We start from the raw sequence: 144,179 nt of genomic DNA on the forward strand, positions 1-144,179 counted from the left end.
TAAGATCATGGCTTCCAGTCCCATCGCTTCATGGTAAATAGATGGGGAAGCACTGGAAGCAGTAGCTGACTATTTTGGGGGGCTCCAGAATCATTGCAGATGGTGATTGCAGCCATGAAATTAAAAGACGCTTGCTCCTTGGAAGAAAAGCTATGACCAACCTCAGTTCAGTTCAGTCGCTCAGTCATGTCCGACTCTTTGCCACCCTATGAATCACAGCACGCCAGGCCTCCGTGTCCATCACCAACTCCCGGAGTTCACTCACATTCACGTCCATCAAGTCAGTGATGTCATCCAGCCATCTCATCCTCTGTCGTCCCCTTCTCCTCCTGCCCCCAATCCCTCCCAGCATCAGAGTCTTTTCCAATGAGTCAACTCTTCGCATGAGGTGGCCAAAGTACTGGAGTTTCAGCTTCGCCATCATTCCTTCCAAAGAAATCCCAGGGCTGATCTCCTTCAGAATGGACTGGTTGGATCTCCTTGCAGTCCAAGGGACTCTCAAGAGTCTTCTCCAACACCACAGTTCAAACGCATCAATTCTTCGGCGCTCAGCTTTCTTCACAGTCCAACTCTCACATCCATACATGACCACTGGAAAAACCATAGCCTTGACTAGATGGACCTTTGTTGGCAAAGTAATGTCTCTGCTTTTTAATATGCTATCTAGGATGGTTATAACTTTTCTTCCAAGGAGTAAGTATCTTTTAATTTCATGGTTACAACCACCATCTGCAGTGATTTTGGAGCCCAAAAAAATAAAGTCTGACACTGTTTCCACTATTTCTCCATCTATTTCCCATGAAGTGATGGGACCAGATGCCATGATCTTCGTTTTCTGAATGTTGAGCTTTAAGCCAACTTTTTCACTCTCCTCTTTCACTTTCATCAAGAGGCTTTTTAGTTCCCCTTCACTTTCTGCCATAAGGGTGGTGTCATCTGCATATCTGAGGTTATTGATATTTCTCCCAGCAATCTTGATTCCAGCTTGTGCTTCTTCCAGCCCAGCGTTTCTCATGATGTACTCTGCACAGAAGTTAAATAAGCAGGGTGACAATATACAGCCTTGACGTACTCCTTTTCCTATTTGGAACCAATCTGTTGTTCCATGTCCAGTTCTAATTGTTGCTTCCTGACCTGCATATAGGTTTCTCAAGAGGCAGGTTAGGTGGTCTGATATTCTCATTTCTTTCAGAATTTTCCACAGTTTATTGTGATCCACACAGTCAAAGGCTTTGGCATAGTCAATAAAGCAGATATAGATGTTTTTCTGGAACTCTCTTGCTTTTTTCTAGAACCAGCTTGAACATCAGGAACTTCACAGTTCACATATTGTTGAAGCCTGGCCTGGAGAATTTTGAGCATTATTTTACTAGTGTGTGAGATGAGTGCAATTGTGGGGTAGTTTGAGCATTCTTTGGCATTACCTTTCTTTGGGAGTGGAATGAAAAGTGACCTTTTCCCACTCCTGTGGCCACTGCTGAGTTTTCCTAATTTGCTGGCATATTGAGTACAGCACTTTCACAGCATCATCTTTCAGGATTTGAAATAGCTCAACTGGAATTCCATCACCTCCACTAGCTTTGTTCGTAGTGATGCTTTCTAAGGCCCACTTGACTTCACATTCCTAGACAGCATATTAAAAAGCAGAGAGGTTACTTTGCCAACAAAGATCCGTCTAGTCAAAGCTATGGTTTTTCCCATAGTCATGTATGGACGTAAGAGTTGGACCATTAAGAAGGCTGAGCGCGGAATAATTGATACTTTTGAACTGGTGTTGGAGAAGACTCTGGAGAGTCCCTTAGACTGCAAAGAGATCCAACCAGTCTATCCTAATGGAAATCAGTCCTGAATATTCATTGGAAGGACTGATGCTGAAGCTGAAACTCCAATACTTTGGCCACCTGATGTGAAGAACTGACTCACTGGAAAAGACCCTGATGCTGGGAAAGATTGAGGGCAGAAGAAGGGGACGACAGAGGATGAGACGGTTGGATGGCATCACCAACTGGATGGGCATGAATTTGAGCAAGCTCTGGGAGTTGGTAAAGGACAGAGAAGCCTGGCGCGTGCTGCAGTTCATGGGGTCGCACAGAGCCGGACACGACTGAGCAGCTGAACTGAACTGATACATCGCATGGCTCACAAGTTTTGGAAAACTGAAAATTTTCTATGGAAGCCTCTCTTTCTTCAAAAACTGAGTGCATCCAACTAATGGGTAACAAGCAGCTCCTGTGTGCCTAGCCACGGGGGGATACGAAATGGATTTGCACAGGTTTCCTGGCCTCGCTGGTTGGAGATGGCGAGGAAGTTGCCCGACTCCGAGAGGGGCCCAGCCACTCCAGAACTGGCCCAACTCCACACGGCGTCCTTAGTGCCGCGACTCCTGGCCGCCGCCAGGGGGCGAGCTCTGGCCTCCGGCACCAGCCAACCTGAAGACAGGGCTCCGATCAACGACTCGAGGCCGCGCCGGCCATTCCGCGGTGCTGGTTGCAGGCGGCCGCGAAGAGGGCACCCGACCCGGCCCGGCCCGGCGGGACGCGGAGCCGCAGCGGGAGGGGGCGCTGCTGGGCCAAGAGAGCGCGGCGCAGAGGAAGTACCGTCTTCGCCGCGCGGTCGGGCAGCCTCAGCCGCGCCGCGCGGGGCTGCGATGTCGTCCCGGCCCGGGCGCGACGATGCGGGCACCGGGGGCGCGCGGCGGCCCCGGGAGCCCCCGGAGCAAGAGCTGCAGCGGCGCCGGGAGCTGAAGCGGCGGCGGCAGGACGCGCAGCAGCTGCAGCAGCTCAAGCACCTGGAATCCTTGTGAGTCCGTCACGCCCGTCTCCGTCTCCGACTAACACTAGGAATGGGTCGGGGCCCGGGTCGCGCGGCAGGGTCCGCTCGGGGTCGGCGCTTTAGACGGGATCCTTGGACACCTGGGGGTGGGCCGGTGAGCCCCTCGGACCCCGGCCAGCCGAGAGCCGGTTTCGATCCCGGGCGGCGGGACCCTAGACTCCCAGCGGCTGGCGGGAGGGAGAAGGCTCCTCCCCCGAGTCTCGTCCGGGACGCGAGCGGCGGCGGCGGGCGCTTCCCCCGCCGGAAGCGGCGGTTTTAGTCCTCGTGCGGCGGCGGCGGTGCTCGGTCAGTATTCGGGACTGAACCTAGAAGTGCGACTGAGCGCCCTGGTCCTTCCGCTCTCAGGTCGGGGGGCGCACTGTGCACTGGTTAAAATCCCCATCCTTTTCATTTTTGCTGTTAATAAGGAAAGAGAAAGCCCAGTCCCGTAATGTTCGTGCGGTGACGAAGAGAAGTAAAGTGCGGTGAGGGCCTGGCTCCTAACTACTCGGGAGGAGCTGTCAGGTAGAAGAGAGCGTAGACTTGTTCTCTCTGGTCCTTAGGATTTTTCACCAGGGTTAAGGATGAAAGCTACTAGGAGGCCAGTTCCAGCTCAACAAGAATTAGGACCTGAGTCAGCATGGCCTGACTTGGGAGGCAGTGTGCTCCCCAAGCTCCCGAGGATTGGAGGAGAGTCCAGATGACCACTGAGAGAAGAGTGGGTTATAAAGGAGATTAAATATAAGGTGGAAAGTTGGATTAATGACCCTTTCGATTCCCTTTCTGTTTTTTCCTTCTATAATCAGCTTTAGAGGTCAAACTTAGATTCTAAGTTTGATGTTCAATGAGTTATTTGACTTGTTTCAGGCACTTCTCACTGCCTACCTTCTCTTGATTGCTGAGACAATGATGTAAGACAAGGCCCTCAAGGGTTAATCCTTCATTACTAACCTTTGGGAGCTTTGACACAAAATGCATGCTTTCTTGAAGCCTGGCCTCCTGTGGCTCTTAAGCTGAATGCCACTTCATTTGAACAACTGGGTATAAACAGAATAAGCCTTTTAGGTATGCTACAAAGCTTTTTAGATATGGTATATCTCCAAAGCAAATTGCTGAAATATTTTCCAGGGGAAAGCTGTGGCATGTCACAGGCCTGGCCTCTTTTAGTAAGAATAATGGAGAGTGTGAGAGTGAAATTCACTCTGTCGTGTCCAACTCTTTGCGACCCTATGCACTGTTCATGGAATTCTCCAGGCCAGAACACTGACGTGGGTAGCCGTTCCCTTCTCCAGGGGATCTTCCCAACCCAGGGTTCGAACCCAGGTCTCCTGCATTACAGGCAGATTCTTTACCATCTGAGCCACCAGGGAAGCCCATAATGGAGGAATAATAGAAATGTGTATAAATTGGGCAGGTGAGACAGTCTGTCAGCAGCCATTTATAGTAACATTAATGATATGTCTTTAGGGTTTTCTGCTTCGAAAACTAAAACATTTCTTTTATCAGGACAGTCCTAAAGAGTGTCAAAAGACAAAGCTGCCACACTTTGCAGTTTGACGTCCTTTGTTCAAGGGAAAAACAATCCACGGATTGAGGAAGTACAGTGTTTCATCTGCAGTGGAACACTTCCCAGTTATTTTGGACAGGAGCAAGTTTTACAGGGTGTTTTAAGAGGCTACTTGAAAATAGGGCACGATTGGCTAGGGAGTCAGGGATTTCTTTACGAAGCTTGCACGTCCTCTTATCTAGGGTAAGCTAGACTAAGCTAGGTAGCCCTGGGCTGAAGGATTGTGATTGGTATGTACTAGGTTTCCTTGACGCGAAGCATTCCCCATTAGGACTGGCTGACTTAGGTTTAGATCTGAACTGGGCCACTCCATTTTGGGGGTCTCAAGGTACAGAGAGGACCTTTGTCCAGAGTTACATGGAGGTTTTGTAAGAGCAGTTTCAACCTTTCTGGCTTTCCTAGATTTCTTTAGGAGTACCCTGATACCCTCAGTTCTTCCCTCTGGTTCTGAGCACTGTGCCGGGCGTGGTGATTGTTGAGTGGTTACTGCTGCAGGGAGTAAGTTTCTAAACTGAGCTCTCAGTATCACCTAAAAGTTTAGTTTCATCCGCCTGTTCTTTTCTTTGGTAGGAGGAAATAGTAAGTTGGTTAGAGCAGGAGTGAGGATATAGTTCCTGAAACAAACAAATGACATTGAAATGTTTAAAACAAAAATGCTTCCTATGTAACTCTATAACAGAAATGAGCTAACAGCCTATTAGTGGCCCTTTTTTGCCCCTAAGTCCTTTGGTTTCTCTCTCAGAAATTTATTAGCCTGGACTTATGGCAACATAGGTGTGAGGAATATGACGTTAATTTCATTTTTCTTTTGTAATTAAAAAAACATTGTTTGAGGCAGTGTATTTGCACGTAAATAAATGTAAGTGAAAAAAAAAGCTCCCTCCCTCAGGTGATATCTTATGTATATGTAATAATCTCCCTTTTCCCATACACACAAATAGAACCATACCAAACATTCTGTCCTGTACGCTACTGCTTTCTTGTTTTAACTTAAACTATTTTGGCCTAGTTTTAGGATAATCCGTATCTATTTGACTATTAGATAAGTGATTAGCCATTTTAGAATTTATTAATGTTTTCCTGATGACATTTTCCATCATAAAATTCAGAAAAATAATCATCTCTGAATTCACCTTCTGTGTGCAGCAACTTTGGGACTCCCCAGTTTCCAGATTGTTGGAGTCAAGATAGCATTTTGAACCAGTCATAGCACCTCGATGCCTTCTCTCAGTAAAATTCCATTAGAGAGGCATTGAAAAGACCTGAGCTGTTCAGTTATCCTGCCTCTTTTCCTAACTACATTCTTTTTTAAGAAGGGGGTTATATCCATTAGGCAGTCACCTTTAAAAGCCAGACACCCACACTCTGCATTGCATAGTCTAGAATGTGTCAGTGCTTGAAACTGAACATAATATACACCTGAAAGGAATACAGTGTTATATGTTAATTCCATTTCAATTTTTAAAATTAGTTGCTTTTTTGTTTTTTAAATGAACAGGAGCGGTGGGTGCTGCTTTTGTAGATTTGACACCAGAAGCCTTTTCCCCAAGTTCCAGCAAAATAATAAAAAGTGGAAATGAGTTGGGAGCATAGGCCTGATTTGCGTCCTCAGAACCCGAGGGTCTGAGAGCTATATTGGTGGAAGGGAAAGTACAGTTGCACACAGTCATCTGCTTCTCCAGCAGTAGTTGAGTGCCACCGACTGCCCTACATCCTTGAGTCCAGAGGGGTCAGTAGGGCATAAAGGGCAGTCAGAGAGCTGAGGAGCAAGTGGCAGTGTGCTCTGCAAACACCACAGGCCAGTGGAGAGGATCTTGAATCCAGAGCTGGGGCAAGGGGTGGGAGGGGGCGCCTCTGGGGTGGATCACCCTCACCTCCTTCCACTATAGCAGACCCTTCCCTCTGGCTTAGCTCCCTCCCCGTTGTGCAGTCCCCATCCTTAGAGCACTCACACCGCCACCCCCATGAGGCTCAGTGTTATGGAAGTTATGGTAGGTAAATCACCCACAAGTGTAATGACAGATTGGAACCATAATTAGCTCAAGTCTCTTCTTCCCTCACATTTTCCCAGCAGTCTCTTGATTTTCCTTCCTCTAAATATAAAATCATTGTCCTAAGAAACGAAGTTAGTTATTATTTGGTCAATTTAAGTGCTGCATCCCAGCAGGATGGGATACAGCATCAGTTTATTCATATTAACATAACATCTCTGACTGCTGGACATATTTTATTAACTGTTTTTAAAAGTTACAGTGTAGTTTTAGTTTTTACTAAAAATAACCTTTTTTATATTGGCCTGTAGTTGCTTTTTGGTGATTGAAATGTGTTATGTTCCTATGAACATGATTGATGACCAGTGTTTTTTTTTTTACTTCTAGTTATGAAAAACCTCCTCCTGGGTTTATCAAGGTCAGTGTAAAGTTTGTATTTTTGGTTTTTCTCTGAGACAGATTTGACCAGAGCTCAGACTCAGTCACTTGTTATGAAAAACAGCTGCTTAAGGTTTGAAGTCCTTTACGGTAGTCCTCTCTCTTCTCTGCAGATGGCAGTCAGTTCGTGCACTTTGGGCTTGTCATAGTCTGTGCCTTTGCAGAAGTTTAATCTGCCTCGTGTCTGTCCCTAAGACACCCCTGCAGGCCCCCTGGGTGTCCTCAGCACTCGCTCCCCTTCTTTCTGTCTCCCTTGCGACTGTGTCTTCTCGAAGCTCTGCTGCCCCAGGTTCCTTCTCTGATGCTCCACTGCTGATTTCTTGAATGTCATCAGTTCAGAGAACAGTGGACTCTGAGGACATGTGAATCCATCCAGTCCAGCCCGCCTGCTGCAGAGTCCCTCCTCCAGCACCCCGGCCACAGTGTCAGTGTGTTTCTCTGGGAGTGAGACTTAGAGGACTTAAGGCCAAAGTAACCTTTCCTGTTTGGTAGCTTTTAACTTTAAAAAAAAATTTTTTTAGGAAACATTCTTCTATTATAAATTTAATTTTCCTGGAAACTTGAAAAAATCATAAGGTAAAAAACAGCACCTTAATTATACAGTGCAGTTATTTGGTGGTGAAAATGCATCTCACAAATACAGGATGTATGAGATTATAAAACATGACAGTGGCCTTCAAGGTCTAATAATCTATTTTACTCTGATACATTGTTTTTATTGTTCCAGGAAACCTTATTTGTTTAATTCTATCTTCTGCCTCATTCCACAAAGCTTCTAAGTTAGCAGAAAATTTTTTGTGATCTTAGAATCTAATTTTTCTGATCTAGAATTAGAATTTGGAGCTCACAGATCATCCCTATGTAAACACTAGTAACTTTTCGCAAAAAGGGCTACTTTATTTTTGTGGTACAGCTATCTCTTCTGGAATAGTTACTTCCGTTTTCTCTCTCAGTTATAATCTGTCTTTCTAGCTCTTCAGAGGATAACGTGATGACATAGGGGTCTCCAGCCCATGAGCAAGCCAGGCAGTGCTGTGTTCTCAAGCAGGTGGGAGGAGAGCTCTGGCGCTTTTTTTGCCATAGAGCTTACACACTGTTTCCTTTTTCAGGAAGATGAGACTAAGCCAGAAGACTGTATACCAGATGTCCCAGGCAATGAACATGCCAGGGAATTTCTGGCCCACGCACCAACCAAAGGACTTTGGATGCCACTCGGGAAAGAAGTCAAAGTCATGCAGTGTGAGTGTGGAAGGGTTTCAAGTAACAGACTTGGTTCATGCAAGTTATAGACCACTGTCCACAAACGAGTTCACTCCTTTTAATTCATTCTCACACCATGCTGTTGAAGTCAGGGCATGATCTCTAGGCGACAGATGAGGAAGCCGCCTTCCATGTGTTAGTCCGTGTCTAGGGTAAGCGGCAGAGCAGCGCCTTGACTCCAGGGCTTCTGGCTGCAAGGGCAGTGATCCTCCACAGGACTGCAGCTGCTTGCAGAGTCTATGCTTCAGTAATATTCCTGTAACAGAAAGGATATTCCATGTAGAAATGCCATGGGGGACGAAGGATGCATTGGGGGTGACCTTGGGTCACCTGGGGTCTCCTTGGGTCTCACTTCAGCGTGTCCTCATTAGTGGTGTTAAGGTTTATCCAGATGACCTGAGAGGAGCTGTGGGCCACACAGGGTGGGTCTGGACCAGGTGGAGCTGTGTGCACACCATCCACCACACCAGCATAAGATGGCATTTGAAGAAGGGGTACTGCTGCCTTTAAAGATATTTGTTTGTACAAAGATCCTTCATGCACACAATTAAAATAGCAGTTCTTCTCCCTTTCCTGCATTCTCCTGACCTCAACCTCTTTTAAAAAGGTTATTTTTAAGTTTATCCCCATGTATCTAGATAACAGGATTACATTCCTGACCCTTGATTTTTCAGATTTCCTTATTATCTGCTCATTTCTAACTGTAGGAGACCAGAACTCAGCTCCTTTTTTCTTCCTCCATCCCATCTCATACACATGCCCTACTTATCTCATTTCCCCAATAATAATTATATCGTAAATTTAATTAAATAGTGTTTATAATTTTCAGAGTTGAATCACGTAGTAAACTGATTATATTTCCTTTTTTAAAAATTAAGTTTAAAAATCACTCCCCTCTTTGATGGGGTAGTTAGTTGTGCTTCACTTTTCATTTTATTGTTCTTTTCATTGACATGCAAATTAAAAGTGTTTAGTCTGGACCAGAACCAGTTTTACATGAAGTTAATGAAGATTAAGCTTTAGGACCCCTTCCCTGTACCTTCGAAAGGCCTTTGGAGTTCCAACAGTAGTCCTGTCTTTCTGTAAAATTTACCAAGTCAAGATTCTCCACGACCCCAAAAGAGCCCTTCTCTCTAATTTATGTTAGCTTCAGACTTCACAAAACTTATATCCATCCCAGATGGAAAAATACATGCACACGTAACCCTGTTGTCATTGATTTCCATGATCCTAGTGTTATCTAAAGCAGAGTTTCTCAAACTTGGGGTGGGCCTGATACTCTCTCTTTCTGACAAGCTCCCAGGTGATGCCAGTCTTGCTGGTCCACTGACTACACTTTGAGTAACAAGCATTGCCTCTCCTTTAGTAGAGGTTTTGATCACAGATCATATGGATCCTTCCTGATAGCGCACATCAATTTACGGCATTTAAAATTTCTCCTTTTGTCATAAAACACATTTGTTTGAAGGGGTCTGCATTTGTATTGAATGCATTTCTTCTTCCCCAGGTGGAGCTAACTCAAAATAGTGGGGAGATGCAGAAGGGCAGGTCAGAGAATCCCTAAACTTCATTTTTTTCCCAGGGGTTTCCTACTGCCAACTCTCAAATTGAAATGTGAAGAAAACATTTCCTTGTCACTACATATTTTCATTAGCTGCCAGCATGGAGCACAATTGGCTAATCCGACCTATAATCCCTCTTCCTGCTTCCTGACCTCCTTAGCTGGAGTTGCTGAATGCCTGTGCTTACTAGTTCTAGTTCGGCTGTAACAGACTCCCACAGACTGCATGACTTAAACAAGAAGTTTCTTGTCTCACAGTTCTGGAGGCAAATGATCCAAGGTCAAGGTGGCCTTCTGAGGGCTGGTGTGGAAAGGATGTATTCCAGGCCTCTCTAAAAATCCTGTCTCCCAGTAAGGTCATCCTGAGGTACTAGTGGTTAGGACTTTGACTACAGCGGGACAACAAAAGGGATGACACAATTCAACCTATAGCACAGTTTAAAAAAAAATCACACTTTGTTTTTTGCATGGAATTATTTAGTAAGTACTTGGTTCACTTCTAAAACTCTGCAATTAAAGGATACTTGAGGAAATAGTTTCTCTCTTTTCGTTAATTATACTTTTAAAATTGGAATCTAATGAAGAATATCTTTAACATGATCTACTGATACTTTATCTTGATTAAGTAAAGATATATTGTCTTAAAGAAATATATCCCTTTGTCTTTATTTTAGGTTGGCGCTGTAAACGGTATGGTCACCGAACAGGCGACAAAGAATGCCCTTTCTTTATCAAAGGCAACCAAAAGTTAGAACAGTTCAGAGTAGTAAGTAAAAACCCCAGAGTGTCAATTTACATTTACTGGATGTGATGAATGTCAGTGAATCAGGCAGTCACCAGTGAACTGGAGTTTCACACAAAATACGTTCCCAAAGCCTTTAAGCCGAAGTATCTGGTGTTAACTGCATCTCTATTAAATCAAATTTGTGTGACAGATTAGTTATTAACAACAAAAAGATGCTTGTTAAAATGACATTTGCTGTGCCTTGGGAACACTGCCTTTTCCAAAGAGGCATTTTTATCAATTCAGTGAGTCTTTTTGTACTTATGTAAAAAATCATATTTCATAAATAAAATAGGATTCTAGTTTCTCAGCCTTTGTCTAAAGACTACATATTTTTATATCATAAACTGGAAGTATGTATAAATGATATACTCTCTTTGGATGACAATAAAGTCAGTCCATCATTTCACTTTTTTTTTTTTTGGCTGAGCCATGTGACATGTAGAATCTGAGCTTCCCAACAAGGGATCAAACCCATCTCCCCTGCATTGAAAACTCAAGAGTCTTAACCACTGGGCCACCACGGAAGTCCATTGTCACTTTATCTTAACACAGTCACCTCCCAGGTGTTAGTTCACCATTCAATGACTATTTCAGTCAGTTGGACTGTGCTATTGCTGGATATACTTGGGATTATCCACATGTCAAACTGGGGTATATAAACATTCTACAAGGATTTTAAGATATTTAAAATATTGGATTTTCATTTTACCAATTTACAGAAAATATTCTGAATAAATCACTCCTACCCAGAATGTCAGCTTTTACAGTACCTTTAACAGATAATTTGATGATAAATCTCAAAAACTTAAATATATTCATATTTTTAAAATTTCTAAATCTCAATTGATCTAAGGATAAAACAGAACATCAGTATACACAAGTAATTATAAGAATAACTTTTGGAATTATTTACATGATTAAAAAATAGAAATCGAAGAAAAATAGGAAACAACTGTGGTGTCCAGTATGCAACATAATTCACTGCAACATATAAATCATACAGCTTTTAAGAATTTCATTTGAAGAACTTCCCTGGTAATCCAGTGATTAAGCCACAGTATCAGGTGTTAACTACAGTGATTAAGAATCCGCCTTACAACGCAGGGGATATGGGTTCAATCCCTGGTCAGGGAACCAAGATCCCACCTGCTGCACAGCACTCAAGCCACGACCTCAGAGCCCACGCACTCGAGCCTGTGCACCATAGGCAGAGGGAAGCCCACAACCTGCAACGATGACTCCAAGTGCCACAACTGAGATCCAACGCAGCCAGATAAATGAACTTTATTTTTTAAGAAGAGAATTATGTTTTAAAAGAATATGTGATGTCATAGGAGGCTATTCATGAAAACATAAGGGAAAAAGAATAGAGTTGTATTGATATACGTAACATGATTCTATTTTTTGGAAATATGAATGACTAGAAGAAGCACACTAAAATATTAACAGTGGATATCCCTAGGTGGTAAGATATCAGATATTTTTACTTTATGTTTTCTTTGATACATAAAAAATTTTATAATATTTTTAAAGATAGTTCATATGCCATGAAATTTTATGTGTATTCATATTTTTAAATAATTTAGGTAGTTTTAAATTATACAAATATAAGAATAAATTCATCTTATTTTAACAGAATGGAAACATTACAGAAAGGTTTTTCACAATTGATTTTTCAAGTCCAATCTTGCCTCTCTCCTCAGGGAATTTGTAGTAAGTAGTTTGAAGAGTATACTTCTAGATTTCTCTTTGGTCATATACAGTATGTATTTGTGCACCTATAAATGAATCATGTATCATTTCCAACTCACTTGTTTGCTTAATAGTATCACTTGATCATCTTTCCATATAGAACAAATAGAATTAATCTCAACATTTCTAACTTTGAGTAGTACTTAATGATTTTGCCATGGTTTATCTCCTTATGAAGGCTATGTAGATTATATCCTGTATTTGTATAACTGGGAAATCTTTTTTATAGCCTCTAGGAGTTTGAAATGATGGCAACCCTTAAGAAGGATTAGAACATGGTGAATATAAAATTACCACCAAACAGGAGGAAAAAACTGTTTCCATGAAAGAGGGATTTAATTTTAACAGTCTATGAAGCCAAACCTAACCTTAACCTTCTCTAACCTTCAAGGCACATGAAGATCCCATGTATGACATCATTCGTGAGAATAAAAGACATGAAAAGGATATAAGGTGAGATTGTCCTAATGATAACAATATCCTCTTAAACTACGAAATTAAAGCTAGAAACTTTATAAATTAAAAAATCCCAGTATTAGAGGAGTAGTTTAGTAAACTGTGAAATATTTGGAAGACTGGGATAGTCACTGAAAAAAGCCAATGTGTAGGGAATGATCAGGCCAGCCTGTTCTCCTTGGGTTAACTTAAAGCATTGTGCTTGACCTAGCCTTGACTTGCTCGTGTCACTGATAGTTGGTATTGGCAACTACCATTTATCTTCTCTAGAGTCTTTAAAGATCTGAGCTTTTTTTTTTTTTTTTAAATTCCTAGACGGTGAAAAAACAAGAGAAACTTGTTGTTGTTGTTGTTGTTTTTTAATATTGTTTTGTTTTCAAATTGGTGGTATCGAATCATAATTGTTTGAATTTTTTTTTAGTGAAGTATAGTTGGTTTGCGGTATTGTGTTAATACAGCACAGCAATTCAGAAATATATCAATATATAAATATATACACACATATATATTTTCAGATTCTCTTCCCTTACAGATTATTACAGAATACTGAATATAATTCCTTGTGCTGAATTATAATTGTTGAGGAGGTAGATTACCTAGCATGGACTTGAGCAGCGGGAGAATGATTTAGGAAAGTATGCATCTGTTAGAAATTATAAAAGTAAGGACTATGGAAACATGCCAGAATACTTAGGACAATGGAAAGAATACAAAATGGCTTGTACACTGCTTACAGTCATGTAAAACAAGCATGGATGTAGACAAGAATGGGGAAAAGATACAAAAATAAATGCTATCTTTAATGAGGTGATTAATTTGTGATTTTTTCACCCTCATTACTGTTCTTATATTTTTATCTAAAAATTTTTTTCAAGTTAGTTGAATATGGTTCTTTGATCAATCTTATGTGTTTAGGATACAACAGTTAAAACAGTTACTGGAGGATTCAACGTCAGATGACGATGGGAGCAGCTCCAGTTCTTCAGAAGATAAAGAGAAACACAAGAAAAAGAAGAAGAAAGAAAAGCATAAGAAGAAGAAGAAAGAAAAGAAAAAGAAGAAAAAACGAAAGCATAAGTCTTCCAAGTCAAATGAGAGTTCGGACTCAGAATGACGGAGCCTGGCTTGTTCAACATTCTCTTCTCAAAAACCAAACACTGTGGCCAAAGATGAGAGGACCTGTGGAGGAAGAGGAAGAGGAGAGACACCCAGAGGGAGGGGGTGTGTAGTCCCAGGTGCGGGTTCTCCCCTGCCTTCTAGGGAGGATGTGAGTTGTGTGTTGCCAGGTGCTAGCTCTGGACACGCCTGACTTCAGGCTGGAGAGCTTTTCCCCTTGTGCTCCTCCCTGCTGATCCCTGTGGGTCCCAACTCCTTAGCAATGCCTTGGGCAGGGCGGCCAGTTGAAGGGAGTCTCTGAGGAGCTCCTACGGGTGCTGCCGTAGGTTCCACCTCCAGGGTGGAGCTACCTGTGTAGAGCTCAGGCTTGATTTCCCTCTGCTGCTGAGGATAATAAAAGCTCACTATTTATTTTTTAAATGCATTTACTTTATTTCTTAATGCATGCACATGCTCCAAATTTAAAAGGTACCTAAGGTTTAATTATGAAACTTCTATTTCCTTCCTCCCACAGCTTCCCAGTTCCCTTTCCCAGTGGCTACCAATTTCTTGTGACATCTTCCAAGAATACTTCCTATGTCACAAGCAAGCATAGGGCTTTAATTTTAAGTATAAATACTATACATATTCATCTTCAAGTTATGTTTTAACAGTATAATGTTGATTTTAATAGCAAATATATCCTGCATTGCAGCATCATAGGTACAGTGTCTTCATACGACACACACCACAAGCTCTGAATGGCCGCGCGATTCCTTGGTTTGAAGGTACTACAATCATGTAACCATTCCTCTATCGCAATTCAGTTGCTTCCTGTTTGTCATTCTTCAATATCGTGATTTATGATATATATCTGATCACTCACATGACCAGAATATATTTCTCAGATATATTTGCTCATTGTCCAGTTTCTGGACACAGCTCCCCAAACCCTTGGATTATCATGTGTGGTAAGAGCAATGGGAACAGCTTTTGTTGTATTTGGTCTCTTGTCCTCCATTCATGACAGAGCCAGAAAAGCGAAATGAGTGTCTTGTTGATTCATAACTAACTCCTTTCCACAACATCTGGGTTTATGTTCATGAGATGACTTTTGGAAGGCACCTAAGGATGTGGGGAGAGGCTGGTTCCCAGGAAAACCAAACTGAACAGAACTGGAACTTGCAGTCCCGCACCCACATGTGGGGAAAGATTAGAGGGACTGGAGGTTGAATCAGTCACCAATGGCCAGTGATTTAATCAATCATGCCTCCGTGATGGAGCCTCCATAGAAGCCCAAGGAGGGACTCAGAGAACATCTGGGTTGGTGAGCACACAGAGGTGCTGGGAGAATGCCATGCACGCAGAAGGTATGGAGGCCCTGTGCCGCTCCCCATCCCATCTGTTTTGCCCTGTGCATCTCTTCCATCAGGCCATTCCTGACTTACAGCCTTTTCTAATAAATCAGAAATGTAGCGAATTAATTGAATCCAAAGCAGCGAGTTAAAGGCAGAAGCACAGGCAAAAACCTGACTGTTGAGTAGAACCTCAAGTGGAGGAGGCGTGTGGCATAGTCCTACACAACTGAGCTCTTGTCATGTGAAATCGTGCATTTCCAGGCAAACAGTGTCAGAAACGAGTTAAACTGTAAGACACTGCTGGAGTCAGGATCTGCAAACCGAGCTTGCTGTACCCTTCCTACCCAAACCTTCATTACTCCCACCAGTGCATTCCTACCTCCTGGATTCCTATCTCCAACTACCTCTGTAGTTCAGTTGTGTTCTGATGGGCTTGGAATGCTAGTGGAGACAGGGACCACAGGGCAAAATGTGTTATCTTAAGTTAAAACTAAGTTATACATTAAATAGTGTACATTAAATGCCAGTCTCCATACAACTGTGCTGTGCTCAGCCACTCAGCTGTCCAACTCTTTGTGACTCCATGGGCTGTAGCCAGCCAGGCCTCTCTGTCCATGGAGATTCTCCAGGCAAGAATACTACTTAATATTGCATATAGCAATAATCAATACCATTCAGAAGAAGAAAGAAATGTAGAGTATGCCCAGGAGACTGTTAGCTACTGTATTTGTCTTGTTGTCAAAGTGCACTGATGACACATGAGGATCGCCTTCTGCAACCATGGGTTGGGGATACAGGCCAGAACTCTTCCTGATGTTACTTAAGCAGGTCTGAGCAGAAGTTAATCAGGCCATCACAGACCTTCTAATAAAAGACCAGCTTTGCAAACACCACCTTTTACTTGTCTCATTGCCCTCACTGCTATCACTTTTTACATGCTCATTACACCAGCTAGCAGTTCTGGGTTAGTATAAGGGAGTTCAGTTCAGTTGCTCAGTTGTGTCCAACTCTTTGCAACCCCATGAACCGCAGCACGCCAGGCCTCCCTGTCCATCACCAACTCCTGGAGTCCACCCAAACTCATGTCCGATGAGTCGGTGATGCCATCCAACCATCTCAGCCTCTGTCATCCCCTTGTCTTCCCTGCCTCAGTCTTTCCCAGCATCAGGGTCTTTTCAAATGAGTCAGCTCTTCACATCAGGTGGCCAAAGTATTAGAGTTTCAGCTACAACATCAATCCTTCCAAAGAACACCCAGGACTGATCTCGTTTACGATGGACTGGTTGGATCTCCTTGCAGTCCAAGGGACTCTCAAGAGTCTTCTCCAACACCACAGTTCCAAAACATCAATTCTTCTGCACTCAGCTTTCTTTACAGTCCAACTCTCACATCCATACATGACTACTGGAAAAACCATAGCCTTGACTAGAAGGACCTTTGTTGGCAAAGTAATGTCTCTGCTTTTTAATATGCTGTCTAGGTTGGTCATAACTTTTCTTCCAAGGAGTAAGTGTCTTTTAATTTCATGGCTGCAATCACCATCTGCAGTGATTTTGGAGCCCCCAAAAATAAAGTCAGCCACTGTTTACAGTGTTTCCCCACCTATTTGAAATGATGGGAACGGATGGCATGATCTTAGTTTTCTGAATGTTCAGCTTTAAGCCAACATTTTCACTCTCCCCTTTCACTTTCATCAAGAGGCTCTTTGGTTCTTCACTTTCTGCCATAAGGGTGGTGTCATCTGCATATCTGAGGTTATTGAAGTTATAAGCACAGCAAAGATATGTTCAAACAGCTCACAGGGAACATTGGCCAGTCCATCCATGTATCCCTGCAGTGACCACAAACATTCCTGGTGGCATTCCTACTGCCTGCCATACCTGGAACACCATGAATTCTGCCATGCCACCTTCCTTCAAAGAAACCCAGGCAGTCTTCAGCCACAAACCTTTTGAGTACCTAGTCATATTTAACCTACACCATTTATTGGCAGATTGAATCCACTTCTTGACCATCTAGCCCCTAGGGTCTGAGTATAAAGAAATCTTACATGCCTGAAGCTTCCTTTGTTTCAGGAGACACTAGATGCAAGTAAAGAATGCATGACCACCTACCCTCCACATGTCTATCAGTGTCCTATCAGACGCTATAGGCCTGGCCTACATTATATAGACAATGAGTCAGCATCCTCTCTATTCCCAGGACAGAACCTCTTTATGGAATGCTTAAGTCTTTTTATTCTGTCCTCAGCTCCACCATCCTTTTCTCTTTATCCCAAGGTCCCTGGTGAGGACAAGACAAAACTACTCATGGGTAACCCAGTTCTACCAGTGTTGTCATGAGTAACGTGGCCATTTTGAGAGGAGAAGAAAATGCTTAAGAATCACACTTTTGAAATCCAACTTATTTGCTATTTTACAACTTTTAATTCACAACTTTACAATGTCATATTTTCTTGTTTCCTGGTATAACTTTAGTAGTTCAAGAAAGAGATCTCATGTTCTAATCCATCATGATAATGCCATATTTCACTTTTCCTTGTAGCTGGAACTCAGCAGTTTGTTTCCTAAGAAGTAACAATGGGACAACACAGTTCTTTTAAGTCAGGTAACTGATGTGATATACAGAATCATTACCAATATCTTTAGCTTCCATTTTTAGGGGAAAGCCAAGGGTGTTAACATTTTGCCTAAGCTTAGTTACCATTCTTCCCTTTATGACCTCTGCAGGGCAGAAATGACCTTTAAAAGGTCATCAATCCACTGGACCAAGACTAGGGGTTTAAGTGAGGAAGGGTTACCCAGTGCCAAAACTCATTGTGAAGAGAAGCCTGTCAAGCTGCTGGCCCCTGAAGGGAGATGCTAAGCTTCCATTTACCTAGCTCTATATTAGAACACTAATGGTGAAGCCACCAGGAAACTTACAGAATTCCATATAATCCACAATATACTATTGGTAACAGCAGCAGGAATTAAATGTGAAAACTAGGATAAAAACAACATTCCACAGGGCTCAAGGATGTATTGTACAACATGAGGATGCCAGTATTTTGTAATAACTGTAAATGGAAAATAATCTTTAAAACTGTATAAAAATAAATTACAAATTAAATAATCATAACATTCCACACAGTTGAAAAACTTTGGCTCCAAACTTCTTGTAAGCTAGGGTCTTACAAGGTATGTCTGTTACCCAGTTAGAACACTGCTATGTTTATGCTTGGGTCCATCCTCCATGCGGAGGATGGACCCAAGCATCAAGTAGGAAAACTCAAATAAAGTCCAAAAAGCAAATCATAAGACAAACTAGACACAGGATAAATACCAACCTCTAGAGCTGATGGGTATTTCCTAAATTCTATGGCATCTGCCTCAAATCTCTGGTACTTTGTAACGGACCTTGGTTTTGGCTCTCTCACAGTTACCTGAGGGAAGAAGTGATTCATACATTAAATAATCCAAGAGGCTTCAAAACCAAAAGAAAAAAACAATTCAAAAACACATCTTTCAAGAAAGTGACCTATTTTTCAAGATAAAATTCTATGCCGTTCTGTTGTTCATGGTGGTAGAAATGATCACTTGGCAAAAACAAACAGTCCAGAAGAGAGCCTTCATTAGGAAAATTAAAATCTTGACTGTGTAACCTGGGGTAAACTGAGGTTCCCATTAACTTTTTCACAGGAGGACTCAGTGAGACCTTCTTTCAGATATGGCCAAAGGAGAAAGTGCTGAAAACTACTAAACTATAGTACTGGGTCACTGTGAGGAGTAAATTCATAACCAATGCTATTTCCCAAGACAGAAAAAAGATTCATACACACTCTGATGGGCAATGACATGACATGGGAATACAAAAGCAAATAAGACTGGGAAGACCAATGGCACCATCGTCGGTGTTTTAATTTAACTATTAATTTCAGTGTTACACATCATGAACAAGAGTTCACATTCTGGAGTTTACAAGATGCTATCAGATGCACATGAGGGGTCCCTAAGCACAGTGGCCCAGGTCATTTCCTGCCACTTTATAAGCAAGGACTAACATCAAAGCCAGAAAACCCTGCACATGTTGTAAAGGAACCCTGTTTTAAAAAAAATTTTCCTCCAAATTATTGAGCATGAATCAAGTCAAGACAATAGCCAAGGGTTTAAAACCTAACAATATACCCTGATTTTTAAGTGGGAACTGGTAGGCTTAAATATTTCTTCAATCAAAAGGTTTGGGATTAAGCCTGGAATTTATTTAAACTTCCCTGGGGCCCTTATGCATCCCATTCTTCGCTCACCTGCTTTGCTTCATTCTTCACACGCCAGATGTAATCATCTCCCAGAGTGGTCCTTAGGGCCCTCCCCTTGTCCCTACTCCTGTCACCTGTGCCGCCGCCAGTCCTGGGATGGTTCAAACTCAAGCTCCACCCAGGTGTGGGTGGGCTGCTAGCCCAGTCCCTCAGTCTCACCACTTTACACTCCTTCCACCCACAACACACAGCAAAGCAAAACAAGTAGCTTCTCTTCCTCAGATAACTTTTCCATGGATTACCGTTTTTCCCCCTATGTACTCATGTTCAAACGCCAACCTTTTAAAATTCAACTGTTAGTCCTCTCACCTGTCTCTAATTACTCTCATGTGAGTTAGGACCCTCACCACTTTGATTTTTTGAATTACAATACTTTTTATTGAATAAAACTGACTTTATTATACAAGGCTTTCATCCATATAGGTGGTCTCCACTCTAATTCCTACTATAAAATACTACTGGTTGAAGACAAAGATTTGTCTCATTTCTCTACTCAATCTGAATTAGCCACTTATTGCCTACAGGATAAAAATTTGTAAGTGAAGAGAAACACTTGTACTTTACCACGTTCCCAGCCTCCTTCCCAGTTCCTCACAATTCATTCTGGCAAGAAGGTCTCAAGCAGAATCCTGCCCTGACTGCCTGTTTGAGCTCATCCTGCTGTCTCCATTTCCACTCCAAACTTTGTCCTCTTTTGTCTCCAGACCACAGAACTTAAATGGGTGTGCAATCCGCTGCCTCCACATGGCCTGCCTGTTCTCAGCCATCCATCTAGACCACGTCCTGCTGACTGTCTCAGCCCACCGCCACCCAGCGCTCTATCATCTTCTACCAGAGCCCTTTGTTTCACATTACACTGAAATTTCCTAGAGTGCAGGAACTCTAACTTGGGATTCTCTTTCAGCATGAATATGGGCACCTATACCTGAAGCGAAAACATATTTTCAAAACAGAGGAATACTGATTTATGGCTGCCTCTGTGTCCTGGACCCCGTAGGGAACCAGTACACACAACCAAACAGTATATGAGTCCATTAGTCACTTACATTCCAGTGGTCTGTAAGAGGCCCTCCTGGACTGCAGTCCCTCTGGCTTGGCCATGGTGGGTGTGCTTTGGAGCCTGACACCAGTGCTTTCACAGCCATCCTGTTGTATCCACCGATAAACTGCAGGGACACACTCACATTCACCATAAGCTTGTAATAACTTGCACTTATTTCTGGTGGGCCAGACCATAAGTTGGGGAGGGAGAGAGCTCTCAGGCGGCATCCTGATTATCCTTCCAGCCTCATAAGACCTTCCTTTGGAAGATGTCAGAGGACTCTCTGGACTCACTTCTTCAAGGAGGCATCCTACCTCATCCATGTCACCCTCCTCTTCCAACTCAGAGTCTTCTGAATCCTCAGGAAGCACAACGGTCAAGATGGCACTTTTCTTCAACAGATATGCTGTCTTAACATTTGAGAAGCTGCTCAGCTCTTTCAGCTTCCTGCCTTTCACTGTCTTTTTAATCTTCACACACCTTTTCAAGTTCTCATCATACACCTCCCCAGTCTCATCATTCATGATCATTTCCTCTTTATCTGCACTTAATTTCCTATTGGTGTCTGGTTGTTTCCAAGATCCCTTGGTTTTGTTGTCTGATGCTGTCTCTTCACCCCTAGAGGGCATTTGCTGGGGGGATTTCTCTACCTGAGCTTCAGAGCAACCCATGTCACACTGGATGCCCTCATCCACTTTGTTGACCTGGGCCAACCAGGTAGAGGAGGGAACTTGCCCCTCGCAGCCATTGTTCTCCACTTCATTAACTTCATCCTGGTTCTGGCTCCCCACTGACATCTGATCTGCTCCCTTCCTACCACTTCCTAGTGAAGACTCAGGGGAATTCCCAGACTGTACCTCAGTCCACCAAGTCAAGTCGCACTGGATGCCCTCATCTTCTTTGCTGACCTGAGCCAAGCCGGGAGGGGACGGGACAGGCATCTCAGGGTAGCTGTTGCGCTCTACCTCTTCACCCACATTCTCAGGGGAGCCATGGCTCCCGCTCCTGTTCTCTGGCATATTTTCCCCTGCAGTAAAGGGCTTCTGAGATGATTCTGACTGTAGACTCAGGTCTTTAACTGCTTCCATGCTGGCGCAGAGTGCCTGTTCCTGATGAAGCTTGTTCATATCTCCAGCAGACTGGTACAGTTTTGAGTTCTGGGTATTCTGGATCTCATCTCTGCCATTCGGAGGTGGTGGGTTTTGGGAAAGAGCTGCATATCTCTTCTTATCTTCATCCAAGTTCATGCAGTCTCTACCCTCATAAGAGTTATAAAGCATTCCTCTATTTTCACAGAAACTTTGTGAAATCCCATTTTGCGGCACCTCCTTCTGTGACATATCTTTAGCATAAACCACATCATACGATGGCATCATTTCATTTGATGTACTCGCAGGAATAATACGGGTCACCTTTCCTACCTCAGGGCTGTCGCCTTCTGAGTGCATGTCTTGTTTTTCATTCAAGTTTTCAGCCTGTTGAGGTTCAGCTTCTGTTTGCGTGTCCTTTGTTTTCATTTTTTCCCAATAGCCACCATACTGTCGGAACTGTGCCGTGTTATAAAACACAGGGACTATGGACCTTCGGTTACCAGTAGTAGGCAATGGGGATTGAGGGACGAGGAAGGCAGGATACTCACTGAGCACCACTGGAAAATATAGATTTCCATTTGTGAAAGCTAGAAAGAGACGGGGAAAGTTAGCCATTCTGTCTCCTGCCGCCAGTCACAACATTCAGCCAGTACACGCTGCACAGCCACAGCTGCTCACACCCACCACGGGCCTCCCACCTAGTCTTCTGTTGCCTCTTCTGTTATCAAAGCAAAGGACATAAAGTCCTCCCCCAGTTTTTACATGAGTAACTCCTAACAACTTTCTTAACCCATCTCCCACACTTCTCACAAGTCTGTAATCCGTTTTGCTTCTAGAATAATCTGTGATCCTCACTTCGGTTACACTATTTGAATGGTTCATCATGGCCTATCAGATATGAGCGATAGTGACCACATTCCCTAGGATGGCATAAAATACTTCGATATCTAGTTTCTCACTGTATCATCTCATTGAGTCCTTCAAGATACAGAGGCTCTAGCCATAGGTGCATTCTTTCACCAAGACAGCTTTGAAAACTTCTCTTTTCCTTTTCTGAAACACCCTCCTTCCCCTAAGCATTTTAAAACATTTTCAGCAACTGCTGGGACTTGAGGCATTTTGCCAAGAGAAATCAGTTGGACAGAGAAAGGCAAATACTATACGATCACTTTTATGTAAAAATCTAGAAAAAAATGGTATTAGATACAGTGGCATAGTGGTTGCCACGTGGTTGCTGAATGATGGGGAAATGGAGAGATGCTGGCCAATGGCAAAAAGAATCCTCTAATTCAGCTTATTGTACAAAAGACAAAATGGAGAAGGGAAGCATTTACTCAAAATCAGCCTATTTATAAGAACATAAATCAGCTATTTTAATTCTACAGCACTGCATACTGCATGTTCAGTTAATATTTAAAAGATGATAGACTACATGATTATGGATCTTCTACAGGCTTGGAAGCCACTCAATCCTACCCACGTGAAAAGGTGAACAAGAATCAAGAGTTCTCAGGTCACTCACAGCAGTGTTTGCTTACTGGGAAAAGTGCTACCACCAATACGGGAAAGCCATGTGAATACAATCACAGCTTACAGGGGCACGGACCCAGGAGATCAAAACTCGATGGGAACTCACAGTGGGGTAGGAGAACCTGAACTGCTATTGACAGGCTGCAAGATTAGGATGGAGACGTCTGAGTTCAAATCCTCAGAGAAAACTCATCCATAAGGGAAACATCCCACACACTTTAAGTTTTCCATGCAGTAGCTCAACCAGTTTCTCACAGTAAATTTAAGAGAAAAACCTCCTGAGCTTCCCGCAGGGAAAGAGGAAAAGGAATCACACATACCAGAAGCACCCTTCTTAACAAGGTTCATCCTCAGAAGACACTAAACAGAGCTTAACTGATGGGCAGGAATGGAAACGCTTTTCTCCAGTCCACTCTAGCCACCCTTCCCAACCCAATGGGAGGGGGTGGGGGAAGCATGTGTAGATTGTTGTCCAAAGGCAAAAATCACACTAAAAGACTAAGAGCTAATCATAGTCCTTTCACAAACAGAACTGTGATCCCTTCTCTACCTCTACAAGGTAACACTCCATTACTAAGGGCCTATTCAGATCAGTTCCTTTTATCCAGTACAAAATGGCTGACCAAAAAAATTACAAGGCATAATAAAAAGCAAAAACTGTCTACAAACAAACAAACTCAGTTTAAATACAAAAACAGGGATTAAATACAAACAAAAGGAGAAAGACATACCATGCTAATTAGCTAATGCTAATAATCAAAAGAAAGTGGGAGAAGCTGTATTTATTTCAGACAGATTTCAGAGAAAGGAAAGTAATCAGGGACATAAAGTGGGGCATCACAAGAGAAAGTCACTTCTTCATTAAGACATAACAATCCCTAATGTGTATACCCTTAACAGGGGGTGAAACTCCATGAAGCAAAAGTCATAGAACTACAAGGAAAAATAGATGAATCCATTGTCGGAAACTTTAACACACCTACAGCAGACATGGATAGATGTAGTCAATATTAAAAAGTCAATAAGAATCAATGAACTCCACAGCACCAACCAATTGTACATAACTAACCTCTACAGACCCCCTCAACCAACAGAATATTTTTCTCACACTCACATAGAACATTCACAAAGATAGACCACATTGTGGGCCATAAAACACACTTACAAATTAAAAGGTATACTAATTATAAAATGTCTGCTTAGACCATAACTGAATGAATGTAGAAAACAAAAAGATAAATTTCTAATATCAGAAATGAAAGAGGGTACATTACTACAGATCCCACGGGCACAAAAATATAAATGATTAATATGAACCCTATTCCACAATATTTATTACATAGATAAAAAGGACAAATTCCTTAAGAGACAATTTCCCAAAACTCAAGTAGAAACTGACAATCTGAATGGACCTCCATCTATTAGGTCCAAGATGTCTACCTTCCAAATATTTTCAAATCTTGCTTGTCACCTTCCTCCAACATACTTTTCTGATGTCCCCATTATAGCATGTAGAATCTTTAGACTCTGTGGAAAAATTACAAGGAAGGACTAGAAGCTCTAAGGTACCTCGTCCAACAAGACTGGTCTCACAACATGAGACTTTGGATGGATTACGCTGTGAGCCTGGGCCAGTCACTGACTGGGAGCCTCAGTTCCCTCATGTGGGAAACAAGGACAGCAACAACTTGGCCAAATGAATAGAGACTCCATTTCTAGTATTTGGGCTTTCCTGGTGGCTCAGATGGTAAAGAATCTGCCTGCAATGCGGGAGACCTAGGTTCGAACTCTGGGTTAGGACGATCCCCTGGAGGAGGGCATGGCAACCCATTCCAATATTCTTGCTTGGAGAATTCCCATGGACAGAGGAGCCTGGTGGGCTACAGTCCATGGAGTCACAAAGAGCTGGACACGACTGACTGACTGACTAAACACAGCACACTGCACACAACTGACACATAGCTAGAATTTGAATATTTTCGATTAACCTGAACCACAAACACTGCCCAATCTGTCTAGTGTGAGCACAGGGTGAGGAAAAGGAAATCATGGACAAAGGAGTTAGAAAACCTTCAGGCTTGGATTTACAGGGAGGGTCCCTAATCCCACTGAACCTCCTTGGGGATTCAGATTCCTCACCTGCCCCAGAAATGGAGAGTGGATTATAGGCAGGATTCTGGTACCAGGGACCCAGGTGAGGCTGCTGGGCCATGGGATGCACATAGAAGAAAGGTCTGGAGTTACTGCCCTCAAAATTTTCGTTGTTTCCTGAAGAGTTCATTCTCCACTGAAAAACAGGTGTTTATAGTTAGGAAAGGACTGCTGTGCCTCACCCTGTAAAGGGCTGTAAAGGTAGAAAACCATCCTTGTCCCTCATCATGACTGGGATCCTGGGTGGCAGGTCCCTTACCTTGTCTTCCCACTTGCCTGGGATGCAGACATGGGGTACTGCCCTGCATGCATTAGGACCAGCGGAGCAGCACCCAGAGGCCCAGGCCCACCTCATACTAAGTGAGTCCAGCTCCCCAGGCAGCAGCACCTTGGGGAGATGAGGCCTTGGAGGCATGGGGGGACTCAGTGCCCAGCGCCAAATGCCAGGGCACCCAGCAGCTTCCCTTGTCTGCAGCCTCTCCACCATGCTCCCTAGCCTCTGCCCCAGACTGAATCCCTGCCCAGCCCCAGACTCCAGGCCCGGGGCTCCATCTCCTAATACCCTGCTTCCCGTAGCCCAGTCTGTCCCCCACGCCCCCCAAACCCTGTGCCCTTGCACCCTGCACAACCCACATTCCGTTAGGGACACTGACCTGCTCTAGCTTGACATCTGCGACTGGGAATTTCTATAGCGACACACATAACCCACACAAGGCCGACCTCACCGTCAAGAGCCCCTACAGTGCCGGCTGCAGTGGTTCCTTTTTATGCCTGACTGGGCAGCACCTGCAGCTCTTCAGCAGGCCCCGCCCCCTGCGGCTGCTCCCTTGTTGGAGCTCCCAGGCCAGACTGCCCAGACAGAAGGCTCTGGAAGAAGCCGGTGCTGAGACTTGATGGAGGAAAGTGGCCATCTCCACCCACTCCCGCGTGAACCCCAGTCCTCCCTTCTTCACATTCTTGTGGGGGGGGGGCATCCTGGCCTTGGTTTTTCTAGAGGATAGAGCCCTCCTGTCCCCCTCTGTCTCCCCGACTGTCCCCTCTCTGAGTGTGTTGAGTTAGGACAGGTCTCACGGCCTCTCTGAGCTCCTGGTCTCCTTCCTTCCTTGGGCCCAAAGCTGCTGACACTTAAGGAAGAGGAGCCTACCGAGAAGCAGAGACGAAGGAGGCCAACTTGCACGGAGGAGAGACCTGAGAGGAAGAAGGTTCCCACAGGTGGGGTGAGCAAGAGTGCCTCATGCTGCTGAGACCAACATCTCGGGGAAGGGGCTCCAGCTCAAAGGACCCCAGTGGGCGGGGGAAGTGGTGATACAGGGAGGTGTGGGCAGTCGTCTCTGGGGTGATGGGTGGGCAGTGACAAGGGGAAACTGGCAAGTACAGTATTCTTTGCACATGAGAGAAAGGAAAGACATAGGATAGTAGTGAAGGAGGCAGGAACAGTACTTCTAGGGCACATCGACCATTTGGAATGACTGCGTTACTGCATAGAAATTGGGTTTTTCCAGAAATTGCAGAGTTATAAAAAGTTATAATAGAAAACACGTGCAGCTTCAGGTTCTATCTCCTTGGTTACCCCTAACTGAAAGGATGTGTGTGAGCTCTTGTCTTTGAGCTGGACATATTGCCACTTGGAAGAAACTGGGTTGCTGTGACTAAAAGTGGAGAATAGATATTAATTGGACAGGTAACAGTTTCTCTTGTAAGGGTTCAGGGTCATGAAAGAAACATTATTCTCTCATTTCCCATTGCTCTGTATTGTCCCCAGCCATCATTCTCCTTTTCTCCCTTCACAGCTATTTCCCTATAGAGGATCATAAACGCTCAGCCTTCTCCACCTCCTATATCCTTCACTCACTGAAAATCCAGATTTTGTTACCATTATGCCCACTCATCCACCCTCACCAGGGACACTAATGAGCCACTTGCCGCTAAATGGCATGGAAACTTTTCAGTTCATATCACTAAATCTCATCTCCCAGGTACCAGCCTAACTGGTTGCCTCTCTACTGGCCCTTCTTAAAGTCTTTTACTGTCTCCCAAATTTCTCTCTTTAATGTTCATATTCTCCAGGTTAGATTTTCTTCATCTTATTTCACTCTTATTTTCACACATTCTCAGGACTTCCAGTATGACCAGCATACTGCTCATACCCAAATCTCTATGTCCAGTCTCTCAACTGGATATTTTTATCTCAGCAGAAGAATTGTGCTGTTGTTAGGACATGCTCAAATGATGTCGTCTGTTATTCATATCAAGCCTCTTTCTACCTCTGCAGTATTTGTGCTAATAAGGTGACTAAGGTGAGTTCCCTGGATAACTCAAGGAAGGAAGCTAATCACCAGAAAAACCAAACTTGTGCTTGAAGGGTGGGAATTTTCAGTCCCACACCTGAACCTGGAGGGGTGGGGAGACAGGGTGGGAGCTGGAGATCGAGTTCAATAAAACTCTTGAACCTGGCACTGTTTATTAAGTTTCCAAGAAATGTTAGTTGTTGATGCTGTTTCCTTTCCATGGTTTTTCAAAAAACAACATTCAAGAAAAAGAATAAATGTTCTTCAGTGTATAATTGTAAAATGGTTAAACTGTTATATCCATATCATGGGAAACAATTCAGCAGTAGAAAAAATGAAGTATTGATGCACAAAACAACTTAGATAATCTCAAGGACATTATGTTGACTAGATCAGTGGTTTCCAGTGGTTAAGTTTGGGGTAAGATTGTGACCATAAAGTGATCACACAAGGGAATTCTCTGGCAGTCCAGTGCTTAGAACTCTGCGTTTTCACTGCCAAAGGCATAGGTTGAGTCTCTGGTCAAGGAACTGAGATCTCACAAGTGGGACGCTCAGAATTTGTGCGTGTGTGTATGTTTATGTGTGTATAAGGGCTTCCTCGGTGGTTCAGTTGGTAAAGAATCTGCCTGCAGTGCAGGAGACCCAAGTTCTATCCCTGGGTTGTGAAGCTTCCCTGGAGAAGGAAATAGCAACCCACTCCAGTATTCTTGCCTGGAAAATTCCATGGATTGAAGAGCCTGGTGGGCTACAGTCCATTGGGTCACAAGAGTCAGACACGATTTAGCGACTGAACCACTAGTATGTATATAAAATCATTGTGACCTGCTTTTTTAAAAGTGTATCTAGAAAGAGGGAGTAACCTGCTATATCAAATGCTACTGACCGTCATAAAGAATGAAGACTTACTGGCCCAAGCTGCATTTGGAGACACAGCCAAGGACAGAAATCAGTAGGCTAACAGGTAAGTGATCCTTTGCACACAATGTACGTCAACCAAAGAGTTCATAAAGAGTCTCAAGGAGAGAAAAAGAAAGGGAAGATTTGCTCAACATCTGAAGAGGTCTTATTGTCCCTTCAAGTAGACAGGAGAAAACCTCATGGGCCCTGCATAGAGAACATATTAGACACCCAAGCAATGGTGAAAGAGAATTTTTCTTCTTTAATCACTGCTATTGAATGATACATACAAAATCAAAATGCTTAGATAGGAGATATGGCATCTGTTTGAATTTAAGCAACTTCAAACAAGAAGTAATTGAATCAGGTAAAAATAGGTATAATATGACAAAGGCTTTGATTACCTTTGTTAGTGAAAAAATTCTGTCAGATTGCTAAAATGAAGAGAAAAATAGCACCAGTAAGCAAAACTAACTTTCCAAAATTATCTATAAATGTTCTATACCAAACAATAATTTCCATGGACTTCAAACATAAAATTGAAGATCTACTTCTGTTGACAAAATAACACTGGCAAACTTTAATTCCTTCTTGTTTCTCCTGTTCTATCAATTCTATTTATCCACCCCTCCCTCCAATTGTTAACTCCTTAGAGAACTTCCCAGATGGCTCACTGGGTAAAGAATCTGCCTGCAGTGCAGGAAACACAGGAGATGTGGGTTTGATCCCTGGGTTGGGAAGGTCCCCTAGAGAAGGAAATGGCAGCTCACTCCAGTATTTCTTGCCTGAAAAATCCCATGGACAGAGGAGCCTGATGAGCTATCGTCCATGGTCACAAAGAGTCAGGCACCTCCGAGTGACTAAGCACAATAAAGTCCCTTAAAGCCCCTCATCACCATTTAGTTCCTTTCTATTCAAAGTATAGTGTCCAGACCAGGAGCATCAGCAACACCCAAGAGTGTGTTAAAAATATGAACTCTTGGCACTTCCCTGATAGTCCAGTGGTTTAGGGGCTTGGGGAACGAGATCCCATATACTGCAACAAAGATCAAAGATTCCGAGTGCCGCAACGAAGACCTGATGCAACCAAATAAATAAATAAAAATGAACAAATATCTTTCCAAAAGAAATGTGGACTCTTGGCCTCCCCCCAAACATCCCCAGGAGGTTCACACTCACCCTAACATCTGAGAAGCACTGGATGAACTCTTGATTTCCTCAGTGGCTGTTTCTTTATAGCAGGACTTCCCTCTTCTTTTTCCTAGGACCTCTGCCAAGTTATCTCCCAGGGCATGAAAAAGACCATTACTCTCTAATCAAAGGGCTTTAATAGCTAAAAGGTGTCCAAAATCATTTGGTTTTTTCCTTTTGCAGGATAAGAAAGCAAAGCCCAGAGATCTTACATGAGTCCCCTAAGTCACAGCTAATGACAGAACCTTTCTTCGGCATACTTTCTTCCTGCTCTTTAGGTTCTTGCATACTGTCACTATCTCACAACAACAGGCAAAGAAATGAGAGAGCAAGTCTCAGCGGTGTGTTTTTAGTTTTGCTTTGCATTGTTTTAATTTTTAACAGCGTTAGTGGGAGAAGACCTTAAACCTACATCCACCAAATAGTTCTTCCTCACAAGAATACTACTTAACTACTTCAAGCTAAGACTATGCCAGTTATCCTATCAGAGCAGAATGTAACATTGTGCATAGCAAAAATTCATAAATTTACATCAAATTCCTTCATGTATTTTTACCATCCCAAGTAACATCATATATCATTATGGACAATAATTTACAGAAAAACACATTTACATACTTAAAGAGTTAAAAACAACCACAGAGAAATCAAACACATGAACTGGCAGTAGCCAACACATGTTTCCTAGTTCTACAAAAGGCATTCACGCACCCAGTGGCTAATTCCAGACTTGTTTTCTCACCAGATGCCTGCTCGGATAAGCTCTATCCCACCTTTCTAAGAACTCCCTTTCCACAAATTTCCCTTCAAGCAGAACAACTGCCAGGGTCCCTGGGCTGGAATGACTAGAGCAAGAGTGGAGGGTGCAGAGAAAAGCAACCCTTACTGCTCTCTCTTGTTCTCCTGTTCCAACTTTTTCCATGTCCTGGACAAACAGACAGCCTCACTGAGTAGCACCACCAGCTCCACAGAGTTGGTGTGGTTCCCCCAAGTAGCTCCCCTGCATCCCCTCCCTGTCATCGCCAGAGACAAGCAGGGGAAACTGCAGAAAGAGTCCTTGAAAGAGACCAGGCAGGTGAGAACAAGTCATGCTACTCAGAAAGGAAAATGATGGAAGAGGGGATGATTGATTGGAATGCAGCAGAAAAGGAAAAAACACCTACTTGCTCCAGCCTAACTTTAAGCCGTCTCTGCTCTGTTGCCATAGCAACATTTTTATGTGTGTGGTATATAACATAAAATTTACCAACATAATTTTTAAATGTATAGTACAGTAGTGTTAACTGTAGGCACACAATTCTGCAACAGATCTCTGGAATTTTTCATCTTGCAAAATTGAAACAACTCAATACTCAGCTGTACGACCCCATCATTTCCTCTTCCTCAGACCCCACGACCACTATTATACTTTCTGTTTCTTAGAGTCTGACTACTCATATAAGTAGAATAATGCAGCACTTGTCTTTTTTATGACTGGCTTATTTCACGTATATGAGATCTTCAAGATTCATTCATGTTGTCAAATACTGCAGAATTAGCCTCTGTTTAAAAGTTGAATAGTATTACATTTTATGTATTTCCACATTTTCTTATCAGTTCATCTTTTGATGGACATTTCGGTTGCTTCCACACCTTGGCTATTATGGATAGTGCTGCAGTGAACATGGGAGGGCTAAAATTTCTATGAGTGTCTACTTTCGATTCTTTTGGATATATACCCTGACATAGGATTACTGGGTCATATGGTAATTCTATTTTTAATTTCTTGAGGAACTTCCACACTTTTCCCACAGTGGCTGCACAAATTTACATTTCCACCAACAGTGCACAAGGGTTCCAATTCTTCACATCCTCACCAGCATTGTTAATTTTCTGGTCTTTTTGACAGTGGTTGTCCTAACTTGTGTGAAGTGATATCTCATTGTGGTTTTGATTTTCATTTTCCTGATGATTAATGATTTGATAAGCTTTATAAGCTTCTTTACCAATTGTCTATTCAAGTCTTTTGCCTATTTTTTAATGGGTTCTGTTGTTGTTGACATTTTTAACATAAACTGGATATTAACCCCTTGTCAAACGGTTTGCAAGTATCTTCTCATATTCTGCAGATCGCCTTTTACTCCCTTGTTACCTTTGCTGCACCCTGCAGCTTGTCATAGCACTCTACAGCCAAGCTACTGCGCAAGTCAGAAAGCAACGCCCCAGATGCCTTCTGGGGGTTGTAGTCCTGAGTATCAGAGGAGGGTGGAAGGCCGCGGATTCTTTTTGAGTGATGGTTGGCATCAGATTTCTAGTGGGCGGGGCTGGAATGAACCACTGCCTGCTCCTCATTAGCAGAGAGAGAGAGATTTAGTTCAGTTCCCCTTTTCCGTCCTTGAGCAGTTCCTCGGACCCGGGTTCTGAGAAGACCCTCTCCCCCACCTTGGCTTCCGGTGCAGGCGAGCTCCTGCGGCTCCCTCCAGCTTCCCGCCGCTGGGCCCTCGTGGGTGCGACCTCCCTGGGGGCGGGGCTCGTGCGGGAGGGGCGGGGCGTCCGGGCTTGTCCACCGGCCGGCGTTTCTGAGGCCGGTTCCAGCGACCTCTTCTCGAACCGCGAGGCAAAGGAGGCCAGGTCCATGGATCGAGCGGCAGTGGCAAGGGTGGGCGCGGTAGCGAGCGCCAGCGTGTGCGCCCTGGTGGCGGGGGTGGTGCTGGCCCAGTACATATTCACCTTGAAGAGAAAGACAGGCCGGAAGACCAAGATCATCGAAATGGTGAGTGTAGGGGCTCGTCGTGCCGGGGCGCGTGAGGGGTCGGGGTGGCCCGTCCGGCCTCGCCTTCCCGCGCCGACCGCTGCTGGAATGCTGGGGGCCCACTGGGGACCCGTTCGTCCCGCCTGGGGCGACCCCGCGGGCCCGATGACCTGGTCTGGACCCTTGAAGGCAGCGCTCGGCTTCCCGTGGGCTTAGTTACATCTCTATTTGAAACAAAAAGGCAGCAAATAGGTAATTCGGAAAAAAACTACCTCCCGCAGCAACACCCGCTTTTTCAAGAAATGGAACTTCCTGGGGATGTTTCGCCCTCCTCCTGGCATCCCGGGTCAAACCGTTGCCACAATACAATTCTGATGGTGGTTTTTGCATCGTGGCTAGGTTGAGCTCGGTTATGACAAGATGTAACTTGTCAGTGGTTAAAGAAATGACAGTTAACCCAGTTGGAGTTCAGAATAGTTTATTTTGTATTTGAAATGTTACTCCTTCCTGTCTCAAACTACTGGGAAGTATCTTTGTTCATCTTCCCCCCACCAAACCTCTTACATAACGTTTTAGAAATTTATTTCCAATTTTATTTTAAGACAGTATTTTAAGAATTCCATTTGAGGTGCATTATAGGCAATATTTGCTCCAAAGTTGGGGATGTTTTGTGTTTTAGTTAGAGCCCACTCATCAAGACAGTTTTTCTCAGTGAGTTGCATTCTTTGATACTTACTGGAGTAAATAATCCTGTGTATACTCCCAATAATGTACTACACAGATGAACTTCTAGGGTGTAGTATTGACAGATCAGTTGACAGTTTACCACTGTGCTGCTGCTGCTGCTGCTGCTGCTGCTGCTGCTGCTGCTGCTGCTGCTGCTGCTAAGTCGCTTCAGTCGTGTCCGACTCTGTGCGACCCCATAGACGGCAGCCCACCAGGCTCCGCCATCCCTGGGATTCTCCAGGCAAGAACGCTGGAGTGGGTTGCCATTGCCTTCTCCAATGCATGAAAGTGAAAAGCGAAAGTGAAGTCGCTCTATCGTGTCTGACCCTCAGCGACCCCATGGACTGCAGCCTTCCAGGCTCCTCCGTCCATGGGATTTTCCAGGCAAGAGTACTGGAGTGGGGTGCCATTGCCTTCTCCACCACTGTACTAAATAATATAATTTTAGGTTCATGTCTGAGAATACTTAGCTTCAACTATATGTTCTAACTGAGCACAGAAACTGTTTGTCCCAATCTTTGCTCTTGGCCTTGGGCTGAATACAAAAATATTCTTTCATAAATAAAAGTTTAAAAAATGTTAATTCCCCACATGTTTCTTATGCCAATAGTTTTGCTTATTGCTAGGATTAAATTAGTCTTGGATTATTATTGCATAGTCTTTTCTCCATTTCTGTACTCATAAGAGCAAATGTTGTTAATCTCAAAATTTTCATTTTGTTTATGTTGCTATCCTGCATAGAAAACATTGGTGGCTTCCCTTTGTTCCAAACCAAAAATGTATATGTGTGAGGAAAAAAAAAACCCACATTGCCATACCTTCTTGTATGTACTTGGACTGTGCCTTGGTCTATCACTTCTATTCTAAACCAAGTAGAGGTAAAAAAGTCAATGCTTTCACAAAATCCACAATGAAGCCATAATCTTTAAATATACATAATATGTAATATTAATTCAGGCATAAGGACAAGTAGTATTGTGGCGTGGCTGCAGCATAATATACAGATATGTATTTGGAAGGAAGAGATAGGGCATGTGGACAAAGAGACAAAATTGTAAAGGAATGTTGTAAAGCCATTCCAAACAGTTTGCCCTTTATTTTTTAGGCAGTGGGGAGCCATGAAAGGTAGTTGAACAGGATAATTGCATGTTCAAAAGTTTATTTTATAAAGATCACTTAGGAAAAGGTGAAAGGGGAGTGCCTGGAAAGAAGGAAATAATTTAGGAGGATGTTGGCAGTATTCCTTGTGAAAGATGATTAGAGCCTAGACTAGAAAATGAGAGCTCAGAGGATGAACATTTCGAGGTAAAATCAACAGGACTTGGCAATACAAACTCTGAACTCATACAAACCTAGCGTTGAATCTAGGCTTTCTCATTTACCAAGCTATGTAATCTTGGGCTGGTCTTTTAACTTCTCTGACTCTGCTCACCTATTAATTGGAAGATAATAATACTACCTACTTCATGGGGTAGTTATGAAGTTACATGAAGTAACACAGTGGGCATAATTGCTTTCATTTGGGAGCTTATCATTATTTAGGATCATTAAAGAGATTAATCACATTGTGAGGATTGCACACTAAATGGTAACAACGGCTACATTATTAGCCAAGATCAAAAAGGGGAGAGAGAGAGCAGACAAGGACGATATAGAGCAAATTCACTTTGTCCTGTTTAGCCAAGTAGAAATGTCCGTAAATTAGTTACATTAAGTAAAGAGCTTTGAGAAGCAATTATTGCCATATAGTGGCCCATAGTAATATACAGTATATACTTTACCTGTTGCTATTATTAGCAACAACAACTGAAAATGTAGTGCCGGAGTTGAGAAGATAGATTGGGATTAGCACCAGTACTTTCTGAAATGTCTAACTTCTTGGCAGTAATAGTGAAAATGGTTATGATTTCTCATCTATAACTTTGCAGGAGGATGAAAAGAGAAACCTTGAGAATACTGACAAATAACGGGTGTTCAGTGAAGAAAACAGAGATCTCAGATGTGGGAAAAGAGAACATGTTACCAGAAAGAAGGGGCAGAGTCAGCAGTGCCAGTCTACACAGGTCACATGTTGAGCTCAAAGCCATGTGTGTTAGCCAGCCACTAAAAGAACAACAAAGTGAAGACCAGAAAGTGACTATTAAATGCAAAAATACTCATGCCTTCAGTGAATCTTGTGTTTTGCTTTGGTTTTGAATGGTTGGCAATGTGCCCATTTTGGCAGGCAGGACAGTGAGAATGCTTAATGAAGTGAAAGGAGGAAAGGGAATAATCCATCCAGTTGAGTACTAGAGAAGATAGGAAGGCTGGGGATAGAGAACACGGGTGGACAGGTAACCTTTTAAAGAAATAAGGAACAGTCCTCTCTCTTTAAGAATGTACAATAGTCACTCACTATCCTTGGGCAGCTGGTTCCCACTCCCTTGGATACCAAACTCCAAGGATGGTCAAGGCCCTTTTATAAAATGGCAGATAGTTTTATTATAACCTATGCACTATCTCCCATATATTTTAAATAGTCTCTAGTTTACTTCTAATATCTAATACAGTGTAAATATTATGTAAACAGTTGTAAATACAATGTGAGTGGTGTGTAAATTATTGCCAGGAAGGAGCAAATTCAAGTTTTGCTTTTGAAACTTTCTGGAATTTTTTTCCCAGGTATTTTCAATCCTTGGTTGATTGTATCACTGATGTGGAACATACAGATATGGATGGCTGACTGTACCACTCACTGATTTATAGGTGCTTATTTCAGCATATTTTAATTTACATTATGTCTTATTTTCAGCCTACACCAACTACATCTACTTACTTCACTCTTTATTTCTGTCCAGTTGACTTAATTTCTCCTACTAAATGGCACCTCTTTCCAATTTTTATATATCAACTCTTCCTTTTTTCTTCATTAGCAGAGTATATTCTAGTTTTACTTTTTACCAACAGATTAATACTTATTTTTCTCCAATAGGAAACTAATTCCAAAAAAGGAAATGAGATGGTTTAATCTCATTCAGGTTTTCTCATATCCTTTATTGAATTCTCCCAAAGTAATTGGAAGGGGGGGATCAAAGGTACAAACTTAACAGTTATAAGATAAATAAGCACTAGAGTTGTAATGTACAACCCTAGCTAACACTATGACCGTAGCTAACACTTCTGTAGGATATATAGGAAGGTTAAAAGATTAAACCCTAGAAGCTTTTATCATAAAGAAAAACTGTTTTTTCTTTTGCTTTCTTACTGTATGAGATGATGAATGCTGAGTAAACTGATTATGGTATTCATTTCACAATGTACATATGTCAAACCGTTATGCTGTATACCCTAAGTTTATAATGATGTATGTTACTTATATCTGTATAAATCTGGAGTGGGGAGATTCTCCCGAAGTAGGCGTATCTAACCAATGAAATAAAATGGAAACACAAAACCAGAATAAATGTATAGTCTTAACACTATTCCCTAAAGAGCAACAGAGAAGGTGGAAATTATTTGGACAGCAGGAATAAGAGAGAGAGAACTGCCACTTGAAGCTCCCCAACCAGTTTAAACTGTCATTTCTAATTTAAACACATCTTAAGTATTTATGGCTTCCTCGTGAACATCAGCAATTACTCCTTAAATAGCTGGTGCTGTTTTTGAAACCTTAGTGTGTTTCCTTCCTAGGGATAAACTTCTAACAAAATCTTCCTTTCTTCTATCTTAAGATAATATCAGATGTTTTCTGAGTGCTAGTCTGTAAGTGGAAAGCCCACTACTGAATCTAAATTTAGATATATTTAGAAAAAGGGCAGGGAAAAACCAGGATTTAAACAACTGCTTCAGGGGGTTAACACTATCACATAGCCTTCTAAAATATTTTGATAACTCAACTTTAATTTTTATCAGTACAGAAATTTATGACTTCTTAGCACATGTGTTAAATTCTTGATTTGTTCTGAGAAGTGTATTCCCTAAATTCCTGTGGCATTTCCTGATGATTTCTCATAATGTAGCAATTTATACACTCTCTTAACCCACTCCAGTGTTCTTGCCTGGAGAATCCCAGGGACAGGGGAGCCTGGTGGGCTGCCATCTTTGGGGTCTCACAGAGTCGGACACGACTGAAGCGACTTAGCAGCAGCAGCAGCAGCACACTCTCTTATGTTGTTTACTATAATGTATGTTCTGGTATGTCTGGATTGGTGCATGGCTTTTTTTGTCATCCTTTTTTATTGCACTTGACTAAGAGAAACAGAGACCCAAAATCGGTGGCTTTATTAAAAATACAGATTTTATTTTTCTAGTATAACAGGAAATCCAAAAGATAGGCAGTTACTGGTGTTAACTAAGGGGTATAAGGTATGAAGAGGCCTTTGAAATGCCCTTGGCTTTTCTCACAGTCACGAGCTGCAGTACTCCTGGCCAACATCTCCATCTTCCAGACAGCAGAAGTGACGGAGCAAGGAGGAGAATACTTATTCCATAAGCAAAACTTTTTCCTTACATGTGCATGGAGGGAACAGTGTCATATGGTTCCCATAACTGTAAGGAAAGCTGAGGAATTTTGTTTGTTTGATTGAGCAACTTAACCACCCTTTGACAAAATGGAGAGTCTGTTAGTAAGAAAGAAGAGGGCATGGATGAAGGTAATCAGCAGTCTACCAGGCTACACTGTAGTGCCTGTTCTTTTTTCATATCACTGACCATTCAGTAAGTATTCAATATTTGATCAAATGAAAGTACACATAATATCACAGGTAGTCAGTCAGCTGATAGAAAAATAGAGCATTCCAACTATTCCAAGTACTTGGTGATAATAGCAATCAGTTCAGTTCAGTCGCTCAGTCGTGTCCAACTCTTTGCAACCCCATGAATCGCAGCACGCCAGGCCTCCCTGTCTATCACCATCTCCCGGAGTTCACTCAGACTCATGTCCATCGAGTCGGTGATGCCATCCAGCCATCTCATCCTGGGTCGTCCCTTTCTCCTCCTGCCCTCAATCTCTCCCAGCATCAGAGTCTTTTCCAATGAGTCAACTCTTCACATGAGGTGGCCAAAGTATTGGAGCTTCAGCTTTAGCATCATTCCTTCCAAAGAAATCCCAGGGCTGATCTCCTTCAGAATGGACTGGTTGGATCTCCTTGCAGTCCAAGGGACCCTCAAGAGTCTTCTCCAACACCACAGTTCAAAAGCATCAATTCTTTGGCGCTCAGCCTTCTTCACAGTCCAACTCTCACATCCATACATGACCACAGGAAAAACCATAGCCTTGACTAGACGGACCTTAGTCGGCAAAGTAATGTCTCTGCTTTTGAATATACTATCTAGGTTGGTCGTAACTTTTCTTCCAAGGAGTAAGCATCTTTTAATTTCATGGCTGCAATAGAGGATATAAATTCTGAATAGCTTTGATCTTCTGTCCACCCAAAGAGTAAAAACTTATTCATCCACACCTGAAGTAGCTAGATCTTAGTATTAATAGTTCCGGAGATATGGCCACTGCCTTCATAACATGCTAATGAGATTTAGAAGCTAACCACCTAAACAGGTGTCACTGCTAAGTCGCTTCAGTCGTGTCCGACTCTGCGACCCCATAGACAACAGCCCACCAGGCTCCCCCGTCCCTGGGATTCTCCAGGCAAGAACACTGGAGTGGGTTGCTGTTTCCTTTTCCAATGCATGAAAGTGAAAAGTGAAAGGGAAGTCGCTCAGTCGTGTCCGACTCTTAGCGACCCCATGAACTGCAGCCTACCAGGCTCCTCCGTCCATGGGATTTTCCAGGCAGGAGTACTGGAGTGGGTTGCCATTGCCTTCTCCGAAATAGGTGTCACTACTAGCTTAAAAGCTAAAGTCCTAACAGTATTTCTAGAATGAAAGAATATAAACGTTAGAGAGATCAACAGAAGACTTTGTGGCATTCAAAGGAATAAGAGGTGACATTGGGTAGTGTTTGATAGACATGGTGATATTTGAGGGGTAGAAATCATGATGTGTCCAGTTTGAGTAAAATATATCTTCAAATAAGGAAAATACATTAAACTCTTAACTTTGTCAAAGAAAATATCCAAGGTCATCTTGAAACTCCAGATTTGCAAGTATGGAAATGTTTGTGCCAGGCATATGATTTTTGTCTTCTCAAAGCACATTTGTCATGCTTCCTGTGTGTTATCCTCATGTAGCAAGTTAACCACATTTTCAACTTCAGTGACAAGTTTGATATCTTGTCTAGTGAGCTATTTTCATTTTAGCTGGAATAGTTCCTGAAAAAAGTTCTAGCTTTACAAACTGGGTTTTTTGCTTATTCCTTTTGTTGGGAATTCGTTTACATGACAGATGAAGCCATCCTTGGACCAGATATTAGGTTGACCAAAAACTTTGTTCAGGTTTTCCATAAGGTCTTATATACTAATATTTTTAATTTATCCAATAATTTTGTTTTCTGGCTAAAAGGTATCATATCCTTAAATCCTTTTACTGTCTTCATTTAACAAGTCCCCCCCTCCTCACATGATTCTGAGGCTTACAAAAGTTTGAGAACCATTGAAGTAAACAGTTCAAATTCCTGCCACCAGCATAATTACGAATTTTACAAGTCACAAAACTTCCAGGTTAATTGCTCACAAATAGTGAAAATTGAGGCTGCCAGAATTTAATGTATGAAGAAGAGAAAGCAGAGTGATGAGAATGTAGGAAAATGAGCACTTTCATTTACTCAGGAGGCGGTATACATTGGTTAAGTAAGTAATAGTGCGTGGATAAATTATGGTACACATATATAATAAAATATTGTGCAGCTTTGAAAAAGAAAAAAGTAAACCTGTATGAGTTAATGTTTTTAAAAGCTCAAAAGATAGTAATTAGGGGAAAAAAGCAAGTTGTAGGACAGTCGTAGTTCCAGAAAAGATATACGTGTATGTGCTTGTTACTGGAACTTCTTGAGAAACTATACCAGAAGCTGTTGATGGTTGTTGCTAGTGATAGTCGAGCTTGGGAGGGTGAGAATATGGAGGAAAGCTTCAACTTTATCATCCTTTAAGGTTACATAGTGTTTAAAGTAACATGAGCATGTATTTTATTTATTTTTAAAAAACTGGTTAATGACTTAGCAGTAACATTTTAAAAGGTGTGTGTTGGACCACATTGTAGAGGCGTCTCCATTATCAGGTGTTTGTAATTAACTGGCTAAAGCTCCCTTGAGCTTGTTTTTTTTTTAATTTTTTTTTAATAAATAAGATCTGGAATGTGTTTTAGTATGAATAATCTAGTAGCTGAGATACACTAAATTAGCATTGCTAGAATCAGAAGGAGAAGAGTGTAGGAGAAGAAAAAAATAATTTTCCCTCCACCTTTCTAAATTCTCCACTGAGGACCCCATAGCAAGACAAACTAAAAAGAGAGAAACAAACAAGCTCATTAACATGTACAATACCAAGGGAAAGTGAGTAACTCCTGGATGGCTTAGAATTACACCATCTGAAGCTAAAGGCAAAAAGGAGAGTGTAGAAGAGGTGTGGAGGAAGCGAAGTTTGATAAACCTGACCTAGGGTTGATACTCAGATTGAAGTGCATTCTCCATTAATAGATTTCTTGTGCTTTAATCATCTTCTCTTCCTCGTACAAAGGGAGTTGCAGATGGAGATTTCTTTTATTAAAAAATGTAAATTTTCCCTTTGTGGTTTAGTCGCTAAGTCGAGTCCGACTCTTGCAACCCCGTGGACTGTAGCCTGCCAGGCTTCTCTGTTCCTTGGGATCTCTAGGCAAGAATGCTGGAGTGGGTTGCCATTTCTTTCTCCAGGGAATATTCCCGACTCAGGAATCGAACCCAGGCCTCCTGCATTGCAGGCAGATTCTTTACCAACTGAGCTACGAGGGTACTCTGTTTTCTAAGCTTCTCTGTCAGCTCAAAATAATCCTTATGCAAAAAGGGTACACCTTGGGGTGGCAAATCTGCCGCCCAGGAGGAGCAGGAGTTAAAATAAGCCTGGAGTACAGAGAATGACTATGCTCTCTAGACTGCCATCAGAGCAGCAGAAAAAGGAGGGCTGAAAGTTGACATGTTGCAGAAGTGAAATAACGTAGAATCTGAAAGGGAGCAGAATTTGTAACCCCAGAATACGCCTCTGTGGTATCAGGGTTATTTTAGGCTGTTTCTCTGTTTTTCTTCTAAAGGAAAAAGAACAGCTGACCCCAGAGAAACTCTGAGAAATAAGCAGAAGTTACCCTTTGATAAGAGCAATTTACACTTCTAAGGGAAATTTCCATTTGTAGGGTTTTCTCCCTTTCTGCACCAGGAAGAGAGCTATGACTGAGTCTGTTGAAACTCTTGGGCTTCCCAGGTGGCTCAGTAATTAAAAAAAAAAATCCACCTGTTGATGTAGGAGAGGCAAGAGATGCAGGTTCATTCCCTGAAAGATCCCTAAAGGAGGAAATGGCAACCCACTCCTGTATTCTTGCCTGAAAATTCCATGGACAAAGAAGACTGGCAGGCTGCAATCCGTGAAGTTGAAGAGAGTTGGACACAACTGAGCACATAAACACATAGAAACTTAAAAATCTCAACTCCACCTAACAACCATCCCCTTGTTTATTGAGCTTTGCCTAAAAACCTGGCTTTCCCTTCCCCAGCATCTTTTGTTTTTAACTAAAGATGGTATGTAGGTGATGTGTTGTGCTTAGTCACTCAGTCGTGTCCAACTTTTTGTGACCCCATGGACTGTAGCCCACCAGGCTTCTCTGTCCATGGGGATTCACCAGGCAAGAATACTGGAGTGGGTTGCCATGCCCTCCTCCAGGGGATCTTCCTAACCCAGGGATCAAACCCAGGTCTCCGGCACTGCAGGTGGAGTCTTTGCCGTCTGAGCCACTGATGGCTTGGGTCATTTTGAAAGTTAACTCAGTTTTCTTGGGTATCTCTGCTGTATACAGGAAGTATACTGTATATGTTACCAAACTTGTTTTTCTCCTATTAATCTGTCTTTCATTACAGTGGAGTCTCAGCCAGTAACCTAGAAAGGTGGATGGAAAATTTTTTTCCCTCCCCCACAGATTTTATAATTTTGCAAAGTGTTTTGGATTATCCTAAATTTTCATAGCAGTTTAAAAGTTCCCTATAATTTACTTAAATCATTTCCATGCATTCCTCTTTTACTTGTTTTTAAAATAATTATTGAATTAAGCATACAGAGAATCTGAAATCCTACTTCAATCTTTCTCCTCTTATAGGTTGTAATTTATGTCTTCACATAATAACTTATTTGAAATCTAATGTCATGAACCTTACCTGATAGATCAGTTCAGTTCGGTTGCTCAGTAGTGTCGGACTCTTTGTGACCCCATGGACTGCAGTACACCAGGCCTCCCTGTCCATCACCAGCTCCTGGAGTTTACCCAAACTCATGTCCATTGAGTCAGTAATGCCATCCAACCATCTCATCCTCTGTTGTCTCCTTCTCCACCCACCTTCAATCTTTCCCAACATCAGGGTCTTTTCAAATGAGTCAGTTCTTCGCATCAGGTGGCCAAAATACTGGAGTTTCAGCTTTGACATCAGTCCTTCCAGTGAACACTTAGGACTGATCTCCTTTAGGATGGACTGGTTGGATCTCCTTGCAGTCCAAGGGACTCTCAAGGGTCTTCTCCAACACCACAATTCAAAAGCATCAATTCTTCGGCGCTCAGCTTTCTTCACAGTCCAACTCTTACATCCATACATGACTACTGGAAAAACCATAGCCTTGACCAGACGGACCTTTGTTGGCAAAGTAGTGTCTCTGCTTTTTAATATGCTGTCTGGATGTTCCCCCCTTAAAAAAACAGGGATCAGGGAACTCATGCAATTCTGCTTTTCTGCCAACAGGTGGCAGACTTCCCCTCTCATGGCACAGCGCTTCGTTTCTAAATTACCTTTCTTGTTAATGGACTTTTATGTTTACTCTTTGGTGCTTTAACCTGAAGTGAAGCAGAATGTACCACCCTACAATGTGCCATTTTGGCGTGTGAAATATTTGGCATTGAAGGCAGTCAATACACAGACGACTCAAGAAAAGCTTTTTACCTCCTCCTTACCTGCCTAAAAATTTAGAAAGGGGTCCTCTACCATGAGAGAGCTATTACCAGAGATCACAGTTTTCATCTGGGACATTTCCCTACATAGAGGGACAAATGCTTGCTTACCAAACGTTTGCTCTTCCCCTCTTCCTGGGAATTGCCTTCCTCGCCTTTGAAGCCCCAGACCCCTGCCTTTTTATCCTTAGCTCAGCATTGTATAATATATAAGCCTTGATCAATTGCCTGGCTGTCTTTGGGGCTCACATCTTTGTGGGGGCTCTTGTCGCTAGGAAATTAATTTTTTCTGTTAATCTTTCTTGCTAGTACAGGGGGATCTCGCAGGAACCTAGAAGGGTAGAGAGAAAATTATTTTTCCTCTCCTCCTAAAAACTATTAAGCTTTGAAATTTAAGCCAAGTAAGATAGTATTTTGTTATTACAGATGTAAATGCCTTTTGTCTCCTTTTTTTCCAATATATGTTCTTCATTTTCAAGGTGCTAATGGGTTACAGAGTTGTTTAGCAGTTGATTGGAGAGTTGCTCAATGTGTTTGGCAAGTTCCTACTTGTAATTAGGTGGAAGTAGATGATCACATGTTTACCATGATGTGGGTTCCTGCAAGATCCTTCCTGCCTCTGTTATATCTCCTTTGAAGACTTGTCATGGTACAGCCTTCTCATTTACCTTACCTCAGATGGCCTACTCGGAGTCTGGGTTCAAAGTAACACCATCAACAAAAATAATAATAGTTGTGTTATTATACCGTCTTCCCCCATGAAGAGTTTTGTCAGTTCATCTCAATTTCTCTCAGTCACACTTAGGGCGTTCAGAGGGAATGAGACACTTGATCAAGTTTAATATAGGGAGATAGGAAAAACTTGAGAACCTAGCCTCGCTTTATAGCATAGTGAAATGTTACAAAGAAGAAACCCGCTGAAGTTCCCTAAGATAAAAAGGGACTACACTGACATTAGAACTAGTAATTAATTAGAAACTGAGTTGCATTTGGCTCAGTTGGGCACTGTCTTTGTTATCCTGTATATCCAGATAGTGCCAAACTGTTTTTGCCACATGCTAGTTATTCAGTAAATGTTAATTCTATCTTTTTCCTTCTATAAATAAAGCTATTCTTTTCCCATCCTGATTTTAGACATGATGTTTTCATGTAGTATGTTTATACTAAGTAATGCATTTAAAATTTATCTCTAATTTTATTTGATAACTATTTTATTTGAGACCTCAGATTTGGAGATAAAAACTGAATGGTTTTACTATATCATGCATCTTTCTCAGAGTTAAAAATATTAAAAAGAATGAGAGATATACAGCATTATACCAAATTTTGAGCGACATTTTTTAATCTGCATTCCTGCTGTCATCTTTGTAGATGGTTCAGCTGGCCTGGGAAGCTCACGTGGAGGATTGGCACATACCATCATGTCATTTTCAGTTAATTTCACTATAATTGTACAAGAAGCATGAGTTATTAGAAAGGATAAAGCTACATGCATTCGACTCACTTTTGAGTCCCCTCTAGTATACTTACAGCAAGCACAGATCTTGATAATTATAGATTTAATTAACTCATGGGGTCTACACCATGTGTGGATTTCCAGTCATTTGATTCAGCTTTGGGGAGTTTTGATGATTGACTCATGAATACCTGAATTACAATTAAGCTTTTTATAAGGAATTTCTCCATTTTTAAATTATTTGCCTGTTTTATACTTAATCTCCCATTGATTCTTCCTCTTTTTATTTCTGAGATAGTATATGCTGATATAATATTATATATCTAGATGAAGGGAAAAAAAGTAATCTGCAATTTTCACCAACCAAAAAACCCCACATTTTAGTAAATGTACTCCTTTCTCTTTCTATGCATATAACTGTTAAGTATCATTTTTCCCATGGGGTCATACTATATAACATTGTTTTTAAAAAGATGATTCACTTGTTAATTTATTTCTTAATAACAAACTTACCCTTATTTTAATAACTGTGTTGCTTCAGTATTATATCATATATGAATATCATCAATTATTTAGCAAGTTCTTCATTGTTGAGCATTTAGCTTGTTTCTCATTTTCTGTTATGATAAATAATGGATCAGTGAACATTCTTGTGGCATCTATGCATGTCCGTGACTGTTTAAATGGAATTGCTGGAGCAAAGCCTTTTGAGTATGCTGCCAGGTTACCCTCTGGAAAGGTTGTACCAATTTATATTTTCACCAACAGTATATCCAAGTACCTAGCTCCATGTTTTCCTAGAAGTAGGTATCTTTTTTTTCCTCATCTTTGCCAAATGATAGCTTTTTTAAAAACATGTTTCTATTACTTTTGAAATTAAACTTGTAAAATACTTGACCATTTATTTTCTTCTTTGCTGAATCATCAGTTCTTTATCTTGATTTGCAAGAATTTTTATAAAATGCTTTTGGCCATGAGAGTATGTTAGAAATACACTTTTCCAGTTTTTTTTTTTTAATTTCACTTCCATTTTTGAGTAACTAAATATGACCCTCCTTTTCATACCTTTGTACTAATTCTTTATAGAATGTTTTGCTGACCTTAATTTGCACATAACTCCTCATTTACACCTTATGACTTCATTTTATAGCCAGGGTAGGAAAATATAGCATATTGTTTAGTTTGTATAGCTTACTCACTAACTTACTCATAGAATGAGGAAGGCTACTGAAGAAAAAATAGTAAAATATTATGATTTTGCCCCAATAGATAATTTTCATTTCACTTCATAAATATAACTTAACATATACTGTCCATTGCTTCTAAAGAGGTATATAGTAACATTATATACACTTTCACTTTCCTTTATTTTGGAACATATAAGTTTTAAAAAATAATCTTTATTTTCTTCTAAGTATATTATTCATTACAGAAAATTTAGAAAATACCAAGAGTATGAAGAGGAAAATATAGTCATTTGTGACCCTGTCATTTCTCTTTGATAACTATTAATTGATTTTTGGAATATATTTGATTCAGTCACATTAGATGGTTATTATATTAAATTTAGTTTGTTACTGGTTTATTATTTAAACTTTTATATGTTTATTCAAAGTGAAATTAGGTATGTTTTCTCTTTTTGTCTCTTTTTGAGAGACTTTTGTCTTAGAGTTTTATCCTAGTTAGTTCAGAAAAGAAATTGGATAGTTATTTCATGTGTTATAGTTTATCTAGCATGGAGCTATCTGTTAAAGTTTGATAGAGCTCACAAATACAAAACTGACCACAAAGCTTTTTAAAGGCCATTTTCTACCAAACTTATTTTTAATAAGTTCTAATCAGCAAGTTCCACTGTTGGTTTGGTTTTGGTTTGGTTTGTTAAAGTATAGCTGACTTATAATGTGTTAGTTTCTGGTGTACAGCAAGGTGATTCAGATATATTTTTATAGATATCCTTTTTCAGATTCTTTTCTATTATAGTTAATTACAAGATACTGAATATAGTTCCCTGTACTGTACAGTAGGACCTTGTTTATTTTATACATAGTGGCTTTTCTGCTAATCCCAAACTTCTAATTTATCCCTTCTCCCACTCCTTTCCCCTTTGACAACCGTAAGCTTGGTTTCTGTGTCACACATTTCAGATTGAATGTAATATATGTTATCGAGAGGCTTCCCAGGTGGTGCAGTGGTAAAGAATTTGCCTGCCAACGCGGGAGACGCAGGTTTGATCCCTGGGCTGGGAATATCCCCTGGAGTAGGAAAAAGCAACGCACTCCAGTATTCTTGCCTGGAAAATTCCATGGACAGAGCAGCCTGTGGGACTACAGCCCATGGCATTGCAAAAGTCAGGCATTTCTGAGCAACTGAGGACACATATGTGATCAAAACTTTTCTAAGATTAAGTTCCTTGGTTTGCTGTGTTGCTACTATTCAAAGAAGTTTTGAAGGGGTTATAGTTTATGTTTTCTTCTACTTGAAGTGAAGTTGCTCAGTAGTGTCCAGCTGTTTGCGACCCCATGGACTATAGCCTACCAGGTTCCACTGTCCATGGGATTTTCCAGGCAAGAATACCGGACTGGGTTGCCATTTTCTTCTACTTATACACTTTTAAAATCTCAAGTATCAACCACTGATATCATCCATTTAATTTTAAATAATTCTTTGTTATAAGTTATTAGTTTATAAACTTGAATCTCTTTCAATAATTTTCGTCATTGTTTTCTTACCTTATTATTTTTTGAGTTTGTTTAGCGTAGCTAAAAGAAGGGATAGTAAGTTCAGTCTTTGTACTCTCCTTTTAGGTGTGCTGGATATAATACACCAATAACTGTTTCTTACCATTTTTAATATAACCCATACCAAACTAGTAATCCCAAGCAATACTGTTTCCTTTCAACATATAGAATACCAACTGTGTGATGTGGAAAGAGTCCAAAATTTAAAAAAATTTTTTCTTGCTGTTACATTTCAGGCACAGAAATTTAGACATAATAAAACGGGAACATCAATTTCAGTGCTGAGGCTCTTGAATATTTACTACTATTAATAGTACATTTGAGAGAAGAGGAAGGAAGAAAGATTCCTTCATTTATGGTATTGTCTTACACCCAGTTTTCTTGAACTTGACCTACTTATTACAACATAAATGTCATTTCCTCTAAAGGAGTTTACAGAATTTATTACTTCTTAAGTGAAAAAATAAAAAGATACAGACTATGTTCAAAAACTTCATTTGCATTTCTGAAAATTAAGTTCCTCAATCCTAGATTGTTGCATAGAGTTTTTAAGAAATGCATTGAGACCAGACCCATAGGTTTTCCTCAGTTGGTGTATATGTGTGTAAATTCATAAATGCAGCAATAAGCTGTGCTAACAGTCACCAAATAGGATATGTTTTTGAAATTACTTTAAATGATAAAAAAACATATAGGAAAATCTTTATTTACTGTTCATTTTCCCAGCATGTACTAGTTCATTATTTTCAGCTTGTTTTTGCTTATTAAATATTTTAAACCATATAAACATTTATATCATTTATTTCAGTTTTATTTTGACAGTCACACTGTTGAAGTTAGTTGGCTTGTTTTTTTCAGAGAAGTTTTGATAGAAGTCAGATACCTAGACAGGTGTTTTGCATGTTTAAAAAAATGGTCTTGCTGTTTACATCACGCAACAATTAGCAGGAACAAGTTTTGCAAGAGTCCTTATAGAGAGGATTACATCTCATCTATGAATTGTCTTCCTTATATGACGTTATTGCTTGGTTTGGAATAGCTTCCTAGGGTGTCAGTCAAGTTCAGGTTGAAGTTTAAAAATACATTACATAGAGGAATGATAATTGTATTATGATAAACTTTATTAAGTCATAGGGTGGATTATTGAGAAATAACTGTATACCACAGGTTTTATGTGGGATTATAGAGTGGTTTTTTTCATATACAACTGTTAGTTAATGCAATACCTTTATTGTCTTTACTCCCTGACCAAAGATTAAAAATAAAATCAATTAATAAGTTAAGATTTAAATGGATAGATTTTCTCTCGACTTTGTTTTTCTATTATTTCAAAACTTTTGATGGCAAAGTATGAAGTGATCATTTTTAGCTTTTCAAGTTAATTGAAAATTGACAACATCTAAACATTGTAACAAGTTATTCAGAAGTACAAATGAATATCCCTTTCTATAGTGATAAAGACAGCCAGTTTCAGTGTTATAAGGGGAGAAAAATCTGCCAAATATTTGACTCCTGCATGCTTCTTTGCTCTCTGGTATATCAGTTTCAGGTGTAGAGTTTCAGTAGGAGTGGTATGAGTAATTACTGTTTCTATGACAGTGAATAAAGAAACTCCCAGGCAACAAGGCCCAGTCATTGTGTCCAGAGATGAAAGTCCACTCTGTGCTGTTAAAAGAGTCTGCCTTTACGACTTCTTTCTGGATCTGTTAAATCTCTCAAAAAAAAAAAAATAAATAAAAAAGATCCTAGAGCTATTTGAAACAAAATTCATTTTCTTTCATTCAGTATTTTGCGTCTGTCCTTCCTTTTTTCTGGCGAGTTTCAAAACATTGTGCTTATTGATACACATCTTTAGACCTCTCATGTAAGTGTTATGCTTATATTATTGCCTAGAAACAGTAAGGAAAAAAAGTCTTCCAGCTCATCTGTGTAAGTAATAAGTGACTTCTCCCAGATCTTAGATTCCCTATCTATAATGAAAAGGGAAGTATTATCTTTCTCTTAAGGTTTTACTGATTAAATTACGCAGGCATACCTCGTTTTACTGCACTTTACATATTGCATTTTTTACAAATTCAAGTTTTGTGGCAATTCTACATCTAGGAAGTCTGTTGGCACCATTTTCCCAACAGCATTTACTCACTTTGTGTCTCACATTTTGGTAATTCTTGCAGTGTTTCAAACTTTTTCATTGTTACTGTGTCTGTTATGGTGGTCTGTAATCAGTGATCTTTGATGTGAATATTGCAAAAAAATTCTGACTTGCTGGAGGCTCAGGTGATTAGCACTTTTTAGCAGTAAATTATTTTTAAATTAAGGTATATAAATTGTTTTTTCAGACATAGAGGGATACCTCACCAGACATACAATCCCATCCCCATGGCATATGCTCACATACTGGATGGAATTCAAAGGCAGACATTGTCTCCTACATATGGTCAGGAAATAATACTCATATTTCATCTCTTCTCTACTCTCCTTAGAGTAACAGGACAGAACACCATCAGAGCCAAAGCCATCCATCCCTCAGCTCAGTTCACTTCAGTCCCTCAGTCGTGTCTGACCCTTTGCGACCCCATGAATCGCAGCACGCCAGGCCTCCCTGTCCATCACCAACTCCTGGAGTTAAACTCACATCCATCGAGTTGGTTTCGCCATCCAGCCGTCTTATCCTCTGTCGTCCCCCTCTCCTCCTGCCCCCAATCCCTCCCAGCATCAGAGTCTTTTCCAATGTCAACTCTTCGCATGAGGTGGCCAAAGTACTGGAGTTTCAGCTTTAGCATCATTCCTTCCAAAGAAATCCCAGGGCTGATCTCCTTTAGAATGGACTGGTTGGATCTCCTTGCAGTCCAAGGGACTCTCAAGAGTCTTCTCCAACACCACAGTTCAAAAGCATCAATTCTTGGGCGCTCAGCTTTCTTCACAGTCCAACTCTCGCATCCATACATGACCACTGGAAAAACCATAGCCTTGACTAGACAGACCTTTGTTGGCAAAGTAATATCTCTGCTTTTCAATATGCTATCTAGGTTGGCCATAACTTATCTTCCAAGGAGTAAGTGTCTTTTAATTTCATGGCTGCAGTCACCATCTGCAGTGATTTTGGAGCCCCCCAAAATAAAGTTTGACACTGTGTCCACTGTTTCCCCATCTATGTCACATGAAGTGATGGGACCAGGTGCCGTGATCTTCGTTCTCTTAATGTTGAGCTTTAAGCCAACTTTTTCACTCTCCTCTTTCACTTTCATCAAGAGGCTTTTGAGTTCCTCTTCACTTTCTGCCATAAGGGTGGTGTCATCTGCATATCTGAGGTTATTGATATTTCTCCTGGCAATCTTGATTCCAGCTTGTGCTTCTTCCAGCCCAGCATTTCTCATGATGTACTCTGCATAGAAGTTAAATAAGCAGGGTGACAATATACAGCTTTGACTTTTCTCCTTTTCCTATTTAGAACCAGTCTGTTGTTCCATGTCCAGTTCTAACTGTTGCTTCCTGACTTGCATATAGGTTTCTCAGGAGCCAGTCAGGTAGTCTGGTATTCCCATCTCTTTCAGAATTTTCCAGTTTATTGTGATCCACACAGTCAAAGCCTCTCTCCCTTAGAGACCAAAATACCCCTCTTGAGAAGAAACTAGCCATCTTGGTTCTCATGTTGTATTTTGCTTTGTTTTAGGGTCAACTGGCTGAATTCTCTGCTTTAGAAATATTCTTCAAAGTAATCCATCCATGTGATGTTGACTGGTTCTGATTTTTTTTTTAAACTTTCTTTTCTGATTATGGACGTGATTGGTTCAACTACTGTAATGTTTTAATAAGCCATTTTCCCCCAAGGAACTCATTTATTTTATAAAGCTGAGAAAATAAAAATGGCCCTTTACTCCCATTACTGATACTGTCTTTTGTGTTCAACTTTAGATTTTCCTGTGCTTATTTAAAGATTTCCCCCCCAAAATTGGACTCTATTGATACTCTCATAACTCCTTTCACTGAGTAATAGATCATGTATATCTCAGTTTATCTGTAAATATTGATCTCACAGAGCAGTAATGTATATTGATTTACAGGCATGGATTCTGAAGTCACAGAAACCTGAGTTTGAATCCATTTCTGCCATTTGCCAGCTATGAGGATAATAGTAGCACACACCTTCTTGGGTTATGAGATGAGATGAGATGAGATGAGGTATGTCAAGTGCCTAAAAGTGTCTCGGACTCAGTAAACATACAGTAGATTGTAACTATTTATAGTAATCGTCTTTGAGAACTGTATAATTTTTATGTGTATGCCACAATTTATTCACCTCCCTTGTATCAATAAACATTTAGATACTGGGCATTTAGGGTGTTTACAGTTTCCCAGTGTTATAAAGCAACTCTGCCATATACGTCCTTACAACTAAATCTTCATGCACTGGCCTGTTTCCTTAGGGTAAAGTCCTTAGGACATAAAGTTGGTCTGTTCAAAGGGAATGTGTATTTCTAAACCTTTTAATAGTATTTCTAAATTCCCCTCCTAAAAGGTTGTGGAACTCCAACTCCACCATTTTTTGTTGTTTTCCTTGAAGATGATTTGGAGAAGGAAATGGCAACCCACTCCAGTATTCTTGCCTAGAAAGTCCCATGGATGGAGGAGCCTGGTGGGCTACAGTCCATGGGGTTGCAAAGAGTCGGACACGACTGAGTGACTGCGCTTCACTTTCCCTTTGGCGATGATGCATTTGGAGTGATCTTTTAAAAATGTATCTTTAAAATTCTTGTCAGTGCTAACCATTTTAATATATTAAAGGACAGTTTAGTCAACACATTCATACACAGTACAGAGGTGTTTTCAAAACGGATCAACTAGTTGCCCTTAAGCCTCCATTGTTGTTTAGTCACTTAAGTCGTGTCTGACTCCTACAACCAAGCCACTTGGACTGTAGCCCACTAGGCTCCTCTGTCCGTGGGACTTCCCAGACAAGAATACTGGCCTGGGTTGCCATTTCCTTCTCCAGGGGATCTCACCAACCCAGGGATCAAACCTGTGTCTCCTGCATTGGCAGGTGGGTTCTCTACCACTGAGCCACCAGGGAAGTCCTGAGCCTCCATTACTAGAACCTAAAAGATTTTCCTCTAAGAGGAATATTATGTTGTCAATCTTCTCATCTTATTAAAATAAGATAGTAATGCCAAATTTTTAATATTTGGTAGATATCAAGTTTGGGTAATTTGTTAGTGGCCTTTTTTGAAATCAACTTTTAAATTTTTTTGTATCATTTGTAGTACAGAGTGCTACTTCACAAAGTTTGATTACTGAAATGTTATGTTGGTTCAGTTTGCTTTGAGTATAGATGAGAAAAGGCTAGTATACAAATTTATTTACATGAGTATAGCGTAGCCCTGTTTCTAATGATAAAGCTTCCCAGAGCCAGTAATGTAACTTATCTATCAGGCCCTGCCACATGGTATTAGCATATTTAATCCTACGACTCAGGTTAAAAACAAGACTGATTTCTCTTTAAAGGTTAAAAATATTTATCTTTACAACGGTTTGCTTTCATTTCCAGAAGGAAAGGAGCTTTTACAATTTTTTAACCATAAAAATTAATTTTCATTCTGTTCAGATTTTTTAGAAGATCCGTGCATGGTCTTGTTGAAATATACAGTGTAGGAAAATATGAAGAAAAACATAAAAATCACTTTAAATCCCACTACCCTGCAATGAAGATTGTTAACAACTTACCACACTTTAATGCAAATATTCTTTTTCACGTCTTACATGAGCTAATCATTGTAAAACTGTAAAATACACTTGACAGAGTTTACCATTTTAACTGTTTTTAAGTGTACAGTTCAGCGGCATTAAGAGTATTGACATTGTTATGAAACCACCACCACTGCTGCCATCCATCTCCAGAGCACTTTTCATCTTCCAAATTGAAACTCTGTACCTGTTGAGCAATAGCTCCCCGCTCTCCCCTCCCCCAGGCCTGGCAAACAGGACCTCATCTTTTTCACTTTGCATTAAAATATAATATTCGTACAGAGAAGTACACATACTCCAAGTGCGCTGACAATTGAATCACATAATGAGGAAGAGGGTGTTATCAAGTGTTAAAACTATTGAGGTTCCTCTTTTCTTTGCAGAGCAAGTTGGCAGTGCTCTGATAGTACAGATTTACCTTCTCTTTCTTAACTGCCACATTATTTTATTTGATCCCGTTCTGTAGACTGACTGGTGACTAGTGCAGCAGCAAGCCTGTCACCCAGAGCATAATAAAGCACTGTGTAGTAATGCGTCACAAGACTGATTTTGCATAGAGCATATTAGCCAAGGCTTCTGGGACCGCCCTCGGCTGCACCTTGTGCTATATTAGTACTCCTCAGACAGGAAGAATTTTCTTTTGCTGCTGTAGCTTGTCCGGTTACTTTCAGGGTAAGTGTCTACAGTTCATATAAACAGTGAGTTTTTCTTGTTGAACTTCATCTGATTCTTAACTTGATTCTGTATCTTGTTGAAATTTTAGGCATTTAAAAATCCAAATTAAGTAAATTAAAATAGAATGATCCAGTGTAACACAAAACTTCTTTATAGTTTGCAAAGATATGAATATGGAGAACTTTGCAGTGTCTTGGGTCGCAGAAATTCTAATTTGTAGGATCTAATTTTAAGGGCTTCTTGTTTCACACGTCGATGTTAAGCAAAAGCCACGTACCCTCAGAAATCTCTTTTCAGGGGGAAGAAAAAATCCAGTTTTGTTGTGCATTTAGTTGCTGTGTGACTCAATTTTGCTGATAGCCACATGATTTGTGTACCTAGGATTAGGAACTTTTTATTCTTGCTAATAATAAAGATAATTAATTTTTATTTTGTGCCTATAAGCTTTATCCAGGATATCATGGAATGGCTTTATATTAGATATGTTTTATAAATTGATAAAAGCTGGATTACTGTCTGTAAGGACTACAACATACTGTATGATGAAAATTAAGATTCAAACATATACATTACCATCGATTCAAACATATGTATTACTATAACAGCCTAGAATGTTGTGGTTAACTGAGATTTAAATAATTGAATTGCCTCATTTTTTATAGTTAGCTAGTGCAGCAGACCATTTCTTAAAGGTAGTTGACTTGGTTTTTATTGGCAGCCTGTATCCAAGTCCTACATCTCTGGGTATTGTTCACTACCTATGCTGCTGTTGTAGGACAAATTCAAGGACAGAGTAACTCAAGAGTTTTCTGAGGGTAATCAGTATAAATTATCTGTTTTCCCTGTGCCTTGGTTTTCTTATCTTGAAAAACACTATTAGGTAGTAGGGCAGAGGAGGTGTGGAGGATAGATGAATAAACGCTAAGCTCTGAAGTTGTGTATTTTCATAAGTATCTATAAAATTCTGAGAAGCCACGTTTTGCTATTTAAGAAAGTTGGTATCAATTTCCAATTTTTAAATAACTTTAACAGTTGAAATCTGTTTTCTTCTATCACCTTCTTTTACTCTCCCACCTTTTGCTATTCAGTTTCATTTTTGTTTTCTGTTTGTATCAAGAGACAGTTTCACTTTCCAGTTGGTACTTTTTGTTGTTGCTATTTTTTTACTGCTGCCTTGAAAATCTAATTAGGCAGAATTCTTTAAATGCCCCCCAAGAAACTGATTTTATAATGTTTTACAAATAATGAATTTATAGTTTGATTTTCCATGTTCTGATCACCCTAAGTGTCATTATTAAAAAACCAAGCTTAGGACAAGTAATATATGTTGCCAGAGATATGCAGTAAGATTTTTAGGACTGTTGCTGATACCCTGTCCATATTGTAGTAATACATACCTTTTCTTATATAAGTAGTATACAGTTTATCATTCAGAATTTCATTACTTTATTGTATAGTTTAAATGTTTCTGAAAATATCAAATTTAAAGCAGAATCACAGCTTTTTAAGCTAATAATAGCTATAAATTTTAATATTTTTTCACCTTCCTGTAAGACAGTCAAGAGGGCCTTTAAAAGTATTCAATTTGCATTCAGATAGATAATTTAAAACTGTATAAAGGCAAGTCAGATTTTTCACTTGATATAGAAATTTTCAGTCATTGATTTATAAATAACTTCAAGGGGTAAAGATAATCATCTCAGAATGAAATACCACAATAGCTAAAACTTGTCAGTTCTCAAGTTTATGCTATTCAAGTGAAGTTCTTACCTCTCGCTTCAGTCTTTAGCCTTGTCCTATATATTCCTCGTAACGAACACTGTTACAGTAGAGACCTTAAACTCATAGCAAAAGAACACAAAGTAATTATTTTTCCAGTTTCCACATTTTCCAGTCCACATTTAAAGATTCCAAATACTTTGAAACTTCAAAACTTTCTTAGGAGTTCATAGTTCAAGGGTAATATTTTCTATTTTTGAACAAGTCTTCTGCACTCGATTTGTTTTTTTCAGCAGCTCTTCTCTTGAAGCATCTGCAACAGATGACTGCTGGCAAAGTAAGCCAGAACTTTATATACCAAGTATAGGTTTACAAGCCTATTGGTTTAAAAATACTCTGCCCTAATTTTCAGTGTCGTCCTTAGAATACTGCCAGAATGCTGACATTTATACCTTAGTCTGTACACTTCTGTAATGATAGTGATTTTTCTATTAGGACTGTAAGTATCACTTGTGTGAGATTATCTTTGAATAAGGATAAATTCTGGTCAGATTGCCATTGAGGACTGCTGCTAAGTCACTTCAGTCGTGTCTGACTCTGTGCGAGCCCATAGAGGGCAGCCTACCAGGCTCCCTGGTCCCTGGGATTCTCCAGGCAAGAACACTGGAGTGGGTTGCCATTTCCTTCTCCAGTGCATGAAAGTGAAGTCGCTCAGTCGTGTCTGACTCTTAGTGACCCCATGGACTGCAGGCCACCAGGCTCCTCCGTCCATGGGATTTTCTATGCAAGAGTACTGGAGTGGGGTGCCATTGCCTTCTCCGGCCATTGAGGACTAGGAAGAGTGAAATATAGTCACTTGAAATTTATGTAGTATCTAGTAAGCTATTTAGGTTTGCCTAGTCCTAAAGTTGGCCTTTATTTATTATCAGATCAAATTTCTGATCACTCTTTGTTTACATTTGTATTTTGTTTAAATAAAATTAATGAAGAGATCATGAGAAAGATGATTAACTCTTTTACCTATTAACACTGGCTTTTTTTTTTCCCTTTCCTTTTCTACTGAACATGAATGAAAGCTCCAAAAAGAGCCATAGTTGAGGATGGAGAGTGGAGAGGAATTGGGTCTGCTGGAGTACACATCACAAAAGATTTTAGATGCCCAGATAGTAAAATGTATTCTTTACTGCTTCTTCTCTTTTAGGTTTTTCGAATGTGTCAGAATATGTGATTTTTTTTTAATAAGCTTCACTGTGACTTTTTTACATTCTCCTTCCTCTTTTTCAAGCTAATAAAATGGTTTTATTTAAATAGTGCATTCTGAGAAATCTAGAAACCCTTTTCAAATATTAAACATTAAAGAAAAGCGATAAGCATTTCATAGTTTATATTTTGGATTCCATAAATGAAGAAACAGACTTGCCAGGTAATTTCAATGACAATATTTTTCACATGTGAAAAAATGGAGGTATCCTACTATTTAAATATTGTTTATCAACTCTAAGATGCCATCAATTATAAGATCATCGACTTACTAGCAGCTCTTCTGAGAGGGGTGGGAAATAGTTTTTCAAGTAAGATATTTCCCAGTTTTATGTACTTTAAATGGAATAGGGGGTGGGTTTTAGAATTTGAGAATTTTTTTTTATATCTGCTACACACATTTTAATTATAAAGAACATTCATCTAATGTTCAACTTCTGTTACCAGAGTCTAAGAAAAAGTCAGTTTTTTCCTCAGCTAACTTACCCTTTTTAAGTAGTGCTTTCATTATGAAATTTTGCTTATCTAGAATAAAGTGAAAGTAGAGTCATTGAGAGCAAAAATAAATAATCTTCCTTAAGATTTGTACTGCAAAAATGAAACTTAGTTTAATAAGATGTCTTATCCAAAACCCTTAAATGATCATTCAGTTAAACACTATCACTTACCTGTTTTGTGCCAGACACTATGCTAGATTCAAACACAAGTCAAATCTTAGTCACAGCATTTCACAAAATTAAAGATTTTAATATGAGAAAGTTGAAGAATAAATTTGACTTTTGTGGATTATGTTTCTCCTTACATTCTGTTTGTATACTTCTTCACTGATTCAGGATTAATAATGCATAATTTTCCCACAAACTTCATCCTTACATGTAGAGAAGATGTTGATAAAGTACTCATGCAATAAAACATTTTTTTCCAAATATATACTTCACTTTAACTATTCAAATCTTATTAAACCATATAAGTTCTTACAGGAGAGCTGCAAGTTCTCCATACACGATTTTTAGCCCAAAAGTTTGTGAGATAGAGTAAAATCTTTGCTGAGCTGCTTAGGAAAGAAAAAAGCTGACTTCAGTAACTTAGTATTTCTGTCAAACCAAAAGTGTGTTAACATACAGGAAGAGCCTGAAATGTATGTGTGTCACATGTACTTTTTCTCTCTCTCTTTTACTGTGACATCTCCTGGGAAAATCCAGAAGATTGGATAATCAAGAAATGCTTAATCAAGATTCTGCTGTACATGTGAAAATGGTGGGTATTTGAATATTTCCAGTTCCATTTATTAATGGTGAATCTGCACCACTTTTACCTCTGTCTTTAACCAGATAATTAATTATGGGACTGTAACTTTACACAAATCTTTCTTCACAATGTTAGACACACAACAGAATTTCAAATACTTGTTGAATTGAATTTCCTTGGAATTTTTTTTTGCTTGAAATATAATGTGCACTAAAATGTTTTTCAGCAGATAAAATGATTACCCCATTTCTTTTTGTGCTAAATTTTCCTTGCTCCATAACAGCACAGTTATATCATGCAACATGAGATCTTTCATCTTAGGCCTCCGAATTAAAATTTTAACTAATTTAACTAAGCATTTAACTAATTTTTTAAAACTTTTTGAACAGCAGTAGCTTTCATTGCATTATAGACATTAGGATGAGGTAGGGAAAATACAGGCTTTGGCTTCAGAACTGGCTTCAGATCTTAACTCAGTCCTTATTAGCCTGAGTGACACCGTTGAATGCGGGCAACCATCTCACCTTCAAGAAATACACATGAAACCACCAGCCTCCTGTTGTCCTTATTCATATCTTTTCCCAGCTTTATTAAGATGTAATTAACCAATAAAATTATAAGATATTTAAAGTATCCAATGTGATTATTTGATATGCATATACATTGTGAAAGTTTACCCCCTTTAGTTACCATATCCATGACTTCACAAACCTACCTTTTTTTTTTGGAGAATATTTGAGTTATACCTTTGGGGTAAATTTCAATTATATAATAATCACCATGTTATACATTATATCCTCAGACCATATTTACCTTATAATTGACATGTCCTTATACATATTTAATGAAAAAGTATATATAAAGTACTTAAAAGCACATGGTAAGCACTCAGTGAATGTTAATCTCCTATATTATGTTAGTAGGATTTATTTGTAAATGTTGGGGAAATTATGTCCATCCTTATTCAGTCACAAAATTTTAAAAATCACTATTTCTTTCTCTCTTAAAGAGGACAGCTGCCCCATGATCTCGTTCTTATTTTCTTTCTGTTCTTATTGTTCTTCCTTTTCTCTATTTTTTCATGCTTTTTCTTTCTAATTTTCTTTTTCTGGTTTGAACCTATAAATCAGAACTTAGCATGCAAGCAGCTTTGTGTCAACATTAATAAATTTCTTGTTTCATTTAACTTTCCTCATCCAATGTGTGATGGGAGGTTAAAATTTATTCAGAGTGCTGACTAAGCTTGTCAGCAGTGTACTTAGAGCTCTTAGGATGAAGCATATGAAATCGCTGGTTCTTTAATACATGAAATAACAGTCAATGTTGGCAGTTTTATATGGTTCAGTCTAATACTTGAACATGATCTTTGTATCCATTGCATGCTTGGCATTTGATTTATTGATACTGAGCATAAATATCTCTGAATTAAGTCAGTCTAAACTCATTTTCTTGCTTGAGTTGATTTTTTTTTTAAATGAATACAAGTGATATAAAAAATCCTACCATATAATTTGTTGTTATCAGGATCCTAGGACCTTCTACCATGTGTCTCCTTTAGAAGCAAGTTGCAATGTAGTTGGGGCTTCCCTGGTAGCTCAGCTGGTAAAGAATCCACCTGCAATATGAGAGACCTGGGTTCGATCCCTGATTTGGGAAGATCCCCTGGAGGAGGGCATGGCAACCCACTCCAGTATTCTTGCCTGGAGAATCCCCATGGACAGAGGAGCTAGGCGGGCTACAGTCCATGAGGTCGCAGAGTGGAACACAACTGAGAGGCTAAGCACAGCACAGCAATGTAGTTAACTTACAAAAGCACTGTGGAAGGAAAACAAGCCTTTCGAGATGATACATGTTTAAATAATTTTTATTATAGTCTGAATTTATGTAATTTTTACCTTTGGTGTGCTCTTCTAAAAAACTGATAACATCTTTTTAAGTTGCCAACTGTACCCTCAAGTTCTAGAAAAACAGAGCTATTTATCCTTTTCCCACATTAGACCCTATACTTTGACTCCTCCCCAGTCTCAGCACACCCAAATCCTACTTCTCTCCAGAAGCCCAGCTCCATGGGTCTCCCTCCTTTGACCCCAGCAGAAGTAATCTTAGTTTCTTCTTTTTCTCTTGTATTATATATGGACATCTTGACAATGTTTTTATTATTTGGATTATTTGTATTACAATCCATGTTAGAGAAGATGAATTTGAGTATAAGATGTATACCTTACTCAAACTTCTGTATCTCTTACAGGGATGCTTAACAGAGTGCCTTACACTTAATGACTATATATGGTAAATGAAGGAAAGAATTTGGCCTACACTACTTTAATGTGGAGACAGGCCAGATATGTGGTAGGCAGGAGAGATGGCTATCAGTCAAATTTTGCAGAGATTAATCTTCAAAATAAAGCAAGAATCATCTAGGTGCATGAGTGAATAAATGTACCAGTCTGCATAGGTGGCTTTAAAAATGTATACTTTTTATGTCATCACACAAAAATTGTACTGCCCACTCCTTTGTATCTATAATAAAGACTTCTGTTTGTACCATATTTGACCATTGGAAAACAAAGGAAAAATATTTTCACTGAGAGCATCAGACAGAGATTCTTAAGTAATTCAAACTCATTTTTATGTGAGCTATGTTTAGAAATACACAGGTAGACATCATTAGGACAGTTTTGTGACTACCAGGCAGTATATTGTCTCAGTGTAGCCACAAGATGGTATCAAATAATCACATTATTTGTTCACAAATACTGTGAACAGAACTGTATAACTTTGATATCAATTTCTTTAGAAATCATACCTTCGGAATATGGAAGTAGACTAATAATTAGAAGTTCATTTCATCTGTACAAGTACAGTATATTGACAATTAGCCATAATAAGTGTTTTTTAGGTTTTCCTTCGTTATCTTTAGCATTGATTCAGCTTAGGCTCTCATCAGCCAGAATACCCTGATTCTTGTCAGGAAAGCTTTGCTCCTTCCCCAGCATTTTACATTATGACCTTATAAAATGAATTTGTTTTCTTTTGCTCATAAATGATGGAAATTTTTAGTCCCTTATTTATTTTTCATAGCATTGTATTATGATCAAACTGGGAAGTTTTCAAACAATTTAAAATAACTTGCCCTTCAAATTTCAAGTATCATTATTTTATGTACCACCAAACAGGTGGGTGTATTGTGTCCAAGAGGACTATGAGGGAGGGATTTGAGAAATATGTGACATATGATTAAGTGCATACTCCTGTAGTCTGCTTCATAATGTTCTGATATTCATTGATACATTTCATACAGTAAATTCTATTTCTTAGGCTGTAATCTAAAATATTTGAGTAAAATGTCTAATGTCTCAAGTTTTTGAGAAGTATTCATCATATACTTCAGTAATATTATATGTGTACTGTGAAAAGGGGAGATATGGTGTTTTACTGTATAATCCAAGGCAAACATAATTTTTATATTTCTTACACCTGTGTCCTCCGCCCTCTTGTGTTCTCTGGAAACAACAGCTGCCCTTTCATCTGTCTTCATCAGTCTTATTTCACTGTGGTACTGTTTGGGTATTCACTACTCATTTATCTGAAAATGAATGGTTATATGTTGTGCAGAAGCAGGCATATGAACTCCTCTAGCCACTGGTTCTCTTTCTTTTCACTGTAAAATAAACCAATCTAATAGTTGATAGCCTAGTAGAAACCAGCCAGATTAGAAGTCCTGTTTAAATATGGCTTTTTAGAATCAAATGTATTGTAGGATGTGATTTGCTTGAGGCAGGACATCTTCCTTAGTATGGACACACTGAAACAAAATTTCTCATTTTTTTGCTGAAAATAGAGTAAGTGACATATACCCTCTGTTGCTTTCAGTAATGGGTTAGTTATTGAATAAAACATATGCTGTTTATTATGGATCTTCCAGTTAAGGCAGATGTAAGAGCAGAATTTGATTAGGGGATCAATTTACTCACTAAGGTGTTTGTAAGGGAGCATCAGAAGTGACAGCAGTAATTCCTAAAATCCAACAGGAAAACAGTATGAGTATCATATCCCTAGTTTCTTATGTCTGACACAAAGTAGACACATGGTAAGTATTTATAAAACGAATGGGTGTTAATGAATGAAAAAAAAGGAATATAGGAGCAAGTGCCTCTTGATTTTTCTCATCTGTTTAAAAAAATCACAATAAAATAAATAGTGATTTATTTCAGTTCAGTTCAGTCGCTCAATCGTGTCCTACTCTTTGGAACCCCATGGACTGCAGCACACCAGGCTTCCCTGTTCATCACCAACTCCTGGAGCTTGCTCAGACTCATGTCCATTGAGTCAGTGATGCCATCTAACCATCTCATCCTCTGTTGTCCCCTTCTCCTCCTGCCTTCAATCTTTCCCAGGATCAGGGTATTTTCCAAGGAGTCAGTTTTTCACATCCGGTGGCCAAAATTTTGGAGTTTCAGCGTCAGCATCAGTCCTTCCAGTGAATATTCAGGACAGATTTCCTTTAGGATTGACTGGTTTGATCTCCTTGCATTTATTTAGATGATTTAAATAACATTTATTCTTTTGAAACACTTTAAAGTCCATTTAAGTTAAAAGGATCACTGTATGGAGGTTAATTGTATTGCAGGTTACCCTTCTACCCTATTTAAATATGGCTTTTTGAAATTAAGTGTATTATAAATTCAGGTCTTTCATTCATGAAGAAAAATTTAATGTTCCTACTTCTGTTTTCTGTCCACTTCTGTATTCATCCTCCAATCTCAGGAAGACATGTTAACTTTTTTCTGATTTTCTGATTTTGTCCATTATGTAGGGACAGCATGGAACCTAACAGATTTACCTGGTCAGATTCTCTTACAGCCGAGATACAAGGCCTGGGGAATTTTTCATAACTGTCCATAACACACATGAAATATGTTAATATTGGAAATAGCACACATATAATAATAGAATATAAAATAAAGTTTACTGGATACAAGCCACTGTAGAATCTTAATTTGAGGTTCAGTTATGGTCTTTTTATACTTGGAGCTGACTATTAAATGATTCATAGTTTTCTCCCCCCAGTCTTCTTGTGCTATAAGTGCACCATGCTGGTACTAATTTTACTCTGATCAGTTTCATTCTCTCTGTGACATGGTAGAAAAAATAAGCTATATACATAATGTTAAACTGTTGAGCAAAACTAAAGCCTGCATAAACCAGCCTAAGTAGCAGCCTCAGCCCAGGTGGTCTAATATTTAGTAGTGATCTTAATTTGGAATAAATCCATTGTAAAATTTATGTCAAGAACAATGAAGTTTGGGGGGATATAGTACAATAAAGGAGTAAAGATCTTGAAGCAGCCTTTCAAATTAAATACATTGATATTAATTTCAGAAAGCCAGATGCAAAAGTATATAATGTGAATGAGATAAACTATGTGCATATACATGCATGTTGCAATCATAGAAATGAAAACAATGGAAAACATTAAAATGCTTACTTGTTTAGCTTTGGGGAGTAGAATTACAAGCAATTTTTCTTTTTTATACTTCTGTTTTTTTCTGTTGTGAACATGCATGACTTTTATAATTAGAAAAATTGCATTTTCTGATCATGTATTTCAAATGTAGTTTTGTCTTAATCTTCTAGATGGAAATAACTGATGTGCTTTAAAATTTTTTGGCTAGATAAATGGCAATTTGTTATGATGGTTTGCTTTTTTTAAAATAATGCCTCAACACTTTTACATCTTTAAATAATATAAGCTTTTTATATTACTCTGCTTGGTATCAAAGAAACCTGGGGAAAAAGAAATTTAAAATAGTTAATTCATTTATTTGATTCTTAGATGCCAGAAATTCAGAAAAGTTCAGTTCACATCAAGAACCCTACAAGAGTAGAAGAAATTATCTGTGGTCTTATCAAAGGAGGAGCTGCTAAACTTCAGGTGAATCATTATCTAGAAGCCTTTAGCATTAAACTTCTATTTTTCATGTTCAAGCAGACTCATTGATTTTATGTCTTGCTACGATCTGAATAAAGAAAGCTTTAGATAGACAAGCTTTCCCTGTCCTTTTGGAATGTAAAATCTAAGAGATGTATCTGGAATGGTCTAAAATATGCAGAATACCCCACTGGAAACAAAAGTTAATAACCTTGAGATAATTTTAGTTTTTCTTTAATATTAAGTGCTCAGCTAACTAGTGCTATGCATTAAGTATTAAACCATCTTAAGTAAATTGATTAACAATATGAATAATCTTTAAAATGTGGACAGTTTTAAGGTGTTCTTTTAATATAATAAATCATAGTAGTCAAAGTAATGTGTAACTATTAGGAGATAGCTAATTTTTCTAATTCTTTTTTTAAAGGAATGTTTTACATGTAAGTTAAATAATCTGGATATTCACTAAAAACTTACTCCCTTTTTTAAACATTTCTGAAAAAAATATTCAGCCCAGTCTCCTAAGTTTCAAGAGCTGGTAAACTACTGCTGTGTATTATTCATTCATTCATTGGTTTAGTTTATTTAAATAGACAAATTAAATCAAGAATGTACAGTTTCAATAACTAGAAGCATGGCATAGTTTATTTCCACTGCACTTTTGTACATTGACCAAGTAGGTTGAAATTGTGCAATGTTTTATTGCTACTGGAAATAGTAACCATATTACCTGCAGTTTCAAATTCCTATACTGATTAGTCAGATTTTATTTGGTGACTGTGCTGGGGTACTTAAGGTAAGTTCTACAGGGTGAAGTAACTTCACCTTAAGTACCTTAACTTCACCCTGTAGTTAAGGAAATTCTCAAGACTTGACATATGAACTACTTTAGGAAATTCAGTGTAGACAGAATAACCTCCAGTGGAGGGCAGGGACAGAACACTCTGGAGGAGTTTCATTCGTCTAGAAAATGTGCATTAAGTGTCTGGCCTTGGTGGCTGTGATTTCATAAGCCTTTCCCCCTTTTCTTACAGATAATAACAGACTTTGATATGACACTGAGTCGATTTTCCTACAAAGGGAAAAGATGCCCATCATGTCATAGTAAGTGTGGCATTCATAAATAGATTCACAAAAGTAATCATTAAGTTCCTTTTTTAACCTGTGTTATCTGAGATTGCTTGTGATTTTTCCTTCTTTATGGACATTGAAAGTGAGAGGGGCCTTCTTTTTTTTATTATATTTTGAGGATTTGTCTTCCCCATGTTACATAAATGGCTATTTTCCTGTACAGTTTTGGTTGCAAGAGGAATGAAGACTTTTGAAATTTTCTCTCCAAATGTGGTCTATTTATTCAGGAAATATTTAAATGAATTTAAACTTTGAAGTAGCCTAAAGAAACAGATTTATCAAATACTTTGTGTTTTCTAGGAATGTTACTAAATTTTTGTGTCATTGATAAGTTAAAGAGTGAGTTACTAAATAAATAGCAACTTAAAATGTATTGCTGGAATAATATACCTTTTTTGTTTTCCAAACTTGGAAGTGAATTTTTAAAATAATACTCCTCAACCTGCAACCAGAGATATTAGTCCTCTCTTACTTACTGTTGGAACATGTGTAATTTGAGAAATCATTGATAAATTTATTTTAAAAACCACTAAAAATTGCACCCTTTGGCCCAATAATTTTTCTCTGGAAAATTTCTAACTAAGTAATCCCAAATGTTGGGGAAAAGCTCTAGATCTAAGATTTTAGATTTTAAAATCATTAGATTTTCTAGGAATGCCATGTGGATTATAACACTAAGACCAGAAGTTGTAATAATCATGCTTCTTGACCTGGCATTTAAGTTAACAATAGTAGGTTATTTATATTACTGGTAGCATCAATCAGAGTATTTCTTTTCTTTTTTTATCTTTTAACTGAAGTACAGTTGATTCACAGTGTTATGTTAATTACTTCTCCACAGCAAAGTACTCAGTGATACACATATATGTATTCTTTTTATTATTGTTTTCCGTTATGGTTTATCCCTGGATATTGCATATAGTTCAGAGTATTTTTTTAATGCCTAGTTTGCTTTCTTTCCTTAGATGTCATTGACAACTGTAAGCTAATCACAGATGAATGTCGAGAAAAGGTAAAGACTAACTGTAATCCAGGGTTACTCAAAGACATCATTATCCTTTTTGCTAAGAATTTTTTCAGGTTCATTCACATGAACAAGAATAGATGCAAAAGTTCTTATAGTCATATCTGGCAGAGTAAACACTCAATAGATCTTAGGCTTATTGTATGGGTTATATCCTTCCAACTTATTTTAACAAAAAAATTAACAATAACTTTTTAATAATGAAACTTTCATGAGAAACTTTTAAACTGATTACCAAAATAGTCTGATGTCCTTACATTAACTGGAGAATTAAAACAAAAATATTGTGATGGAAATTTCCTGGTGGTCCAATGGTTAGGATTCTGTGCTTCCAATGGTAGGAGCACAGGTTTAGTCCCGGGTCGGAGAACTAAGATCCACAAGCCTTGCAAGCAAAAAAATAAAAAAGTATTGTGGTTTTATGTATTTTGTTCCCTTAAATTGATAGGAAACTGCCTCAGTTCTCTGTTTTCCTTGAGTAGGTATCTACCTATGTCTGTTTTAACAAATAAGACTCCAAATATGAATCAAATTTAATACCTACATAGGAGAACAAAAGATTTTTTTGTAGTGATAATTTGATTATTTCAGATCACTGAATTACTGACCTGAAAGTAAGGTAACTTCTTGTAGATATGGTTTGAAAGTGAAAGTGAAGTTGCTCAGTCATGTCCAATCTTTGCGACCCCATGGACTGTAGCCTACCACGCTCCTCTGTCCGTGGGATTTTCCAGGCAAGAATACTGGAGTAGGTTGCCATTTAGTTACATGTAAACTAAGATCAACAGAGATCACTTCAGTGGATATATGCATTGGTTAGGCATGATCTTCACCATATAAAGCAGTGTGCAGAAAACATTTGTTTACATTGTTTTGTTTTCTATTAGACTAAGCAGCTTAATGACAACTCTGTAATCTTAATGATTAAATTATTTACTTATTTCTAGTTACTGCAACTAAAGGAAAAATATTATGCTATTGAAGTTGATCCTGTTCTTACTATAGAAGAGAAGTACCCTTATATAGTAGAATGGTAAGTGTGTATTGGGTGATGGGAGGGTTAAAAATATAAAATAACATTACAGTTACAACTAATGGTTTATTTTTCCCCTGTACTGTACATAAATAGATTCATCAATTAGCCAGTGAGTTAGAGCAATGATTAAATATGACAGCATGAACTCTGATTCTCTAATCACTGCAGCAATCTAGAATTTGTTTTAAGATGAAGATCAGTGGAAATAAATTTAAAATCATACCCTGAAGCATTAAATTAAAAACGATTTTTTAAAGTATATGTGACTGAATGTGCAAAGAAAAAGAATTAGGATTTAAGTTAACTCTGAACTCAATTGGAGCCAGCAGGTGACATAGTTACTGAGAAATGTGCCTCTGATGTTGGTCATATTAATTGAAATTGCAGTATTCCAAGCAAATCACAGCGAAAGCATTGTGTTGAGTCCGGGGAGAATGCTATTAAAAGAAATGTTGACAAACTTAGTCTGTGTCATAGGAGTCCACTAAGCCACCCCATTTGAGCAAGATTTCAAGGAATAGAGATGATGCTTTGATTTGAGAGGCAACAACTTATGGTTTTGGAGTCTTAAGATAACAGGAATGATGTTACTGGTCTTCATAATCTCATTACCTAACCTGAATACCTTGCACACTTAATCAGTGTCTATGGTATGAAGCACTGAAAAGAGATTAGACTTACTTTACTTGCCTGTCCACAAAAAGACTTGAATCTAGACTTGGAAGGCTTATACCAACTTATTTCAACATGATGAAAGAAAGGACTGTTCAGCAATTAGACTTTTCTAGCAATGGTATAAGCTTCCTTGGGAGAATGAGCTCACTAAAAAGATGGGAGCTGATGCAGAGAAGAGGGTCACCTGGGAATATTATAGATGGATTTTTAGATATCAGCTAGAGAGCTTCTGAAGGCTTATTATACTGAGATGCTGTAATTAAGGTGGTTTTATGTAATTACAGAGCACCTATATATAAAACTTTCCATAGCAAGAATTTTCTCTTTCTCACTAGGCAATTTAGTCTACTCATGAAAATTTAGATCACAAACAGGTGGGAAAAAATGCTATTTTTTCATTCATTTGCTATTCATTCTTACCGCCATCAGAGAAATGATTATGCCTTCCTAGCTTCAATTCAGTTCTTCTCTGTAGACTAAAGAAAGATTTACAACTAGTATCTTTTCATTATCTAATTAACATATTAAAACTAAACCAGAGTTTGAGAACTGGGAAATCTGATAAGAACATGCATATTACATTTTGGACACATGGGGTAAACATTCATTAGTGATGAACTTAAATCTCTAAAATTTAAATTCAAAATTACAATGAATGAAGTACTTATTTTCTCATGTGGAAGAACATTTTTAATAAAGGTAACAGTCTTCAGTTCAGTTCATTTCAGTTGCTCAGTCATGTCTGACTCTGCAACCCCATGAACCGCAGCATGCCAGGCCTCCCTGTCCATCACCAACTCCTGGAGTTTACCCAAACTCAAGTCCATTGAGTTGGTGATGCCATTCAACCATCTCATCCTCTGTCGTCCCCTTCTCCTCCTGCCCTCAACCCTTCCCAGCATCAGGGTCTTTTCAAATGAATCAGCTCTTCATATCAGGTGGCCAAAGTACTGGAGTTTCAGCTTCAACATCAGTCCTTCCAGTGAACACCCAGGACTGATCTCCTTTAGGATGGACTGGTTGGATCTCCTTGCAGTCCAAGGGACTCTCAGGAGTCTTCTCCAACACCACAGTTCAAAAGCATCAATTCTTTGGCGCTCAGCTTTCTTCACAGTCCAACTCTCACATCCATACATGACCACAGGAAAAGCCATAGCCTTGACTAGATGGACCTTTGCTGGCAAAGTAACATCTCTGCTTTTGAATATGCTGTCTAGGTTGGTCATAACTTTCCTTCCAAGGAGTAAGCGTCTTTTAATTTCATGGCTGCAATCACCATCTGCAGTGATTTTGAAGCCCAAAAAAATGTCAGCCACTGTTTCCACTGTTTCCCCATCTATTTGCCATGAAGTGATGGGACCAGAAGTTTTCTGAATGTTGAGCTTTATCCAACTTTTTCACTCTCCTCTTTTACTTTCATCTTTACTTTCTGCTATAAGGGTGGTATCATCTGCATATCTGATATTTCTCCTGGCATTCTTGATTCCAACTTGTGCTTCTTCCAGCCCAGCATGTCTCATGATGTACTCTGCATATAAGTTAAATAAGCAGGGTGACAATATACAGCCTTGACGTACTCTTTTTCCTATTTGGAACCAGTCTGTTGTTCCATGTTCAGTTCTAACTGTTGCTTCCTGACCTGCATATAGATTTTTAAGAGGCAGGTCAGGTGGTCTGGTATTCCCATCTCTTTAAGAATTTTCCACAGTTTGTTGTGATCCACACAGTCAAAGGCTTTGGCATAGTCAATAAAGCAGAAATAGATGTTTTTCTGGAACTCTCTTGATTTTTCAATGATCTGATAATAGTCTTAATTTGCCTTAATTGATATTCTCCTTTTCTTTGATAATTTGACATTCTCTTTATACTTTCCAGGTATACTAAATCACATAGTTTGCTTGTTGAACAGGCTTTACCGAAAGCCAAACTTAAAGAAATTGTGGAAGAATCTGACATTATGCTCAAGTAAGTTTCTCAGATGTTTTGTTGTTAATTGTCTACAGTCTTGAAATATTGTCATATATTTATTCACGTGTGTTTTTTAATTAAGATAATCTATAACAATTATATATAAAAACATATCCAAAATATGCTACTTGGTGAGATAAGGAATTTAGAATAACAGGTAATTTCAAGACTAAAAAATTTATGAAACCAAAATCATTTTGAAATATTTTAGCAAAATACTTTTGAAAGACATGATTATGAAAGGAAAATTTATAAATCAACTTGAAAAGGATTTTAAGCTTATAATTGCTTCTGTTACATGATCTGTTTTCTGAATTCTCAGACTCCCTTGAAAACTACTATTTCCAGGAAGGGTGAATATGTTTTAGCAGATAATAAAAACATTTGTAATCATGAATTATATAAACATTTTTAAGCTAATTTCAGTACTCTTTACCACCTCTTAAAATTTTTCAACTCGATAGGCAAATATGATGATGCTATTTTTTTCTTTTTTGATGATACTACATTTTCAAGGTGATCTGCTTCTAAGGAGGAAAGCATTAAATTGTCATAAAGAGTGTGAGGACAGATAGTAAGTATTCCTTTGTAGGCAGCTTAATTCTATAGTCCATTAAGAGTGAAATAAGTTTTGATTTTAAGATCAAGACATTACCTGTAGCTGCCAGATCTTAGGTAAGAGAGATGCCAGATGTAAGAGAATACAGCTGAGTTCCTGCCACTCTGCTTTTCCTATAATAGGGAATAGATGAACAAGATGACAAGCAGGAGGTCTTCTAGCTCACCGTTTGTGGGTTTTTCAAGGTGTGGTTCAAGGTGCTGTTAAATGGTATACATAGTGAACTGTAGATTTATGTCCACATTCCAAGTAAGTCTAAAATCATCTAGTTTGTACTTAGAATTTATTGAAAGTAGGATAAAAATTTAACCAGATTGAAAAACTTGTATTAGTATCATCATAGACATCAATAACAGCCCTCTTGGGTAGTATTTTGAAATGAGAATATAAATGAGCCATAGAACCAAGTAGAACTATTTCACTTTTTTAATGTCTAGGTGAAAAGGAGATATATCTTGCTCTTTAACACTCAATTCCCACCTCCATCTTACAGGGAAGGATATGAGAATTTCTTTGATAAGCTGCAACAATACGGTATTCCTGTGTTCATATTTTCGGCTGGTATCGGTGATGTGCTGGAGGAGGTTATCCGTCAAGCTGGTGTATATTACCCAAATGTCAAAGTAGTGTCCAACTTCATGGATTTTGATGACAATGTAAGAATATCAAATCATTCTTCATAATTTTAATATCAGAAAATATTTTAATCACATAAATACATTTTAATTTACTGTTTAGTATATTATATATTCGTTAAATTAGGCCAAGTTAGTGGGCCTTCTATGGGACTTATCTCTCCACGGGTATGTCTGTGTCCATATTTTAAAAGTAATATACCCTTCTTAAACTTTGTTCCTGAAGCTGCAATCTAATAATTAGTAAAACTTTTTTAAATTTAATGCAGCAATTCTGAACATTTAATATTTATAGATAGAGAAAAAGTGAGTTAGAACTGATGTTATTGAGTGAGTTCTAGTTCAGTTCAGTTCAGTCACTCAGTCGTGTCCAACTCTTTGCGACCCCATGAATCACAGCACGCCAGGCCTCCCTGTCCATCACCAACTCCTGGAGTTCACTCAGACTCATGTCCATCGAGTCCCTGATGCCATCCAGCCATCTCACCTTCTGTCGTCCCCTTCTCCTCCTGCCCCCAATCCCTCCCAGCATCAGAGTCTTTGCCAATGAGTCAGCTCTTCGCATGAGGTGGCCAAAGTACTGGAGCTTCAGCTTTAGCATCATTCCTTCCAAAGAAATCCCAGGGTTGATCTCCTTCAGAATGGACTGGTTGGATCTCCTTGCAGTCCAAGGGACTCTCAAGAGTCTTCTCCAACACCACAGTTCAAAAGCATCAATTCTTCGGCGCTCAGCCTTCTTCACAGTCCAACTCTCACATCCATACATGACCACAGGAAAAACCATAGCCTTGACTAGACGGACCTTACTCGGCAAAGTAATGTCTCTGCTTTTGAATATACTATCTAGGTTGGTCGTAACTTTTCTTCCAAGGAGTAAGTGTCTTTTAATTTCATGGCTGCAATCACCATCTGCAGTGATTTTGGAGCCCCAAAAATAAAGTCTGACACTGTTTCTACTGTTTCCCCATCTATTTCCCATGAAGTGATGGGACCAGGTGCCATGATCTTCATTTTCTGAATGTTGAGCTTTAAGCCAACTTTTTCACTCTCCTCTTTCACTTTCATCAAGAAGCTTTTTAGCTCCTCTTCACTTTCTGCCATAAGGGTGGTGTCATCTGCATATCTGAGGTTATTGATATTTCTCCTGGCAATCTAGATTCCAGCTTGTGTTTCTTCCAGTCCAGCGTTTCTCATGATGTACTCTGCATATAAGTTAAATAAGCAGGATAACAATATACAGCCTTGACCTACTCCTTTTCCTATTTGGAACCAGTCTGTTGTTCCATGTCCAGTTTTAACTGTTGCTTCCTGGCCTGCATACAGATTTCTCAAGAGGCAGATTAGGTGGTCTGGTATTCTAAGAAAGACAATATATTATGATAAACCTAAAATGAAACCGTTTGGGTGGGAAACAAATGAAAAGTAAAAACTGGGTTTTTGGCACATTGTGTTTAACATTTAAAGTGGTCTCTAGAAACTCACTAACTTCTCAGAGCCCTTCTTACCTATCATGAACGTGAAAATACAAAAAGTAGAACTTGCAGAACCTATTCTTTCAAAGGATTTATATTTTTAACAGGGGCTGCTCAAAGGATTTAAAGGAGAACTAATTCATGTGTTTAACAAACATGATGGTTCCTTGAAGAATACAGAATATTTCAATCAACTAAAAAACAATAGCAACATAATTCTCCTGGGAGACTCCCAAGGGGACTTAAAAATGGCAGATGGAGTAGCCAATGTGGAACACATCCTGAAAATTGGGTATCTAAATGATAGAGTAAGTATACAGATCTGTCATTTAATTCTAAGGGAAAAAACTTAGGATGAAACTTGTAGAAAGTTGTTACCACAGGTACCTGAGAAAGTAGTTATTTTAAAGACATTTCAGTTGCTCTTTGCCCCTTTACTTTGATGATGATTAAAGGACCTGACATGCACATATGCATGCTGTAGGTCTTGGTGGGCAGGGAGAGTATACCTTCTCAGTGAGGCATCTCTGGCCTTTCCCCACTGGAAACTGGTATCATTCCCTAATCAGGAGAATCAAAAATGTCTCTAGATATTGCCAAATATTCCTTGGGCACTCTCTCCCCAGTTGAGAACCATTGGGCTAGAGAGAAATCATTTTGGAAGAAAAACCACTGTATGGAAACTTTCTATGTCAATGAATTAAAAAAAATTTTTAAGTATTTCTTCATATCAAAGCTTTTACGAAAACAAATTAAGTTACTACATTTTACCCAAAAGATTTGATGTAATAGTGAGATTTATACTGAGATTATTTACTTCTCCTCGCTGCATATTAATTTTTGTGATTTTTTTTTATTGTTGATTAGGTGGATGAGCTTTTAGAAAAGTACATGGACTCTTATGATATTGTTCTAGTAAAAGATGAATCACTGGATGTAGCCAACTCTATCTTACAGAAGATTCTATAAACAACCATCCTTCAAGAAGACCTCTCACCCATAGGTGCAACTGATGAAAGAGCTGCTCATCTGTTCATCTGGCTAAAAGACTTTTTATTTATAATATATTCTTGCTCTTGAAGTTTTTCCTCTGTATTACTGAAGTATTTTCAGATTTGTTGAATCCATCAACTGGAAGTTCCTATTTCTCCACCTCTCTCAACACACTCCTCACTATATATTTTTTAACAGATTTTAAAAAATTCTTAGAGCTAAAATTGGAAAAATAACTCCCTACATTTCCAGAGTGACTTTTGTAGCTTAATGTTACTATGACATTTTCGAGGAATCTTTTTACATTGGGAAAGTTTGTAGAAGTTTTAAAAGTTTTATGAAATGATGAAATAATGTGCATGATTTTAAGTGTTGTCATTTTTATAATTTGGGTGAATTACGCTGATGGTATTAATCATCTCCTAAAACTTATGTTTAGTTCTTTTGTTTGGTAAAAATCAGTATTTACCAAAAAATATTGGCACTTGATGTTTGAAAAATATCCATTGGTATCGACATGTCACTAATTATTACAGAATGTTCTGTATCAAAGCACTGATGATAAACATGAAATGAAAAGCCTTTGTAACTCTGTCAAGACTATTATTATTCATTAGCAAAGCCTGCCATGATTTTCTTGCATGTATGTGTGATACATGAATCCTAATGTCTTTGTCATAGTGCCTACTTAGGTTATTTTCAGATTTATACACTATAAGAGTAAAAAAGATTTTTACAGAGGAAATTTAATTTGCCCTTCAGAAAATAGTGGGGCCTGGGAAAATTGTTTTCCCCCTGTAAAAATATTAGTAAAAGAAGTACTTTGTTGTACGTCTAAGTGTTTCAGAAACAGCCATAGGCAGAAAACAAAATGTTGCTGGGTCTCATGGTGACTAAAATAGCGTACTTCAGCATTTGGAACCAGTGTGCTTCTCTGCAGCCTGACTTCCCATTCCAAATTTTGGTTGCCCTGTAATTGGTTTACACAAGGCTAAGTCTTGCCATTGTGATAAATTTGATCCTGACCCTAGCCCTTGAACTGCAGTCTGTGAGCAACTAGTTGGTGTCCTTAGCATCTGAGCCATGATACAGACAAAGCATGTCCAGCTAGTTCTGATATCCAGTATGGGCAGTAATGCCTAGTCCAGTCATATGTGGTAGAGAGGCAAGGTCTTGTGATGCAAACCTTTCTCCTGCATCCCATCTGTATTCTCCATCACTGCTTCTCTCTTTTTTTATAATAAACAATGAAACAAAGCACACAGTGGCAGAAAGTAGACTGTCCCCACTTAGGTATTTCCAGAATGGAACTCAAAAACAAGCTTCTTGCTTTAAAGCAGATAGCATGGCATATGCGTACATGCTAAGTCGCTTCAGTCGTGTCCTACTCTGTGACTCCATGGAATGTAGCCCACTAGGTTTCTTTGTCCATGAGATTCTCCAGGCAAGAATACTGGAGTGGGTTACCATGCCCTCCTCCAGGGGATCTTCCCCGCCCAGGGATTGAACCCAGTCTCTTATGTCTCCTGCATTGGCAGGCAGGTTCTTTACCACTAGTGCCACCTGGGAAGCCCATGGCATGGAGGCAGGGTGGAGTGTCAGTTACCTGGAGGACTTTTTCACATGGAAAAAATCCAGTTCAGTCGCTCAGTGGTGTCCGACTCTGCGACCCCATGAATCGCAGCACGCCAGGCCTCCCTGTCCATCACCAACTCCCGGAGTTCAATCAGACTCACATCCATCGAGTCAGTGATGCCATCCAGCCATCTCATCCTCTGTCGTCCCCGTGTCCTCCTGCCCCCAATCCCTCCCAGCATCAGAGTCTTTCCCAGTGAGTCAACTTTTGCATGAGGTGGCCAAAGTACTAGAGTTTCAGCTTTAGCATCATTCCTTCCAAAAAACACCCAGGACTGATCTTTAGAATGGACTGGTTGGATCTCCTTGCATTGGGACTCCCTTATCAAATGATAGCTCTTTACTCCTGTGTTTGCTATTAGAGCTTGCCATATTGGCTATTTTCCAAAGGAGTTTACAATATGCATCCACAAACAAGCACACTGTGTGGTATAAGTGTAAAGAATACTGAAGTTCTGACCTGCTTTCTTGTCACTGCTCAGTCAGTCACCTCCCTTTAAAATGAAAGCCATGAGAACAGTCTCTACAGCCTCTTCTAGCCACTACCAATTTAGAAATGTCAAGACTTGCTGTGGGATTAAATGTGTAGGGTGAGAGAATAGGGTGCTCCCAAGTATCTGGTCTGAGCAAATGGGTACAAGAGAACGAGAGGAGCACAGGCTTGGATGGGCGGTGATGGGAAGGGAGTGGGAATATACACTCTGTTTTGGACAAACTGAGTTTGGGATGCCTGTGAAATGTACAGATGATACTGTAAGCCCAGAGAAGAAAATTTGAGTAATGTAAATCTTGTCTGTATTTAAATGACATTTAAATAGGGCCACTGTAAGCTGCAAGGAACTCCCCTAAACTACTGAAATTCCAACACTAAGGATGACCACACAGTGCCAAACACTATTTTAATAATATCCACAAATAGGAGTAAATAATTGGGAGTAGCATTCTTAGTTTATTAAAGACTTCAGAGATCCAAGGGAAGAAGGCTTCAAAGAAAGCCAGGTTTCTGTTCCTAGAAACCTGATATTAAAGTGCTTACATATAATTTTGCAGTCAGGCCAACTTCCCTGACAAAATGACATATGTTCCGTTAGCAACGGAAAGAATGGAAGTGCCAGGCGGCACTCAATAAGCTAGATTTAGAAAGCTAAATACTGCATGGTATCATTTATATATGTAGATACAGAAAAATAAAAAAGTTGAAGTCAGAGAAAAAACGGTGATTACCAGGGCCTAGTTGAAGTCAGAGAAAAAACGGTGATTACCAGGGTGGGGGAAATAAAAGGATGCAAACTTTCATCTGTAAGATAAATAAGGTCTGTGAATCCAATGTATATCATGGTGACTATAGTTGATAGCACTATCATATAGTTGAAATTTGCTAACAGTAGAAGTTAAATGTTCTCTAAAAAAATGTGATGTATATGTTAATTTAAGTTGATGGGAATCTTTTCACAATGTATATTTATGTCAAATCATAACACACCCTTCGAATGTCTTAAACAGTTTTTTAAATTACACCTCAATAAAGCTAAAAAGTAAAAGCCAATAAGACAAAGACCCAAGAAGAGCCAGTATTTCAGTCTGAATCTAAAGGCCAGAAAGACCAGTGTTTCAGGTCAGCTGTCAGGCAGGCAGTTTAAACACAAAAACAAATAGCAGCTAAAGTTTCCTTCCATTCTTGAAGCTCTAAGGCTCACAGTCCTTAACTTCCCCAGAGAAACTTATTTTTTATTCAGCCAACCTGCTACTGTAGAAAATAGCCAGTGAAGAAATTCAAACAGAACCAGCTAGAGATCTAGGGTAAAGAATAAGCACAAGAGATTCATCTCCATGAACATATGAGTATAAAGATGTTACAAATCAAATGCATTCCAAAGGGCAATTCAGTTCAACAGATCATTAACCTATCTAGTGCACGCAAGGAATTCTGTTAAATGGAAAAGCTGCGTGACTGCTCCACAGAAGAGGGTTAAGGAACATTAATGACAATGGCGGCGGGAGCCAGGAAGGCCGTGGGCATCTCCCCTCCCAAAAGCACACAGAATCCCTGAAGTTGCCTCTGCAAAGAGTAAAACAGGGACTTCCCTGGTGGTCCAGTAGTTGCAAGTCTACCATGCAATGCAGAGGACGGAGGTTTGATCCTAGGTGGGGAACTAAGATCCCATGTGCCACAGAGCAACTGAATTGTGTGCCATAACTAGAGAGGCCGTGGGCTGCCACTAAGACCTGATGCAGCCAAATATTTTTTTTAAAAAAAGAGTAAAGCAGAACATTTGCTCTTTAAAAACTATGTAGTTTTTCTCTCTAAATATGCCAGTTATTTTTCCACCCCAACCCCTACCAGAGCCATTCTGCACCTTCCCCTGTATCCCAAAACACTGATCTCAGAACACCAGCCCCTGAGCTCTTTGCCCTCTGGCTTCAGATTGGCTTCAGCTGATGGGAGCAGGACAGAGAAGATGAGTGTTTCCTCTCTCACCACTCTGCCCACTGCCAGCCACGGTTCTGGGGGTGGCTGTGTCCTTCCACCCACTCCTACCAGGCAGCCCCACCTAGGCTCCCCCGATCCTTCAGTCCCAACATTAGAACAGCTTCCTACTGTTGATGCCCAACAGCGGCCATGGGTACCTCGGCATCCCTACTGCACCACCCCGCCCTACCCCACCACACTCGTGTAGAGTCCTTTCATTCGCTTCTCTTCAGAAGTCCCACTTGAGTGTATGTTTCCAGCCAAGACCCTGACAGATACACCCTCTTTCTACTGTACAGCGATCTTCCACTTCTTTCCACTGCTGAGTTTTTAACCAAGGGGATTCTGGAGGCATGGTGTATTCTTATGGGGGAAATGAGCCTTCAAATAAAACACAAAACCTGATAATTCAATATTTTATATATGAAAAATTCATTTTCCAACATTTGTTCCACTGAATGAGTGCACAGCATTTTCAGGAACTATCTCGGCTACATCAGTACAAAATAGTTTAAATTAGTCAAAGTCACTTCAAAAGGAAAATCATTGGTTACTTCAGGGTGAGTGCCACCGCCATGAGGGGACATAGGCAGCAAGGTGGTTACTGCATAACATGAGGACAGGTCAGCAGGCACAGTGTCCTACACAGAGAGAGGCCCCCAGGCCTTAGGGCACTTCCCTCTCCAGACAGAGGGGTGACAGAAATACATCACTTTGTTTATGCTCACCTGTTGGGATGACATTTCTGTCTTGGCTACAGTGAGATAACTCGAGTGTGGCTGAGCCGTCAGCCCTACTTGTATCTATCTGATCAAAGGATTCAGGGTGGGAAGAGAGGGTGCTATGGGATAGAGTGATGGGAATAGAAAGAGTAAAGCAAACAATCTTACATGACAAATGCAGAATCAAATTCTCATGGTACAACATGCCTTATGTTTGGTCCACTGATTTTCTTTTTAACCTCCAAGTTACCTGGCCAATAGGAGGACCACAACAACGTGGGATGTAATTAACCAGAAAAGTATGTGTGTATGTGTAGGCATGGTGGAAACCGGGCATTACCAGGTCTTGAACAGGCTGCTAAGAAGTTTCGTGTATGTGTGTAGGCATGGTGGAGACTCGGCATTATCAGAGGGGTGTGTGTGTGTATGTGTGTGTGTGTGTGTGTGTGTGTGTGTAGGCATGGTGGAGACTTGGCATTATCAGAGGGGTGTGGAGGGGGGGCATGGTGGAGACTGGGCATTACCAGGGGTGTGTGTGTGTGTGTGTGTGTGTGTGTGTAGGCATGGTGGAGACTGGTCATTACCAGGTCTTGTACAGGCTGCTAAGAAGTTTTGTGTGTGTGTAGGCATGGTGGAGACTGGGCATTACCAGGTCTTATACAGGCTGCTAAGAAGTTTCCTGGGGCTATCTGGGAATGCTGCTGGGGCCTGCCCTCTCTTTTCTAGCCACCTGGAGAACATTTTGAAAACACCAGCAAGTTAACATTTTTAACCCTCTTTATGTAGATATCCCAGACACATTTTCCTCTGTTCCCTCCAAGATGATTACAACTTCTATATGATGCTATTTTCCTTTAATAACAAACCACCTACCCAGAAGGCTCACAAAACAATAGCTGACAATGCAGCATTTTCAATATTCTATACCACCCATGGTAAGGCCCCTGCACTGATTCTATTTAGTATCACTGGCATCAGCCTAAAATTCTCACCATGTATATCAACCCACCCCGATGCATGTCCCAGGTGCTATGTGACCCACCTACTACTTGCTGACCATTCCTCTTCTGAGAGACCCTCGCACCCTCAGTGCACATTCTGCCACAACAGGGGGCTTGGTATCATGCAAGTGGCTCATGTCAGGTTTAGAGTTCATCGTGTTTTGTCTCCTGGTCTTTGAGTTTAAATTCCTCAGCCGTGACCTTCCCATCTCCATTTCGGTCCTGGTTGGTGAACATATTCTTCACGATCATCTCAGCATCGAATCCAGGAGCGAGTTTCCCTTTTCCAGATGCCACCTGGGCATGAATGTACTCTGAGAACTGGAGAGAAAGGGGCAGTACAGACCATGAGACAGGGTAGCCAAAGACACCAAGCTGGAGCCTGAACAAGGCGGTCCTGGGACAGTGGGGTTGGAATTTGAGTCTGAGCCAGCAGAACAGACAAAATCTTCTGAGCTATATGATCTCGATTTTTTTCCTCCAGCACACGTGCTCAGTCACTTCAATTGCGTCCAACTCTGCGACCCCATGGACTGTAGCCCACCAGGCTCCTCTGTCCATGCGATTCTCTAGGCAAGAATACTGGAGTGGGTTGCCATGCCCTCCTCCAGGGAATCTTCCTGACCCAGAGGTAGAACCGGTATCTCCTGCATCACCTGCACTGCAAGCAGATTCTTTACCTCTGAGCCACTGGGGATGGCTTTTAACCTCTGGATGCAGGTTAAAAACCTTGGACAAAATGACTATAGGAGTGCTTAGGTTCCAGGCAGCCAGTACCTAGCAGTCACTGGAACTATCCTGTTTGCCTAAATCAACACTTAGTTTTCTACCTACGGCTGATCCCCTAATCATCCTTGCCTCTGAAAATTCATTCATTCATACAATAAAAATCTACTGTCTACTATATGCTGAGTAGCATTCTAGAGCCTAAAGATTCATCAATAAACAAAACATCCTGCTCTTGTAATTCTAGCATACACTAGTGGAAAAGATACACTATTAAAAAGAGACATTTAGAATACTATGCAAACACTAAAAAAGGAACATTTAAAAGGTAAGTAAACTACATATTAAGTTAGAAAATAAAATGCTCCAGAAAAAGGAAAGTGAGCCAAGTCAGGAAGATCAAGAGTACAGCAAGGGGAATTGGTTTAAGTATCAATTTGGTGGTCAGGGTCAAAGCACAGTGCTAAAGAGAAGTGTGTATGGAGGCTTAAAGGAAGCGAGGGAACAGTTACCTAGGGGAAATGTCCGCTGAGCAGAGAACAGCCGGTGCACAGGCCCCAGGTGGACACATGCCCAGTGCGTTTACAGCCCAGCAAAGGGAGAGTCGATGGAAGGACAGGACAGTGAGCAGGTGGCGGAGGGCCTTGTGGGGCCCTTGTGGGGCCACTGTAAAGACTTTGAAGATAAAGGGATGTATGGTTAAGCCAACAAATACAGCTGTTCTCTTACTGCTCGGCCAGCCCTTGCTTCCCCTACACCCTACTCACAAGAAACCCTGCCCCAGCTAGTGATTGCTCTCCTCTTTATGCCAAAACAGCTCCACCTGCTAGCTTATTAAAGGGAAATATCTGCCCTCATGATGGTCTTAACCTGAGGGCCTTTGAGGGTCGTGTCCTAGCTTCTGGTTTCCTTGGTAACTGATGAGCCAACCTGACATTAATTCCCCTATTAATGGTAGCCTCCTTCTCCCCCAGGTAGTAAAGATTCCTGCTATGTCCTATCTGCCATACACTGTGGGGGCAGGACCTTTGCTGCAGACATGGAAGATCCCTGTTCAATAAGTTGTTGATGTCTCTGTCACCACTCCAGGCTCTTTCTGCAGTCTCCAGGCTGGACAACTATAAGGATTTGGGCCTGCGGGATGCTGCCTGACAGGAGCCTTCTGCAGAGTTCTGAGATGAAGCGGGCCCTGTTCCAACTCACGTTTTAGAAGGACCACTCTGGCTGCTGTGAGGGGCAAGGGTGTGAGCAGGAAGACCTCTGCAGAGGTCCAAGCGGGAGGTGACGGACACTGGATTGAGGTACTATGGAGCGGAGGTGGTGAGAAGTGGTCACGTTCTGGGTATATTTTCAAGAAACAGCTAGAATAATTTCCTGATGGATTTAATCTAGCCTGTGAGAGGAAGAGAGGAGAGATGACTGGGTGTTCTCACCTGAGCAACTGGAAGGGAAATGCTGTCATCGAATGAGATGGGAAAGGCTTTGGGTGAAGCAAGTTTGGGGGGTGGATACTGGGGGTTCAGTGAATGACAGGGTCAAGTGGGCAGCTGATACCTTAGTGTGAAGAGGACAGAAGACAGGCCCGGAGCTGCCAGACTGGAAGCCAACAGGATGAAGACGATAAAACCTTAGGACAGGAGAAGGTCACCAAAGGATGACATCAGTGGGGAGGAGAGCAAAGTTCAGGACTTAGCCTGGGGCCCTCCACTCTGAAAAGCCCTGGGAGAAGCAGCTACCAGTGAGGCAGAAGGAACCTGGAGAAACTGTGAGGCGGAAGCCAGGAAAAGAAGGCGTCTCAAAAAGGAAACAGCTGTGCTAAAGTAAGCTTGAGAACTGACCATCAGGTTCAGTGCCTGAGCAAGAAACCAAGTTCAGTGGTGTGGAGGACGAAAACCCAACAGGACTGGGTGTAAAAGAGATTAGGAGGAAAGGAATTGGAAGCAGGAAGGACAGACAACTCTTGAGGCTTCTGCTGTAAAGACAGCAAAAAAATAAATAAATAAAAGAAATGGAAAGATGCATTAATAAGGGAAAACAGCAGCATGCTCTTAAGCTAATGGGAATGGTCCAGTAGTTGGGAAAATGTGGATGATAGAAGAGAGAAGGGGAGGAGGCTGGAGCCACGTCCTTGAACAAGGAGATGGGAACAGGCAGAGACCTGAAACTCCCCAGAGCTGCGACAAGACACTCTCTTGCCCAGCTCCACAAAGGGGTGTCTCATACAGGAGAAACAACATAGGATCTAGATGATCGAGACATCTACAAACCACTGGACAGCTGTGCAAACTTGAGCAAGTCATTCACCTTCTCTGTGCACAGTTGTTTTCTTCTGAAAAATAGGGGTGATTACATGGCTGTCATGAGGGCCAAGCAAGATAATATATGTGAAAAACACTTAGCACCATGCAGGCCGCAGTGAGCACCCAGGAACAAAGAACTGAGTCCAGATCTGTGAGCCATGGAATCAACCCCTGAACTTCTCAGGGCCTCAGTTTCTTCAAAGAGGAACTGTGAGCTTCGACTTAGAGGACTTGGTGTGTGTGCGCAAGCGCCTAACACACGAGCATGCAGTTTACAGATCACAAGGAGCAAGCAGTGGTATCCACACTCTGAGTGGGTTCACATTCAGAATGGGTGCCCCAGCCCAGGGAGTTTCCCTGAGCTCCTTGGGCCCCACTTCTATTCAACAAGGTCAGTTACCTCTTCCAGGAGGACTTCTCCATCACCATCCTTGTCAATCTCTTCAAAGAGGTTGGCTGACACCTCACCGTTCCATACGAACATGTACCCCTCTGGCAGGCCAGCCACGAGCTCCAGCAGCTCTATGTCAAACACCAGCACGGCACTGCCGGGCACTTCTCCATCTGCCACAGGACAGGGGTGGAGGTGGCGTTAACGACAAGGCAGCAAGCATGCCCCTCTGCCCCCTGCCCCAGCACCCAGGCTCTGGCTGCCTCATGGATGGAGGCATTTCTTGGGACAGCAAAAAAGTTCAGCCTCAGCAAGTGGGTTTTGCAAACTGTAGGTAGTGAGTCTCAAATCAATTTAAAGAATGGTGACCAACGTTTTTTTAAATTAAGGATAGAATAAAATCAGAGTACATTATACATAGAAAGGATAAATACTATTTTATGAAACTTAATCATATAAAACTAAATCTATACGTATTATTGTTGTTGCTCAATCATTAAGTCATGTTCAACTCTTTGTGACCCCATGGACTGTAGCCCACCAGACTCTTGTATCCGTGGGGTTCTCTAGGCAAGAATACTGGAGTGGGTTGCCATTCCTTTCTCCAGAGGATCTTCCCAGAGCAGGGATGAAACCCTCAGCTGCTGCACTGGCTGGTGGGTTCTTTACCACTGAGCCACCAGGGAAGCCCATATGTATCCATACACGAGGTATAATTTGTATGCTTATGCATAACACTAATTGGGAGATAAAATGTAATTCTTACTGTGTCTTGGTGAAAAGAAGTTTAAAAGCAACTAGCAGAGACTACAATGGTAGAACTTTTGAATAAATTTAACCATGGAACTTTAAGAATAATACATTATGCCTTAAAATCATGAGCCATGATATGATTTGTAAACACAAATTCTAGAACAGTATATATAGTATGGGCCCAAAATAACTTATAAGTATGTGACTATAAATAAATATAATGTGCATTATTTTAAATTATATATTGCAATTATATGTCATGGGAGTATAGTCTTATAGGATACATTTTTTTAAGTGTTTTTTCTGATTGGGGAAAATAGCATAGAGTATATCTTCTCCAATTATTTAAAAATTTTGAAAAAATCAATCCAAAGTGCCTATCACTTCTGTAAATTAGCACTTCCCATCTACTCCATCTCCAGACAGCAGAAGTACAAGAACTGAAAAAGAAGGGGTTCTGACCGAACTCCGTGAGGAGGGTTCATTTTAGCCAAAATCAGAATCAAACCATAATAGCTGTGAGAGCAACATACCACTAGTATTTCCAGAACTTGACACCAATCTTTTCCACAAGGAAATCTTCTTAGATAGCTTATAGATTTAGCATTCCACTGTCCCAGGAAAGAGTTTCCCAAGGAAACACCTAGCTCACCTGGGAACCCCTTTCAGTGACATTTCCCACACATGGGTTTGAAGAGTCAAGGGTTTTTTGTTTTTTGTTTTTTCACAGAAACTCCTGCTTAATCCCATTAACATGGCACTCACACCAAATTCACAGGGGTTTGAAACGAAAATGCTAAAGACTTGAATAAAAACCACAGATTTTCTGGGTTGGGGTTTTAAATGGAAGAAGCATATTGTATTAGAACCTCAAAAAGCACAAAATACAAACAATGACCATGTCCCAGACGCCTTTTACTCCTGTTACAGACTCACCCACGCCAGCCTCGCCGTAGCCCAGGTGGGGCGGAATGATCACAGTCCGCTTCTCTCCAACGCACATCTCTCTGAGACCCATATCCATTCCCAACACGACCTGTCCAAATCCTAAAACGATGTTATACGTTTTGCCTAAATTCCACCTGAAAATGAAACAGAAGAATCTCTGATTAGGCCATCAAGCCACTGGTAGTTGAGCATGTCTTCCTGAGAACATGTCACTTCTGTGATCTTTCTGCCAAAGATACAGAACTCCTGTGGAATCATAAGGACACAAACCCACACTGAGGGACAGTCTGCAAAACAACCAACCTGCAATCGTCAAAAGTTTCAAGGTGAAAATCAAGAGATGACTGAGGAACTGGTTGAGAGTTTTGGACATACTGCAATGAATCCTCTTGCTATAAAAGACCTTACAGGAACATTTGGCAAAACAAGTGGTATATGCGTAAATACCTAAGTCACTAAGTTTTAGTCAGTATTCTGAAATTTTAGTCAGAAATTTTCATGAAAATTTTAAAAATATGTAATGTAGTTAAGACCCAGATTTGCATTCAGCAGACCTGAGTCTGAATCCTGGTTCTGCCACTTAATCTGACAGAAATATAATTTTACAGTTTCCTCATCTATAAAATAGAGATAATAACAGCTATCACAGAGGACATTCTAAATAGCAAATAATATGCTTGGCACGGAGGAAGGCAAGCATCAAGAACTCAATAAATGGACAGCCTTGAGAGTGCGACATGCTTGTGCCTATAACACTCTATGACTCCAGAATAATAACAGTTAACTTGGGCCACGGTTTTCATGAGCCTTGATGCCCCAAATCCCTAGGGAATCCAAAAAGAAGTCACCTCAATCAGTACTGAAAGTAAATCTATTTTCAAATTGATGCATTCCTATCACTTCCTAAAAGCAAACAATGGGAATATTCTTCAAATCCAAAGAAGAAATGCCTCCTGGCTCTCTTGGTGCCCCCTTGATATCCATCACCAGGTGGTAACAAGGAAGGTACCTCCCGTTCTCAGGCTTCCTAGCCTCCCGCAGGCGAAGGGCCAAAACAGCGTTTGCATCTGTCCTACCTGGGCTGAAAGGGAAACAAAGCCAGTTCCAGCACACTGGATGCCTTGGCCCCAGGCCTGAGGGAGGGCTCGTCCTCTGCCCTACCCCAACACAACCCCTCCTTTGTCAGCAGCACAGAGGCGCCCTCACACTGCCTCTCTCCAGGGACCCTGGGCAACTTCCCATGGGACTATTGGGTTTCAAAATCGTACAGAATGTGCAAGAACTCATTGAGTTACCAAATAACAAGTGTTTATTCTTTTCTGAGGCCAGTTTCAACACACATGAAGAGAACCCTCTAAGCAAGCAACTTGTTTTTACATGTCATCTGTGAAAACCCAGCTCATTCTTTTCCCTCAAGTCATACTTTTATTTTTGATTTGCCAGTTTTTGTCTCAGACATTCTCCTCATTCCTTCTGTGTATTCCCGGCTTCCCATTCGGTGCAAGCTTTCTGCTTCCTGCCTACAGGCAGCCCTCTCTGGCTCTCCACCCACGTTCCCTCTCTCCGGCCCCACTCTCCCAGTCCCGATCAATGAGCAACAACAGCAGCACCTGCCAAGCTGTTAATAGAGCCCACGTAGATGGCGCTAGACCCCGCCCTCCAGAAGAGGCTCCTCCCACACACAGGTAAGCCTTCTCCCGCCGCACTTCCCACGACCCTGTTACTCTGAAACTTCCGCCCAGAAGAGAACCCGCAGGGACGCCCAGACACTGCTCTTTCGTGTCAGTGTACACGTGACACAGACGACTCCAGTGGTTCAGAATGGAGCCTCTGGGAAGAGGAAGGAGCGTCACGTGGCTCCTGCATGCTCTGTAAGAATATTGTGCATCCGCCAAACACGCCTCAGAAGCAGGAAGACGGATTTCCCCACCCCACAAGAGACGCGTATCCTGATCCACCAAAGAAGAAATTCCTTTGTTCATTTCCCACCCCCACCTCCCCTTTCCAAAGCTGTAGGAGGACCAACAAGAATAGGAACGTCAGCCCAGCAATGACAGCTGGCCATCGGCCTTCCAGGCTGTCCTAACCTCCTTTTCCCATGCACAAGCTCACTGAACCCAGAACAAACGCAAGCCATGCTTCTTCCCCACTGTCCTCCACAAGTTTCCAACCATTAGTGCAGTGAAGTTTGTTGTAAGCTAGATTCTCCTGTAAATCTGGGCTCCAGGAGCATATTTCATTGATTCTATAATGCATATTTTTTCACATTTTAATTTCTCTTGATTTGGGATACATCTTACAACAGACGTCATGTTGTTATTTTTTGACAGCGTTCTTAGTTTCTTGAGATACATAAAATGATGCTTCTAACAACCAACATATTTTAGATCTGATGAAATACATGAAATGCTTTAGGTCTCACAGCACCAGAGAGAATGAGGAGCATGTCCCTCAAGCTCTCCACACCCGGCCACACTCTGTCATCTGAGGCTAGAAGACAAAGCGATGGGTGAGAAGGAGATAAGACCCTTTCCATCTAGAATAAATGCAGTAGCACATATTTATATGAAGCTGTTCTTTCTCTTTAAGACTAAACTTAGGATTCTAAGCCAGGCTCAGGACAAAAATGGATGTACTTATATGGAGACACAAAGAAAGGCTGAAAATGTTTCCTTCCCAAAGAGAATACCATATTACCTTGGCTCAGGTGGTAAAGAATCCGCCTGTAATGCAGGAGACCTGGGTTCGATCTCTGGGTTGGGAAGATCCCCTGGAGAAGGGAACAGATCCCTACTCTAGTATTCTGGCCTGGAGAACTCCATGGACAGAGGAGTCTGGCAGGCTACGGTCCATGGGGTCGCAGAGTTGGACGTGACTGAGCGACTTTCACGTCCATAGATAATCTAAAGATTCAGATACATAAGGAGCAAAGCTCTTTTTACCTGCATGATACTAGTATACACTGTTGATTCCTAGTAATAAAGTTTTAGATTCATCTCAATTAACATTTATAAAATACTTCCTTTGAGTTATGTTCTGGGCTAAGTGTAAGGAGTAAAAAGATGAATAAACATGTTGAGTATCTAAGGTGTTCAGACCAGCAACAGTGATAGAAACAAAAACAACTATAAGGCGTGTGTGCATGCTCAATCTCTAAGTTGTGTCTGACTCTTAGTGACTCCATGCACTATAGCCCACCAGGCTCCACTGTCCATGGGATTTCCCAGGTGAGAATACTGGAGTGGGTTGCCATTCCCTCCTCCAGGGGATCTTCCCCACCCAGGGATCGAACCCGTGTCTCCTGTGTCTCCTGCATTTCCAGGCGAATTCTTTACCGCTGAGCCACCTGGGAAGCCCCAACTGAAAGGCAGGTAATACATAAAACATTATGAGACTACAGAAGTGAGAACAGTTGATTCTTCCTAGGAACTAGGCAAAGACCTTGCGAAAAGGGAAGGCACTTAGACCAGGGCGGAAGTTGGCCAGAAGGAAGGATGAACACAGTGCACATCCTGCAGCACAGCACGTGGCACCCCTGGGAGGCGGAAGACGGGCCTCAGCAGAAGACGAGACTGCTGAGGCAGAACGGAGCTGACAGGAGAGCCTCACGTGCCTCCAGAGACACTCTGGAGCTTGGATTTTATCTGTGGGTTAGTTTCTAAAGACAGTAGTTACAAGATCTTTTCAGACAGTTTCAAGGGGACGAGATGAGACCGTTCAGAGGGAACTCTTAGAACAATGTACCGGAGTAGTGATGTACATTTAAGACACACAGTGCGAAAGGCATGGAAATAAAGCCTTCAATGAGTATCTGGGGAAAAGGAAAGTGGGGCTACAGGAATACCGACTGTTATCCACCAGGCTCACACCCCACCGATCCCTGCTGTCCTTACGTGGAATCCAGCAGGGTCCCGTCCAGAAGTGAGGCATTGTAGTGATACTTGAGGTAATCCCCTTTTTTACTCAGCACTGAGCAGTCAGGGGGCTTGTAGTGGGAGGTGATGCTGATGGAGTCTGACGGGTTGTGAAAGTCAATCACGTGGATGTCAAACACCAGCACAGCCGAGCCAGGGATGTTCCCTAGAGGACAGACACAGGCTATTAGAATAGTAGCAGCACACCTGACCCCCCGTGTCACCAGGTATTCCTAATCCTAGGGATGCTGGAAGAACAAAGCTAGAAGGGCTGCTAAAATGTAAACTAATTCAGTTTTATAGATGGGGAAACTGAGGCACAGATTTGTCCAGGGGCCACAGTCAGGAGCACAATTTGGACTAAAAGTCAAGACACTGCACTACTGCCCCATGGAATGGTTAAGCCTGAAAGACTTACAGCTAAGTTCATCAGAGATGAGAAAACTAAAGCTCAGCCGAATTAACACTTGCCCCGCTCCTGCTAGAAGAGGTGAGATAAGAAAATCAGTTATAGAAAGAAAATCACTTTAGTGCCCTACCACTGCTCAAGAGAAGCAAAACCAACAGTAACTTCATAGGGGAAAGTTCAGTTCAGTCGCTGAGTTCTGTCCGACTCTTTACGACCCAATGGACTGCAGCACGCCAGGCTTCCCTGTCCATCACCAACTCCCGGAACTTGCTCACACTCATGTCCATTGAGTCGGTGATGCTATCCAACCATCTCATCCTCTATCATCCCCTTCTCCTCCTGCCTTCAATCTTTCCCAGCATCAGGGTCTTTCCCAGCATCAGCATCATGGGGGAAAACACCTAGCTAAAACTGGCCCATATTCCCCCCTTAAGATTTACTACACCTAACAGTTCACAAAGTGCTTTATGACACGTCCTGTTCTACACAAAGTTACTGCACTTCCACTTTTGAGAACATTATCTCACATCTGTGCATAATGTTTTACACTGTGTGTGTGTGCTAAGTCACTTCAGTTGTGTCTGACTCTTTGTGACCCAATGAACCATAGCCTGCCAGGCTGCTCTGTCCATGGGATACTCCAGGCAAGAATACTGGAGTGCTGTGCTCTCCTCCAGGGGATCTTCTGACCCTGGGATTGAACCCACATCTCTTATATCTCCTGCAATGGCAGGCAGGTCCTTTACCACTAGCGCCAGCTGGGAAGCCCATTTTACACTTTACATTTTCACATACATTCTCTTATTAAATCTCTGCAGCAGCCTTGTTGGGTAAATATTATCATAAATTCAGGAAGAGCAGTTCCTGCATGAATTTAATGACAGCTTCTAGGGAGGCATCAGTTGTTAACCACACTTCCCAAATCATTTCAAAATTTAAATGTAAAAGATTTGTAAACAGTAATACTTAGAATCAAGAATGTATAATATTTTCATTAGCATTTTGCAGACAGGCAAACCAACTCATATATAACTTGTTCAAGAAAATAACACAGCTATCAAAAGAATTCAGTAGAGATACGTGAACGTCAACAGCCCCTCCTCACCCCACAGATCTTCCAACTCCCACCATGTACTTTTCTGTTTTTTGTCTGCTTTTTCTCTAACACATACTTAATGGGTAGGTGCTTATTAAGTATCAGGCACTCTTATAAGTGCTTTAGATGTATTAGTTTATTTAGTTCTCATTATAATCATATATTCCCAAACTACAGATGAGGAAACCGAGGCACAGGTTTAGACACCTGCCCAAAGTTACCAAGGTGTAATTAGAGGAGCTTGTGTGTCTACAGCAGAACACAGTGCCTGATATTCACTAGTGATGGGGAGCTGCTGACATGAGCAGTAACAGGAGGCAGGATCTTTTCCATAGGAACCAGGTACTGCAAACTGCCATAAGAAGATGCTCAGAAACCAGTCAAGGGCAGCTCTCTGCAGGAAACAGGACACATTAACAGGGGTGAGTGGCTGTGGAGCCATCTCAGTGGTTTCTCAATCTTGGTTACCCCTTAAAATCGACTGGGAATGAACCTTGAAAACATTATGCTCTGACACAGAAAGACAGATACTGTATGTTTTCAATTATATGAGACACTTAGAATAAGCAAATTCATGGAGACAGAAAATAGAATGATGGTTCCCATGGGCCGGAGGGAGAGAGGGTAATGGGGAGATTGGGATGATGGAAAAGTTCTGGGTATAAATAATGGTGATGGTTATACCGCATTGTGAATATATTCAATGGCACAGAACTGTAAACTTTAAAAAGTGTTTAAATGGTAAATATGTACATTTTACCACAATAAAAATTAATTCACCACACTCACAGAATAAAAGAAAAAATCATGATGACCTGAAAAAAATAACCTGGGTGCCCCTCTAAGATTCAGATTTAGCTTATCTAGTACTGTGGTCTGTCTTGGTCTTGGGTGCTATCAGGATGTCCTGGAGAACTTGGTGAAAATACAAAGGGCCAGGACTTTTCCCATTCAGCACCTTTGGTTCTGTAATCTTTTAGCTGTCAGGGGATTCTCTTCTGTGATATGCACCAACATTTGAGAACAGCTGAAGAGTGGTGCCAGGCATAGTATTGTTCTGTTTTGTTTCCCAGGGGTTTTGTGTTGTTTTGTTTTGCCCCTCTAAGGGGCAGCCAAGTTTAAGGAATGCTGTGCTAAATGGTCTGTAAGTGAGCAGCTGATGCTATTTAGGAAGCCCTCGAATCGTGGTACTGGAGAAGACTCTTGAGAGTCCCTTGGACTGCAAGGAGATCAAACCAGTCCATCCTAAAGGAAATCAACCCTGAATATTCATTGGAAGGACTGATGCTGAAGCTGAAGCTCCAGTACGTTGACTACCTAATGCAAAGAGTCAACCAGGGAACAGACCCTGATGCTGGGAAAGACTGAAGGCAAAAGGAGAAGAGGGCAGCAGAGGATGAAATGGTTAGATAGCATCACTGACTCAAGAGACATGAATATGAGCAAATTCCAAGAGATACTGAAGGACAGGGAAGCCTGGCGTGCTGCAGTTCATGGGGTCGCAAAGAGTTGGACACGACTGAGCGACTGAACATCTCCATGAAGAGGACCAAGCTGCAGGCCATGGTTGGTATAGGAGAATGATGGAAAAGAAAGCTGCATCTTGAGCAGTTCCATTAACTTCTCTGAAGAAAGCATGCTGATGAAGCCCAGAAAGGGACAAGGACCTGATGGCATTGCTGCTGCTGCTGCTAAGTCACTTCAGTCATGTCCGACTCTGTGCAACCCCCTGGCAGCCCACCAGGCTCCACCATCCCTGGGATTCTTCAGGCAAGAACACTGAAGTGGGTTGCCATTTCCTTCTCCAATGCATGAAAGTGAAAAGTGAAAGTGAAGTCGCTCAGTCTGTCTGACTCTTCGCGACCCCATAGACTACAGCCTACCAGGCTTCTCCGTCCATGGGATTTTCCAAGCAAGAGTACTGGAGTGGGTTGCCATTGCCTTGCAAATTTAACCTCCCTGTGCCAACTGTATCACTAAACTACATTCAAGATGGCTGTTCTCTTGCTCTCTGTACTGCCTCTGTTTGACCAATTCCTGCTTCACTCACATCACTGTCCAGTTCTCTTAATCACAGTGCTTAATCAGTAACTGCCTACACGGGTGGCCTGTGCCAGATGCTGGTTTCCCTAGTAACTGATGATGAGCCAACCTGATGGCAGTTTCCCCTATAAACGGTGGCCCCTTCTCCCCAGGGTTCAGTTCAGTTCAGCTCAGTGGTGTCCAACTCTCTGCGACCCCATGAATCGCAGCACGCCAGGCCTCCCTGTCCATCACCAACTCCCAGAGTTCACTCAGACTCACGTCCATCGAGTCAGTGATGACATCCAGCCATCTCATCCTCTGTTGTCCCCTTCTCCTCCTGCCCCCAACCCCTCCCAGCATCAGAGTCTTTTCCAATGAGTCAACTCTTCACATGAGGTGGCCAAAGTACAATTTACCACCCCAAAACATCTCTTTGACATGTGGATTATTTCAAGTTGAGAGCAAGACCCAAAAGACTCAAACAAAAACCCTCCTTTTTATCTCCTACTTAACTGCCTAAAGAATGTAGATAGAGGACCTGTTCGGGGGTCGGGGAGGTGGGGAGCTATCCCCATAGATAACTACAGTATGAATTACGTGTGTAGACAGGGAGGAAACCAGCAGTCTGTTAGTTAAAATTTCTCTCAGGTCCCAATGTCTGTGTGGCACACTTGCTTTCCCTTCTCCAGGTCAGTCACCTTCCTCCCTTTTGAAGTCTGAAAACACTACACCCAACATCCTCTTCTGTCTTTAGCTAAAAGTAATGTTAAGGCGAGGGCTTCAAACATTTTGGTGAGTTACTCAGTTTCCTTAGATTCCTCCTATATATACATGTCCTTAAACTTTGATTTTCTCCTGTTAATCTGTCTCATATCAATTTAATTCTTAGACCAGCCAGAAGAACCTAGAAGCGTAGAGGAAATGATTTTCCTCCCCATTACCAGCAAACTTGAAAGCCAGCTTTTCATTATGGCACCAGCCTCCTCTCTGAATAAACCCATAACCAATACAGAGAAGTAGTTGTCAATTTTCTCCACTAGATAGCCTCTTCAAGAAGAGACACAGATGACACAAAATAAAGCTGACTGGCACTTTGGGCCAGAAGGAAGCTCAGCGACTCCTTGGAAGCATGGGTTTCCTCTGAGAGCTCTGGGACTTCTGAGTCCTCAGTTCTCCATATATGGGTATCAACAAGTCACAGTCTAATGGAAAGGCATTCTTCCCCTCCACGTGTGACACAGGCAGCAAGAGCCCTGGGTCCAATTCAGCTCCATTCTAATTAGCTATTGTGGCCTCCGGCAAATGACTCAACCTCTTTGGGCCTTGAGTTCTTAACTAAGAACTGTTTTGAAGTTTGAATGAGCTCATACATGAGAAGTCTTTGAGACTATGGGTCAAACATTAGCTTCTCTTTTAACTTTTGAAAAAGAGTGCTTAAAAGAAAATGTGCTCAAGAGAGGGGGAGATATATATATCCTAATAGCTGATTCATGCTGTTGTACAGCAGAAACTGACAAACATTATAAAACAATTATCCTCCAATTAAAAAAAAAAGGTAATGTGGAAATTGGGGGCAGAAAACCCTTGAGGAAGTGATGCTTCCACAAGCCTGCAGTAGAATTTATTCTCCACTTCAGGGTTTGGAACATATCCATGCTCTAAAGTTAGGGCTGAACCCCATGGAACAAAGCAGACAGCAAAAAGGGCCAGAGCCTTTACAGAAGGCCTGCCCCTCCCCTCCATCAACCCTGTAAGAGAACATAACTGCAACAAAATGAAATGCTGATGAGTTGGAGAACCCATGAAGAGCCCAGCATTTCTTCCTTCTGCAAATATTCCCAACCCTGTGGTATACGGTAAGGAAGCTACAGTCTTCCTCTATGTCCTGACACCCTTCTGAGGTCACTCCCTCCATGATTAAAGTTAGGTCCTGTGCAAATCCTGCAGAAGGCTAGAGGCACTCGTTAACAAACAGGTCAGAGACAGATCCTGTGCAAGAGCACCTGGGTGTTACCTGCCAGGGTGCTCCTCCCTCTGTGGCAACACATGATTCAGGATGAAGCAGCTTCATGCCCAGAAAATTTATGAGACTTCAAATGCTTCCCAGAACTTCATATAATTCTTTGTAAAACTATCTCATACTTGAGAGAAAGCCAAAAGGAGAAAATTAATTTAATCAAATGTTTTCCATCAGCATATTCTTCTTAGGGAAAGGAAGAATTAGTTCTAAGGACCTAACAAAACAGGGTACTCTGAAAGTATTTGTTTATTCCTGTATGTATTTGTCTAGAAGTAGATATTTGCATGGGGCCCCTGGTGGCTCAGCAGTAAAGAATCTACCTGCAGCGCAGGAGGTATAGGAGCCACGGGTTCAATCTCTAGGTCAGAAAGATCCCAGAGGAGGGCATAGCAACCCACTCAAGTATTCTTGCCTAGAGAGTCCCACAGACAGAGAAGCCTGGAAGGCTGCAGTCCACAGATTTGCACAGATTTGGACACAATTGAAGTGACTTAGTACAGCACAGACATTTACATAATACAAAAAAATAGACCACCAAGACACTAGACAAACAGGATAGGAAGTGAGGCCCGTTGAATGATCTTAAGATCGTAAGCCGTGATTTCTTGTGTCTTTATAACAGAAATTTAAGTCAGGGGAAAAAATACTTCTCCATGGTACACCCTAGTTTCCAACCAACCTGGGGCTTCTTAGACCTTTCAAACAAACCCTACTGGGAAAATTCTGAAATCCATATGATAGATACAGTAGGAGAAGTCAGAAGAGGGTTAACAAAATGAATGTGTACAGCCAGCCAGGCCAGCCAGCAACAAGAACACAAAAGCAAAATAATACTGCATCAACTATTCCTAAGTTAGCAAAATTTCTGGTATATTAGAAAAGAAGAAAGGAAATATGGTTTGGAATAGTATGCAACCATTAAAATTCTATGCAACCTGTTGGCATAAAACATTGTTCACAAAAAATTAGGTAAAGAGAAATTACAAAGTAATATGTGTAGGTGATCACAATTTTGTCAGTATTTATTAGTGTAAACGGATAAGTATTTCCTTTTACCGATACAGATTCATATATACTCAAGATATAGAAGTATACAACCACTTTATGGTTGTATTAGTTTCCTAATGCTGCTGTAACAAATTACCACAAACTTGGTGGCTTAAAACAATAGAAATGTATTCTTATAACTCAGGGGTCAAAGTCTAAACTAAAGTTATTGGCAGAGATGTGTTTCTTTTGGAGGTTTCAGGGGAGAATCTGTTTCCCCGTCTTTCAAGCTTCTCAAGGTCACCCTCCTTCCTCGGCTTGTGGCCCCTTCCTCCGGCTTCTCAGTCAGCAGCCTAGCATTTTCTCCTCTCTCTAGTCTCTTATAAAGATCCTAGGAAGTACATTAAGGCCATCTGGATGATCCAGGATAACCTCCTCATCTCAAGACCCTCACCTTAATTATATCTGCAAAGTCTCTTTTACCATGTAAAGTAGCATATTCACATGTTCTGCAGATTAGGACATGGACGTCTTTGTGGCCAGTATTCCATCTACCACATTAATAATGCTTATTCCTGGCTGGTGAGATTATGGGAAATTTTTATTGTTGATGAGCTCTGTTTTCTGTTTCTAAAGTCAACATATATTATCTGTGTGATTTTTTAAAAAAGTTTGTTCTTTGGGTGACAAATATTCTAAAACTGAATTAATGTGATAACTGTACATCTCAATACATTTACTAAAAGTCATTGAGTTGTATACCTAAAAATAGGTGAATTTTATGGCATATCTCAATAAAGTTGTTAAAAACAAAAACCAAAATATAATGCACAGTATAGCAAATACAGACAACAATATTACAATCATTGTTCATTATCAATTATCCCAGCCCCCCCCCAAAAAATGGTAATTATGTACCATGACAGAAGGGCTTCCCAGGTGGCTCAGTGGTAAAGAATCTCCCTGCTAATGCAGGAGACTCAGGTTTGATCCCTGTGTCAGGTTCGATCCCTAGGTCAGGAAGATCTCCTGGAGTAGGAAATGGCAACCCATTCCAGTATTCTTGCCTGGGAAATCCCATGGCCAGAGGAACCTGGCAGCCTATACAGTCCATGGGGTTGCAAAGAGTCAGACACAACTGAGCGAATGAACACACACCATGATAGAGGTGCTAATTATCACTACAATGGCAATCATATTACAATATATAAACGTACGAAAATGGCATGTACACCTTAAATGCACACAATATATATGCCAAATATACTTCAACAAAAGAAGCGGGAGTTGGCATTTACTTTCAAATAGCTCAACAAAGAGAAAATATAGTTTTACACATACAGAAAAAATAAATACATAGCAAGATGTTAACAACTGGTGGCTCTAAGTGGAGTTCACTGCACAGTTCTTTCAACTCTGACGTAGTTTTAAATTTTCCAAAAGGAAAATGGGCAGGGGTAATGAGGAGAAATGCCAGAGCACCTCTAGAAACTAGAGTTATATTTGAGCATTCAAGTCTGAGGCTGGACCTTAGCTTCTATGCTTTGGCTCTCAAGAGGCCCTATTCCAAGCACTGTGGAAGCAGCAATTAGTGCTGCTCAGCTTACCCTAGAAGCATCCAGAGCTCACCTCTTCCTTCCTCACCATACCCCAGGTGAGGGGGGACCACGATCCTCAGCTTCTCTCCGATGCAGACACCAAGTAAACCTTCATCAATCCCGGGAATCACGTAGCCCTGCCCAATGTACGTGTCAAAAGTGCGGTTCCGCGAGTAGCTGGGAAAGAGGAAAAGAGCTTGGTCACAAGGGACGCCGCCACTGCTGTGGAACAGGTACCTGAAGCAGCCAGAGCGTGGAGGCCTCCAGACCAGAGGTGAGGTGCACCCTAGAGCCGGAGGACAAGCCAGGAAACATGCTCCCCTGAAATGGTGAACAAGGGTCCACACACGGCGTGGGAGCTGCTTCCAGCAGAAACGCTCACAGAAGGAAGCCCTCCAGCACTTGGCTTTAGTCAGGTGTTGAATTGGATGCAGCTTACAAGAAGCAACCATGCAGAAATGTAGCTAATGGAAACAGGACTGTACTCTTTGGGACCATGTTTAGTCAATGAAAAAAGCATCAAGAGGTCCTTAACAGAAACTAAGAATTTCTCTGTTAGCTCTTGTAAACAGTTTTATCTAAAAGGTTTAAAGTCTTCCATTACTCTAATATAAAGTTTCAAAGGAAAGCCAAAGAAGGGAAAAAAATTAAAAAGAAATTAAGAATTTCTCTAAAGAGGAGAACACCTGTTTATGTGAGACATGAATATTTGGACTGCCAGAAAAGTAGTATATGTACTGAGAGCGGTTTAGCTCTCCAATCTCCACCAGGACCTGGATGAACCTGGCCTGCTATAATTGCTGCTCATCAAGCCACCTCCCGGTGAGTACCTGCCTTTCTCAATGTCTCTGGCAGGAGACCCAAGCATTCCGTTCAGTGGAGAGATCCAACCTCTCTGGTTCTGATTACACTATGAGTTTGGAGAGAATGGGGATAAATTTCCCAAAGCCTGATGATTCCAGAATAAAATAATAAAACTTCCTATGTCAGGTCTGCTACCAAACTGAACTGCGATGATCTGCGCCCATTACCCACCCTTACACGGCGCAGATGTGGCAAAAAGCTTGTCCTGAAAGAGCCAGTTCACTCTCAGTGTCACGTCATCAAACACAGCCCCAGGATGACGGCCTCAGAGAGAATGGCCAGCAGTGGGGCCAGGGAGAGGAAAAGGCAGAGCTGTGAGGGGCTCTTCCTTCTCGACACCCCTCAGGGACCACAGAGCCACAGGGCGTGAAGAAATGACGGTATCAAGTGACTCTCCTCAGCCCGGAAGCAGATTCGCTACATAATTATCTGTATTTCATTGTATATGAATGGAAGACCTCTTAAACCATCACACTAGTTCCCTGTGAAGAGGGGAACTAGGAAGGTGATGGTCAAGGAGAGGGGAAAATTCTTCACTGTTTATCCTTTTATAGTTCTAGAATTTCACATCATGTCAATGTATCACTTAATAGGAAAAAAATGATGTTTAAAGAGAAAAAGAATATTCTCTATCATACAAATTAAAAAGTTACAGTAGCTAAAGGTGTGACAGTGGCCCAGGAATAATAACCAGATCACTGAAAAGGGATAAAAATTCTAGACCAAGACTCAAAGTGTATATAAAATTTAGTACATAATAAATGTCAGATTCTAGATGAGTGAGGAAAAGACAGTTATTGAATAGTGTTGGGAAAACTAGCTAACCATCTGGAAAAAAACATTTAGATCCTTATGGTCATAGTGAACACCACAATAAATTCCAGATGTATTAAAGATTTAAACATGAAAGAGTTTACAAGCATGGAGAGAGTCCGTGGAAGGTTTTTAATATTTGCCTCAAGTGGTGAAAATGGAAGGGGTTGATGTGAAATTATTACATTTTACTAAATATCTTTGTATTGTTTCACTTATACAATAGGAACATAATAGTTTCTCAAATAAAAATTCTAATAGAGAATATTTTAAAGGATAAAAAAAAAACAATTAGAAGGGCATGAGGAAAATACAGGTAACTATTTATATACCCTAGGCGAGGAGAGAGACTTTTAGCAAGTTATCCAAAACAGAATATATATATAAAAAGAATTTACATAAGAATAAAGGAAGCCATAAAGTAGATGTGGAATGCATTTAACAACATAAAAGGTTATATTTAAACAGATCAAAAATCACAATAACCAAAATTAAAATGCAAATAAATAAACAATATGCCTTCAATAATATGCAACCATAAAAGAGGTAATATCTTTAATGTATCAAGATCTAAATTAATAAGAAAAGGACAAATACCAATATCCTCAATATAAAAACAGGCAAAAGACACAATCAGGTAAATCACAAAAGAAAATATCCAAATAGTCAATAAACATTTGAAAGAATTTCAACCTTAATAGCAATCAAAGAAATTCAGATTAAAATTATAAAGTTCTATTTTTCTCCTATAAATTAGCAAAGATAATTTATAAATGATACCTAATGTTGCTGAGTTTGCAGGGAATGGGGTACTCTTAGTGATGTAAAACCCTCCTTAAGGATAGCTTGGTAGTTATATCAAAAGCTGTAAAAATACACATAACCTTAGATCTAGAGATTCTTCTAGACATTTATCCTAAGGAAACAATTATATTATTTAAGATTTTACTACAAAATTAAGTACTGCAGCTCTACTTAGAACATCAAAAGGTAGAAAACAATGAGGATTGATTAGTAAATTAAGGCAAATCTTTACAATGGAATATACTTAGCTTTTAGGATGAGTTAGATCCCAGTATACTAAAATGGAAATCTGTTTGACTGAGAAAACTGTGGTTCCATTAATAAGGGAAGAAATCTGGTATCTACTAGGAAAATGGCCTTTCAACTAGAAATATAATTCCAGGGAATGAAAGACAGAACCAAGCTCCTATGTGACTAATCACACACATGTGCACACACACCCACATACACACACACTGAATTTTTTTTTATAGAAAAAGAATAAAAACAACTCAATGTCATCAATGGGGAATGGTTAAATAAATATGGTATGTTCACCCAATTCACCACACAGACAAAAAAATGAGTTTTCTCGATGCATTAATATGGAAAAAGTCCAAAAGTGAAAAAGAGCAAGGGGCAGAATAGTGCATATAGTATATAGCATTATGTTACGTATGGATATATAATACATAATGTTATATATGTATGCATATAGTATTCTATATGCTATATTCTATAAATGGAGAAGATATTAATAATATAACAATTGCATTTGATTATATCTGCATTAGAAAAAAATCCACACATTTGAAGAATAAGAAAAGAAACTTATTAATAAAAGTGGTTAACTCTAAGTGGCTTGTGGAGAGGGGGAATGTAAGGTTGGCAGGGATGATTAATACAACTTATCTTAATGCATGTGAAAGTGAAGTTGCTCAGTCGTGTCCAACTCTTTGCGACCCCATGGACTGTAGTCTATCAGGCTTCTCCGTCCATGGGATTTTCCAGGCAAGAGTGCTGGAGTGGATTGCCATTTCCTTCTCCAGGGGATCTTCCCGACCCAGGAGTCGAACCCGGGTCTCCTGCATCGCAGGCAGACTACCATCTGAGCCACCAGAGAAGCCCATCTTAATGCATATTTTGTTTTAATTTTGAACAATGTAACTATTGCCTTTTTCCAAAAAATCAAATGAAAAATTTAAAAGAAGGGATCCTAGGAGCAGGAAAAATGAATTATGCAAATAAAATTATACCATTAAAAATTCTTCTGTAATGTTTCCGGATGACTAATTAAACAGGAAGTCTCTTACCTCAGAGAGACAAGAAGACTGCTGTCACCACTTGTTTGCTCTATAGGAAGCTAAAGGAATGTTTTCCAAACAACACAAACCAAATGCCTGTTTCCTGATCAAGACTGCAAGCTAAGCCTGATAAACAATACAAAACTGAGTAATGACAAGCTCAGTAATTAGCCTCCTAATTAGTATCAGGATGGGAGGAACATAATGCAGCCGAACAGTTCCTGCAGCAGATAAGTCATCAAAGTTTGCAAAGCGCTTCCACCCACCTTCTCTCTTTAATCTAACCATCTCTTTGAGAAAGGAGCTAACAACAGGCAAAAAACTGAAGCTCAGAGAGGTTAAATGCCTTAGTTCGCCACATACAGGGCCTGGAATCCAGGTCTGATACTAGGTCTGTTCTCTTCCCATCCTACGGCCTGGACTTCCCTTCCAGTCACTTCCCATCTCAGACTTCAGAGCTGGGTTTGTACTTGGATAGTTGAGCACAGTCTACAGGGGTGGTGGGAGTCTTAGCATGAGCCCTCCTGCTTTCCTGCAGACCCATCTCCTACAGAGCCAGGGAGACTGTTCTAACAGCCTCTGAAGGAATTCAGTATTAAACAATACAAATCTATATTGAAGATGAAAATACTAACTCCAGATCAGCACTGACAAGTATACAGATCATGGTCCCACCAGTGGTAAACTGTAGTTAATAGATGTTCTGGTCAGTGAAGGACCCTTGTTTGCTCACCTGGAATCAAAGAATGTGCCGTCCAGGAGTGTGCCGTTGTAATGATACCTGAGAAAGTCCCCACTTTGACTTCGCCGCTCACAGTTTTCAGGCACTACTTTATTCTCAATGGAAATGCCATCCTTAGGGTTATGGAGGTCCAATAATGCAACATCAAACACCAGAGATGCCTGACCAGGAATGTCTTTCCCTAGAGTGGAGTGAAGTAAGATGATGAAATCAGGACACAGGATTTAGGAAGTACTGTAACTACAATCCAACACCCACAGCATCGGTGTTACACATTCCTTGAAGTTTTCAAGCCAAGGAAATAAATGTTCTTTCACGTCTTGGGTGGTTCCCCATGGAACATTCTGTCTCACTATGGAGTCCAATCGTGGGCTAACAGGTATAATTTGAAGCCTGGCTTCCTCAGAAACAGGAGCAAACCGATATTAATGACATGGAGACCACTGTGACCACATTTTCTATGCTTGTGCTTGCAAATCAAGGCCTTGTGTGGGTGGTTATGCACCCACAGGCAAACCCAAAAACATACCTCTGTGGGCTTCTATTTGTGTACAGATGCAAATCGCAGACATTCCAAAGCTCGGATATGGTTCTGGAGAACACTACATAGACTTGTTCTTCGGAACTCATAGTCAATTTTCAAAAAATGCATTTTATTGAAGTATAGTTGTTTTATAATGTGGTAAGTTTTGCTGTATAGCAAAGTGATTCAGTCATATATATATATATGACTATTCTTTTCCATTATGGTTTACTACAGGACATTGATTGTAGTTCCCTGTTCTATACAGTAGAAGCATGTTGCCCCTTCATTTCATACACAATAGTTTCCATCTGCTAATTCCAAACTCCACATCCATTCCTTTCCCACTGCCCTCCCCCTTGGCAACCACAAGTCTGTTCTCTCTCTGGGAACTCGCAACTAATTTTTTAGAGGCAAAAATTCACTCCTTTAATGCATCCAAAACAACATATAAACAAAACTAAAGTTAGCTAAGAGGGGGGAAAAATGCCCCCCACAATCCAAAATAGAAATAGTCCTCAAATCATGTCTATCTCATTTCAGGGTGGTACTGCTTCTCTTGGATATTTCTGACAGTGAGGATTTATTGAATATGTGCAATGAGGTAATCCACATGAAGAAATTATTGGGCACTAACTCTTCTTGCAGAGGTCAACATCCACCAATACCTAACTCTAAACTCAGGACTCTGGGATAAAAGGAAGTTAGTTACGAGACAAACCACTTCCGTCAACACTCTTACTTGCCATTTGTTATGCCATAAAAGGAGAAGGCCTGGGCAAGTGAACCACTAGGCATCCCAAGCCTGTGCTCCTTCAGCTGTCTCTGTTGCAGAACCATGGCCCCATCTCCTTTCCTAGTCTGCTGAAAGTGGGCTGCCAATTTGGCCTCTGGAATGCCAGGTGTGATCAATCCCTCAATTGCAGGTGGGGGTATGGGAGGGTGTGTGTAGAATGTTAATCTTTTGTACTTTTCTCTATATTTTAATTTAATAGAAAATAGAACCCCTTAAAGTTTCACTTAACCCTGAAAGTGAAGTAAAAATGTTTGTCGTTCAGTCGTGTTTGACTCTTTGTGACCCCATGGACTGAGCCTGCCAGGCTCCTCTGTCCATGGAATTTTCCAGGCAAGAATACTGGAGCGGATTGCCATCTCCTTCTCCAGGGATTTTCCTACCCAGGGATCAAACCCACATTGCAGGCAGACTCTTTACCGTCTGAGCCACCAGGGAAGCACTAGTGTTTAAATTTTTCTAGCATTATTAGGTACTACCTGAATGTTTGCTTTTTTATAACAACTTTTAGTTCAGTTCAGTCACTCAATCGTGTCCGACTCTGCAACCCTGTGGACTGCAGCAGGCCAGGTCTCCCTGTTCATCATCAACTCCTGGAGTTTACTCAAACTCATGTCCATTGAGTTGGTAATGCCATCCAACCATCTCATCTTCAGTCATCCCCTTCTCCTCCAGCCTTCAGTCTTTTCCAGCATCAGGGCTTTTTCCAACAAGTCAGTTCTTCAAATCAGGTGGCCAAAGTATTGGAGTTTCAGCTTCAGTATCACTCTTTCCAATGAATATTCAGGACTGATTTCCTTTAGGATGTACTGGTTGGATCTCCTTGAAGTCCAAGGGACTCTCAAGAGTCTTCTCCAACACCACAGTTCAAAAACATCGATTCTTTGGCACTCAGCTTTCTTTATAGTCCAGCTCTCACAGCCATCTATGACTACTGGAAAACCATAGCTTTAACTAGATGGACCTTTGTTGGTAAAGTAATGTCTCTGCTTTTTAATATGCTGTCTAGGTCAGACACGATTGAAGCGACTTAGCAGCAGCTAGGTTGATCATAACTTTTCTTCCAAGGAGCAAGTGTCTTTTAATTTCATGGCTGCAATCACCATCTGCAGTGATTTTGGAGCCCCAAAAATAAAGTTGGTCACTGTTTCCATTGTTTCCCCATCTATTTGCCATGAAGTGATGGGACCAGATGCCATGATCTTCGTTTTCTGAATGTTGAGCTTTAAGCCAACTTTTTCACTCTCCTCTTTCACTTTCATCAAGAGGCTCTTTAATTCTTCTTCCCTTTCTGCCATAAGGGTGGTATCATCTGCATATCTGATATTGATATTTCTCCTGGCAATCCTGATTCCAGCTTGTGCTTCATCCATTCCAGCATTTCTCATGATGTACTCTGCATATAAGTTAAGTAAGCAGGGTGACAATATACAGCCTTGACATACTCCTTTCCCAGTTTGGAACCAGTCTGTTGTTCCATGTCCAGTTCTAACTTCCTGACCCCAATCAGATTTCTCAGGTAGTCTGGTATTCCCATCTCTTTCAGAATTTTCCACAGTTTGTTGTGATCCACACAGTCAAAGGCTTTGGCATAGTCAATAAAACAGAAGTAGATGTTTTTCTGAAACTCTCTTGCTTTTTCGATGATCCAGCAAATGTTGGCAATTTGATCTCTGGTGCCTCTGCCTTTTCTAAATCCAGCTTGAACACGAGAAGTTCATGGTTCACATACTGTTGAAGCCTGGCTTGGAGAGTTTTGGCATTACTTTGCTAGGATGAGAGATGAGTGCAATTGTGCGGTAGTTTGAGCATTCTTTGGCACTGCCTTTCTTTGGGATTGGAATGAAAACTGACCTTTACAACTTTATTGAGATTTAATTCCCATATAATTCACCTACTTAAATTTATGCCTGGATAGCTTGGAAACATAGCTTGGAAAACATTATATTAGGGGGTTATTAGAAGTTGGGTACCACTGTCAATAAACTTCTTAAATAGCATCACATTTTCGTTTCTTTCTTTTTTTTTTTTTCCTGGCCACACTGCTCAGAGGCTTGTGGAATCTTAGTTCCCTGATGAGGGATAGAACCTATGCCTCCTACAGTGGAGGCTTGAAGCCCTAACCACTGCAATGCCTCTAGGAATGCCTCATTTCTATTCTTAACTACATATATCAGTTTGTTTAAATGCCTGAAGGTCTCATTGTTGTGTCAGCTTGTCAGTGTGATTAAATGTGCCTGAAATTCAAATATGAGTAACTAACTTCTATCTATCAGTTAGTAAATAGTTTACCACTTGCCTCCATAGTGAAACTACAAACTGGACACAAATTCAAATTAATGTATCGTCTAAAATTATATCAGTACTTTGCATTTTATTCACATGGAGCTAATGCCACAGGTAAAACCCATTAAGGAGGTACAAATCAGTGAAAAAAAATGACAATTTTGGCAACATAAACTGAATTTCTACCTTGATGGCTACAACCTTTAGACTGTTTAATTCAAATCTCATTTCACCGAAGGGAAAACATAGGTTGGAGAGGTTGGTGCCTAAGGTTACAGCTTCTGAGGCAATGACAGATGGCTTACTTAAGAACAAAAATGACCGTGAATAGATGGAGATTTCTGCATCTTAACCATCAGTCAGCAAATGATGACCTAGAGTAGCACTGTCCACCAGAACTTCCTGCAGTGATTGGAGTGCTCCGTATCTGCCTGTCCTGTACAGTAGCTCTCAGCAACAAGTAGCTTTTAAGTACCTGAACTGTGGCAGTGTGACCAAGGTACAGAATTTAAATTTTTATTTAACTTAATTTAAATGTAAATAGCTAAATATAGCTGGTGGCTACCCTATTGGACACTGCAAGTCTGGACCAAAAGTTCTGGTGGGTTTCACACAGTAAGTTAAACCAACCACTGCAAAAGAAATAAAGACAGATGAGAGTAGCTTGAAGAATGGGAAGGACTTACCGTCTCCATCTTCTCCGTAGGCCAAAAAAGGAGGAATGGTGATGATGCGTTTTTCTCCCACACACATCCCCAACAGCCCTTTATCCATTCCAGGAATCAGCCAGCCAATTCCCACATAGGTGTCATATGTTTTCATGCGATTGTGACTGAAAACCAATGAGAAAAGGGAGAAGTTCCATACCACAAGGGCACCTCCAACTCATCCTTCAAAAGATTTTTGTTACCTCAAACTCAGCTGACCAATGAATTCATAACCATCCCTGGAGAAAAGGCAGGTATGCACCTTCGTTCCCAATCACAGAGCCGCTGGGAACAAGTCCCATTCCTGGTTTTCCCAAGGCCATAAAAAGTGGATGCGACAGAAGGAACTAAGGGGCATTTCAATGGAACTAGTACAAATGGCAGGACTTACCTCGAATCAAACAGTGTGCCATCCAAGAACGTTCCGTTGTAGTGGTATCTTACAAAATCAGATACCTGGATGGTCCGAGGGCAACTGGGAGGCTTGAAATAAGTGTGAATCTGAACCTGATCGTCCGAATTCCAAATATCCATCAGAAGCACATCAAAATGAAGCACTGAATCTGGGGGGATCACACCAGCTATAAAATAAAGAGAGCTCACACTGAGAAGCTGCAGCCTTTCAAAGAAACACCAAGCATGCTGCCAAGGTGCCTGGGAGTCAGCAGGGCTCAAGAGGTCACATACAATTCCAAAATGAGTGATGTTCCCTCCAAATGAAAAAAAAAAAGAATTTTTTTTGGCCACACCCTGCAGCTTGTAGGATCTCAGTCCCCCAACCAGGGATTTAACCTGGACCACAGCAAAGTCCATGATTCTAACCACTAGGCCAGCAGAGAACTCCCTCCCAGTGAAACTTAAAGAAAAGAGGAAAACCAAAAATTTCCTCTCAACAAGAATAACATTCAGTATACCTGTGTTAGTAACACTTCTTTCATATCTAGAATAAATAAACTGCAGATGAAATTTCAGCCGTCTGTGAGTGTTTACTGCTTCTCATTTTCCGCTCCCTGAAGCTTCCAAAGACTCTCTATTCTGCCTGACTGAAGAGCCAGAAAATGTTCTCGTTGTTTCAGCAAATGTTTTCACAAGTACAGAACAAACACTTACAAACGCCGTCACTTCCATAGGCCAGCTTTGGAGGGATCTTCACAAACCGCCTCTCATTTACACACATCCCAACCAGAGCTTGATCCATCCCTGCTATCAGCTGTCCTTTTCCCACAAACACGTTGAAAGTGGAGTCTCTGTCGTAGCTGGAGACCCAAAGGGGAAGGAGAGAGAAGAAGAGTATAAATAAGCCAACCTTAGTGAAGCCAACCTGTAAAAAAGTACCCATGGACACACTGAGGTCCCTGCCAAGCAAGAAACCCACAGAGCCATGACTGATGCAGGCAATGTCTTCACTGGACAGTACTTGCAGGGTTGGGATTTTTAAATTACCTTGAATATTGCCAGCAAATCTAGTCAGTTAAGCATCGGCATAACTCTCTCTAGAAAAAAAAAAAAGAGAGAGTAGGAAATGGCAACCCACTCCAGTATTGTTGCCTGAAAAATTACACGGATGGAGGAGCCTGATGAACTACAATCCAGGGAGGTCACAAAAGAGTTGGACATGACTTAGTGATTGAACTTGCACACACACAACATATATCATTTTTACTGCTGTGTAAAGCAAATAAAGATCGTTCTCAAAATATTATGGCTTAAATAATATATATGTCAAGTTTGTGGCAAAATAGCTTACCAATTCTTCCATTAAAAAAAGAATCACTTACTCCATTTCTATGCAATTGGTACCTAACAGCAATATCACAGATACTAATGTGCAAATTAATACTACTTTCTAATTTATTTTTTATTGAAGCAGAGTTGAATTACAGTGCTGTGTTAATTCCTTCTGTGCAGCAAAGTGACTTAGTTATACACACGTGTGCATGCTCAGTCGCTCAGTCATGTCCGACTCTTTGCGACCCCATGGACCCTGTCAGGCTCCTGGAATTTTGCCTCTGCAATTTTCCAGGCAAGAATACTGGAGCAGGTTGCCATTTCCTACTCCAGAGGATCTTCCCAACAGAGGGATCGAATCCACGTCTTCTGTGTCTCCTGCACTGGCAGGCAGATTCTTTACCACTGAGCTACCTGGGAAGCCCATATATATGTATATATGTATGTGGATATATATTCTTTTTCATATTTCTTTTCCATTATGGTTTATCACAGGATGCTGAATCTAGTTCCCTGTACTATACAGTAGCACCTTGTTGTTTATCCATCCTATATATACACCAGTTTACATCTGCTAATTCCAAACTCCCACTCCTACCCTGTCCCACCCACTTCCCCTTAGCAACCACCAGTCTATTTTCTAGGTCCTTGATTTTGTTTCTGTTACTAATTTGCCTTTCTTTTCTTTTAAGTCACTAAATTAAACAAAGATGCAGTGTGGTGTAGCGTGAAGGGCACTTGAACTCTCTCAATCTGTTTCTTCCACTGCAAAATGTGAGTGACAATAATAGCCATCACAAGATCCGTATAAGAATGTGAAAAGGGCTCTGAAAACCTCAGGATTATGCCAGTACTACTATACATAATTATTGCAGGTGATTGAAAGTCTGAAGTAATCTTTAAATCACTAATAAATGTGTTTTAAAGGCTAACTGGTGATGACCTGAAGCAGGAAAATAAATAATGGAATCGTGGCTACAATCCAAGTTCTCATCCTCTTCAATGCCAAACTTAGCAGCAACAAGGGGGTGCCAATTAGGAGACTTTACTTAGGGGCTTTGGGGAATATAAAAAATTCCAAGGCATGAACTCTGCCTACAAGTACCTTATAAACTGGCAGAGACACCCACAGGGTTTTAGATACTGTGTTTAAGAAAATAACTACAGAGCTTGGTTTATAATAACGAAATGCTGGAAATAACTTAGAAGTCCAAGAGTATGGCACTGGTTGGATATAAGACAAAGACATATAGTAAATTCCCTATGGTCATTTAAAAATAAAATATTTCTGCTATAATTATGTAATGTATAGCATTACAATACATAACTACAGTTAATAAAATACTGTACAGTGAATATAGTTAATGGTGACTATAGCTAATAATACTGTATTGCATTATTCAAAGTTGCTAAGGAAGTAAAATCCTAAAAGTTATCATAAGAAAAAAAATTTTATAACTATGCATGGTGATGGATGTTAACTACACTTACTGTGGTGATCATTTTGCAATATATACCAATATAAAATCTTTATGTTGTTTACCTAAAACTAATACAATGCTACATGTTAATTATACATCAATGAAAAATTTTTTAAGATTTTATTCATTGGCACAGAAGGACATACATGTGAAGAGAAAAGAGCAGGTTACAGAGCCACATATAAAATAATCTCACTTTGAATTTACATATATAGATGCATATGAAAAATCTACAAGGTGAAACATGAAAATATTATCTATAGTAATCTATGAGTACGAGATTTCAAGTGGCTTAATGGATCTTCTCTTTAATTCTCTCAATTTCCAAATGATCATGGAATACAGTCAGCCCTCTGTATCCTCAATTTTCACTTCATGGATTCAACCAACTAGAAATTGAAATTTTTTTTTTTTCATTTCTGAAAGTTCCAAAAAGCAAACACTTAAATTTGTTGAACATTGGCAACCATTTACATAGCATTTACATTGTATTAGGTATTAGAAGATGGAGAAGGCAATGGTAACCCACTCCAGTACTCTTGCCTGGAAAATCCCATGGCCGGAGGAGCCTGGTAGGCTACAGTCCATGGGGTCACTAAGAGTCAGACACGACTGAGCGACTTCACTTTCACTTTTCACTTTCATGCATTGGAGAAGGAAATGGCAACCCACTCCAGTGTTCTTGCCTGGAGAATCCCAGGGACGGGGGAGCCTGGTGGGCTGCCGTCTATGGGGTCACACAGAGTCGGACATGACTGAAGCAACTTAGCAGCAGCAGCAGGTATTAGAATTAATCTAGAAATGATTTAAAGTATACAGGAGGATGTGCCTTGGTTACATGCAAATATTACACCATTTTATATACGGAACTTGAGCATCTGAGGCTTTTGGTATCCAAAGGGGTCCTGGAACCTGACCCCTGCGGATACCGAGGGACAACCGTGCTTGTATAATAAATCTTAAGAGCTGTTGGAATGCACCTCATTAGGACATGCTGCCCTTCTTTGGTAAATTACTTCTACATTTTTCTCATTTTCCCCAATGATCAGCTTGGGAGAGCAGCATGGTCCACCTCACCACCCATCAGAGCAGCTTTGTCAGATCTGTCCCCTCCTTCCCTTTCTCCTCCTAGCTTTATAGTCCATTTTACCGCCTTCTTTTCTCCAAGGCCAGTGAACAGAAAGCAAATGTCCAAGTTCTGGCTAACAAGCCAGAGGACAAAAGCGCATGATCAGCTTTGTGCCCAAGTGGCTCCATATCTCCACCCTCTATCTCCAGGGGAAACAAACAACCACCCTCGGAATGCCAGCTCTCCAATTTCACTTGGCTGGGATCTTGCCACACCCTGAACCGTCATCAAACTGGAGGGTTTAAGTTAACAATGGACCAGAATTTAGGCTTCAAAAGCTTTCCAGGCACAGAACATGTGCAAACAGCAACAATGCACAGGCTGGAAACTTTATATTTTTCATTCACAGAACCCAAAATTAATGAGAGTTTTTAATAATAACTACTATTTAGAGAGTATTTATTATGTGTCAGGCACAGGGGCAACTAAGCTTTTCTATATGTGCTAAGTCGCTTCAGTTGTGTCCCACTCTTTGTGACTCCATGGACTGTAACCCACTAGGCTCCTCTGTCCATGGGATTCTCCAGGCAAGAACACTGGAGTGGACTGCCATTCCCTTCTCCAGGGGATCTTCCCGACCCAGGGATTGAACCGGCATCTCTTATGTCTTCTGCATTGGCAGGGCAATTTTTTTTATCACTAGTGCCACCTGGGAAGCCCAAGGTTTTCTATACACTACCTCATTTAATCCTCATACAACACTTTAAGTATCAGTAAGTACTGATACTCAGGTCCCTTGAAGTTGAAAAAATTTCTCAAGCTCACAAAATTAGCCAAATGAGAAAAAAAGTTAGAACCCAGGACTGTCCAAGTTTCACCCTCCCGGCACACAGCCTCCCTAGATGGTGTATAAAAACAAGTGTGGCCTTACGGCATTAATTTATTCATTTGATAACAATCAAGAAGATCCCTGGAGAAGGAAATGGCAACCCACTCCAGTATTCTTGCTTGGAGAATCCCATGGACAGAGGAGCCTGCCAGACTACCGTCCGTGGGGTCCAAAAGAGTCAGATACGACTTAGTGACTAACCAATAACAGCCTAAGTAACATGCCCAAAACAAAAAACACCTTTCCAAAAGAAAATATATAATTCACATACATGAGAAAGTAACAATGCAAAGCCAGTTTTGTCTACTGCTGAAAACTCTGACCATCTGGGAAGAATAAATTGTCCTGAGCAAGTCTGTGCTGATCACTCCGACTAGCACAAATTCATGTGCAGGGTCCTGCCAGGAGTTGGTCATGAAAATTATTTCTACGACCGCTGGAATTAGCACTTATTCAGCCTGTCCCAGTGTCTGGCTGTTTTGCAGATGCCCCAGTCAAGTTCCTGCAGGAAACAGATGATATGCCTAAAGTAGACAGCTCCAGGGCGTGGAGTGCAGGATGCAGAGAAACATTAAGGGCCAGTGCAGTAGCTCTGGGGACAAGTAGGGAGTGCTGTTGCTACACCCAGGCCTGAAGGATCCAGGGACAGACGGGGAGCTCAGAACACCTGATAGAAGCTAAGCTAGGACCTTTGGTTTAGGAACACAGCCCATGTGATGACTGTACAGGTAGGAAATCAGAGGAATAAATATCTCCACCTCACCCTCTCTACTCCCTCTGACCTCCTGCTGATGTCCCATTGGCTGAACCCAACTAGAAGCCAGACTACAAGGGGGTCACTGATATAACCCATATTATGCACACGTGGTCCATACAGGTCAACCTCCCAGAGCAAAAAGAAGTGGAACTGGGGGAAGGGGGACCTAGAAAGGCAAATGGAAACTATCCAGAATGGGACTTCCCTGATGGTTAAGACTCCACCTTCCAATGCAGGCGACATGGACTCGATCCCTGATAGGGGAACTAAGACCTCACATGCTACAGGATGTAGCCAAAAAAAAAAAAACCACATTATTTTAAAATGGAAATTATCCAGCACATCCAACACCCCCTTTCCTCTCCACTAGCTTATTTTTTCTCCCCTAATCATTCAATCCTGTAGACCCTTCAATTGCTGACACTTCTACACTCCTCTGCCCCCAGTGGGGATTGGGGTGGCTGCAGCACCCTCCAGTGATGCTCTGCAAGATAATTAGCCCAAGGACCACCTAGACAGAAGCCATCACCTAACACCCATCATCTTCAACTCACTCAGCTGCTGCACACAAACACATATCGTCCTGTGCTTATTCCTCAGGACAGGTAACTAACTACCCCTGTGGCTGCGTTCTTAAAGCTCCCACACTGGAGCTCGATTTCTGAATGTAGGTTTCAATCTGTAGTGAGGATGAACTTTAAAAAGAACACACAGCAAACTGAACACCCTCCTTTCTCAAGAGCCCCTACAGCTCATTCCTTCCTCAAGCTCCTCAGCGTCTCTTTTTTAAAAGGAACCTAGAAAACCAGTGCAGGGACCCTTGCTGTCAAAAGGTGGCAACATTTTGGAATATGGAAAGGGAACAAAGAGCAGAAACTGATGTAGAAGGGAAGAAACAGAATCTAGGTGTATACCAAAGGGGATCTGGCCAAAGGTAGATGCCGTGCGCTGCCCAGAGGTTGCAGAGTGAAAGACAAGCAAGAGGGCAGAAGGAAACTTGGAGTTTGAAAGTCAGAATTCAGAATAGCTACACCTCACTGCGAGCCCCTTCCCAACTCCTGTAGCTTAGCATAATTTTAAGCTTTATGGAAATTATTTAACTGCTTTTAAAACTCAGTATATGTGCATTGATTTTAAAATTAAATTAATTTAAAAACTTTTTGCCAAAAATTGACATACACATACACTACCTGTGGTTGAGATTATTCTGATCTCAGATGCAGAAGCAAAGTTAAAATGGCCATTACAAAAGGGAAGAGAATATGGCCCTACGGTTAGCAGAGCTGAAACCCTGATCAATGATAAAAGGAAAAGACAGCTTGCTCTAAATGCCAATTTTAGATTTAGTTTAGACAAATGACAACTGGATACATTACTCCTGCCACATCTTTACTGAGGTATAATTGACAAAAAGTGTACATATTTAAGTTGTGTACACTGAAATCATTGCCACAATTAAACTAATTAACATACCCATCACCTCACATAGTTACCATTTTCTTTTTTTAAATTTTATTTATTTATTTGACTGTGCCAAGTCTTAGTTTTGGCATGCAGGATCTAGTTCCCCAACCAGGGATTGAACACAGGCCCCCTGCATCAGGAATTCAAAGTATTATCCACTGGACCACCAGGGAAGTCTCTTCTTTTCCTTTTTGTGGTAAGGACATTTAGTTTTACCTTTTTAATAAACAGTATACTTACATCAAGTATATAATACAGTGTTATAAACTATATTCACATTGCTTCACATTAGACTGAATAAATTTGTCTTGAACATTAAAGAGACTGCCATATTTTGAGAATTCATAACAGGAGGGAAACAAGTTAATAAAGAGCCAGTCCACTGGGCACAGGAACCACCTGCTGGTATTTCAGAATCTATCAGATTCTGGTCACCTGGGATACAAGGACTGTGGTCCTTGCCCAAGCCTTTGGTGAATAAGACTCATGAAATGCTCAAAAGCAGAAACATCTCCTAGCTGAATGGCCTAACCCTGGGATGATGCAGGTGAGATTCAACACCCTCCCCAGGCGGAATTCCACCATTGAGCTTGGGCCCAACTCAGAAGTGAGGAGGCCACATCTGACGTTTCTGCCTCTCACCCCTGCTCCCCACACTTCCTACTCCCAAAGGTGACTCTGGGCTTCCTAGACGCTCCAACAAGAGTATCTCCCTCAAACAACCATCTTTACCAGCAGCTAATGAGCCCTGGCAGAGGAGAAAGGCAAGCTATTAATGATCTACCCAGATGGAAAAATGAGAGGAAGAGAGACAAGGTGAGAGAGAAAAAAGGAGCAAGTAGGAACGGAAATAGCGCACCTATTCACACCTCCATGGATGGTCAGACCTCGAACTGTGAGCGGTTGGCTTTGACAGTCTTTGGTGCATTAAAATATCATTAAAAGAAAAACTTTGCAAAAGAAAGTCAAATCATTACACTGCTATTGTAGATTTTTGTTTTTAAGCAACTGCACAAGTTAAAATGCCAGATCTCTAGAAATAATTCTTATTTCCACACAAGTTCTCAACCCAGTAAAATGCGGTAGTAGTTGGTGGTTTAATTACTAAGTCATGTCCAACTCTTATGACCCCATGGACTGGGGTCCGTCAGGCTCCTCTGTCTAGTCCACAGGATTTCCCCGGCAAGAATACCAGAGTGGGTTGCCATTTCCTTCTCCGGGGATCTTCCCAGCCCCATGATGGAACCCATGTCTCTTGCATTGGCAGGCAGATTCTTTCCCATTGAGCCACCTGGGAAGCCCTTCAGTAAAATATAGTCAACTTAAGTAATCAATATGAATGTATCCCTGCTTGCAATGATGCACAAATGAAATTAAAAGCAATGCCATTAAGTTTTTTTTTTTAAAAAAAAAAAAAACACATTTATTTATTTATCTGGCTGCACCAGCTCTTAGTTGTGGCACTTGGGATTTTCGACCTTAGTTGTGGCACACAGAATATTTAGTTGCAGCATGTGGGATCTAGTTCTCTGACCAGGAATCAAACCCAGGTCGAACAGAGTCTTAGCCACTGGACCACCAGGGAAGTCCTAATGCCACAGAGGACATTAAGTCAGCCTACCAGTGACTGCATAAGACTCCAGTTAAGAAGAATGAAAAAGAAGAACTTTACCTCCAGTTATTAAAACTGTACTGGGCAGCTTCTCTTTCTTTATGTGGCTTTTCCATAGGAAGGTTTCCTATATAGATCTACATTTTATTTTTTTTTAATGATTTTATGTATTTATGTTTGACCGTGCTGGGTCTTCATTGCTGCATAGGTTTTTCTCTAGTAGCAGGGAGCGGGAGCTAATCTTCATTGCAGTCTGAGGGTTTCTCGTTGCAGTGGTTTCTCTTGTTCCAGGGCACGGGCTCTGCAGGATGCGGGTTTCAGGAACTGCGGTACTTGGGCTCGGCAGTTGTGGCTCTCAGGTTCTAGAATACAAACTCAGTAGTTGTGGTGCTCGGGCTTAGTTGTTCCGAGGCATGTGAGATCTTCCCAGATTCAGGATCAAACCCATGTCTTCTGCATTGATAGGCAGATTCTTTACCACTGGGTCAACCAGGGGAGCCTTAGATCCACACTGTAAACGCTTCCTGCCTAAAAGAGAGTGCCCTGACCTGACCAGTCTTCCTGCCACCACTTAGCCCCTTAGATCCACCCTGACACCATCCAAGGTACTGCCCAGCCCTCTGGCTCTTCTCTGAGATCCAATCCTGTTGAAAGGATAAGATAACATTCACTTAACACCTGACTTTATAGCCACAGCCAGGGTGAGGGGGTTGAGGGTAAGAACAGGTTCCCAATGGGACCAATCAAATGGGAGAGATCCTGGGAATGTGAAATTGAGACGGATTCCAGTTAGTCAGCATTACTGGACCCTGGAGGTCATGTATGTGGCACAGAAAGCCTGCTGGAGCTCTCTCAGGCAGGAGGAGGGAGGGGAGTCAGCCCCTCTGCAGTCCCTCAGAGAGATGCAGAAAGCCACCTCTGCTCACAATTCTGGATCCTCAGGAGGAATGGAAGATCCTTCCAATAAATTCCCTCCTTTTCTCCTTATGCCAGATAGAATGGGTTTCTGGGCCCTCCCCACTCCTTGACTTGAGGGTACAGATTTTTATTAGATTTTGTTCTTTTAGGGCAGTTTTTCATTTTTGTTTTGCTTTAGAGCAGTTTTGAATTCACAGAAAAATTGAGCGGAAGATACAGAGATTTCCCAAATACCCGCTACCTGCACCCAATGCCACATACACACAGCCTCCTCCATTGTCAGCAGAGTGTATCACTAGAGTGGTACATTTGTTATAATCAATGACCTGCACTGACATGTCATATCACTGAAAGTCCATAGCTTCTACATCAGGGTTCACTCTTGGTGATATATACTCTATGCATTTGGACAAATGTAAAATAACATGTATCCACCATCAGAAGCAGGGACTATTGTCTGTTTTATGTCTCCTACATCTCAGCAACTAGAATAGTAGGTATTCAACAAATATTTGTTGAATAATGAATATATAAAATGAAGCTGAGCTCCATTATGAGTTTATGATTCTTTTAGAGCAATGGTTCTCGAAATGTGGTCTTAGACCACACCATCAGCATCACCTAGGGACTTGTTAGATATACGATTCTCAGCCCCCATCCCAGACCTACCTAATCAGAAACTGTGTATAATAAGCTCTCCAGGTGATTCTGATGCCTGTACAGTTTGAACACCACTGGGTCCAAGCATCTACAACTCTATAATACCCAACAGGGCATATAGTGGGCACACACTAATATGTATTATTACTTTTTAAAAAATATTTATTTATTTGTCTGCACCAGGTCTTAGTTGCAGCACTCAGGATCCTGAATCTTCATTGCAGGATGCAGAACCTTTAGTTGTGACATGTGAACTCTTAGTTGCATACTGTGGGATCTAGTTCCCTGCACAGGAATTGAACCCGGGCCCCCTGCATTGGGAGCATGGAGTCTTAACCACTGGACCACCAGGGAAGTTCCTACAGTAATATTTACTGAATGTATAGACTTTAGGGACCTGCAGAACAGGCCTGAAGGCTGTGACCAGAATGCTGGTTTTGCCTGCTAAAGATAACAGAACATGTTAAACTTCAGTCCCTTACTACTTGGAATGCAATGGAACTCTTCAAAAGCTGACTCAAGAATGGTGGACAAGGAGCTCCCAAGGCCTGAAGGGTGACAGCAGGAGCCCCCCCAGAAACCTGCTGGCGGGAAGCTGCCATCTTCTCCTTCAATCTAGAGCAGTACCCATAGAGCAAGCTAACAAGCCCGAGGAGGCTCCAAAATAAAATGGAACCATGCCTAAGCCAGTGACCAAGGGCTGAAGGGCGGGGCCTCCTGGCAACTGCAAACACCCATAAGCTGAAAAGACACCAACTGCCCCCAAGTGCCAGGCACAGATGCAGGAAGAATGCTCTGTGGAAAGAAAGGCCCTTTGTGTTTTATGACTCTGGTCAGACTGACAGCCATCATTTTCTTCTGGGCCAAACCTCCAAATTAACAGCCAAAGCCCAAAGCACCTAGATTTCTCCTTCCCTAAGCTCTTTGTGATGGACAGGGAAGCCTGTCCATCTTCCCTGGTGATGGACAGGGAAGCCTGTCCATCTTCCCTGGTGATGGACAGGGAAGGTACAGGGTGATGGACAGAGAAGGTACCGCATCTTCCCTTGGTGACGGACAGGGAAGCCTGGTGTGCTGCACTCCATGGGGTCGCAAAGAGTCAGACACAACTGAGCAACTGAACTGAACTGAAGCCCTTTGTGAAGGAATAGCAAAGGAATGCTCTAATATAATTCATAAATTCCCAAAGGAATGGAGGCCCTAGAAGGAAACGCGTTAATCGATCACCTACTCTGTATGCTGCTCCCACCATCCCGTCGTCTACACTGCAACCACAGGGACTTCTGTACAATAAAATGCAGTTCTGGTCTCTCACACCCAGGACTGACTCTTCAATGGCTTCCCATTGTCCCTAGACAAAGACCAAACTCCACAGCCAGGCAGAGGAGAGCTCTTAAAAGTTGACCTCGTCTCTCTGACCTCCTTTCGCCTCCTCTTTTTCCCTCCCTGTCGCTCTTCTACTCCCACTCCAAGCTCAGGCCATACTAAGCAGCTTCCACGTGGCCCCTCTTCCAGGCCTCTGCATGTGCTCTTCCCTCCACCACTCTCGCTTTTTCTTCCCCACCCCCACCCCCAGCCCTCATCCCTCAGTTCCTCCTGGTAAATTTTAATCCTGCTCAGATTTTATTCCTGCTGTCCCAGAACTCCATCTTGACCAGCCCCCAACCAGGCACATATACAGGCACACATCAACTTCCCAGGTGGCACGAGTGGTAAGGAGCCCACCTGCTAACTCAGGAGATGCAGGAGACAGGTTGATCCCTGGCTCCGAAAGATCCCCTGGAGAAGGGAATGGCGTCCCACTCCAATATTCTTTCGTGGGAAATCCCAAAGACAGAGGAGCCTGGTGGGCTATAATCCATGGGGTAGCAAAGAGTCGGACACAAGTGAAGTGACTTACACATCCTAAAACTCCATCTTGACCAGTCCCACAACCAGACACAAACACACCAATACACACAACATACAGTTAAACTTTCTGGGTGGTTCCAAAGCTCCTTGCCATTCTTCCATCACACACGAGTGGACTACAGAATATAAACTTGAGACTCTGGCACTAAACTGCCTAGATTCAAAGCCCCACTCCACCACTTAGTAGTTATCATCTTGGGTAAATTACTTGAACTTTCTGAGCCCCAATTTCTTCATTTGTAATGAGATGGTATTGTATTGTGAGGTTAAAAGAATTCAGTGTAGTTCATATATGTAAAGGCACAATGTAAGAACTATCTGTGAACTCTATGTGAGAGACAGAAGTGTGTGATATTATTCTTTCTGTACTTAACACAGTGTATAATTGTCTGGACAATAGCCAGAGCGCAGGGAGGGAACACCATCCTCAGGGGCAGACACTGCATACACATTTGCAGAATGGATGACAGCTCATCTGTATTTCCACTGTCTGTGGGTCAGGAAGATCCCCTGGAGAAGGGAATGGCAACATTCTTGCCTGGGGAACTCCATGGACAGTGGAGTTTGGCAGGCTACAATCCATGGGGTTGCAAAGAGTCGGACATGACTGAGCAACTAACACTTTCTCTTTTCACTTTTACATTGCCTCACAGTGGCTACCATTCTAGAGGGTAGAAAGTATTGGATGATTTGTTCCAGTGGGAATTATTAATTAACATCAGCGTAAGCAGGAAAGTCTTAACTATTTTCTAACTGGTGAAGCAAAAGAAGATATACAAATGGCCAATAAACTCATGAAAAGATGTGCGGCATCATTCACCATTAGAGATTCATGAATCAAAACCATAATGACCTACTATTTCATATCCACTAGGACGGCTATAATCAAAAAGGCATACAATTACAAGTGTTGGTGAGAACATGGCGAACCAGGAACTCTCACATACTGCTGTGGGATTGTAAAATAGTGCAGCCACATTGGAAAACAAGTTTGGCAGTTCCTAAAAAAGTTAAACATAGTTACCATAGGACCCAGCAGTTCCACTTCTAGGCCTATATCCATAAGACATGAAAACATACGTCCAAAAAAAAAAAAAAAAAACATACGTCCACACAAAACCTTGCATGTGAATGTTCATAACATCATTATTCATAATAATCAAAAAGTATAAATAACTCAAAAGCCTATCAGCTAATTAATGATATGGAATATTATACAGCCATAAATAGGAATAAGAGCTGATACATGCTACAGCATAAATGAACCAAGCTTATGTGAAAGAAACCAAACCCAAAGGCTGCAAATGGCAAGATTCCATAAAGAGACAGAAAGCAGATTAGTGGTTACCTAGACCTGGAGGGAAAGGGAGTAATTGCTGATGGGTTTCTTTTTTTGGAGTGTGGAAAATATTCTAGAATTAGAGAGTTGTGATGATTTCACAACTGTGAATATACTAAAAAAAAAAAAAATGAATCATACACTTTAAATGGGTGAATTGTATGGAATGTAAATTATATCTCAATAAACCTGTTTTAAAAAGAAGCAACTGAAACAATAAGAGAATGAATATTTCTCAGTGCTTGCTATGTGCCACATCAAATACTAACCAGCTTTTGTATATACACTCACTGTCTGGAATTTTTTAAAAGGCAAAAAAGACAGAGAGTACCTTTTAAAAGATAACCTCAGGAATGAGCTTAGCCCCGCCTCAAGCACAAAGCAGATGCTAACAAATTGTTCTCTTTACTTAGCCTGGTGATTCACGAAGAGAAGTGTGGACACAGACCTAGGACCGTAACAAAGTCTGGGGAAGGAGAGCAGCTTGGAGCTGGAGAAGGGGCCTGTTAACCCTAATGCTAAACTGGGGAAGCTGTGATCTCGCTGCAGATTCAAGGGCAGGAACTGTGGACACCGGGCATGGGGCAAAGCTGAGTGACTTGCTCTGGACGACCTCCTGCCCAGGGAGTTTTTTTGTAAGGCCATAAGGGGAGGGCGGTAGTTAATGGGCACAAATCCTGGACTAGGATTGTTCGGATTTCAAAACTATCTCGCTTAAACAAGTTTCTCAGCCTCCATGGGCTCAAGTTATCTCACTGGCAAAATAACGGTAATGATAATACCTACACAGAAAACGGTGGTTAAGAATTAAATAAATTCGTTATATGAAAAGCACTGAGAACCATCCTGTAACAACTGTAACAACTCCATAAATGTTAGCGGCTGCTATCGCCACCTCCATCACCATCAGCATTGAGGGGCATGAATGACTTGACACTCAAGGGCCTGGGCCGGAAGGAACAGTCAAGGCAGACAGACAGGCGAACACTAACATTTACTCTCGGGGGTCGGCTAGGGGGCTAGCTCTTTACGAATATTTCGCGCGTGTTACTGCGCAGGGCGGAGAAGTGGGTGATCGGCGCCAACCCCGCTGCGCAAGGTCCCAGGAAGATTCCAGCCCACCAGGCGAGCAAAAGGGCCGGCAGGCTCCAGGGCCCCCGCATCCCCCAGGCTGAAGGGATGAAGGGTCGGGGAAGCTTTGGGGTGAGAAGAGGGAAAGGGAGGAGCGCGGGTTCGAGGGGTGGAGCTGGGGGAGGTCCATCGGGAGGGAAAGGCCTGTCCGGAGACCGGGAAGCGGGAAAACGGGCGCTGCAGCCTCTGAGGTCCGGCTGGCGCGCGGGGCGCGGTACCTGGAGTCGAACTTTTGGCCGTCGGGGAACGTCCCCACGTAGTGGTAGCGCACGAAGTCGCCGCTGCGCACGGTGCGCGGACACTCCTCGGGCACGAAGCGCCGCTCAATCTGCAGCTCCGAGTCCGAACCCAGCCCCAGGCCCGCCACAGGGGCCGCCTGCCCGGTCACCCAGAGAAGCAGCAGGAGCAGCGGCGGCGGCGGGGGCCGCCAACTCCGGGCTCTGATCGCCATCGGGGGCGAGGAGAGGAGGGGGCGCGGCGGGGAGCCGCGAGGGCGCACGGAGCTCGGGCGGCGCGGGTCGGGCCTGGATGTGCGGCGGCCTTTGCAAACGTGGAAAAGACTCCCGGCTCTCCCCGGGCGGCAGCAGCCACCCCCTCTCTCCCGCCCCCCGCCCCCCGGCCACATCCGAGGGAGGGGAGGAGCCGCGGCCGCGCGCCAGGCCAGCCCTGCGCCGCCCGAGCCGGTCCTGTCCCGTGAGCTGGCCAGCCCGGGGAAGAGGCGGGCCTTCTGGAAGTTCAAAGGGACCAGTCCCCGAGGGAGAAGTCGAGAACTCTTTGGGATTGGGCTGCGATCTACAGTTAGAAGAGAAAGACTTCTGGCCCAGGCAAACCCGCGGATCTCTGCCTACCCCTAGAGACTCCGGATTTAGGGCCCCTAGAGGCTCCTACGTGGCCGCGGATCCAGTTACCCTTTGCTGATTTGGGAAGGGAGGAAAACTTCTTTTTAAAGAAACTTAGTTTCAAGGCTGGATTCTACGTTGAAACAGACTGAAGCCATCTTCGAGATTTCTTTCCTCAGGATTTTCTTTTAATACTTAGAGAAAGGGGAGACTCCGTGACAGTTGCTCAGGCAAAAGTTTTAAGATGTGAGTGATACTTAATAGCAAACATCCCACATGGTCCCACCCCTGTGACTAAGCTAGTTAAGACTTCACATTACAGACCCAGATTCTGCGGGGAAATTTACTAGAGTAGTTAAATGCGTTCTTAGTTTAGAATTGTTTGTTCTTATTTATTGAAACTTGGACTAATGAAAGCAAATCACCAAAGGTTTGTCAACTTGTTTGGGAAGCAAACAATCCCAATACCAAAACCTGGCAAAGATAGCAAGGGAGAGAGAAGCTGGGTAGCAACCTAATCTCTAACTAGAAATGCAAAAATGCTAACAAATGGTGAGTAAATTGAATCCACCTTATTAAAGGAAAAAAAAAAATATGTGGACTATCTAGGTGACCTGCAAGTTAAGTCAGTATCCTCTGTAAGATGAAGATAAAATGTGATAATTTTTTAAAAATTATAATATTAGAGTATTATAGATTTTATTAAATCCAGGATCTAATGAGAAGCTACATGTAGCACGAAAAAAATGTCCATTATTCGTGATAGAGCTTATTTTATTGAAATAGAAAACCTACTAATACAATTCAACCACCGGTAAGTTGAATTTGGGGTGATGATTTGCTTCCTTCTATGTACTTTTCATTAGTTCTTTATGGTTTTTAATAACTCTGCCAGGCTTTACACAGAAACAAACCAAAAAGTCAGCCTGGTTCCAATCAGGAATCTTGCATTTCCTTGTGACTGTGGGCAACACATGCCACCTAGCTGGGCCTCGGTTTCTTCACCTGCAAAATGAAGGGGTTGATTTCTAAGACTTCCAATCCTAAAATTCTGTGATCCTGTAAGAGAGGAGACACTTCAGCATGCAAAAGAAGACAGACGCAGGAAGAAGCAGGTCAGGCAGTGATCGCCACTTCCACTTTGCCTTGTAGTGCTTCCCAGTGATTTCTAGTCATTCCTTTTATTTATTTATTTATTGGCCATGTTGCACAGCCAGGGATTGACCTTGGGCCCACAGCAGTGAAAGCAGTGACCCCAACCACTGAACCACCAGGGAATTCTCTTGTTATTCCTTTTAAAATGTTAATTATCTGATCAAACAGTATGTGTGCTCTACAACATCTCTTTAAAACCTAACCGACATTCTTTGAACTGGATTTCTGTAGCGATCTACTAAAGAGAAAATTTACCTCTTTGCATTACTGATAACATCAACCTAAGAACTGATAAAATCAAGCTGAAATTAAAAAAAAAAAGATTTCCATTAAACTTCTGGGGGTGACATTGTGAGAACTGGCCAAGTTTAAAAACTGTGAATCCAGTCAAGAAGAATCAACAGTAGACTAAAAGCTCAGAAAAGTAAAGATAGGGGAAAGAGGCAGGTTGGTGAGAGACAGGAACCAGAAAGAAGGGAAAGGTACTGGAATTTTTTAAAAGGGTTGGGGGAGAAGCGAGAAAGATAGCAAAAAGGGGAAAATAGAAGATGAGAATCAGTGAGAGAACAGAGCCAGGGAACAAGAGGATGTGTGACACAATCGAGGCAAGGACATAATAGGAGAAATATACAAAAGGTCTGAGTCTGGGATGGAGGTGTGGAGTGTCCTGGAGAAGAACTGAAGGGGGATTTGAAACAGGATCGGTCTGAATGAGTATCAGAAAACTAGGTTCTTGCTCAGTTCAGTTCAGTCACTCAGTCATATCTGACTTTTTGCAACCCGGTGGACTGACCGAAGCACGCCAGGCTTCCCTGTCTATCACCAACTCTCAGAGCTTGCTCAAACTCATGTCTATCCAGTCAGTGATGCCATCCAACCATCTCATCCCCTTCTCCTGCCCTCAATCTTTCCCAGCATCAAGGTCTTTTCCAATGAGTCAGCTCTTCACATCAGGGGGCCAGAATGTTGGAGCTTCAAAGGTTCTTTCGAGCCAGCTCCATACAAGAAGTTGGTGGGAAAATTACAAACATAATCTGGCAAGTAAAGCAGGGCACTAAAGAAAGAATTCCACTTTTCATTGAGCCTGAAATAAAGAAGGATTCATGCATGAATCAGATCTTCCAAAAGCAGTAAACCCTGGAGGGTAAGCTATGTAAGCTATTAACTTTAGCTTGGTACACACTGAGCTGGGGATAAAGAGAAGGCCAGTATTCCTCTGAACTGACCTGAGGCAAATGTGAAGTAGCAGTGTCTTCTCTCCCTTCCCAGGATTTTCCAAGAAATTCTCCCACCTTCAGTATTGGACAACACACCTGGAGTTGCCATGTGGTTTGATGGAAAATCCTGGACTAGAAATCAGACCAACCTGCTTGTAGGGCCACCCACCGCCCTATTCTCTGAGCATCACTTTCCTTATTTGTAAGATATCTTGCCTATCTCCATAGAGTTTCTGTGAGGATCAAGTGAAGCATTTTAGGAGGAGTGGAAATCTGCAAAGTAGTATGGAAATGTAAGGAATAACATATCTATGAGTAATAGAAAACTCAACTCAAAAATCACTTAACCCATATATATTATCTCTCAGGAGATCTGGATGGGAAGCAACTGCAGGAGTGGTTAATGAAGTGTCTCTAGAATAACCTCAGGTGGTCTGATGCCTTATTTTCCTTTCCTCCTCAGGGGGTTTGCTGCTGCCCCTTGTGATTACAAGATGCCTGCCCTAGATCCAACTACCACCTACAGAGAACACCATCCTGAGGCAGAAAGGGGACCTTTTATCTTTCCAAGTACCATTTATTAAGAGCAAGGACAGCATTTCCAGAAACCCTCCCTCCTACAGCCCTCCTATCATGCCTCATTGACTGAAATTGCATCCCATGCCCATTGCTAATCTATCAGTGGAAGAGAAAACTGCATTACTATGATTGGTTTAAGACTAATTAAGATTCATTTCCAGAGAGGAGGGAAAGGGCCTCCACTGAAGCAGATGGCCACCTAAGCTTCTTGTACAAAGCCAGAGTGGTGTGAGCAAGGAAATGAAGGGGGAATGGCAATTGGTTTGTCAACCAGTTTTTTTCCACAGATTGCTAATTATGTTAGCTGTCTCCTTTTCCCCTTCCAAGCACCAAAGAAAACACGTTGCCTGTAGTCCTATTGGTGACTAAATAGAATGCCAGTTGAAATGATTAGAAATAGGACTTGCCTGGTGGTCCAGTGGTTAAAAATACGGCTGTCAGTGCCGGGGGGCGCAGGTTCGATCCCTGGTCCAGGAAGATTCCATATGCAGTGGGGCGTCTAAAGCCCATGCACCATAACTACTGAGCCCACGTGCTGCAACTACTGAAGCCTGATCACCCTAGAGCCCGTGCTCTGCAAGAGAAGCCACCACAGTGAGAAGCTCGTGCACCACAAGAGAGTAGCCCCCGCTCGCCACAACTAGAGAAGAGTCCAACCACCAACAGAGACCCAGCACAGCCAGAAATAAATAAGCATCTAGGGGGAAAAAAAGGCTTCAAACCTATCCAGTAACACAGTCAGGACTGGATACAGACACCCCTCTACAATTAGACCAACACCAAGACCGTCTTGTTGGATTTGAGGGTGAATCTGCTATCTTAGGATGAAGCAGAGGGGTAGAAAAGCCTGAAGCTGAGGCTAGAATAGGGAGAGACAACAAATAAAGCATCTCTCACTCAGTGGGCTAGGTGCCCTGGTACAAACTGAAGGGTGACTCCATGTATATTCATGGTTGGGTAATAATCACTTTACTCTCTATTTCTGGAAATGAACGGTACCTGCACACCCCTCCAGATGCTATAAGCATAAACAAAGGATGATAGGTAACAATAATGATTCAGAATCATATCCACCAGGGTAAGAATTCCCGTTTGTTTCATTGCTTACTAGATGCTATTATACTGAGTTATCACAGTCAGAAAATGGGGCTGAATGTGAAAGATGGCCCTGGGTAATAAAGAATTGCTAAGGCAATGAGTATAATACATGGAATTCTTACTGAAACTGAGAAAGGGAAAGTTTCTTCCATCTAGGACTGCTAATTTGTTGGCCATCTTTGGCTTCCAGTGGCCATCGTTTTCCTCACATGGGAAAGACTACAAAGAATGAAGCAATACAAAGGAAAGTAAAGCTGAGAGAGAACTTGCCAACTATAACATTTTAGCACCTAGATCCAGCCATTCCTGAAGTTTTATCCTATGACATTTCACGTATGTAAGTCAATAAATTCCTGGATTTCATTTTCTTAGAACAGTTTCATTTGGGGACTTCCCTAGCAGTCCAATGGTCAAGACTTAGAATTTCCAGTGCAGGGGGCACAGTTTCCATCCCTGGTCAGGGAATTAAGATCCCACATGTGGGGGAGGTACTGCAGAAAAAAAAAGAACAATTCGATTTGGATTTTGGTCCACTGTTGTCTTCAAAAGAATTTTTACTAATATTTGCTAAAATGTAATTATCAATCCCCAGGTCTTCTTGCTGAGAGATCAAATCACTGTGTTAGGCAAGCTTACTTTGAATAGACTTTCATCTATTGCAAGTGAGAAAAATCCAACACAATTGCTTTCTGCATAGAAGTATATACTAAAGTTTTCAGATTATTTGCTTGCATGCTATAAGGTCACCTGTTGTATTTAAATACTGTTTGTTGTCTTTTCTTTTTCTTTTTTCCTTCTTCCATTTTCTTTTCTTTTACTTTAGACACATAACTGGTCGGCCACAAAGCCTCCCCAAGATGGGGAAAACAGTTCTGGTCTAGCTTGGTTGCTGTGAGCCACTTAAGATTTATCTCTGGCATGCACCAAGGAGTCCTCTCACTAGGCGTAGGGTGTGGTTAGGCAGTGGGGTCTGACCTGATATCTCATTTATTATTGAGTCTTAGGGCCTCTTTACGTGATCTCTCCCCAGTTGTTCAGTTCAGTTCAGTCGCTCAGTCGTATCCGACGTTTTACGACCCGATGGACTACAGGACCCCAGGCTTCCCTGGCCATCACCAACTCCCGGTGCCTACTCAAACTCATGTCCATTGAGTCGGTGATGCCATCCAACCATCTGATCCTCTGTCGTCCCCTTCTCCTCCTGCCTTCGATCTTTCCCGCTTGTTTGTGCTTTTTCTTAGCATGGTGGCTTCAATGCAACTGACGGCTTACATCCCTGAAGGCTTCAGGAGAAATACTTTCAGAGAACCAAGTGGGAGTTCAAGCTCCCCCCGCAGCATCCTAGGCTCCGGGGCTCCCGGCCTTCGCCAGGGGACGCGCTCCGGCCTGCGGCACCCGCTGACCCCACCGCAGGGTTTTGGCGCTCCGAGTGCGGACTTAAGGCTGCGCCGCCCGGAGGCAGTCCGTCCGGCTGAGCTGCCGGAGGAGGCGGGGGACCGGTGGCCTCGGCGATAAAATCGGGCGTGGGGCGGCGGGAGGAGGGGTTGCTGCGAGGCACGGCGGACGCGGCAGGCAGGAAGTGCTGTCTTCGCGGCCCCACGAAGCCGGTTTTGATCCCGGGCGGCGGGACCCTAGACTCCCAGCGGCTGGCTGGAGGGAGGCAGGCTCCTCCCCTGAGCCTCGTCCGGGGACGCGAGCTGCGGCGGCGGGCGCTTCCCCAGCAGAAAGCGGCGGTGCTTGGTCAGGACTGAATCCAGAAGTGCAGCTGAGCGCCCTGGTCCTTCCCGCTCTCAGGTCAGGGGGCGCACTGTGAACGGGCTAAAATCCCCATCCTTTCCATCTTCTGCTGTTAATAAGAAAAGAGAAAGCCCAGTCCCGTTACAGTTCGTGCGGTGACGAAGAGAAGTAAAGTGGGGTGAAGGCCTGGCTCCTAACTACTCGGGAGGAGCTGTCAGGTAGAAGAGAGGGTAGACTTGTTCTCTCTGGTCCTTAGGATTTTTTACCAGGGATAAGGATGAAAGCTACTAGGAGGCCAGTTCCAGCTCAACAAGAATTAGGACCCGTGTCAGCCTGATTTAAGAGGCAGTGTGCTCCTCCAGGTCCCGAGGATGGGAGGAGAGTCCAGATGACCACTGAGAGAAGGGTGGGTTGTAAAGGGGATTTAAATAAACATCAGGTGGAAAGTTAGATTAACGACCCTTTCGGTTCTTTTCTGTGTTTCTGTCATCCTGTAATCAGCTTTAGAAGTCGAACTTTCCTAAGTTTGATTTTCAGTTAGTTATTTGAATTGTTTCAGGCACTTCTCATTGCCTGCTTTCTCATGATTGCTAAGACAGACATGTCCGGAAAGGTCCTCAAAGGGTTAATCCTTCTCCTTCACCTCTGGGAGCTTTGATACAAAATGCTTGGTTCCTTGAAGCCTGACTTGTACTTTTCAGTGTGGCTCTTGAGCTGAATTTCGCCTCGTTGAGCAATGGTTGTGAATACAGGGTCTGCATTGCTGGCAGCCACAGTCCTGGCTCCTTCTAGACACCCTGGACTCAGGCAGGACTGAGGCCCACTCAGCGCTCAGTATCTTTAAATATAAGATGCCAGATGGTGGTTAATACTCTATATGTTTATTGTGAAGCTCACAGAACTTTTTCACAGACAGGAGAAAGATGATAACATTTTATAGGTGAGAAAATGGAGGCTCAGTGATTAAGTCACTGACCTGTTTAGCCAACAAAGCTACAGCAGAATTGAGGTGTCCTCAATTCTCAGACCAATGGGATTTTTCCAGTTTGACAGGTTTAAAACTGGCTAGGCTATGAGCATGTTTGCTTTTTCTAGTTCAGAGTTGTGTTTGATTTTCAGAAAGTTTAATTTATATCAGAGTAATACTTGTATATAGCTTAAAAACTCAAATGTTAATCGTATTTACTAAAAATCATACAAAAAAATAGTGGTGGGTTGCCACACTCCTCATTCGCCCCCATAGTTCCCTGTACAACCCTCTACCCCCAGTTCTCTCCTAACAGGGCCAAGACTTCCATGTGCAAACGCTTTTAGGTTTCACTTCTTGGATTTAACTGCACATTTCTAAATTGTATTCTTATACTGCTTTTGTTGATTCAACACTTTTAGACATTATCTATTAACTTCCTGTAAAGATTTAGTTCTCCTATTTGCCCTTTTTGTTTCCATCCTTCCGATTGAGCTCCATTATAATGTAATAACTCCCCTAATCAATGTGAGTACTAACATTATAAGTTATAAGTGTTGCTTGCTTTTGAGTCAAACAGTATGATTTTCTTGTTTTCTAGTATAACTGTTGTCTTTTGAATAGTAATAGCCTCAATTTTTCATTTGCTTCATATACTATTCAGTTCAGTTCAGTTCAGTTGCTCAGTCGTTTACGACTCTTTGCAACCCCATGGACTGCAACACGCCAGGCCTCCCTGTCCATCACCAGCTCCTGGAGTTAACTCAAGCTTAATATCCATTGAGTTGGGGATGCCATCCAACCATCTCATCCTTTGTCGTCCCCTTCTCCTCCTGCCTTCATTCTTTCCCAGCATCAGGGTCTTTTCAAATGAGTCAGCCCTTTGCATCAGGTGGCCAAAGTATTGGAGTTTCAGCTTCAACATCAGTCCTTCCAATGAATATTCAGGACTGATTTCCTTTAGGATGGACTTGTTGGATCTCCTTGCATTCCAAGGGACTCTCAAGAGTCTTCTCCAACACCACAGTTCAAAAGCATCAATTCTTTGGCGCTCAGCTTTCTTTATATAGTCCAATTCTCCCATCCATACATGACTACTGGAAAAACCATAGCTTTGACTAGACAGACCTTTGTTGGCAAAATAATGTCTCTGCTTTTTATATGCTGTGTAGGTTGGTCATAAGGAGTAAGTGTCTCTTAATTTCATGGCTGCAGTCACCATCTGCAGTGAGTTTGGAGCCCCCAAAAATAAAGTCTGCCACTATTTCCACTGTTTCTCCATCTAGTTGCCATGAAGTGATGGGACCAGATGCCATGATCTTAGTTTTCTGAATGTTGAGCTTTAAGCCAACTTTTTCACTCTCCTCTTTCACTTTTATTAAGAGGCTCTTTAGTTCTTCTTCACTTTCTGCCATAAGGGTGGTGTCATCTGCATATCTGAGGTTATTGATATTTCTCCTGGCAATCTTGATTCCAGCTTGTGCCCAGCGTTTCTCATGATATACTCTGTACATAAGTTAAATAAGCACAGTGACAATATACAGCCTTGACGTACTCCTTTTCCTATTTGGAACCAGTCTGTTGTTCCATGTCCAATTCTAACTATTGCTTCCTGACCTGCGTACAGATTTCTCTCAAGAGGCAGGTCAGGTGATCTGGTATTCCCATCCCTTTCAGAATTTTCCAGAGTTTATTGTGATCCACACAAAGGCTTTGGCATAGTCAGTAAGGCAGAAATAGATGTTTTTCTGGAACTCTCTTGCTTTTTCCATGATCCAGCGGATGTTGGCAATTTGATCTCTGATTCCTCTGCCTTTTTAAAAACTAGCTTGAATATCTGGAAGTTCACGGTTCACATATTGTTGAAGCCTGGCCTGGAGAATTTTGAGCATTACTTTACTAGCGTGTGAGATGAGTGCAATTGTGCAGTGGTTTGAGCATTCTTTGGCATTGCCTTTCTTTGGGATTGGAATGAAAACTGACCTTTTCCAGTCCTGTGGCCACTGGTGAGTTTTCCAAATTTGCTGGCATATTGAGTGCAGCACTTTCACAGCATCATCTTTTAGGATTTGAAATAGCTCAACTGGAGTTCCATCACCTCCACTAGGTTTGTTGGTAGTGATGCTTCCTAAGCCCCACTTGACTTCACATTCCAGGATGTCTGGCTCTAGGTGAGTGATCACACCATTGTGATTATCTGAGTCGTGAAGATCTTTTTTGCACAGTTCTTCTGTGTATTCTTGCCACCTCTTCTTAATATCTTCTGCTTCTGTTAGGTCCATAACATTTCTGTCCTTTATCGAGCCCATCTTTGCATGAAATGTTCCCTTGGTATCTCTAATTTTCTTGACGAGATCTCTAGTCTTTCCCATTGTACTGTTTTCCTCTATTTCTTTGCATTGATCACTGAGGAAGGCTTTCTTCTCTCTCCTTGATATTCTTTGGACCTCTGCATTCAAATGGGTCTATCTTTCCTTTTCTCCTTTGCTTTTTGCTTTTCTTCTTTTCACACCAGGGACTCCCCTGTGGCTCAGATGGTAAAAGCGTCTGCCTACAATGCGGGTCGGGAAGATCACCCTGGAGAAGGAAATGGCAACCCACTCCAATACTCTTGTCTGGAAAATCCCAAGGACAGATAAGGAGCCTGGTAGACTACAGTCCATGGGGTCACAAAGAGTTGGGCACGACTGAGTGACTTCATATACTATTATCAAGTGCTATTTTTTCCCCTGCGGCTTCAAAAGCTGAAAATACTTCCCCCATGAATTCCTATCTAGATAATCAATTATTTTATTTTTCACTTGGATCTTCCATCTTTTATCCTCCAGTAATCCTTCGTTACTTTCTAGACCTGGAGTGCAACCATTATCCTGAAACTTCTTTCACCAATATCCTGTCTTTTATCCCATTCCTGGATTGTGTCTGTTCCTCCTTCTGTCTTTACTCCCATATTTTGCTGAAGCACATTCTGTAACTTCCCATGAAAGAGTGTATTGGAGGTAAATTTTCTGATGCCTTGCATATCTGAAAATGTCTTTATTCTCTCTTTAAACTTCATAATTTGGTGAGGTATAGAATTCTAGGTCAAAAATTATTTTCAAAAAAAAAAAATTATTTTCACTCAATTTTGAAGGTGGCATGTACTTTTCAGAATTGCTAAGGAGTCTGATGGCACTGTGATTCCCTTTCTTTTATAGGTTACCTGCTCAGCCTTAAGTCTACTCTTAAAGCTTTGGCAACTTTACTTCCATTTATTTTTGCCATTCTGAAGCTTATGATGATATGTGTCTTTTTTACAACAGTTTCTTTTCATCTTTTGACATTTCATGGGTGTATTAAATAAGTATACTGTGTTTTGATTTCTTTTTCTCCTTTTCTTTTTCTTTCTGTTGGATTTCTGTTGATCCTGTAATTGTCTTTTATCTCCAGTTGTTTATCCCTTTGACTTTTCAGTCTATTTTGTAGATTTATCTTCTGTTTCTTCTACTGCACATATTTTAAAAATTCTGCTCTCATATTTCTCAATTCAAGAACTTTTTCTCATTCTGAGCATTATTTGTCCATAACATCCTTTCTTGTTTCTTCTTTGAGGATACTCATTAACTTTTCTTTGTTTTCTGCTCCTTCCATTGCCTTTGTATTTGCCTTTTCTTTTGATCTGTCTTCCATTTAGAGTTTTCCCTCCTAATGCCTGGATATCTGGGTGTCTACTCATATTTAAGAGTGAGGCCCTGTAACACTCTTTGACAAGCATCCATGTATGAGACAGAGAGAAAAGGTGCTTGTTCATTGACTGTGTGGTCTCACTAGAGGAAGATCAGCCTGTGGGTAAAGATTTTTTTTTAGGGCTCTTCAGCTTCTCTAGAGAAGACCCTTCAGTCTGGGGATCTATGCTTAGATGCAAGCTTTCTGGGTGGGTTGGAAAGGAGAAGGCTGAGTGTCTCGAGTTCATACAAACTTCCATTCAGCATCGATTTTCAGCCCACACTCACTATCACCCCCATCCTCAGATATGCTCAGAGGGCACTAATCTGCAGTCCCCTTCACAGGGTGGGTGGGCAGTTTCCTGGATATAAGGAAGGAGGAAAAAACTGGTGGTTTCAGCCACTCCATGTCCACATTCCCTAACCCCATCTCCTGAAGACTAACTTCCTACACAGACCGAAATCAGTTCTTTCTTCCCTCCACTTGCCCAGATTTGTTGAAATCTTCCTCTGATGTTGTCTCTGCTGAAGATTCCTTTGTAGCTTTCTACCTTTTAAATTTGTTTATTGTTATAACAAAAAAAAAAAAAAATTAAGCATGTTGTTCAGTCTGCAATTTTATTAAATGGAAGGCCCCACAGTTTGTTTGTTTTTTCAGAAATTGAATTGAAATCCTTTGTCCCTGATGTACCTTCTTCAATCTCCACTGGCCATTTTCTTACACTTTACCTTGCTTCTCTTTTTTTAATATGTTAATGAATTGTTTAGCCTGAGGAAAAACCATCCACCACCTTCCTTTAAATTTATGAAAACAGTTGTAAAATGGACTTTTTAGGGAAGCCATTGCTAATAATAGATTTCAAAATGTCTAGTCCCTTCACACTCCTTTTCATTTTGGCATCAATAGTTACATATTTTTTCAGTAATTTGGATTTCAGTTTGTTGGCCATATGTTGTTGTTTGTATAACTCTTGTGGCTCAAAGGATGTATTCCTGGATCAGTTGGTTTATGCTGGTACCAGCAGTCTCCTTTTGGTCTGTATGCATAACGCATAGCGTTAATGTTTCTAATGAATGGATGCCGATGAACGGTTATCATCTCCCCACTTTCTGTTAGAAAATATTTCAAGCATTTACTTTGGAAAAGCAGTGTCCCACACATAAAAAGCTAAGTCTCTTCATGCCTGGTTGGTTGCTATGTAGTCTTCAGGGGCAGAGCTTCCTCTATCTATATAAAGCATATTTCAGGCTCCATTTTTCTTAGTCCCTGTTACCTTCAGTTTTCTTTCAGAAATATATTAACCTGGGCTTACACCAACATGGCTGTAATGAAGATATCACTGATTTTGCTTTTCTGTTGTAATTAGAAAGCATTTTGCAAGTTAATACATGTGCATGCAAATGCAAATAGAATGAATAATAAAGACTCTCCCATTTATATGATCCTTAGTTCCCCTCCTTAGAGACAAGCCAGTTTTTTAGATATCCTTCCAGAGACAGTCTATATGCATAACAAAGGTGGGTGTGTTATGGCCACATGATGATTCCTTTTGCCCATACACACAAATACCAAGGGAATTCCCTGGCAGTCCAGTAGTTACGACTAAGGGATCTTACTGCCAGGACCCTGGGTTTGATCACTGGTTGGAGAACTAAGATCCCACAAGCTGGCTAGTGTGGCCAAAAAAAAAAAAAAAAAATCACTCCAAATATAATGGTTTGCTCTTCACTCCCCTTTTTTAAAAATTTAAACTTATGGAGATTGTCCCATATGGATATCTAGTTCGCATTTTGAACATTTTCCCCCTGGTCATAAAGTAACACATCTTCATTATAGAAAATGTGGAAAATTAGTCATCCTGGCTCTCACCATCTGGGTGCATCAGTGGTGAAGCTCCCATGTGTGTTTCCCAGTTTCTGGAGTCAAGACACAATTTTAAACCAGCCGCAGTGTCCAGATGTCCTCAGGTGGATATTTCTTACAGAAGCACTGAAGAGACCTGGCATGTTCCGTTGTCCTGTTCCTTTGTTTTCATTCTCATTTTTGTTTTTGGTCCCTTGGGCATTCACAATTAAACCCAAACACCCACACAGTGTGTTTAATAGGGAGTAGGTAGTGTGTCAGTGCTTAAAAATGAACATGAGCATTTGGTGCGACTTTTCTAGATTTGGCATCCAGAAGCCTTTTCTGGAAGTTTCAGCAGGGCAATGACAAGTGGAAATGAGTTGGGAGCATGGGCATGATTTGCGTTCTCAGGACCCTGAGGTCTGAGAGCTGTGTTGGTGGAAGGGCAACTACATTTGCACACAGTCGCCTGCTTCTCTAGCAGTAGTTCTTCACTGAGTGTCACCTATTATCCAGGCACTGAGCAGGAGACCTGCATCTTTGAGTCCTGAGAGGTCAGAGGGTAGTCAGGCTGCTGAGCAGCAGACAGTATCCCCATACCCCACTCAGCCCACTGGAAGGCCAGGACAGGCCTTTCAGGGAGGATCTTGAATCCTAAGCTGGTGGGTGGGAAGTGGGAGGAGGAGCCTCCGGGACAGGTCAACCCCACCCCCTTCTGCTATAACAGGTCCTTTCTTCTGGCTTCGCTCCCTCCCCCTGCACAGTCCTCATCCCCATGACCCTTTCAGTGTCATGGAAGTTGAAAATTATGATAGGTAAATCACCCATTCTGTCCATGGAGAATCCCATGGACGGAGGAGCCTGGCGGGCTACAGTCCACAGGGTCGTAGAGAGTCGGACACGACTGAGCGACTTCACACACACACACAAATCACCCACAAGTATAATGACAGATTGGAACCATAATTAACACAAGGCTCTTTTTGCATCACATTTTCCCTGCAATCTCTTGATTCTTCCAAAAATAAAATCATGCCAAGACACCAAGTTATTATTTCAGTGAATTTAAGTTCTACAACCCCTAGGATGCGGTATAGCATCAGTTTATTTATTTGGGACTTCTGACTGCTGGGCATATTTTATTAACTGTTTTAGTTATAATGTTTTCAGTTTTTACTGAAAAAACACCTTTTTATTTTGGCCTATAGTTGCTTTTTGCTGATTGAAATGTGTTATGTTCCTATGAACATGGTTGATGACCAGTGTTTTTTTTTTTTCTTTCTAATTATGAAGAACCTCCTCTTGAGTTTATCAAGGTCAGTGTAAAGTTTGTATTTTTGGTTTTTCTCTGAGACAGATTTGACCAGAGCTCAGACTCACTTGTTTTGAAAAACAGCTACTTAAGGTTTGAAGTCCTTTACGGTAGTCCTCTCTCTTCTCTGCAGATGGCAGTCAGTTCGTGCACTTTGGGCTTGTCATAGTCTTTGCCTCTGCAGAAGTTTAATCTGCCTCGTGTCTGTCCCTAAGACACCCCTGCAGGCCCCCTGGGTGTCCTCAGCACTCGCTCCCCTTCTTTCTGTCTCCCTTGAGACTGTGTCTTCTCGAAGCTCTGCTGCCCCAGGTTCCTTCTCTGATGCTCCACTGCTGATTTCTTGAATGTCATCAGTTCAGAGAACAGTGGACTCTGAGGACATGTGAATCCATCCAGTCCAGCCCACCTGGTGCAGAGTCCCTCCTCCAGCACCCCGGCCACAGTGTCAGTGTGTTTCTCTGGGAGTGAGACTTAGAGGACTTAAGGCCAAAGTAACCTTTCCTGTTTGGTAGCTTTTAACTTAAAAAGAAATTTTTTAGAAAACATTCTTCTATTATAAATTTAATATTCATGGAAACATGAAAAAAATCATAATGTAAAAAAACAGCACCTTAATTATACAGTGCAGTTATTTGGTGGTGAAAATGCATCTCACAAATACAGGGTGTATGAGATTATAAAACATGACAGTGGCCTTCAAGGTCTAATAATCTATTTTACTCTGATACATTATTTTTATTGTTCCAGGAAACCTTATTTGTTTAATTCTATCTTCTGCCTCATTCCACAAAGCTTCTAAGTTAGCAGAAAATTTTTTGTGATCTTAGAATCTAATTTTTGTGATCTGGAATTAGAATTTGGAGCTCACAGATCATCCCTGTGTAAACACCAGTGACTTTTCTCTAAGAACAGCTACTTTGTTTTTGTAGTAGGCTAGACCACTCCAGTGTTCTTGCCTGGAGAATCCCAGGGACGGGGGATCCTGGTGGGCTGCCGTCTATGGGGTTGCACAGAGTCGGACACCACTGAAGCGACTTAGCAGCAGCAGCAGCAGCAGCAGCAGCTCTTCTGGAATAGTTATTTCCATTTTCTCTCTCAGTTATAATCTGTCTTTCCAGCTCTTCAGAGGATAACGTGATGACATAGGGGTCTCCGGCCCATGAGCAAGCCAGGCAGTGCTGTGTTCTCAAGCAGGTGGGAGGAGAGCTCTGGCGCTTTTTTTGCCATAGAGCTTACACACTGTTTCCTTTTTCAGGAAGAGACTAAGCCAGAAGACTGTATACCAGATGTCCCAGGCAATGAACATGCCAGGGAATTTCTGGCCCACGCACCAACCAAAGGACTTTGGATGCCACTCGGGAAAGAAGTCAAAGTCATGCAGTGTGAGTGTGGAAGGGTTTCAAGTAACAGACTCGGTTCATGCAAGTTATAGACCACTGTCCACAAACGAGTCCACTCCTTTTAATTCATTCTCACACCATGCTGTTGAAGTCAGGGCATGATCTCTAGGCGACAGATGAGGAAGCCGCCTTCCATGTGTTAGTCCATGTCTAGGGTAAGCGGCAGAGCAGCGCCTTGACTCCAGGGCTTCTGGCTGCAAGGGCAGTGATCTTCCACAGGACTGCAGCTGCTTGCAGAGTCTATGCTTCAGTAATATTCCTGTAACAGAAGGGATAGTCCATGTAGAAATGCCATGGGGGACGAAGGATGCATTGGGGGTGACCTTGGGTCACCTGGGGTCTCCTTGGGTCTCACTTCAGCGTGTCCTCATTAGTGGTGTTAAGGTTTATCCAGATGACCTGAGAGGAGCTGTGGGCCACACAGGGTGGGTCTGGACCAGGTGGAGCTGTGTGCACACCATCCACCACACCAGCATAAGATGGCATTTGAAGAAGGGGTACTGCTGCCTTTAAAGACATGTGTTGTACAAAGATTCTTCACGCACACAATTAAAATAGCAGTTCATGTTTCTTTGCCTCCATTCACACACCATCCTTTCCCAGTACCTAGGTTACAACAATTAGCTTTATTCAGCATTGCAGGGAATACCTGAGAGCATGTTTTTTAGGGATTTTGGTGTCCATCTTGAAGACTGGCAATCACACTGATTCTTGCTCATCACTGGGAGATAAAAAGTTGTTGGAAGCTCTAAGTGTGTGAGTAGGGCTTGTTGAGTTTCACTGGAGGGTGATCTTTCTAGTCTGTCCAACTGAGAACTTATGAGGTCAGTACCTGTAGGTTTTTCTTCTAGGGCTGGGTTGTATTTTCCCAGAGAAGGCGGCTCTTCCATGGAGGGTGAAGGCCAAGCTGCTAGTGTTGTGGAATCTAACTGGAGCAAAAAGGCTGGGAAATCTTGCCATCTGCTTTTTTTATGTGTTCCCGTAATCTTCTGAATTTACTGTCACACCTTGCCTTCACGTGTGTCTGATGTCCTTTTGCCAGAGATCCTATGATTTACCTTTTTCAGACAATAACTTCTACCAGGGCTAGTAAGAGTTGCCCTTGGACTTTTAATCAGTCCTCGTTATTTCAACTCCTTTACCCTTACATTCAACAGTATCTGGTGCTCAAAGCTCAATTCCTGAGCTCTTTGGAGGTTCTGCAAAGAAAAATTGAGTTGATTCTCAGTTCTCCCCTCTGGTACCTTAGAAGTGAATTTTCTGGTGTCTGTTCATTTTAGTGATTTATTGCATTGTGATATACAAAATTTTTTTGCATTTGACTCTTACAGTTTTTCTCTGTATGTTTGGGTTTGTGGCCTTTTGAATATGCTTTATTGCAGTTTAATATAGATATTATGAAGTTCACCCATTTTAAATAGTGATTTTTAGTTAACTACTGAGTATATTTATTTATTGCCATAAATAAGTTTTAGAAAATTTTATCCTCTCATTAAGATCCCTCAGGACTCTTTCCAGTTAATCACCATTTCAGCCCCAGATAGCCATTAATCTACTGTTTTTATCAATTTGGCTTTTTTGGATATATTATATGTAAATGAATTCATACATCCATTTATAAATTACATGAGAAATTCAACACGTTATAAAATAGGCTTTTTATTCAATAAAATAGGCTTTGTGTTAGATTGCCATTGCTAAGTCGCTTTGGTCATGTCGGACTCTTTTCAACCCCATGGACTGTAGCCCACCAGGCTCCTCTGTCTGTGGGGTTCTCTAGGCAAGAATACTGGAGTGGGTTGTCATGCCCTTCTCCAGGGGATCTTCCTGACCCAGGGACTGAACCTGTATCTCTTGTAGCTCCTGCATTGCAGGCAGATTCTTTACTGCTGAGCCACTGGGGAGGCCCTTGTGTTAGATGATTTTGCACAATTGCAGGCTAATGTATCGATAGGTGTTATGAGTGCATTTAAGCTATGCTAAGCTATGATATTCAGTAGGTTAGGTGCATTAAAGTGCATTTTCGAACTACGATATTTTCAACGTACAATATTTTTATTGGGACATAACCCAATCGCAAGTTTTCCTTTGTTTTTTAGGATCTTACATGGTTCATTCATTAATTGCATTTGTTTTTAGAATCGGAGTTTAATGAAGAAAAACTTTGATATGATCTACCAATTCTTTGTCTTCTTTAAAAGAAACTGTTATCTTACAGAAATATTTCCTTTTTTTCTTTTTTGATTTCAGGTTGGTGCTGTAAATGGTATAGTCACTGAACAGGGGACAAAGAATGCCCTTTTTTTTTTATCAAAGGCAATCAAAAGTTAGAACAGTTCAGAGTAGTAAGTAGAGCCCCACCATATCAATTTACATATATCAGAGACAGTGAAAATCAGTGAATTAGGCTGATATTCAGTAAACTGGAAATTCACACAAAATACATTCCCAGAGCCATTCAGCCAAAATGTCTGGTGTTAACCACATTTGTGTTAAGTCACAGGCATACCTTGGAGATAAGGCAGGTTTGGTTCTAGCAACATCTAGAAGTGAATATCACAATATAGTGAATGACACAAATTTTTTTATTTCTCATTACATATAAAAGTCATGTTTACACTATACTGTAGTTGGTTAAGTATGCAACAGCATTCTGTCTAAAAAACAAAGTACATAACAATTTAAAATACTTTCTTGCTAAAAATTGCTAACCATCATCTGTGCCTTCAGAAGGCTACAGTACTAACTTCAAAGATCACTGATTACAGATCACCCTAACAAACGTAACAATAATGAAAAAGTTTGAGATATTGTGAGAATTACCAAAATGTGACAGTGGGACATGCAGTAAGCAAGTATTCTTGGAAATAGGATGCTGACTGACTTGCTCGACACAGTTGCCACAAACCTTCGATTTGTTAAAAAAACGCGGTATCTGCCAAGTGCAATAAAGAACGAGGTATTATGCCTGTACATTTGTGAGACAGATTCTTTAACAAAAAATTAACTTCTCATTAAAGTGTTATTTGCTTATACCTTGGGAATAGTAATTCTTTTTCTGAAGCAGACATTGTTGTTTACTCAATCACTTTTTTAAAATTATTGTATTAAAAAAAACATGTTTCATAGCTAAAATAGGGTTTTAGTTTTCCAGGCTTTACCTAAAGATTATATCTTTAAACTATAAGCTAGAAATGTATATATAAATTGCATATACTCTTTACTTGACAGTAAAATAAATCTATCATTCCTCACATTATTTTAACAGTAACTTCCCAGGGGTGTAAATTCAGTAACTGCTTCTATCAAGTAAAATATATAGCTGTCTGGCTGTACTGAGGTTGTCAGCATAAATCAGACTGGAGTCAACAGACATTCCCCGGTTTTTATGACATTTAAGATGCTGTGTTTTCATTTTAATAATCTGATATAACTTATTTTGACATCAATCATTCCACTTCTAGTGGAGTGACAATTTTTACAGATACCATAGAACATAGTTTGGCAATAAATCCCAGAAACTTTAAGGATATTCATTTTGATTCAGAAATCCTATTTATAAGAATTTACCTTAAGAGTATAAGAGAACATTAGTATATACACAACTATTTACGTATGTATAGGATAGTTTTCATTATTATATGTTTAGAAAAATGAAAACTAAAGAAAAATGGAAAACAATAGTCCAACATATCAAGATAAATTAAATACTGACATAAATTACTGTAACAGAATATTTAGCCATTAGGAATTGTGGCTTAGAAGAATATGTTATATCATGGGGAAATGTTCATGAAAACATAAATGAAATGAACAGGGTTTTATATAGTATGATTATGATTTTTCATAAATTATGAATAATGATTGAAAAAGAGAGACCAGGGAGTTCCCTGGTGGTCACAGTTAGGACTTGGTGCTTTCACTGATGTGGGCGCAGGTTCAATCCCTAGTTGGGATACTAAGATCCCACAGACTGCATAGGATGGCAAAAAAGAAACCCCCCAGAACAAGAAAAAAACACCACATGTTACTGTTATCTCTGGGTAGTAATCAACTTTTTCAAAACAATTCTCTGACAGTATCTAAAATTTCTATTATAAATGTTTATTCTTTTTTAAAACAAGATAATTCATATATCATAACATTTCCCATACATGTGTTCTTATTTTTAAGTAATTCAAATCATTTAAAATTATCTATACCTCTGGTATATTTCCAGACTTTGGGAGACTTATATATTTTTGCATATCTATAAATTTTTCATTCTTATATATGATTTTATTTTTTCTGTTATTATTTAGCTGCACCAGTTGTGGCATGTGGGATCTAGTTCCCTGACCAGGGATTGAACCCAGGCCCCCTGCATTGGGAGAGCAGAGTCTTAGCCACTGAACCACCAGGGAAGTCTTCCTATATGTGATTTTATAATTCACTTGTTTTTCTTAATACTATTAATATTTCATGGTCATGTATCCACATTGAACAAAGAGAGTTGCATCAATATTTCTTCCTTGAATAATATTTCATGATTCTGCTATGGTTTATTTCTTTATAAAGGGTACTTAAATTATATCCTGTATTTTCTCCTTTTGGCTGCATTGTGTTGCTTGCAGGATCCTGTTCCTTGATCAGGGGTTGACCCTGGAGCCTCCGCAGTGAAAAGTGCAGAGTCCTAATCACTGGACCACCAGGTTAGCCCTCCTATATCTTCCTGTTTGGGAAATTCTTTTCACAGCTTCAGTGAGTTGGCAGTGCTGGTGCCCCTTAGGAAGGATTAGAACATCTGAACAACCAAACTGAAAAAGAATAACTGGCTTTTAGTAACCTAGGGGTTTAATGTTTAATTAACTAACAACCTAGCAAGCCTAACCCAACTTTAACCCTTTTTTCATCCAACCCTTTTTCACCCTTAAGGCACATGAAGATCCCATGTATGACATCATACGAGAGAATAAAAGACACAAAAAGGATATAACGTGAGACTCTTCTGGTGATAACAATATCTTCTTAAAGTCTGAAATCATACAAAGTTAGAAACAGCCATTCCAGTATTAGAGAAATGGTTTAATAAAGATGGTATTTTAATTGTGAAATGTTTGGAGAACAGGAGTAATCCCTGAAATCAGTATATGGGGGATGCACAGGCAGCCTGTTCTGCTTGAGTTAACTTAAAAGTTGGCCAAGCCCACTCACGTCACAGACAGTTGATGTTGGCAGCCCACATTGTGATATCTAGTTCTACTATGTGATTGAGTCTCTTTCTTATGTTTTATCTTCTCCATTGTCTTTAAGGGTCTGAGCTATTGTTAAAAATTAGACATGAATAAACAGGGAGAAAAAACAAGAGGGTTTTTTTTTTTTTCAAATTGGTGATATTGAATTGTAATTGTTGAGGAGGGAGATTACCTAGTATTCACCTGAGAATACAAAATGGCTTGTACACTGGTTGCTGCTGCTAAGTCTCTTCAGTCATGTCCGACTCTGTGCAACCCCATAGACGGCAGCCCACCAGGCTCCCCTGTCCCTGGGATTCTCCAGGCAAGAATACTGGAGTGGGTTGCCATTTCCTTCTCCAATGCATGAAAGTGAAAAGTGAAAGTGAAGTCACTCAGTCATGTCCAACTCTTTGTGACCCATGGACTGCAGCCTACCAGGCTCCTCTGTCCATGGGATTTTCCAGGCAAGAGTACTGGAGTGGGGTGCCATTGCCTTCTCCATGTACACTGGTTACAGTCATGTAAAATAGGCATGGATATAGACAAGAATAGGGAAATATGCAAAAGTAAACATCAGTACTATCTTTAATGAGATGACTATTTGTGACAGCTTTCATCCTCTACTGCTCTTACATTTTTATCTAAAAAAATTTTTTTTTACATTGAATATGGTTATTTGGTCAATCTTATATGTTCAGGATACAACAATCAAAACAATTGCTGGAGGATTCAGCGTCAGATGACGATGGGAGCAGCTCCAGTTCCTCAGAATAGAAACACAAGAAAAAGAAGAAAGAAAAGCATGAGAAGAAGAAGAAAGCAAAGAAAAAGAAGAAAAAATGAAAGAGTAAGTCTTCCAAGTCAAATGAAAGTTCGGACTCAGAATGACGGAGCCTGGCTTATTCAACATTCTCTTCTCAAAAACCAAACACTGTGGCCAAAGATGAGAGGACCTGTGGAGGAAGGCGGAATCGGAGAGGAACAGGAGAGACGCCCAGAGGGAGGGAGTGTGGAGTTCCAGGGTTCTCCCCTGCCTTCCAGGGAGGATGTGAGTTGTGTGTTGCCAGGTGCTAGCTCTGGCTGGAGCCTGACTTCAGGCTGGAGAGCTTTTCCCCTTGTGCTCCTCCCTGCTGATCCCTGTGGGTCCCAACTCCTTAGAAATGCCTCGGGCATGGCAGCCAGATGAAGGGCGTCTCTGAGGAGCTCCTACGGGTGCTGCCGTAGGTTCCACCTCCAGGGTGGAGCTACTTGTGTAGAGCTCAGGCTTGATTTCCCTCTGCTGCTGAGGATAATAAAAGCTCACCATTTATGTTAAAAATACTCATTTACTTTTAAATCATCATAATATGTGTGAAGTCGCTCAGTCGTGTCCGACTCTTTGTGACCCCATGGACTGTAGCCTACCAGGTTCCTCCATCATCATTATACGTCCAAATTTAGAAGGTGTATAAGGGGAATGCCCTAGCAAGTCCAGTGGTTAGGACTCTGTGCTTTCACCACCGCAGCCCGGGTTCAAATCACTGACTGGCGGACTAAGATCCTGCAAGCTGCGAGGATCTTAGAAATATATATATGTAGAAGGTATATATGGTTTTAATCATGAAAAACTTTCCTCTTTTCTTCCCCAGCTATTCAGTTCCCTTTCCCAATGGCTATCAATTTTACTAATTTTTCATCAAGTCATCCAGAAATATCTTATGTATCACAAGCAAATGTTTTTTTCCCTTTTTTAATACAAATGCTAGCATACCATGGAGAAGGCAGTGGCAACCCACTCCAGTACTCTTGCCTGGAAAATCCCATGGACAGAGGAGCCTGGTGGGCTGTAGTCCATGGGGTCGCTGTGAGTCGGGCACGACTGAGTGACTTCACTTTCACTTTTCACTTTCCTGCATCGGAGAAGGAAATGGCAATCCACTCCAGTGTTCTTGCCTGGAGAATCCCAGGAATGGGGGAGCCTGGTGGGCTGCCGTCTATGGGGTCGCACAGAGTCGGTCACGACTGAAGTGACTTAGCAGCAGCAGCATACCATACCCATTTGTCTGAACTGTTTAGATTTTTTATTTTTCAACTCAATAGTGTAAAACATGTTGGTCTTTGCTATACACAGAAGTCTCAAGTTCATGAAAGAAAGACAGTGAAAGTCGCTCAGTTGTGTCCGATTCTTTGTAATCCCATGGACTATACAGTCCATGAAATTCTCCAGGGCAGAATACTGGAGTGGGTAGCCTTTTCCTTCTTCAGGGGATATTCCCAACCCAGGGATCGAAACCAGGTCTCCCACATTGCAGGCAGATTCTTTACCAGCTGAGCCACAAGGGAAGCCCATAAAACTCTCTCATGTTTGGTTGAGTTTTCAGGGGAAGAGATCAGTTCAGTTCAGTCACTCAGTCGTATCCGACTCTTTGTGACCCCATGGACTGCAGCAGGCCACGTCTCCCTGTCTATCATCAACTCTCAGAGTTTACTCAAACTCATGTCCATTGAGTCGGTGATGCCATCCAACCATCTTATCCTCTGTCATCCCCTTTTCCTCTTGCCTTCAATCTTTCCCAGCATCAGGGTGTGTGTGTGTTAGTCGCTCAGTCGTGTCCGAGTCTTTGCGACCCTATGGACTACAGCCCACCAGGCTCCTCTGTCCATGAGTTTATCCAGGTAAGGATACTGGAGTGGGGTGCCACTGCCTTCTCCAGGGGATCTTACCAACCCAGGGATCGAACCTGGGTCTCCTGCACTGCAGGCAGATCCTTTACTGACTGAGCTACAAGGGAAGCCCAGCATCAGGGTCTTGCTCAGTAAATCTTTAACCCAATTTTCTGTTGATGGGTAGAGCTGTGTTCCCTCCCTGCTATTTACCTGGGGCCAAACTATGGTGGAGGTAATGAAGATAATGGTGATCTCCATCAAAAGATCCATGCAGGCACTGCTACAGTCTGTGCCCCCAGCCC

The 144,179-nt window shown here is 41.2% G+C and overlaps 5 protein-coding genes and 1 non-coding gene across 11 annotated transcripts; 3 read left to right on the forward strand and 3 right to left on the reverse strand.

The window, feature by feature from the left end:
• The first annotated feature begins 2,439 nt into the window (after positions 1-2,439).
• On the forward strand, positions 2,440-14,163 carry RP9 (RP9 pre-mRNA splicing factor). Of its 2 annotated transcripts, XM_040259668.1 has the most exons (6): positions 2,440-2,799; positions 6,757-6,787; positions 7,917-8,046; positions 10,303-10,394; positions 12,559-12,620; positions 13,539-14,163. In XM_040259668.1, exons 1-6 carry the CDS (start codon positions 2,648-2,650, stop codon positions 13,735-13,737), a joined length of 666 nt encoding a protein of 221 aa, XP_040115602.1. In that variant the 5' UTR covers positions 2,440-2,647; the 3' UTR covers positions 13,738-14,163. The 2 variants fall into 2 exon arrangements, with proteins under 2 accessions (XP_040115602.1, XP_040115603.1); XM_040259669.1 differs by lacking the exons at positions 6,757-6,787; positions 10,303-10,394 and having other exon boundaries at positions 2,629-2,799.
• Positions 14,164-18,346: 4,183 nt separating this feature from the next.
• LOC120877379 lies at positions 18,347-25,317 on the reverse strand. Its single transcript, XM_040259662.1, has 3 exons — positions 25,176-25,317; positions 20,420-22,093; positions 18,347-18,500 (listed from the first exon to the last, which is right to left on the reverse strand). Exons 1-3 carry the CDS (start codon positions 25,315-25,317, stop codon positions 18,448-18,450), a joined length of 1,869 nt encoding a protein of 622 aa, XP_040115596.1. The 3' UTR covers positions 18,347-18,447.
• Positions 25,318-29,930: 4,613 nt separating this feature from the next.
• Positions 29,931-73,986, forward strand: NT5C3A (5'-nucleotidase, cytosolic IIIA). Of its 5 annotated transcripts, XM_040259667.1 has the most exons (11): positions 53,644-53,677; positions 57,862-57,916; positions 60,156-60,196; positions 63,744-63,842; positions 64,874-64,943; positions 65,936-65,982; positions 66,942-67,027; positions 69,581-69,670; positions 70,786-70,948; positions 72,507-72,707; positions 73,267-73,986. In XM_040259667.1, exons 3-11 carry the CDS (start codon positions 60,194-60,196, stop codon positions 73,366-73,368), a joined length of 861 nt encoding a protein of 286 aa, XP_040115601.1. In that variant the 5' UTR covers positions 53,644-53,677; positions 57,862-57,916; positions 60,156-60,193; the 3' UTR covers positions 73,369-73,986. The 5 variants fall into 5 exon arrangements, with proteins under 5 accessions (XP_040115597.1, XP_040115599.1, XP_040115598.1 ...); XM_040259665.1 differs by lacking the exons at positions 53,644-53,677; positions 60,156-60,196 and adding an exon at positions 32,083-32,317; XM_040259664.1 differs by lacking the exon at positions 60,156-60,196 and having other exon boundaries at positions 53,416-53,677.
• A 3,913-nt stretch (positions 73,987-77,899) lies between these two features.
• FKBP9 (FKBP prolyl isomerase 9) lies at positions 77,900-120,841 on the reverse strand. Its single transcript, XM_040259661.1, has 10 exons — positions 120,380-120,841; positions 106,313-106,458; positions 105,594-105,783; positions 105,182-105,327; positions 100,885-101,074; positions 96,419-96,564; positions 88,232-88,418; positions 84,327-84,472; positions 82,647-82,810; positions 77,900-79,541 (listed from the first exon to the last, which is right to left on the reverse strand). The coding sequence occupies exons 1-10, from the start codon at positions 120,784-120,786 to the stop codon at positions 79,365-79,367; spliced, it is 1,899 nt and encodes a 632-aa protein (XP_040115595.1). The 5' UTR covers positions 120,787-120,841; the 3' UTR covers positions 77,900-79,364.
• A 13,548-nt stretch (positions 120,842-134,389) lies between these two features.
• On the forward strand, positions 134,390-142,018 carry LOC120877521 (retinitis pigmentosa 9 protein-like). The gene is made up of 4 exons (XM_040259877.1): positions 134,390-134,394; positions 135,871-135,997; positions 140,930-140,991; positions 141,930-142,018. Exons 1-4 carry the CDS (start codon positions 134,390-134,392, stop codon positions 142,003-142,005), a joined length of 270 nt encoding a protein of 89 aa, XP_040115811.1. The 3' UTR covers positions 142,006-142,018.
• On the reverse strand, positions 140,346-140,418 carry TRNAG-CCC. The gene has a single exon. It is a non-coding gene; the product is annotated as a tRNA-Gly (tRNA).
• Positions 142,019-144,179: the final 2,161 nt, after the last annotated feature.

This window comes from Oryx dammah, unplaced genomic scaffold (genome assembly GCF_014754425.2).
Source record: "Oryx dammah isolate SB20612 unplaced genomic scaffold, SCBI_Odam_1.1 HiC_scaffold_18, whole genome shotgun sequence".
Taxonomy (NCBI): Eukaryota; Metazoa; Chordata; class Mammalia; order Artiodactyla; family Bovidae; genus Oryx; species Oryx dammah.

Excerpts from the sequence above, each read along its gene's own strand:
- NT5C3A (XM_040259663.1), top strand. The coding sequence starts at position 32,180 with ATGGATCGAGCGGCAGTGGCAAGGGTGGGCGCGGTAGCGAGCGCCAGC. Across the intron at positions 63,843-64,873 it reads GAGGAGCTGCTAAACTTCAG|ATAATAACAGACTTTGATAT; the intron begins GTGAATCATTAT and ends CTTTTCTTACAG. Across the intron at positions 72,708-73,266 it reads TTGGGTATCTAAATGATAGA|GTGGATGAGCTTTTAGAAAA; the intron begins GTAAGTATACAG and ends ATTGTTGATTAG.
- FKBP9 (XM_040259661.1), bottom strand. The coding sequence starts at position 120,786 with ATGTGGCCGGGGGGCGGGGGGCGGGAGAGAGGGGGTGGCTGCTGCCGC. Across the intron at positions 105,784-106,312 it reads CTATGGAAGTGACGGCGTTT|CTGGTGTGATCCCCCCAGAT; the intron begins GTAAGTGTTTGT and ends TTTATTTTATAG. Across the intron at positions 84,473-88,231 it reads GGGACCCTGCTGGATTCCAC|GTGGAATTTAGGCAAAACGT; the intron begins GTAAGGACAGCA and ends TTTCATTTTCAG.
- RP9 (XM_040259668.1), top strand. The coding sequence starts at position 2,648 with ATGTCGTCCCGGCCCGGGCGCGACGATGCGGGCACCGGGGGCGCGCGG. Across the intron at positions 2,800-6,756 it reads CTCAAGCACCTGGAATCCTT|TTATGAAAAACCTCCTCCTG; the intron begins GTGAGTCCGTCA and ends TTTTACTTCTAG. Across the intron at positions 8,047-10,302 it reads AGAAGTCAAAGTCATGCAGT|GTTGGCGCTGTAAACGGTAT; the intron begins GTGAGTGTGGAA and ends TCTTTATTTTAG.
- LOC120877379 (XM_040259662.1), bottom strand. The coding sequence starts at position 25,317 with ATGAACTCTTCAGGAAACAACGAAAATTTTGAGGGCAGTAACTCCAGA. Across the intron at positions 22,094-25,175 it reads ACTCTCCATTTCTGGGGCAG|CTTTCACAAATGGAAATCTA; the intron begins GTGAGGAATCTG and ends GTCTCTTTCTAG. Across the intron at positions 18,501-20,419 it reads CTCTTACAGACCACTGGAAT|GTAACTGTGAGAGAGCCAAA; the intron begins GTAAGTGACTAA and ends TTCTTCCCTCAG.
- LOC120877521 (XM_040259877.1), top strand. Across the intron at positions 135,998-140,929 it reads AGAAGTCAAAGTCATGCAGT|GCACATGAAGATCCCATGTA; the intron begins GTGAGTGTGGAA and ends TTCACCCTTAAG. Across the intron at positions 140,992-141,929 it reads AGACACAAAAAGGATATAAC|GATACAACAATCAAAACAAT; the intron begins GTGAGACTCTTC and ends TTATATGTTCAG.